This window comes from Pan paniscus, chromosome 17, assembly GCF_029289425.2.
Source record: "Pan paniscus chromosome 17, NHGRI_mPanPan1-v2.0_pri, whole genome shotgun sequence".
Classification (NCBI taxonomy): domain Eukaryota; kingdom Metazoa; phylum Chordata; class Mammalia; order Primates; family Hominidae; genus Pan; species Pan paniscus.
In genome coordinates, this window is record NC_073266.2 from 49,208,809 (window position 1) to 49,330,704 (window position 121,896).

General features: G+C 38.1%; 1 protein-coding gene across 4 annotated transcripts; it reads right to left on the reverse strand.

Moving 5' to 3' along the window:
- Positions 1-13,470: 13,470 nt before the first annotated feature.
- On the reverse strand, positions 13,471-120,491 carry TRAPPC8 (trafficking protein particle complex subunit 8). 4 transcript variants are annotated; one of them, XM_034943947.3, is made up of 30 exons: positions 119,813-120,491; positions 114,678-114,872; positions 100,975-101,064; positions 99,674-99,848; positions 96,763-96,916; positions 93,061-93,154; positions 92,137-92,396; positions 91,684-91,799; positions 90,841-90,991; positions 84,332-84,432; positions 81,176-81,281; positions 75,092-75,112; positions 74,124-74,255; positions 57,876-58,100; positions 56,833-56,941; positions 54,362-54,556; positions 53,808-53,938; positions 50,837-50,911; positions 50,284-50,410; positions 48,063-48,217; positions 41,027-41,469; positions 39,158-39,305; positions 37,352-37,448; positions 36,101-36,169; positions 35,952-36,010; positions 33,063-33,236; positions 30,211-30,312; positions 22,815-22,960; positions 15,614-15,703; positions 13,471-14,519 (listed from the first exon to the last, which is right to left on the reverse strand). In XM_034943947.3, the coding sequence occupies exons 1-30, from the start codon at positions 119,967-119,969 to the stop codon at positions 14,285-14,287; spliced, it is 4,332 nt and encodes a 1,443-aa protein (XP_034799838.1). In that variant the 5' UTR covers positions 119,970-120,491; the 3' UTR covers positions 13,471-14,284. The 4 variants fall into 4 exon arrangements, with proteins under 4 accessions (XP_034799838.1, XP_034799839.1, XP_003830388.3 ...); XM_034943948.3 differs by having other exon boundaries at positions 92,137-92,393; positions 119,813-120,490; XM_003830340.7 differs by lacking the exon at positions 75,092-75,112 and having other exon boundaries at positions 92,137-92,393; positions 119,813-120,490.
- Between the last annotated feature and the right edge of the window lie 1,405 nt (positions 120,492-121,896).

The window sequence follows — 121,896 nt, forward strand, 5'->3', positions numbered from 1 at the left end:
GGTCAACAATAACAATACTAAACTCAGCCAAATTAACTGCTGTATTAAAAATTGGGTTTCAATAATAAAATGTGGCACATCAAACCAGACTGCCCCTATAAAAATATCAGGTTGATCTATTCATCAAACAAATATTTTTGAACATATAGTCTATGCCCAGGCACTGCACAAAATCCATAGGTATAACATGATGAACAACATGGCATCCTGCTAGGATCTTAAACACTCAGAGGGGACAACACACCTTACTGGCAATGGCAACATAGTTTTATTAGTTAGGGTATGTTCAGCAAAAAAAATCAATAGGTTTAATAGAATTAAACTTTACTTCTTTTGCGCAAAAGTCCAGATAGACAATCCCAGGCAACTATGTAGACTCCACAATCATCGGGACGATGGGCTTCTACTAAATTGTTGCTCTATCATTGACACATGGCTTTCACCTTGTGGAAGATTCCCAGTAATGGGAGATCTCTCAAGAACCCACAAAACATTCCCTGGTGCCCAGAGACCATCAATGCCAGGTTATCACAGTACCGGTGAGGTAAGGCGTTCCTACACCCTTGCTACTCCTACTTAGGTACTTTTACCAAATTCTGGAAGATTCAGAGTCAGCCAAGTATATTAACACAGGAAGGAGAAGCACACAGTAGAAAAATGGAGAAGTTGACCATCTTCCTCCCAAACTGAAAGCTTCCCAGGAGAGAAGCCAATGTTAACTTTATGAAATTCAGAATGCTGGTTATTAAAGTTCTTGGAAATTTTAATTATTGAAGTTGAGGCTCTTCTTGAGATTTAAAGTGATCAGAGGGCATTGGTCAAAAGAGTTATGGTACCCAATATTTCATTCATCAGTTCATTTCTTCTATTCAATTCAACAAGAATTTCTAGTATGTGTCCTGCATTGTTCTAAGTATTAAGGAATGATATGAAAGAAACAAATCTCACAGTTGATGTGCACAAGCCCCAAGTTTACAATCAAAATAAAGCCTAGAATCTTGAACAGAATTGGTAACTTAAAATAGTGCGGTGGTTGCTATAGAGTGTCGACCTTAAAGAGATTCAAGAAATATGGTTAAATGTAGCGTTTAGTCAAGCACAAATTTTAAGGATAGGCATCCAGGAACACAGATTCCAAAGAATGGAAGCCAGTGCTCCAAAGTGGAGAAGTTTTGGGGGTCATTTATATAAATAAGGTTTGGGAAGCTTAACAATGTTTCAACATTTTCCACACAAGGCTAGCACACAGTTACAGTAATCTGATTAATTGAGGTGGTGTTCTTTTTGGGAAAGGTATATTTAACATTCCACATTGAGGATATAACAATCATGGAGTCTTCCGCACCATCTGATCTGAGTTAGATGCAAGATAATAAAGGAGGAAAGGCTAGCCATCATCAGGAGGGGGAGGTCTTATGTCTGGCGCCATTTAGTCTTTCCTAATTGATTTGCAGAACAAGAACAACGAGAAAGAATGAATCTATAACCTGAGAAGCAGAAATTGCAGCCACATGCATGTGCTCAGACCACACAGTCACATTTCCTTTAAGGCTCAACATAATTTTTAGGCTTCTAAAAATTATAATTAAGTTTGAATTATTTAGGTTTCATACAGCCATTTGAAATCACATCTATTAGAGGGACTTACAGAGGGACTTACAAAGTTCAAATGGAATTTAAGTAAATCATGTTTTAAAATGATACATTTTTTGAGAACTTATTACTGTCAGTCACTGAGCTAAGAAATTTATGGAATTAGGTCAGCCGATCGTCAAAACGACCCATTGAAATAGGAATTATTGTTGCTACACTATACAGATGAAAAAACTCAGATGGCTGGTTAAGTTACTGCCCCAAAGTCTTATATTTGGTAAGGAGTAAAGCCATGGATTGAAAGCTGGGTACTGTGATTTAGGAACCTTTCAATACTAGCTGTTCCAAGGCAATCTTGTTTGCAGAGATGACAGCCTGTATTAGTCTGTTTTCACATTGCTGTAAAGAAATCCCCGAGACTGGGTAAATTATAAAGGAAAGAGGTTTAATTGACTCACAGTTCTGCACGACTGGTGAGGCCTCAGGAAACTTACAGTCGTGGTGGAAGGTGAAGGGGAAGCAAGGCACCTTCTTCACAAGGCAACAGGAGGGAGAATGAACGCAGGAAGAACTACCGAACACTTATAAAACCATCAGATCTTACGGGAACTCACTCACTATCACAAGAACAGCATGGGGGAAACTGCCCCTGTGATTCAATTACCTCCACCTGGTCTCTCCCTTGACACATGAGGATTATGGGGATTACAATTCAAGATAAGATTTTAGGTGGGGACACAGCCAAACTATATTACAGCCTGTTATTCGCAAGTAAACTCACACATCCAAAAACGTATTATTGTTTAGAAAATATTACAACCTACCTTTAAATTCTTAAAATATTCAAATACTTTCTATAAACTTGATACATCAATCTTGATATTGATTTTGAAATTTAAAGGTACCAGAATATGCCCCACAAAAAATATACCACTTTGACAAGAATTATTTTGAGTTATAGGCAACTGAGAACCAGTGGATGCAGGAAAAGCTTTTTACTTCCCCCTATCTAAAAGGAAAGTATAAAATTTTCCTTTTATAAAGGATATTTATATTTATAAAGGAAATTTCCATTGTAAAGATGTCTCCATACCAAGAAGAGAGGCTCCTGGAGACAACTCTTACCACCTGATATGGTTTGGCTGTGTCCCCACACAAATCTCATCTTGAATTGTAGTTCCCATAATCCCTGTGTGTCATGGAAGGGACGAGGTGGGAGGCAATCTAATCATGGGGGTGGTTCCTCTCATGCTGTTCTCGTGAGAGTGAGTGAGTTCACGGGAGACCTGATGGTTGTATAAGGGGCTTTGCCCCCGTTTGCTCAGCACTTCTCCTGCTGCCGCCATGTGAAGAACGACGTGTTTGCTTCCCCTACCACCATGATTGTGAGTTTCCTGAGGCCTCCCCAGCCACGCTGAACTGTGAATCAATTAGACCTTTTTCCTTTATTAATTACCCAGTCTCAGGTATGTCTTTATTAGCAGCGTGAGAACGAACTAATACACCACCTGAGAGGCTCTTCTCAGCATGACAAAACAACTTTTAGTTACCATGCATTTCCTTCACTCTCCTTCCCAGAACTTGCCCCTAACTCCAGCCCAAATCCCCCTTTCTTTTGTTTAGCCTAAAATGGTATATAAGTTTCAGTCATCTGGCCACCTCCTCGGGCCACATTTTTTCTTTGTGAACTCCTCCAAACTGTGCTATGTGTTACCTCATATAATGCTAATTTCAACATTTTAAAGGCAAAGGGTATGGACAACATTGATGCAAACTTGCACTCCTAGTGCCCTCTAGTGGATATAGTTGGTTTCAGTTATCACTTGCTAGGTTTTAATGAAACTTTCCATAAAAAGGAATGCTCTGTCACTATACTCTGTCCTCTCTCCTTTCTCTTCCTCTATCTTTTGGTCTTGTCCATGTTCCCAAGATACACTGACAATGTTACTCAGTGTTAATGCTAATAAAACTCTATTTACAAAACAGGTGTTTATTTAGAAAAATAGCCGTACCCATTTATTTGTGTCTGGTGGTTTTTGTGCTGAAACAAAAGAGCTGAGTAGTTGCAACAAAGACTCTATGACCTGCAAGGCCTAAAATATGTATTATCTGTCATTTTACAAAAAAAGTTCACTAACCTCTAATCATGGGACATATCACTAGTTCTGAAAGATGCTTTGGCTAGGAAAGGCTATTCCCTAGTTGAATATGTTTGGGAAATCCTCCATTAACATATTAAGCAGTAAAGAAACCTCTTTAATTTTAATTCTATATTTATTTACTTAGTTTACTCTGGGAATTCTTTTTTTCACCTAAGACCTATTAATATCGTATTCAATGAAACGTATTTTGGGAAATATTACTTTATAATATTGTGTTTTCTTGGAGTCAACAATTCTGTTTTTCACAATAGAAGAATTGCTTTCTAAAGAATAGCACTATGCTTAGCTTTCATTTATTAAATAACAATATTTTAAAAATTCATTTTCAGCCAGGCGCGGTGGCTCACGCCTGTAATCCCAGCACTTTGGGAGGCTGAGGCAGGTGGATCACCTGAGGCCAGGAGTTCGAGACCAGCCTGGCCAACATGGTGAAACCGTCTCTACTAAAAACACAAAAATTAACCTGGCGTGATGGCGCACGCTTGTAATCCCAGCAACTTGGGAGGCTGAGGCAGGAGAATCACTTGAACCCTGGAGGCAGAAGTTGCAGTGAGCCCAGATTGTACCACTGCACTCCAGCCTAGGCAACGAGAGTGAAACTCTGCTTGAAAAAAAAAAAAAAGGAAAAAAAATTTCATTTAATCTTGTTACTCTGGAATTTTTTTTTCTATTACACTGCTGTTTCTTTGTTATCTTCTGCCTTTTTTTTTTTTTTTTTTTTTTTTTTTGAGACAGTCTTGCCCTGTTGCCCAGGCTGGAGTGCAGTGGCGTGATCTCAGCTCACTGCAGCCTCTGTCTCCTGGGTTCCAGTGATTCTGCTGCCTCAGCCTCCTGGGTAGCTGGGATTACAGGCGCATGCCACCACACCCAGCTAATTTTTGTATTTTTAGTAGAGACGGGGTTTCACCATGTTGGCCAGGCTGGTCTCAAACTCCTGAACTTAGGTGATCCGCCTGCCTTGGCCTCCCAAAGCACTGGGATTACAGGCATAGGCCACCATGCCTGGCCTGTTGTCTTCTTTATTCATTCATTTAGTTTTTGAGCATGGTCAATTTTTAAATGCTTAATTATGCACCTCGAATATTCAGAAGAAAATGCACTTTTAAAATGTTTTTCCGTGATTATAATGCAGGATTCCACAAAATATGGAAATTAAAAAAGAGTAGGAGTAGAAACTAGCCCTCCTTTTAATAGAAATTTCATACCGTGCCAAAAGCAGCTAGTTCACCTTTTAACAAATAATTAGGCCTAACTGTTGAGGGTTGAGTAAAGCAAAGTGAGTTTACAAAGGAGACTGAGGTAGGGCACGATGGCTCATGCCTGTAATCCCATGTAGGCCCATGCCTGGCCCAAATGGTGAAACCCCATCTCCACCAAAAATGCAAAAATTAGCTGACGTGGTGGCACATGCCTGTGAGAGAGGAGATAAAAAGAAACTAGTTAGGCAGATGGTTAGGGCAAAGAGTCCTTGGCAGAACTTCCCTTCTAACAAAAAGCAGCCCAAGAAATCACTTCTCTTCTAACAAAGAGCAGCCTGGAAGATCGGGCTGCAAACAAAGATAAGGAAGCAGCTCCGGCAAAGAAGGGGAGCTTCCTGGGTAATCAGTAAGCTTCACTTACATACGGTGGGTCCCAGTAAGCACATTCCTTTCCTGTTTTGGACATACTCAGATAAGGAAGCTGTAAGTTTGCATGGAGTATGCCTGCAGCTGCACCGATAGGAAGGGTTACCTGGTGCCAGGCACGTCAACCACGGGGGCTTCACCTTCCCCTTTTTTTAAGCACATGCACAGTAGGAAAGAGATAAGCAACGTGGAGTAGCTCAGGCCAAGGACCCGCCTACATAATAAAAGGTTGGGGTGGAGCTACCAGACATTCATGCCTTATGCAAATGAGATGCCCAGCCCTCATCAGTTTCTTATAATTCAACTGTAGAAGGGGCAACACTTTTCGGGACTCCTCTCTGCAGCAGAGAGCTGTTCTCTTTCTTTCGCATATTAAACTTCTGCTCTAACCTCACCCTTGGTTTGTCCATGTCCTTGATTTCCTCAGCCACGAGACCAAGAACTTTGGGTGCCACCCCAGGCAATGAGGCCATATCACCTGTAGTCCCAGCTACTCTGGAAGCTGAGATGGGAGGATTGCTTGAGCCCGGGAGGTTGAGGTTGCAGTGAGCCAAGATCATGCCACTGCACTCCAGCCTCAGCAACAGAGCAAAACCCTATCTTAAAAAAAAAAAGGAGACTGAAACGAGTATCAGGAATGTTAGAGGAAAACCAGAAGTGTGTCCATCACACTTTTATTTCCATGCTTCCATAGAATCTTCAGTTAATAATCATGGAAAATCATCTTCAAAGTGCCTTTTCTGTGTCTGTTGTGACAGCCAAGATGAGAGTGTCCCTTTTTTCAATTGGAATATGGAGAAAAACAGAGAAGACAGGGCTGAACAATTTTACCGGCAACTCATTTTTATAAGAAAAAAATAATCTTGCAATAAAGCAGGGTGGAGGTAAAATATTCAGCATCAATTTCTGTATCTGCTAATCTTGGTTGGCTGAAAAGTAGCAAAGGCTAAAATTAGTTGTATATATAAGTTTTGATCATAAGATAAATTACTGGAACACAGTATTACTACAGTACCATCTTGCAAATAGTTGGTCAAGAAACTCCTTTTAAAAATGAGTTTAACCAGGCATGGTGGTGCATGCCTGTAGTCCTAGCTACTTGGGAGGCTAAAGTGGGAGGATCACTTGAGCCCAGGAGTTGAAGACCAGCCTTGCAACATAACAAGACCCTGTCTTAATATATTTTTTAAAATAAGTTTAGAAACCAGACTAGGTATGTATAGAAAATAATACAAGAAAAAAAGGAAGAAAGAAGAAGAAAAATTGTCTGAATGATGTTATGGAGCAGACAAAATATGTAACCAAAGATATACCCATAAAAATTTTTAAACTAACATTTAAGGAAGCATTTCGCTTTACATAACAAGAGTACAAGGCAGAGATATAAGATTACAGAGACAAGATGATAATAATGACATGAAAAAAGTGAAAAATAAAAATATAACCAGGGTACCTAACCCTGGGTGGTTAGTCTTTGAAAAACACAGGTCAGGCCATATTCTAAAGTGGCTACCAAAAGACTTTCAAATATCAGCTGTCTCAATAGCACTAGTGAGTTTATTAATCAACATTGTTGACAAAAACAAAAGCAAACTCTGTAAAATATTTAAAGCTGTTTATTTCCAGCTAATATGCGTGACTGTGGCCCTAGGGATAGTCTCAGGAGGTCCTGAGAAAGGGTGCCGGAGGCAGTAGGGTTACAGTTTGGTTTTATACATTTTGGGGAGACAAAAGTTACAGGCAAAGACATAAATCAATACATGGAATACATAAATTATATATACATTGGTTCGGCCCAGAAAGGCAGAACATCTTGAAGTGGGGGCCTCACGGGTTATAGGTGGATTCAAAGATTTTCTGATTGGCATTTGGTTGAAGGAGTTAAGCTTTGTCTAAAGATTTGAAGTCAGTAGGAAGAAATAGTTAAGATAAGGACGGTTGTGGAAGCCAAGGTTCTTTTATGTAGATGAAGCCTCCAGGCCGCCGACTTCAGACAGAACAGATGATAAATGTCTCTTTTCAGACCTTAAAATGTGTCAGGCTCTTAGTTAATCTCTCCTATATCTGAGAAAGGCCTGGCTGTAATAATGAAGATTTTCTATGGATGCAAACTTCCCCTACAGAAGACACCTTTGCAGGGCCATTTAAAAATATGTCAAAGAAATATATTTTGAGGTAAAATGTTTTTATTTCCCTCATGGTCTGCTGTCATGGGATGCTATACCAGTCAGATTGCAATTTGGTATCGTATTGCCAGAGGCTGTTTTGTCAGTCTTGTGATCTCTAATTTAATGTTAATGCTGGTCAGCTATGTCTGAACTCCAAAAGAGAGGAGGTATAACAAGGTGTGTTTGACTTCCCTTCCTGTCATGGCCTGGAATTTAGTTTTTCAGGAGTTTCTGGGATCCCCTTGGCCAAGCCTAAAAGTCTGTTCAGTCGGTTGGGGGCTTAGAATTTTATTTTTGATTTACAACTTTAAGGAGATATGAGTGGTGTTCAAACTAGGTGTTTTGACTAGAGATATTGTACAAACTCCTACATGCTTGGATGAAGTGGCTTAAGAATCTAGTTAGGGGCCGGGTGCAGTGGCTCATGCCTGTAATTCCAGCACTTAGGGAGGCTGAGGCAGGTGGATCAATTGAGGCCAGGAGTTTGAGACCAACATGGCCAACATGGTGAAATCCTGTCTCTATTAAAAATGCAAAAATTAGCCAGGCGTGGTGGTATGCACCTGTAGCCCCAGCTACTTGGGAGGCTGAGGTGGGAGGATCTCATGAGCCCAGGAGGCGAAGGTTGCATTGAGGCAAGATCACAGCACTGCACTCCACTCTGGGCGACACAGTGAGACCCTGTCTTAAAAAAAAAAAAAAAAAAAAAATCTAGTTAGGCCAGTAGCCCATACCTGTCAGAGGAACTTGAACCAGAGAGACTCCATTTTGAGTGAGGGTTAGGAAAATGAGGCTGAGACTGGCTAGGCCGCATTCTCAGAAAAAACAGGCATTCCTAGCCTCTAGACATTTACAGTTAAGGGAACAAATTAATAACGTTTACTAAAACAGACCCAGACTTGGGAATGTCCCGATATCCTGATGTCTGGAGAACAAAGACATTCCTAATTTTGCTTTAAAGATGATAGTAACGATTCTTGCAAAATATAGTAATTAAGAAAATTAATTCTTTAACACAAACCCTTGTGGCAGAACACATCTCCCCGTATATACAAGCATTGTACCTAGGATGGATGTGTTCCTCCTCTTACTTTCGGGAACCTCCTACTCTATGTATGGAGTAGCTGTCCTTTCACTTTACTTTCTTAACAAACTCCCTTTTGCTTTGCACTGTGGACTTGCCCGGAATTCTTTCTTGGGAGAGATCCAAGAATCCTCTCTTGGAGTCTGGATCGGAACCCTTTTCCTGTAACATACCCATTGGAGTGGCATGCTCCACCCAAGGCTAAAATTCAGTCCTGGTTCTGGTCACTAAGCTATCAGAGGGTTCTGTCCCTTGATTCCTTGTTGTCCATCATATCCGAATTGAGTGACCCCTTCTGCCAAAAGGTAGGGAATTGGAATTTCCCCAAGCATCTAAGTAATCATATGATTGCCTTGTTAATATGAAGTATTTGTATATGTGGCCAAACTCATTGTAACATACTAGTGGGTAGACAGCCTGAGAGGAGAGCTGTAGTGGATGTGAATACACATCCCAGTGTTAGTGATACAGCACTGATGAGTGGAGGAACACCAGGGCTCTTGTCTCACGCGAATTAGATGAAATGACACAGACACACGTGGAGTGGTTTTTAAGGAGTGAAGACTTTAATAAGCAAGAAAGAAGGGAGAAAACAGAGGGAAGAAGCTCCCCCGTATAGAGACAGAGGGAGGGGGACTCCAAAGCCGAGAGAGGAGACCCCAAGTGCGGTGGATACCAGCCAGTTATATGAGGAGGCTGAAGGAGGCAGTGTCTGATTTGCATAGGGCTCAAGGGATTGGTTTGACCAGGCATGTCATTCATGTAGCCCACAAAAACTGGCCCTCCCACCCTAGCCTTTTAATATGCAAATGAAGGGCACCATGATGTTCTACACACATGGGGATATGTGGGGGTGGCCACATTGCCAGGCACATGGGAGCAAGGGCAAGAGAACAACGGTGGGAATCACCATGTTTGGGGGGATCCAGTTTCTAATGGACTGCATTTGCATATCAAAGGTTGGCAGCCCAGCTGTAAGACCTGGGGCTTTCCTACTAGACGAGAAAGGTTTCTGGAGCTACTTAAAAAGAAACAACTTAGCTGCTTTAAAAGAAACAACTTTCGTGGCTGGGGGAGGGATAGCATTAGGAGAAATACCTAATGTAAATGATGAGTTGATGGGTGCAGTTAACCAACATGATACATGTATGCCTATGTAACAAACCTGCACGTTGTGCACATGTACCTTAGAACTTAAAGTATAATAATAAAAAAAGAAACAACTTTCCAAGGACCCCTTTTCCTATCTGCCTGAAATAATTTATTAATAACTCCTACCACATGAGGCTCAGAATATGATACCCCGAAATATGGCCCTTTGACATGCTGAACTAAAGCAGCAGCCTCAAGGTCTTTCTACCTCCCACCTCCACACTCACTCTACCCCAACCCTATTTCTCCTAAAGCACAGGATAAGGTTTTTCTCTGATAGTCCTTTATCTACCTTAAGACTGGACTCACCAGAGGGACTGCCCCCTCTTCCCTCTCTGAAATCTCATTTTCTATCTCAGAAAAGACTGAGGAATGAAACCACACCTGGAAAGACTTTTACACAAGATAATGTTTGTCACACGCGTCCGTGTGAAGAGATCACCAAACAGGCTTTGTGTGAGCAACAAGGTTGTTTATTTCACCTGGGTGCAGGCGGGCTGAGTCCGAAAAAGGAGTCAGCGAAGGGAGATGGTGGGGGGGCAGTTTTATGGGATTTGGAAAATTACAGTCAAAGGTGTTGAGTCAAAGGGGTTGCTCTCTGGCAGGCAGGAGCAGGGGTCACAAGGTGCTCAGTGGGGGAGCTTCTGAGCCAGAAGGAATTTCACAAGGTAACGTCATCAGTTAAGGCAGGAACCAGCCATTTTCACTTCTTTTGTGATTCTTCAGTTGCTTCAGGCCATCTGGATGCATATGTGCAGGTCACAGGGGATATGATGGCTTAGCTTGGTCTCAGAGGCCTGACAATGTTTGCCTCTTGGGCTCATTGAAATTCCAGAGAATCATTTACAAGTTACTGCCTCCAGGTCCATTCACTCCCACTGATAATCATTTACTACTCCTCAAAATTGCCACACCTCCATCTCCCTTTCTTCTATGAAGTAGTACGCATCTGGATCTCACTGGGTTACTGGGAAATTGTTCTCATGTGACTCCCCTGTGCTTAAGCAGGTTAAATAAGTTTCACATGCCTTCTTCTATGATCAGCTTGCTGTCAGTTTATTTTCAGTGAACCTTTTGAAGGCAGAGGGGAAGCTTTCCCTTGGCCCCTACATCTTGGTGCCCAGAACAGACCCAGTTTATCCCGTTGTCCCCATAATTGTAATTGTTAATAGTGCCCTCTTTCACTCTCAAAATGTCTCTTTTGGGATGAAAACTTATGTGGTCATCCTCTCTATAACTCTCATCTACCTATACCTAGTAGAGACTACATGTATCGGCCCAAAATAACCTAGTAATTGTGAATGGCAAAATAGGCCAACCAACACCAAAAGCTTGTAAGAGTTCATAGTTCTGATCAAAAGCCAAGAAATAATAAAATTGATAGGCAGGCTGGGATTGTCAACCCCAGCCTTATCAAGTGTTTAACCTAACTGAACAAATGCGCTACCAGAAACTCAATTTTCATTTCAATATCCTTGAAGTAGAAAAGTAGTCTTTGAACAAATCACTGTATCTTAGAGGCATGTGTTTAAAATACTGGCCTAGCTACCGAGAACTTTTAAAGATTGACATTTCCATGATGTGCCTGACAATTTAATCAACCTTATAAAGTGCTTCTCAGGCTTCCTGGGACAATGTTTCCCAAAGTGTACTATGCAGATCCGTTCTTCAGAACCGGGGCTTGTTAAAATCCCAAGATTTAAAAACCACAAATGAAAACAAAAGGAAATTAACAACAAAAACAAAGTTTCATCCCCAAACCAGACCAACAAAATTGGGTTGAGAAGGTAGAACCTCTGGTATTACATTTTTATTAACTCCCTAATGATTATGCTCCTCCTACATTTTGAGAACCATTGCCCCACTGGGTTCTAAAAGCTGGAAGATTCCATAAGATACCTTAGTTCTTGACCAGCTGCAACGTAGATGTCGGAACATTTCTCATGGTCTACGCCCAGAGGTATGCTGATGAATGTTTATCAAATTATTCTCCAGGGGAAAAAATCTTTTAAACTGCTAAAGTTTGTGTAGCACACACTTTACAAGTAACAATAAAATAGGCGATACTCTTTATTGTAAATTCCAAAAAGCCAATTGATTCTCAGAGAAGTTTTTTTTTTTTTTTGAGGCGGAGTCTCGCTCTTTCGCCCAGGCTGGAGTGCAGTGGCGCTATCTCGGCTCACTGCAAGCTCCGCCTCCCAGGTTCACGCCATTCTCCTGCCTCAGCCTCCCGAGTAGCTAGGACTACAGGTGCCCGCCACCGCGTCTGGCTAATTTTTTGCATTTTTAGTAGAGACGGGGTTTCACCGTGTTACCCAGGATGGTCTCGATCTCCTGACCTCGTGATCCACCCGCCTTGGCCTCCCAAAGTGCTGGGATTACAGGTGTGAGCCACCGCGCCCGGCCACTCAAGAGCAGTTTCTTTGATTTTTGCTGAGCTCTTGTATAGAAAACCAACCTATGTTGCAATTGATAAGCGAGAATAATTTTAGTATGAATGCTGGTTGATATTTCTGTTTACATTAACGAGGAAGAGGAAGTGAGAAAACACATGTTGGATCTTCACTAGTTCATCAGTGATACGGGCAACTTCTTTGTTGAACTGGGTAAAACTTTTCAGATACTGCAGGAATATTTTCCTAAACTATTTGTGCTACTCGTTACAGCTACAAATATGCAACACTTTTAATATGCATCACTAACATTTTCTCCATCACTTTCTTAGGTCTAGCGTAGACAACAAAAATAAATAAATCAAGCCCTGGTGTGTAGCATTTGCTGGTTTTCCTGAGGTAAACATTCTACTATCATTGATTTCAAGCTACCAGCAAGTCACTGAATGTAGGGTTGGCAAGAGATGAGCAGAAACACACCATTGTGTAGTATTTCCAGGATACAGATACAATAGACATAAATAATCCTGAGTAATATTCAGGAAGTAATTTTGAGTGCTTTATTACCTTTATTTTTAATATATTCAGTTGTAGGTTTATATAGTTTAATTTTTTTATTAGTGTCTGTTTAACAATCGGTTCAATTTAATATTCAGCTGAGTGGTTTAAATATGAGATACCACTGTGATTATGCCTCCTCATTCTTGTCTTTCCTCCTCAGACTTTTTTATAAGCCCATGGCCCTAAACTCTCAAGAAGGAAATGAGTGTCCTTAGAATGTGACCTTCCTCTCCAACTTGTCCCACACCTGCTAAGACACAGAGTGGAAGGAGCTGAAAAGCCAGAGACCCACTTAAGATCCAGAAGCATAAGCAGCAGTTGCAGAGAGGCACACAGACTAGCCACCCATCTCTCAAGAAGAGTTGTTCCAAGTACAGGTTTGGAATCTTCAGTCTGAAAACGGGGTCTTTTGATCTCTCCCCACTTTGGTGCAGTCTGCTCCGATTAGTGCCGAGATTGAGACTGGAACAAACCATGGTAGCTGTCAATGGCACAAGGACCCCATCTGCTCCAGACTTGACTGACCCTGGCTCTTGTACTCCCTGCCACCCACTCCTACACCCTGTCTTCCCTCCTTCTCCAATGACAAGAGATATTCATTGAAACACCCTTGCTCCCATTTCTCTATCTGCAGCAGGGCTGAATTGAAATTTCTTATGTCCAAATGCCCATTCTCTGAATAAAAAGATATTTTGAAACCAGACTTTCTAATCAACAGATACTAATACGCTATACAGTGAATAGCATGTCTTTATTCTATTTACAGTATATTTGTTATAAATATAATACATTTTTGAAAAGCTTATTTTTAATTAACTTGAGATTTATATTTTAAACAGATCAACTCAATTGTTAACGTTATATAATAAAGAATATGGTAATTTTAATGACAAAAATCGTATTGTGAAATAGCACACTCTATACTGAGATGAATGAGGGGGAAAAAGTCAAAACTCCTTTCAAAACTATATTCAAAGCATCAGAAAAAATTTTTTTTCTTTTTACAAAGTTATGTATAAGTCATAGGGACCACCAAATACTGAAATATGAAGACTCTATGACCAAAGTTCAAAACTGATTTTAAGGAACTGTGTGAAGCAAGACAGGAAAATTTGTATTTAACACTCTATAGAACTTCACAGTAAAGCTGGAATTTAGAGACTAATGGCTTAACAGGAGTACTGCCAACAAGGCCTTTCCTTTCTCAGAATCATCTCCTAATATTCGTATACCATTGACAAGTTGTAACAGCAGACTTAGACTTTGTGTTTTCTTAAGATGGGGCTTAATAAGGTGCACAGATATGCTGATATCCTGTATTATGAGCATGTAAATTATTCTCAGGGTTTAAAGAAATACAGAAAAAGAATGTTAAGTATTCTCAGTCCAACGTGCTTTGCATCATCAACAAAATGACAAGTCAAAGTATTTTGCAGGGATCAGATATCAATCAACCTCCATAACAAGTTAGGTATATCAAATACTGCTGTAAAACCCATCCAGCAAAAACTGATTATTGTGGATTTCAGTACAAATTTCCAAGTTGTCACACATTATTGATGATGATCAGGGCAGGCATGGAATTCTGCTGACTTGTTTCAAACACTGTAACTTGGTCCGATAACTTGGCAAATACCCTAGGAGTTCCAAGGTTATAAACACCTGTATGAACAAAGCACGCTTTCAGCTGCAGACTGTGAATCTCCTGGCTTTTAAGTTGAAGTTTATACTGTGTTTGTCCAAGCCACGTGAATGATCCATGGATTTCCAGTGCTTCTGGACTAAGGGAGGAGGAAAATGTAAGTTGCAGGATTTTTTTCTTTTTAATTTTTTTCCCAAAGTCACATTAACATATCCCTTTCAGCTGGGCGCGGTGGCTCACGCCTGTAATCCCAGCACTTTGGGAGGCTGAGGCAGGTGGATCACCTGAGATCAGGAGTTCAAGACCAGCCTACCAACATAATGAAGCCCCGTCTCTACTAAAAATACAAAATTAGCCAGGTATGGTGGTGCACGCCTGTAATCCCAGCTACTCAGGAGGCTGAGGCAGGAGAGTCGCTTGAACCTGGGAGGCGGAGGTTGCAGTGAGCTGAGATTGCACCACTGCACTCCAGTCCATGAGAGAGCAAGACTCCATCTCAAGAAGAAAACAAACATCCCTTTCATCTAACAATTCTATTTCTAAAAATTATTTTATGAAGCCAACTGTTTATTAATAATAGCAACATCATTACTATAACAGCTAACATTTATTATTTAATAGTTACTATTTTCTAGGCACAATGCTAAGAGTGGATTATTTCATTTAATGCCCATAAGAGTTAGTATATGTTGGAACTTGATTTCAAACCTAAACTTTTAACTCCTTAGTTAGCCATATATAAGTGTCTGTACATGAATGCTTTTAATATTGAAACTGTTTATAATATTGAAAAATGGAAAACCCAGTACCCAATAAAGTATTAATAAATTTATGATACACAAAATCACATATATAGGTGTGTGTTTGGATTTCAGAGAACTGTCCCAGATCCTGTTTGGGGTGTTATACAAAAATATTAAGTATACGCTTTATAGTATTTTTCCAAAAATTCAAAAATTTCTGAATTCCCAAAAGCATTTGGCTCTAGGAGTATCTGATGTGGGACTGCGGATCTGGATTTTTTTTGTTGTTAAGTACTATTTTATAATCAAGAAAAAAAAATCTTTAATATTTAAAGCCTCTGTAACACATCTGTAAGCCTTCTATATTACCAAGCAAAAAACCAGGACAAGCTTGAGTAACTTTCTTATCCATGTTAGGTAATTATTTGCATAATTTCAAAATATTAAATTGCTCCCAAATCAAATAACCTTGCACTAAACAAATCTTTACCTTGTTGTTTTATGCCGAAGATCAACTATGACATCTACATCAGCCTTAGAACAATTGGAAAGTAAAAGAGTGACTGGTACTAAACAAAGGCTATGGAAGAAAAATAAACAAAAAAGTTATATATTTTTTTCTTCTTAAAAGCAATTTTCCTGAAAATAACACTTAAGACTATGTAACAGAGCATAAGCTCCTTAAAAACAATCAGATTCAAGAAGGAAAAAGCTCAAGTTCCAAAATCACTCAAGACAAATTATATTGTAAATAAAAAATATATTAATACAATGACAATATTAAATATCAGAATATATACATTCACAGAACTATTTTATTTTCATTTATTAATCTTCTAAAAACAACTAAAATGTTTCTAGATATTTCACAAAATGAAAAACAAAATCTCAACTTAAATCAATGAAGAAAAAGTAAACCATGAAAATGCCAACGACTAATACTGTTGTCTTTGTGCTTATTAAAAATTACTTAATTTTGAGAACTTGGCCTAGACTGACATTTGTTTTTCTATCAAATTTGCACAACATCATGTTTTGAAGAATATAAGAATGATTTCTATATAGTTATGAGGAAATCTCTTTCGAGTGGATACATTTTGCTCAGGTAGCCTAGTTTCTGATACCATAATTAATAAATTACTAAAGCATAGGAAAAAAGACAGGCAGTGATAGAAGAGGACATGTGAATAGAGTGGTACAGATTTCAAATCAAGAATGCAAGAAATGAATATAACATGTACAAATGAAGCAGGGTTATATACTATTATCTACCTTTTACTCTATAAACACAAAGATAGTAAAGAAGAAAAAATAGTAACCGTATAAGTTCATACACATTAACTTCTAAATTCTGCTCAGATAATATATTTTATACTTTCAGAAACTTTACATCTTCTTACTGAGAAATACTTTTTAAACAATACCGCAAACGTCACAGGTTTCCCTAAACAAAAACTAAGATGATTTAAAATACGTACCAGGTTGTACTGGTGCTATGCCCTAACTTCCCCCACAAACTTCTCATGTGGCAAGAAGGGCAACAAAGACTACTGGGAAGGTGTCCAGTCAGTCTGAAGCATCTCATTAAATTAAGTTCCAATTGCATAATTTGTAGCCCAAAGTAAAAATTCAGGAACTTATGCTATTCTGTTCCCATTTGATCCTCAAATGTCAAATTCTTTGTACCTTATATAAATGCTTCTAGTAGAAGAAGAAATGTGAACATGTGGATATCTCCTGGTCCAAAGTGAAACTCATCATCTTCATTCCAGTGAAGAGCACCCCCATCTACCCCAGCAAACTGTAAGTATCATACTGATTCCTCCTAACAGTCACTAACCTCCACTCCCAATGTTCTTCACAAATTCCTGCCAATTCTCTCACCCACATATCTCTGGAACCTGGTTACTTCACTGTATCTCATTTTCCTTACAAGTTCAAGTCTCATGTCTCATTTTACTGCAAGAGCCTCTTAATTAGCACCACAATGCAATCTATTCTTTAACCATGTTTCTCACACTTGAGTATGCACCAGAAATACCTGGCAAGCTTGTTTTAAAAAACCTGCTGGGCCTACTCTCAGAGATTCTGATTCCATAGGTCTGGACTGTGGCCCAAACATTGCATTCCTAGGCTGGGCACGGTGGCTTGCGCTTGTAATCCCAGCATTTTGGGAGACTGAGGCAGGCGGATCACAAGGGCAGGAGATCAAGATCATCCTGGCTAACATGGTGAAACCCTGTCTTTACTAAAAATACAAAAAGTAGCCGGGCGTGGTGGCAGGTGCCTATAGTCCCAGTTACTCTGGAGGCTGAGGCAGAAGAATGGCATGAACCCAGGAGGTGGAGCTTGCAGTGAGCCGAGATCACACCACTGCACTCGAGCCTGGGTGACAGAGCAAGACTCCGTCTCAAAAAAAAAAAAAAAAAGAAATTACATTTCTAAGTTCCCAGATGATACTAATACTAATGCTCCTGGTCTGGGATCACATTTTGGTTGTTGTTGTTGTTGTTTTTTATTCTTTGAGATGGAGTTTTGCTCTTTTTGCCCAGGCTGGAGTGCAGTGGCACGATCTTGGCTCACTGCACCCTCAGCTTCCCAGGTTCAAGCTATTCTGCCTCAGCCTCCCAAGTAGCTGGGATTACAAGCGCTCGCCACCACACCTGGCTAATTTTTTTTTATTTTTTAGTAGAGATGGGGTTTCACCATGTTGACTAGGCTGGTCTTGAACTCCGGACCTCAGGTGATCCGCCCGCCTTGGCCTCCCAAAGTGCTGGGATTACAGGTGTGTGCCACCAGGTCCAGTCTTGGGACCACATTTTGAAAACTGCTTTACACATTAGTTTTTCTAAAATGCTAATCTAATGAACCACAAACAGGGCTGAGAAATCAAAGTTCTGACAACTATTCTCCCACCACTGCATCCAGTGAAAAAGCTGGGCTCTAGAGTCAGACTGCTACCTGTACCTCAGTTTTCTCAACTGTAAACTGCAAAGAATAATAATTGATTCTACCTCTTGGGTTTGTTGTGATTAGGTAAAACATGTTAAGTGCTGAGAATGGTGACTAGCACATGTTCAAAAGCTCCATAAACATTATTTAATATAACAATTTATGCTCATGGCAGCTAAACATAGTATGATTTTATCTGTTATCTCCTGTCACCTATTCTTTCTTCTATTCTCATACCTCTACTGCTCTGTGTCCCACTACCATGACCAAACCTCCTACTGTCACATTTCCTCACATTTCTACTTGTTTTCTGAAACCCCCATTAAGAATGCTTCCTTATATCCTCCATCTCTTCTCTTTGTGTTTCTACATCTATCTTTAACTGTATTGTCCTCTCAACAATAGATGCTGTATTTCTTCCAACATCTTCCATACCTCGGGGTGGCTGATGTAGTTCTTAATGATTTCTTTCTACTACCTCTCCTGTAAAGATGCCTCCGCTCTTTCATCATAAACTACCTTAAGGTTTGTATTCTTTTTTCTGTTCCCATTCTAACAAACACAGTGACAGTAACTCAGTACAGCGAGAATTCTTTGGGGAAAGGGGAAGAAATGGATATTCTGAAATATTTGAGGTAAAGATGAAGCATGTGTAGTCTGAACATCTGCTTTACCTCCCATTTGTGAATTCATCTGCTGTATCGGTCAAGCAGAGGCATACACCTAGTAAGACACTATTCTCTCGCTACCCTCCTCTGTACTATCTATTGGCATAGTTTTAAAAGTGTCAGGGAAGTTTGTTTTCTTCCTTCAACTCCAAGTCTTGTCATCATTTTGGACAACTTCACTGTCTAGGTATATGACTTATTCAACACCTTCCCAAATCCTGGACCTATCATCTCCATAATCTTCAGTACTATTCAAAACTCAGCCACACAACTTCCATGACGAAACCATGAAATTTTTTCCCATCACATTAGACAACTATCCCTAACATAATACTCGGTCACCCCACTCTGACCACCATCTCCCAACTCTCTAGCTTTCTCAATTATACTCTCTCATCTGTTTTTGAGTTTTACACGGACACCCAGTCACTTGATCCTTCATTTCAATGGTTCTCAACCTTGGTTACTGTGGTAACTCTGAGTACTGCTTAGCAGTTATTCACTCTCACTGTGGGACTGTGAATCATCCTTGTTGATTATGGAAGTGAGGCTATTCGGTCAATGAAATATTAACATCTTTTGATGCAAGCAAAAGTCTTAAATGTGCTTTTGCAATGTGGCTCACTTGTTATACTCCGGAGACATGCCACCAGAACATACTCCAGGTAGCAGCTGCTCCTTTGGACTGGGCCCAAAATATATGTGGCACAGACGGGAACCCAAGTTTCTTCAGGTGCCAAATCCAAACAGCACACAGACCAAAGCACAGCTTCGGCCAAATTATCAACTGGCAGACCCATGAGTATGGAAATAAATGCTTTGTTATAAGCTACTGATTTCTGAAATGGTTTGTTATGAAGCATTATTGTGGCAACAATGACTAATAGAGATGGACATGGGTATGATCTGCAGACATTTTAAAACTAGAGATGCCGGTACCCAGAGAATCTGATTGAATCAGCCCAAGCACTGGAAATTTCAGAAATTCCCAAATGATTCTAACACGCAGCCAAGGAGAAAACTGCCACATTTTATCCTTGAACCTGCCTTGTTTTCACATACTTCCATGCAGAGTTTTGATTTTGGAATGCTTCATTTAACCCACTCTTCTACTTTAGTTTGATCAAAACTTTCCTGTTTCACATAGATTCCATAGAGTTTTTTAACCCCTAAGTAGAATGATGTAGAGAACTCCTAAACATCCTAGCCTCTCAATGCAGCCAAGGTTTAACCACTAAGGTTAAAAAGAAGCACCAAGGTTATTCAGAAAGTACATGAAGCAGGACAGGTTTAATAAACAGAGCTGAAGTAGAAGATTGGGTTAAAATGAATCACAGAATCAAAATTGTTCATAGAAGTGTGTGAGGTTCAATAAGGATAAAACACAAACATTTTTATTTTCACTTATGGTTGCATATTAGGATCACCTGGAGAACTTAAGAAAATCCAGATGCCAACCCCTACTCTGGGCCAATCAAACTGGAACCTCTGGGGGTAGGACTGAATGAAGCATCTTTCAGTCTTTCTTTCTTTCTTTTTTTTTTTTTTTTTGAGACAGAGTCTCGCTCTGTCGCCCAGGCTGGAGTGCAGTGGCACGATCTCGGCTCACTGCAAGCTCCGCCTCCTGGGTTCATGCCATTCTCCTGCCTCAGCCTCCCAAGTAGCTGGGACTACAGGTGCCCGCCACCACACCCGGCTAATTTTTTTGTATTTTTAGTAGAGATGGGGTTTCACCGTGTTAGCCAGGATGGTCTTGATCTCCTGACCTCGTGATCCGCCCGCCTCGGCCTCCCAAAGTGCTGGGATTACAGGCGTGAGCCACCGCGCCCGGCCCATCCTTCAGTATTTCTTACATTTCCCCAGGTGAACCCTGCATACATCTGTATCAGAGAAAGGAACAAAGAATGAGTACTGGGCAACATTAAGACCATGACAAAGACTTAAGACCACAAGTATTTAAAAAATAACTTAGGATAAAATTTTTTAAAGATCCAACAAGAGTTAAGTGCTGGTGAAGGTATCAAGCAGAAGGAATTCGCATATGCTGCTATTGGAATATGCAAATTAGTAAAACCACTTTGGAGACGTTACTATGTAAAAAAAAGGCAAGCACATATGTACAAGGAAAGGTGTAGAATATTCACAGCAGAATTCAAAATAGTTCAAATCAGAAACTATTCTATGGCTGAGCGTGGTGGCTCATGCCTGTGATCCCAGCACTTTGGGAGGCCGAGGCAATCTGCCTGAGCCCAGGAATTCGAGACCAGCCTGGCCAACATGGTGAAACCTCATCTCTACTAAAAATACCAAATTTGGCTGAGCTGGTGGTGCACAGTGCATGCCTGTAATCCCAGCTACTCAAAGGCTGAGGCACAAGAATCACTTGAACCTGGGAGGCAGAGTTTGCAGTGAGCCAAGATCGTATCACTGCACTCCAGCCTGGATGACAGTGTGTGACTCTGTCTCAGAAAAATTTAAAAAAAGAAAAAGAAGAAGAAGAAAAAAAAATATTTTAAAAGTCCATTAACACTTAAGTAGGTAAACTAATTCTGGTATATCGAAACATACTCACATGCAATGAAAATCAATCCTACAGGTTCCTGCAATGGTTGACTCTTACTAACACATTATTAAATGAAAGAAGCTAGACATACAAATATACTCTATAATTCTACTTATATAAAGATTATAGAGACAATCATTTAGGTGTTAGCTTTGTTAAAAAAAAATCACTTAAAAAAAAAAAAGAGACAGGGTCTTGCTGTTTGGCCCAGGCTAGAGTGCAATGGTGCAAACATAGCTGACTGTAGCCTCAAACTAATGGGCTCAAGCGATCCTCCTGCCTCAGCCTCCCAAGTAGCTGGAACTATAGGTGTGTACCACCATGCCCAGCTCTAAGTTACTTTTTAAAATATTTTTTCTCTTAAAGTCACTGTCAAGGTCTTAATTTTGCCCAGTACTCCTTCTATGCATCCTCAGCTAGCATCTTCTCAGTAGCTATCCTAAAATTTCACTTTTTTCAAATTCTCTACCCTTTACTCTTATCTCCTAGATTAATTAGCTAACCTTGCTCTTATAACTACCCCCTAAAATGGAGGCACTACATAACGTGTAAGAAGGTCCCTTCTTTAGCGCAAAGCAAATCCTGTCATTCTTCAGTGCATGTATCTTATCTTTCCATCTACTAAGGATTTTGTTAGTTTCCCTGTATCTCATCATTTTCTTCAAGACCACAAACATGCCTATATCTTACCTAGTAAGAACAGATACTCCCTGATCCCTTTTCATAGCCCAGTTTCTTGAAAGGATGGTCAACGCGGTATCTTTACTTTCTTACCTCCTATTTGCTTCTCAACCTATGATGTCATGCTATTCTACCCTCTATACAGTGGCATTCTTCTCAAAAATCATGATCTCCTTATTGTCAGATCCAATGACCTTTTGGCCCATTTACTATTTGACCTTTCTGTAGCATCTTAAACTATTAACCACTTCTCTTGAACTATTCTCACTCAACCTTTAAGATAGTTTCTTTTTATTGGTCTTTTCTTCCTAACTTTTTAATTAGTTCTTTTTCTTCAGTTTTCTTCATAGGCTTCTTTTTCCTTAGCTTCTTTCTCAGATGTTACTGTTCCACAGGTCACCATCCTCTTTCTGTTCTATTCCATCCTATCCCCATCCCCATCCAGGGTGTTTGCACCAAAATTCATACCTTCAATTATTACTTAGATTGTTTCTAATAGGCTTCTCTCCATCTTTTATTTGCAAAACTGGCAAACTTTTGAAGTGTTGCCTGATTCAGGACTTCTTATTTTTAGAATTTTAGAGGTTTATATATTCCAGCTATTTACCAAAATTACAAATATATCACATTTGCCATGAAGTTTACTTAATAAATCTTTAACTGATATTGTCTAAACTTGAACTGTTTAGTTCAAGTATTCTATAGACTCAAAAACATTCTAAATTTCCTCTTCAATATTTGGGTTAATGTCACTGCCAAAATAAAAGAAACAAATACATGTGCCAGTGTGTTGTAGAAAATTTTGGTAACAAAAATAAAGCTCAAACCTTTTTTGATGAAATGGATGATTAAATGATTCTGGGTAGTGAAGACTCGTTTTAATGAGACTAGAAAGCTGCTCTACTGATGGCCTTGAGGAAACTGTAATGTTTTCTGGCCTGAAAAATTTCAATAGTTCCATTTCTGGTGGCTCCTGAAAAAAGAAAGAAAAAACATATGACAATAAAAACACTACCTTGTTAAAAAAAAAAAAAAGCATAGTGTATATATACAAAAGTTAAAATCAGCAGAGATAACGTAATGCATGAACAGTACTTTTCTGCTGTTAAGCTAATAGCTGCTATCATTTGCAGTATAATCTAAGATAAAAAAATCAGTAACTGGAATCATTTATTCATTCCTCACTTATGTGTTGGAGTTAGACTTGAATCTCAGTAGCTTTACATATTAGCTCTGTTATCTTGGATAAGTTACTTAATACTTTAATAATTAATTTCTTCATATGTAAAAAGAAGTTCATGACAATAATAACTTCAAAGGTTGTTGTGATTCTCATCTGATAATACTGCACAGGACTTAGGACTGCAGACATTCGATTGCATAGCACCTATTTTAATAGCTGAAAATCTAAAACTGTTTAATACTTCATTCTGAAAATATCCTGCTGCATTGTATAGATTATAGTGCTTCAACTACACTAGCTAAAGGTTAAAATGCATGTAAAAAGTATTAACATAGCTGTTTGTCAGGCACATTATGACTATTTCAATAAATAATCATTATCATCTAATGAAAATAGAGGTCAGGCAGGGTGGCTCACGTCTGTAATCCCAGCACTTTGGGAGGCTGAGGAGGGCAGATCACTTGAGGCCAAGAGTTGGAGGTTAGCCTGGCCAACATGGTGAAACGCCATCTACTAAAACTATACAAATTAGCCAGGCGTGGTGGTACACACCTGTAATCCTAGCTACTCAGGAGGCTGAGGCAGGAGAATCACTTGAACCCAGGAGGCGGAGGTTGTAGTGAGCCGAGATTGCACCACTGCACTCCAACCTGGGCAACAGAATGTGGCTCTGCCTCAAAATAAATAGAGAGAGGGAGGGAGGGAGGGAGGCAGGGAGTGGGGGAGGGTGAGAGAGAGAGAAAGATGAAAGTAGAGAAACATCCCATTTCTACTATTATTTTCTTTCTTGGTTATTTTTTTTTTCTCTATTTTCCCTCACCACCCAGGAGAATATTTGATTTATAATTTTCTGACAGCCGAGTTTGATTTTTATCTATACCAGCAATTGGCAAACCATAGCCCATGGGCTAAATCCAGCCTGCATCCTGTTTTTGTAAAGTTTTATTGAAACGCAGCCACATCCATTTGTTAACATACTGTCTATGGCTGCTTTTTGACTTCAATGACAGAAATGAGTATTATGACATAGTCAATCTGGTGAGCAAAACCTAAAATACTTCCTGGCCTTTTTCAGTGTAAGTTTGCTGACCCCTTATCTACACAGTTGCAAAAGCAAGAGCTAAATTTGCTGGAAATAAAATAAAAGCTGGCACTGGTTCCAGATTCATCCCATTAACAACTAACAAATTAACCATATTATATTCAAGTAACACCCTGGGGCTACTGGTAAAAAAAAAAAAAAAAAAAAAAAAATTTTAAAAAACACAAACAAAAAAAGATTATAGCCTAGTCAGTGGTAATAGACAAGCATATAATCATATGGCCAGAAATTTCATTTCCAGAAATCTATCCCACAAAATATGTAAAAAGCAAAATATTTGAAACTGGTATGATATACAAATGTATGAAAATTGACCAAAAATATCATATAGTCAAATAAAGTTTAACAGCATGTTAAAAATACATATATTCCAATGCTTATATTTGCATAAGCATGGAACATTTCTGGAATAGAAAAGGAACTTGATTATGGGTAACTTCAAAAAGTGGCCCTGAGGAGAGAAAAGAAAACCAGAATTTGCTTTCTCATTTGTATATTTGTTTTTTTTTGTTTTAAATTTTTTATCTTTCCAATTGACAGCTTGTGGATATTTTGCTTTTTTGCAATAAAAATTACTACTTTTATAATAAAAATTTTAAAAAATCAGATAAACCAGAGTATATGAAAGAGAACAGAAATGTGATTAAGGGGAAACCAGAGAAAGAAACTATCTGATACAATGTAATAGCCTTTACATGTGGGATGTAGGTGGAAGTATTTGCATGTTTAAAAAGAGGAAAATTAATTCAGAAACGTTAAAAAAAACTGAAGATCTTTTTTAAGTGGCAGAGATTATATACAAATACAGTTCTATTTTGAACTACTGTGCTATACTGCTTTGGCAATTAAATTTTCCTTCTGCTAATCATATGACTTAAAATTATAATTTTATATGCCTGCTGTTGCCTAAACAGAGGATTCAGATTATGAGGACTTCTACCTATACCTCACAGGGTTGTAATTTTAAGTACTGATGTGAACCAACACTTGACAAATACCAAATACCTTATGAATGGTATCTATTATTGTTATTTACCTATGTGGATTACTTTATCCCCCAGTATCAGATAACTTTCTCTAGCTGAATGTTTTTAAAATTTATTTAAAAAAATAAACTATCTCAGACTTGTTTTCTTTAAGAGACAGGGTCTTGCTATGTTACCCAAGCTGGTCTTGAACTCCTGGCCTCAAGCAATCCTCCCACCTCAGTCTTCTATGCAGCTGGGACTAAAGGCATGTACCACCACACTCAGCTTCTTTCAGACTTTAAGGAAATTTAGATTGGTCAATTAGAGATTCAAATACAAGACTAGTATACCCTTGGTACACAAGCATCTTGGTGTATGTATGGGCTACTTGCCAGCTTTTCACAGGATTCAAAATATAACACTTATATTGGTGATTTTACCTTTGTCCAAGGTCTGTCATTTGGCCTTATAGACTGGTATTTAATCTCACTATTTTCTCAGAGTTAAGCAATGGTGAGATGTTAATCACTACAACACAGTTAATGTGGATGAATGCCAATGTATAGTGATAAATATAATTTGCTTCCAACTGACCAATGTGCACAGGGTTTCTGTTGGTAGTTTACTTAGGAAGCAAAGTTTCAGAACACTGATTGTGAGACATGAAATCAGACAAGGGATATTAGTGAGGTAACATAAATGTTGACTGGCATCAGGCTGATCACCTGCACAATGAAGATGTAACTACAGAGACACCAAATACTAATGTGGGTAAGCAGAACCTACTTATCCCATGACAATGGTTGGATGAATATTGGCAATGTCTTTTTTTATTCTATAATTTTATAACTGACTGACTCCCCTACTGATGGACAGTTTCTTTCTTTACTTATACAGGATGAGCAGCCCAAATCCAAAGATGCAAAATCTGAAACGCTCTGAAATCAGAAATGCTGCAAAATCCAAAAAATTTTGAGTGTTGACATGACACTCACAGGAAATGCTCTTCAGACCATTTTGGATTTCAGATTTTCAGACTAGGGATGCTCACCTAGCAGGTATATGATGCAAATATTCCAAAATCCAAAACACTTTGGGTACCAGCATTTCAGAGAAGGGATACTCAATCTCTTATTTTCTCTCAGGCTGAATTCAGTTTGTGTATGACTAGGAATGCTCTTTCAAATCTTGCATATTTCTGCTCTGATCCATTACATAGTTTTTTTTATGTGAATGAATCACTTTATGAAAAGAAAAAGATCTAAAGGTGAATATATTTTCAAGGCAAAAAAAATTCATGTACAAAATAGTAAGATAAAAAGAAAGACTTTCCTTTTATAAATTCTTAAGGAAAAATGTTTCTAAAACACTTTAAACTTAAGGGTTGTATATTAATCTGCAATACAATCAATTTAGCAGGCTCTTATATTTAAAAATAACGAGAAATTATAATTCCTTTCTTTTTATAACAACCATTCAATGAAACCTGTAGTTTATTAAACAATATCACCTCTTCTGTCTTTTTTCTTTTTCGGTTAAAATTTTACCATTCATTAAGTGAGCTGAATGAATGTTTACGTGAACTTCATATGTAGTAAATGCATAACATAAGCACACATATAAGTTCTGGAAATAGAATATTTGCTAAAGGAAATAGATTTTGTTGTTACATTGGTAAAATAATTTTGTGCACAGCATTCCCTGTATTTATTCTTTATAAGGCAGAACAAAAATTAAAAGACATGCTGATTATAGAACTGCAATGTTGAAAGTTGCAATCTTAAAGCTTACTGTGTACTATCTATTTGTGTGCAAACTATTAGTATGACTGAGCCACTCATATCTGGTTAAAATATTTTTGGTTTCTTAATGCAGTGGAATGAATTTGGTAACTCAGCATTCTTTATTCATTTACTTAATAATTACCAAGTACTTATTATGTGGTAGCACTATCCCAAGAGGTTGTAGTAAAATAGTAAATAAAGCAAACAAATTCAACCTCAATAAATAAGTCTACCTAGGGGATAGACGGAACAATGTGAAAACTGATAAATTACAAATCCTCAATCAACAGATTTCTATTTTCTCTCAGACAATTTTAAAACTGAAAATTATTATGAAATATTATAGCTGTACTTATTTCACAGAGTCTCATTTGTAAAATGAGTGTAATTCTACCTGCCTTGCTTACAGAGTATGAGGACCAAAGGAGAATAAAAGCCACTTTGTAATCTGCAAGAAACACAAATTCAATATGCTCTCAATCAGTTTGGGTACATTTCCTTACTTTCTGGCACCATAATATCTTCTGGTTCATCTTGCATTTTCTCTGCCCCAGCCCTAAAATCAACCATTTTTCCAAGGAACCCTGGCTCCTTTTATTGGAGAATAGTCAGTAAGTTTTCAGGTGAAATTTTTGTTGCAAATAAAAAAACTACAAGTATACCAAACAATATGGATAAATTTCACAAACACAGAAGTTGAATAAAAGAAGCCGAGGTATATATTGTATGACTATTTACATAAATTCAAAAGCAGTAGTTTTGCTTTTGACTTGTAAGTCAGAAAGAAGTGACTATAAGTTTGGTCTGGAAGAGAAAGATTTCTGATTGGAAAGGAACAAACGTAGAACTTCTGGGGTGCTGGTTAGGTTCTAGTTCTTGATCTGGGTCCTGGTTTGGAGTGTTCCTCGGTTTGTGAAAATCAAATAAGCTATTTACTTTTCTGTACTTATGTTACACTTCAGTAAAAAGTTCAAAAATGTATTATTAATATATTCAAGTCACCAAAAAAATACAAGCTATTTATTTGAGACTTCTAAATTATACTGAATACATTTCTATATACCACCTGTCAGGAGGAAAGCACGTGAACAATGGCCTTAGAAGAATACCTGCAACCTTGCAGTGAGCCGAGATTGTGCCACTGCACTCAAGCCTGGTAACAGAGTGAGACTCTGTCTCAAAAAAAAAAAAAAAAAAAAGAAAAGAAAGAAAGAAACCACACATTTATACCACCTCAAATTATCTCCGCACAAATTACTTACTATTATGAAAGGAAAAACAGTAACTTGACTGTGAAGAAACATGGCACCACCTTAAATGATCCAACACTGATGAGGCAAATTAACATCATGCACTTTCTTATGCAACACATCACTTAGTATAAACTTAATCTAACCATGAGGAGACATGAGAAAAACCCAAAGAGGTATTATTCTAGAAAATAGGCCGGGCACAGTGGCTCACACCTGTAATCCCAGCACTTTGGGAGGCCGAGGCGGGCAGATCACGAGGTCAGGAGATCGAGACCATCCTGCCTAACACGGTGAAACCCCGTCTCTACTAAAAATACAAAAAAAATTAGCCGGGCGAGGTGGTGGGTGGCCACTGCACTCCAGCCTGGGCGACAGCGAGACTCCGTCTCAAAAAAAAAAAAAATAAATAAATAAATAAAATAAAATAACTGGCCCAAGCTCTTCAAAAATGTCAATGTCATGATCAACAAATAAAGGCTAAGAAACTGTTTCAGATTAAAAGAGACTAAAGAGATATAACAACTGAATGCAAAGCATGATCCTCAACTGGATCCTGGATAGAAAAGAGCAAATAGTTACATGGATGGAATTAAAACCTTTGATAGCATTTGAATATGGATTGTAAAGAAGAGTACTGCATCAATGTTAAACTTCCTGAATGTGATAATGTTGTAGTTTTTTTTTTTTTAATGTAAGAGATTTGTCTTTCTTCTTAGGAATACTCAATGAAGTATTATATTTAGGGGCAGAGTGACAGGATGCCTGCAATTTACTTGGGAGTAATTAAGAACGATTAAGGGAAAAAAACTAATACATATGTAAATAACAACAAAGCAAATAATGCAAAATGTCAACCACTAATAACCTGAATGAAAGTTATAAGGGAGTCTTTTACACTATTCTTGAAAGTTTTCTGTAAGTTTGAAAATTATTTCATAATAAAAAGTTGTCAAAACTAATGGGAGGGGTTGCCTTCAGGTCCACGGTGAAATAAAAAAAATAATAATAATGGAGGTGGGGCCCTGAAAATTAAGATCTGTTATTTAAAAACAAAATACAGGGCCATTGTTTGAATTACTAGACTAAATGTGCTTATATTCTATTCATATTTACTATGAAAGTTTTTCAGTAAGATTAAGTATTATTTTAGGAAAAATAAGAAAGCATACTCAATGCTATCAGCAGCTGCTACACAACTCCAGAGGCCACCTTTTACATATTACAATATACCCTCGGAGCTCTGCAATGATATCCTGTTATAACAAATAAGAAAATATAGAGATATAGTTTCTCTACTCTTAAATCAATTCTTTTCATACCTATGAATTCTGGATTCAATATGGAATGTATGTGAGGAAACCCCAAAAACCATAACTGCATCTTAATACTCTGATAAAGGTGCTAATGAATTTTAAAATCAATTTATGTTCACTTTTAACTTTAATCATTCTTCTGTCACCAACACCCAACCCAAATACCAATATAAAAACCTGAACATGGCAGTGCGTGGTAGCTCACGCCTATAATCTCAGCACTTTGGGAGGCCAAGGCAGGAGGATCGCTTGAGCCCAGGAGTTCAAGACCAGCCTGGGCAACATGGTGAAACTCCATCTCTACAAAAAAACACAAAAATTAGCCAGGTGTGGTGGCACACACCTGTAGTCTCAGCTACTCAAGAGGCTGAGGCCAGAGGATCACCTGAGCCCGGGGAGGTCAAGGCTGCAGTGAGCCATGATTGTGCCATTGCAAACCAGCCTGGGTGGCAGAGTGAGATCCAGTCTCAAAACAACAACAACAACAACAACAACAAAAACCAAAAAACAAAACCTGAACAAACCAGACCCCTTCAAAAACACAAAAGCCAACCGACCAAACAACAACAAAAAAACCCCACAAGTTCACCAGAAAGCTCCAAAGCAAACTATGTTATCACCTGTTTCTGAGGATATGAAAAGGCTTCTTTTCCTATAGTGCGAAGAATAACATGATGTTGACCTTCCAAAATAAGCTGTTTACTGTCTTCCACAACGTATGCCTAAAAAATGCAAAGTACAAAAACGTTACCGTGCTTGACAGTAACCTCTAAAGTAACCAACCCAATACTTGATAGAAAGTGGAAATATTATGGCCAATATCTATCAATTATTGACACTCCTGGCAATGTCACCATTTCTACTTTTAGTTATTCATTCAATCAATAAAGTATCTATCCAAAAAACAAATCTTTTCACCTCAATATAACACAGTTGGCCTGGATATTTGAGAGAGATACATCATGAAATCCTTTCCAACATTCTTTAGAATTCTTAAGAAACTACTTTAAAAGAACTGTGCTATAACACAAGCTGTTTTCTTTATTGAACTACCAATATACAGCTAAAAGGCTTATTCTTACAGCCTAGCTTCTGAAATGTCCTAGGGTTTATCACACAGCTGAGCAAAATCAGTGAGTACAATCATAAATCCTGTAAGTGGAAATGTTATGTTCATAAATATAAATATATATGCTTTAAAAAAGGCTTTTTTCTTCCAATATAGTGAGCTGACTTTATCTATATTAAAATACTTGTTCCAGTTTATAACTCTTCTCTCTCTTGAATTGCTTCTGTGTTGGGGAAAATATAATCTATAAATGGCTCTGATCTACTGTCATTATCACATTATGTGCAAACACAAAGGCTTAATTTTTTTGACAAGCCCGATATTTTTACTGTTAGGTTCAAAAAACATAAAATTACTCAGTCAAAATGCTATCAAAGTTTCTTCTTGTTTACTTTCAATTTCTATACTTATAATGGACTAGTGACAGTTTGCCATCCACAGAACAAACTTTGAGTAGTGCTGCAGTAAGGCATAGGATGGCTCAGGACCTGCTCAGCGTCTATATTTGCAAAACCCAGAAAGGCAGGAGAAGTTAAACACCTGATAGGGTAATGTTTAATCAAGAAGGAATAAGAGCTGACAGATAAGGGTCTGAGACTTGTCAGATGTCTTTTCTGATGATGTTATGGCATTGAGCGACAGTCACCCATAGCCATGGCTAATTCTATAATGCATCCTCCTGCTTGCGCAAAACCTTAGATTTTTAAAACTAACCTTTATTTTGGATTAAAGTTGTTTAGGAGTTGTATTATGTCCCTTTTTCAACTATTTTTTTTCACAAAAATGTTCAAGCTCTTGGTTTTCTCCTGAATCATATTTCATTCAAGAGTCCTATGCTTCCTGTGCATCTTACTCTACAACTTTAATGACTTTTCAAGTTTTCTTTAATCTAATGAATCATTTTTACATTATCCAGAACTCTAACTAAAACAAACAAAAATCTACCAGTCACTTTCTCCACTGAGTAAATTATAAACTTACCAGGGTACTAGCCACTACCAAACTTAATAACCCATTATTTAATGTATTCAAACTTCCATTTCCCAGCCAAGGAGCATCACAATCTTAGATAACTTTCTTCTTTATGTGATTAGTGATACCAGCAGTGGGCTTTAGGTTCAGGGCCATTTCTTAAAAGATAACACTTTTCCCCTCATCAAAGAATACCATGCACTTAACAATGAGTACAGAATACATTACACAAAACCTTGTCTCAGAAATATTATAGATTGCTACACGGCATAAACCTATTGAATGAAGACACAAATGCCAAAGATCGTTATACACTTATATAATATGATTCTAAAGTTCGGAAGAATTTGATTTCGCCAATAACGTATAACTGATCTTTTTAACATAAAATGCCTTCTATAATCAACAAAAGTATCAATTTACTTAGTAGATTTCATTTGAAACATGCAAAGTCAGCTTGGTTTCAAAAAAATGTTTATTTAAAAACATGGTTAAAAAAAAAACACTTCATAAAAACTTCTGAGTCAATTTAAAATACACGTATTGATCACCTAGTATGAACATGTCTCTTGCATCAAACGACACAAAATCAAAACCTTGTCACAAAGTTCGGGTGATTATTCTTGGACAAGATCCTTAATTTTACTGCAGAATAATTTTTAAAAATAGGTAGTACATGCATATGATACAAAAGGGTGTAATGTAAGAATTAAGACTCCTTTGCAGTATAGTTCAGTTAACTTTAGGGAATACTAATGTCTAAATAATCTCATTCTGGTCTGCCATGTGTGAACTTTATTTGGATCTGATTTTTTTTTTAACAGGGTAAAATAGTATATTTAAATAATCTGGAAAAAACTGAACACAGACCATCAATTAGATAATTAAGAATTATTAATTTGGTTGGGAAAGATAATACTGTGCAGTTATATTAAACAAAAAAGTCTTCATCTGTTAAAAGTACATATAAAAGCATTTACAGATGAAATATGTCATTTTAAAAATACTACAGCAAAAAACTTAACAATAAAAGAGAAGAGAAGGTAAATGGATTATATGAAATATGAATAACAAAAAATTAATGGTTTTTGGAGCCAAGGTAGTGGATTTCCATAGGTTCATGGTGCTATTTTTCCCTCTGTAGAATGTTTGGAAATGCCCCGAACAGTTTAATACCACCTGCTTTCAGAGCTTATCATGTCTACAATATTCTCAGTAACACACAGAAATAACAGTAACACAGAAGAATGTTATCTAATTTGAATGAATTCTTTTTTTAGGCCAAAAAAAAATATGTAACTGTTAAAGTTTCAATATTGAAACTAGAAAAGATAAGCATAAAAAATATAAATAGTAATATACGTTTGTGCTTCAGCTTAAGACTCGAGTATCTATAAGTGAGGCTTGCTGAAATAATTTAGTAGCACATACCTTCCATAATATGACAATATTCAAATCTACCTCACTGCATTTTTGAATCAATCTCACAGCATCCTCTGTTGACTGTTTTTCTGTATGCACAGGCAAGTGAGCTTGTGGTTTTTTCAATTCAGAAGATAAACTTCGATAAAAGAAGTCTGCACATGGGCTTGCTGAACTTATTATCTGTTAAAAGAAAATCACTTGTGTTCATAAATGCTTTTAATTATGTTGTCAAAATTTATTTTGTATAACTCAGTTTTAATTAAATATATCCTGCCAAAATTTGTATTTCTATAACTTATACATACCCAAAATACTTATTCAATAATTCTTGTCAATGTAGTTGAAAACAGGGAGGCCACTTGAACATTCAAAAGATTTGGTACAAATTACCCTAAATCTTTTTTTTTTTTTTGATACAGGGTCTTACTCTGTCATCCAGGCTGGAGTGCAGTGGTGCAATCTCAGCTCACTGCAACCTCTACCTCCTGGGCCCAAGCAATGTTCCCATCTCAGCCTTCCGAGTAGCTAGGTTACAGGTGCGTGCCACCACTCCCGCCTAATTTTTGTAGAGACGGGGTTTTGCCAGTTTTGCCATGTTACCCAGGGTGGTCTTGAACTACTGAGCTCAAGCATTCCCCTGCCTCGGCCTCCCAAAATGCTGGGATTGCAGCAGGTGTGAGACACTGCACCCAGCTGCAAGTTACCCTGAATCTTAAAGCCGTCACCCCAAAATAATTAAACTACGCTCCCATAACATTAGCTTTGACCTTCCAAGTATCTAGGGAGAATGAATGGGTATCACCAAGAAAATAAAAATAAAATGTTGAAAACCTGTATTTTAAAATGACAGAAATATTTCTCATTTAAATCCAAGGCAATATCCAATGAAGCAGAATGCAAATAGAATTATTAGCATTAACTTGGCTTTCATGCTTAAACAATGAAAGTATGAGGTAAGAATTTTAAACGGACTCAATTACAGGATTTCCCTTAACTAATGAATATTATGCCACATAATAACATCTTTATATATATGGTTTCCTGTATTACAGGCTATGTATATACCATGTAGATGTTAAACTTCAAGTTAATTATTAAATAAGTATTAAATATGAATAAATATATACATTTTCTCCTTATGAGCGAACTTCTTGTAAAACACTGTCCCCATAGTTTTCTCATTAATCTGTAGTGCTTGGCAAGTTCTATTTATTCAACCAGGTTCATCAAAATGAAAAATGTGTTTCTTTCTGCCTTCACCAGTGCTCTTACACTAAATTATTTAACAACAAACACAATAAAAATTACAATACAAGAGTCCTGCTGATGTTTCTGGGATTTTAAAAGTTTTTAAAGAAATTAAAAAAAAAATAACTAAAGTCCTGAAAACTAAATTCAACTATTCAGGAAGCACAGTATCTCTGAAAGTAATGCATATTTTGAAATTACTGAGCTTTTGAAACTTGGAGATATTTCTAAATAGCTGTTTCCTCAAATGGTAAAAAGATAATGATGAGTCAGATGAAAGCAAATGATAAAAGAAGTACAAAAATATAAGGATGTTTAGAATTATCAAGGAGACGAGCAGAAAGAAGAAATCATCCCACTAATAGCACACAATTATATGAATTTTTACACCCCAGATTCAGCATTTTTCAAAGCAGGTCACTACTTCAGATTATCTTCAGGGATAGCTTAAAATGCGTACTCCCAAAGTCCACCCAAGATATAATCAACCAGAGCTTTAGAGGTAGGGGAGGTAAAGCCTGTATTTTTACAAAATCTAGGTCCAATTATGGTCTGCAGGCTAACAATGTCAACCTCACCTAGGAGCTTGTAACAATTTAGAACCTCAGGTTCTACCCAAGTCCTGTGGAATCAGAATTTGCATATTAACAAGATTTCTGATAATTTACATGGACACATTTTGAAACTCTGAATACCACTATTCTAGGAGGCTCTTTTTTTTTTTTTTTTCTTTTAGAGACAGGGTCTTGCCTTGGTCTCTGACACCCAGTCTGGTCTTGAACTCCTGGCCTCAAGCAATCCTCCTGCCTCAGCCTCCCAAAGTGCTGAAATTACAGGCATGAGCCATCACATCTGGCCCTCTACGTAACTCTTATACATAATTAGGACGGAATATCACTGCCCTAGAGAGTAATAGCTTTAAAATCACAGTGGAGTCTTATGTATCTACCTTATTATCTGGGTCTCAGAATATGATATGATATGATAAGGTATGCCAAAATTCAGAGGGTTATCATCTATATATTCCATTGTGACCACTTTCCCTAATAGAAAAGCTCCCTCATATAATCTTGCTTTTTAAAAAAAAAATCCCAAGAACTATACTTACTTCATATGATAGTCTCAAAAGAAAGTTAATTTTAAATAACTACTTAAAATGGTATAGTCCATAAGCATTTTTGGTTTGTTTTGGGGACTGAAGGCAGGTTGCAAAACTCAATAAAGTTCAGATGTTTATTATCCTCCAAAGAGTCTGAGGAGGCTGGGTGCAGTGACTCACACCTGTAATTCTAGCACTTTGGGAGGTCGAGGCAGGCAGATCACTTGACCTCAGGAGCTGGAGACAAGCCTGGGCAACACAGTGAGACCCTGGTCTCTATAAAAAATAAAAAAACTAGCCAGGTGTGATGGCTGATGCCTGTAGTCCCAGCTACTCAGGAGACTGAGGTGGGAGGATCACTTGATCCTGGGAAGTTGAGGCTGCAGTGAGCTGTGATCATGCCACTGTACTCCTGGGCGACAGAGCAAGACCTTGTCTCCCCCCCCAAAAAAAGCGTTTGGGAATTACTGCGATAAGCCTTGCCAAAAATACCCAGATATGCTATAACTATGACTTAACATCAAACACTACTATGCTTACTTGCATACCTGTTCATTTCCAAAGATGATATCTGCAAAGGTATATTTTTCAGAGGACTGTGTGGCCGCTAAAAAACAGGGGAAAACAAACTAATCATATCATTGGCATAAAATATAAAATGACCATTTAGTAAAGTGTACAAGTAAAGTGAATTTACCTTCTTTTTTCTCACATCTTATTGCCTTAAAGCAAAACTTTCCCTTCTCCCTACTGGCAAGTTTGGCATCTAGGAAGAAAAAGGGAAATTTCAAAGATGTTTCTCAGTTCATCACATGATAAAAACCAATTCATTATTTAGACTTCCTTGGTCAAAATAGAAAATAATTCGTAATTATAAATAATGTTTAATGAAGAACATCTTTGTTTTTATCTCAATGAAGTGACCTCTTAAAAAGGATAAATTTCAATTTTCTCAAAATACATATCCATGTGTGCACATGTATATATATATATGTATTCATATATGCGACATTTCAGATAAACAGTAAGTTTGAAAGATCAGAACACAGGGACTGGAAAGCCCATAATCCTGCCACTCTACCACTTCTTCATTTCCTTTCAGTATGTTTCATAAGCATGATTTATACCAACATTACTATACGAACACACTCTGCTATATGTTTTCCCATAATTGCAGGCACTTTAAAAATGGTACTTTAAGTAATTTCTGGTACACACTCTTTTGTTTGAATGTTATATAAACATGACAATTCACAGAAAAGCCAGTCAGTACGTAGGTATGGCTATTCACAGATAAACTCACCAGTGGTAAAGGAAACAAAGAGAAAATTCCGTATTCTAGTCTATATATTTTTGTACCAGTTAAGTTTTGTTTTGTTTTGTTTTTTGTGACAGAGTCTTACTCTGTTGCCCAGGCTGGAGTGCAGTGGCATGATCTTAGCTCACTGCACCCTCTGCCTCCCGGGTTCAGGCAATTCTCCTGCCTCAGCCTCCCAAGTAGCTGGGATTACAGGCGCCTGCCACCACGCCCAGCTAATTTTTGTAGTTTTAGTAGAGACAGGGTTTTACCATGTTGGCCAGGCTGGTTTCAAACTGCTGACCTCAAGTGATCTGCCCACCTCAGCCTCCCAAAGTGCAGGAATTACAGGCGTGAGCCACCACACCCAGTCCTGGTTGAATTTTTGACAGTAATCATGTACCCAAGCACTGATTTTACAATAAAAAACAAAAAGAAAATACAAGTATAAACGATGTGGGAGGGAATTTAAAAAATGGGAAAGACTGGATCAAGATAGGTAATTTGACTTACAGTTAGGTAAACTAATGAAATCACAATTTAATGCTTAAAAAAGTTAATCCTAATAATCTTAAGACATTCTGGTACTATTCTGGAAAACCAAGTAATGAAGTTTCAAAATTTATTATGTAGCAGGAAAAACAAACAAACCTTTGTTTTCAGAAAGATTTACAGATTTCTGTAACTTCCAGTGTTTGCTACTACTTGATACTTGCACTATGTGGAATTCCTTAACGCCTGCTTCACTCTGTCAAAAAAAAAGATAGGAGTCATTCAGGATTTAGAAGCACTAAATCAGAATGTTCCGATGAGAATAAAATTCAGACACTGCTACCAAAGTCAATGTCAATTAACATAAGATGCAATTACAATATACATTTCCAAAAACTTATTTAAATCCCTTTCTAAACACTTTCAGAGACATCAACATTTTGTCCAAGAAGTATTTTTGACTATAATGCATACTCAGTGGTAAATTTTAAAATACTGAAAGCCACTGAGTTATTAAAGCCTATCACAATGAGCTATTGGTAGTATTTAAAAGATAAAAAATTGTCAATTTTTAATCAAAATTATGGCATTTTCTTTTTATTTCTCTACTCTGAGATATCTCATTCTTATTAGGCAAAAAAACAAGCAACAAAAACTCACATAACAGAATCCTAATATATGGTCAGTACACATGAAATTATTTAAGTAGCATGTATTTTTTTAATTCTCCTGAATAAAAGCTAATCTGAAATTATTAAAATATTCTCACTCTTACTATAAAAATATTGATTTTTGGGGGGAGATCACCAAAGTACAGCACATTAGCCCTAAATATCCTAGAAAGCAGACACCTTACAAATTTAGGAAGTTAAAAGTAAAGAACATTACAGAATTAAGTAACATTTCAAATAAGTACCTGAATTGAATCAATCTAATGCTAAGAGTCCTATTTCAAACATGAGAGATCACACTCTCGTCTTTGAGAATATTCATTTTTGGCCGAGCACGGTGGCTCACGCCTGTAATCCCAGCACTTGGGGAGGCCGAGGTGGGCGGATTACGAAGTCAGGAGATCCAGACCATCCTGGCTAACATGGTGAAACCCTGTCTCTACTAAAAATACAAAAAAATTAGCCGGGCGTGGTGGGCGCCTGTGGTCCCAGCTACTAGGGAGGCTGAGGCAGGAGAATGGCATGAACCCGGGAGGTGGAGCTTGCAGTGAGCAGAGATCGCGCCACTGCACTCCAGTCTGGGCGACAGAGCAAGACTCCAACTCAAAAAAAAAAAAAAAAAGAATATTCATTTTTACAGCCTGGCCAACATGGTGAAACCCTGTCTCTACTAAAAATACAAAAAAATGAGCCAGGCATGGTGGCATGTGCCTGTAATCCCAGCTACTTGGGAGGCTGAGGCATGAGAGTCACTTGAACCCAGGAGGTGGAGGTTACAGTGAGCAACCTGGGTGACAGAATGAGAACCTGTCTACAAAGAAAAAAGAAAAAAAAATGTTCATTTTTATATTAGAGTGCATAAACAGGAATGGCAATATTTCAGAAATTTACTATATAAAGGAAATGGCACTGTTAGAAATGTGCAAGTGAAGATTACCAAGTTAATATTGAATGTGATATATTAACAGAACCTCACAATTTAATAACACCAATGGATCTCAATGGTGAGACCTAGAAAGCATTTTATGAAATCTTTTAGAATGAATTAATGGAACTATATAGCATATCAGTGTGTACCATATTAATATCAGAAGATCTTTTTATTTGAAGACAGACTAAGGGATAAAATCACAAATCTAATGAAGAATTAAGATGATTTCATACTATTCTACATGAACATTCCTAAAATCCCTAGCTTATGCTGTCTTGTAAAGGAAAACAAAAACCACTACTAAACACAAGGGAAACACTTCAAATATAATTAAAAACAAAATTCAGTTTTAAACCAACTTACAGTATTGGTATTTTCCACATCCACAAAGACTAGCATATTGCCTCCTCTGCCTTCTTCATTTTCAAGAGAATTACTTCTGCAGACAGTGGCCCGTACATTTAAAGACCGACTGGTACAAATAATTGCAGTGTGTCTTAATATTCTGTGCCTGAAGTTAAAAAAAAAAAAAAAAGCACATTTAATCTCAGAGTCTCTATGTTATAATTATCTAATTCCAAATAAAGATTTTAAAAACTGATCACTCTCAGGACCATTTATACTCTAAAAATCCATAGAATACATTAAGTAAAATTACATAGTTAGCCTAACTTCAGTTCAATTCTTTCTATCCAATTTGGAAGGAAACTACTAGTCTCCCTGTCTAAGTTTTTGCCCTGCTTATCAAATTCATCTGTATAACACATAAAAATAATCTTCATATGGTAATGTTCTGATTGTGCTTCTTTCTCTCTTTTTTTTTTTTGAGACAGAGTCTTGCTTTGTCACCCAGGTGGGAGTGCAGTGGGGTGATCTCAGCTCACCACTGCAACCTCTGCCTCCCAGATCAAGCGATTCTCCTGCCTCAGTCTCTGAGTAGCTGGGATTACAAGCATGTACCACTACACCCTATAATTTTTGTATTTTTAGTAGAGATGGGGTTTTGCCATATTCATCATCTTCATCATAAGGTGTCTGCTTTCTAGGATATTTAGGGTTAATGTGCTGTACTTTGGTGATCTCCCCCCAAAAATCAATCATCTTCACCATCTTCATCAGCCATATTGGTCAGGCTGGTCTTGAACTCCTGACCTTAAGTGATCTGCCCACCTCAGCCTCCCAAAGTGCTGGGATTATAGGTGTGAGCCACTGCGCCCAGCCTTGCTTCTAATAGTGGTTCTGAAGCTACTGAATGACTACCAAATAAAGTTCAAACTTTAACCTGGTATTCAAAACTCCTCACCATATATAAGCTTTACATTTCAAAGGTTTCTTCCTCTTTACTTCTTTTACAAAAATTTTACACTGTGGCTGAACTAACTACATTCAGTTTATGTTCTCTAATCTGTAAATCTTTACAAATAAAATATATACAGCCGCTCCCTAGAATAATACCCACTACTCTCTTGCATATCCCTCCCTTGATATTCAAATGCTAAAATCTTTTTCTTTTTTTTTTTTTTGAGACAGAGCCTTGCTCTGTCACCCAAGCTGGAGGACAACGGTATAATCACGGCTCTCTGTAGCCTTGACTTCCTGGGCTCAAGCAAATCTCCTGCCTCAGCCTCCCAAGTTATTCCTAGTTAATTTTGTAAAAATGACAATGGAGGTATCAAAAGAAAATATTCTGTTGAACAAAATATAGGTCATAGATCCTGGATGAGCCAGTTAGCTTTGATTTCTTCAGTGATCATCTATTGTAACACCATTATAATCTTCTCTTCTGTAAATATGTACTGTTTTTCATACATTCTTGTGGGGCAAGGGGGAACACTAGGGAAAAGGTAAAACAAAACAATTTTCTTAAAAAAGGATGACTGAGACGACCAGGCAGGTTGTCTTCATACATAAATGACGCCCTATTTTAATACATGGTACCTGTTAATTTCATTATTATGTGATAGCTCTGTCTACAGTACTTAATCGTATCAAACAATTGAGAAGTTTACAGACAGAAGCAACTAAAAAAATGTGTGCCGTTAAATTTTATTTTTTCATTTTTGGGTACCTAGAACTTACAGTTCTATTTGAGACAATTTCAGATATAAATATCCTGCATAATCTGGAACGGAGTAATTTCTTAACATGCTAGTAAATATCAAAATGTTTATCTGAATATGTGCATATACATTGAACATAGATGTTAAATTTTATAAGTTTTATAATACTAACCGTATTTTTGGCTGCTTTTTGACACTTTCATAGTAAAACAAAAAGTTAATTTCATGGACACCTTCTTCATCAGGCCCACGTAACCACATTGGCAGCTGCACTGAGGCTCCGGGTAGAAGAACAGTGTCAGGAAGGGGAACAGGAATCACCTCTGGTTGACTTCCTGTGCCAATGCCAAAGTCTACAGAAGAAGCTGATGATATGAGTGCTGTACACACAGAGGTAGCATCTGTCACAACAGTCTTGTAAGCACTACAATTCTCAGAAGCTGAGGGACTTAGTGGTGTTAGAACAGCAGTATTACCACCGAAAGTAAAGAACTCTGGACGTTTAGAAACAACCTTCAATCCAGTAAGTGGACATTTGCTGACATTGACAAATTCTACATATGCTTTTCGGATTTCTCCACAGAGGAGCCCTGTAGGAAAATGTATAAAGAACACCTGCATTGGAGGGAAAAAATATTATTATTTGTCTGTTAAAAATTTTGAACCTCTAATGAATAACACTTTAAGACACTTTTTTTTTTTTTTAACCAAAGGTTTACAAGTGTTTCATTAATTCTTTGGTATCTCCCTGAATATGTGGCAGTTAATGACTCCATTTTAGAAAATATGATGAGACAGAAGAATGTTACTCTGCCACTCAGTAGTGATTCTAGACTTATGAATTAAAGGTATACTATCAGTACACAAGAGGGCTAACATGTCAAAACTTTCACAACTTGGTAGATTATGGACCAGAAAAGTTGAAAGTAATTTAACACAGCTATATGAAGTAAATATCAGTTTTATAAACCTTATAACTGTCAACTAAAGAAGCAGCTCAACTACTTATGTCTATATCATCAAGATGAAAAGATATGCCAGATTTACTATGGGTTTTAAAGTGAAAGAATGGGCAGATCTATGATTTCATATCCATAATTTTAAAATCCAAAAAACTCCAACCTCAGGCTTTTAGTAACTCATGTGGGGGCAAAACCTGACCTAATAGAGGCTTTTTATATTCTTTCCCATTTAGTGATATTAATACAGTTCATGCAAGAAATATTAATGTGTTTGATTACTAGGTGCTGCCACAAAGCAATGGGGTTTACATAACTTCACACGCACACTTCTAAAAAAATTTTTTTAATTGATTTCCAACACACATGTGGCCTCAATATTTCAGATGAAGGATTGTGGACTTGTGCTTAAAGAGACAGAAATTCGGGCTAATGAAATCATACAGTAAGTTATCTGCATTTAAAAGATCTTTAAGTATACTGGCTGGGCACAGTGGCTGATGCCTGTAATCCCAACACTTTGGGAGGCCAGAGTTGGTGGATCCCAGAGTTGGTGGATCCCTTGAGCTCAGGAGTTCAAAACCAGCCTGGGCAACATGGTGAAACCTGTTTCTATCAAAACTACAAAAAATGAGCCGCACGCCTGTGGTTCCAGCTACTGGGGAGGCTGCAGTGGGAGGACTGCTTGAGCCCAGGAAGCAGAGGTTGCAGTGAGCCAAGATTGTGCCACTGCACTCCAGCCTGGGTGACAGAGTGAGACCCCATCTCAAAAAACAAACAAACAAACAAACAAACAGATATTTAAATGTCACAACTAACATCTAAGCAAGCAGGAAGATAAAGGTAACAATATGAGTGAAATGTTCTAATAAAGTTATAGCTGGCAGTCACTTCATGAAATTCCAGTGAAAATATGTTTTTGAATCTAAATGTGAGTGGGACTTCATTATGGCCATATTCTTAAAAAGAAAAAAATCAGATGAAATTTGGGGACATTAGAAGCTTTAAAAATAAATGAGAAAACAAGGGATTAATGTAGAAATCCCGCACATAGATTTAATAGGATAAAAAAATAAGCTAGACATAGCATTATACTGAAGACACTGACTCTCTGTACTGATCAGTCAGTGTCAAGCTTATAGTCGAGCTAAAACTTGTGGAGGAATTATTAATTTTGTTATTATATCTAACAGCTGCATTAATAAAAAGTGAAATAGAGTATTCAGTGTGTAAAAACACACTAAAATACATAGAGACACCTAGATACCATCAAGAAGGTTACAGCATTGGTAAAATGGTAACAGTGATAGAACACATAAAAGACCAGTGGTACCAACTATGTATAGGATCACATGTACCTTCAGAACACAGGTTTACTAAATATACTATTTTGACTCTTTAAGAAGAACAAGGCCAGGCACCGTGGCTCACGCCTGTAATCCCAGCACTTTGGGAGGTGGGCAGATCACGAGGTCAGGAGTTTGAGACCAGCCTGACCAACATGGTGAAGCCCCGTCTCCACTAAAAATACAAAAATTAGCCAGGCATGGTGGTGTGCACCTGTAATCCCAGCTACTCAGGAGGCTAAGGCAAGAGAATTGCTTGAACCTGGGAGGCAGAGGTTGCAGTGAGCCGAGATTGCGCCACTGCACTCCAGCCTGGGTGACAGAGCAAGACTCCGTCTCAAAAAAACAAAAAGAACAAGTATATTTAGCCTTTACTTCAAATGCTCAGTTGCTGAAAGTCCTTTTAAATAGTTGATAATTGTGATAGCTTCAAATATAAATGGAAAACAAGACCAAGAACTCACTATCTCACTTCTAATTTATCCTGAAGATATACATGTGTGAGTACAAAATGACATGCTTAGGATTATTCATTGTGGCTTTGCCTGTAACAGAAAATGACTAGACACAAATCAAATGGTCTAGTTGAATGATACATATATATAATAGTGCTTGTGTGTAAGAAATTAAAGGAGTTTGCTCTTTTCTCTGCTTCTCTACATGTTAAAATTATTCCTAACAAAAACAATTGTATTAAAAAAAAGATTTAGGGGGAAAGATTTCTAATCCACATAGCTCATTGTTTGAGTTCAGTATGCTATACACATAGTAGTATGCAAATGACTCTTATTTTTATCTTCTCTCAATGAGCTACAGTAACTTTCATTCTCACCCTTGTTTGATAAATATATATTGTTACAGATTATTTCATCATACAGTATAGATGGGTAACTACTTCTACTATTCCCTTAAACATCTCAAATTCCATAAAATATTTCTGAAATATTAGGCACAGGAATATTCTATGAATTTTTTCACCAGTTTTCATGTCTTCCACTGTCTGTCCAAATATAATAAATGGTCTATTAGCTGACTTCCATCATAATCATACCACCTTGTTGAACTAACCAACTTCCCTATTCTCTTACTAGAAAATACTGAGTGATGTTTATGGAACTGAACATCAGTGGCTTTAGGCTTTCTGTAATGCCCATCATATTCTCCTTTCAAGAGTCACTATCTATTCCCAAACTTGTTCACATAAATTAAGTATTGTGTAAACTGCTTTCATCCGTAGCTGAAAGTATAGCTTTTATCTGTAGATAAAAATCCAGACATACATAGTGTTTAGATTACTTGACAAACTGTCTAGATTCTCACTCTGAAGAAACCAAAACTGGAAACATAAAGTGCAACTTATGGATGTAGTTTAATGCATGAAACAAGATGAAACTCCTATCAGGAAACCCATACCAGCACTCATAGGAAAGGTCTCTGCTCTAAATCCACCCCCCCAGAAATGGTGAATAAATGTACATCAGTATGTTTTAAATTAAGGTAAAATGTTTAGGGTATGGATCTACTGATTTTTTTGTTTTTCACTTTACAAGCTTTGTTTCATCAACCAAACACCATTTTTGTTATGTAGAATAAGAGGCCCTCTGCTCTAAAATACCCTCTTCAAGAACTGCCTCTATAACAAAATTTTTCTAAAATTGTGATATGCAAGAAGCAAAGTTAAATACAGACCTAGCAATATCAAAAACCAGATGAATGTAAATATAAAGACTGTTAAGTTCAACAGAGTTAAAAATCCAAGAAGATATCTGGTTTAAGCTTCCTTCCTTTCTAAGTGAAAAAACTTTCACTTAGAAAATGAAGGCCAGATAATTAGGGATGAGGCTTAAACAATGTAAAAGTAAACCTCTATTCATAGGAATATGTTATTTGAGAAGCATTGCATTTAAAAACCATCTGTACATTTAACAATCTTAATAACTGAAGAATATTTAAATGATATGGCTTATTGAAAATCATAGGTGCTGGGCACGGTTGCTCATGCCTATAACCGCAGCACTTTGGGAAGCAGAGGTGGGTGGACTGCTTGAACTTAGGAGTTTGAGACCAGCCTGGGCAACGTAGTGAAACCCGTCCCTACAAAAAAGCACAAAAAAATTAGCCAGGTGTGGTGGCATCCACCTGTAGTCCCAGCTATTCAGGAAGAACACTTGAGTCCAGGAAGCCAAGGCTGCAGTGATCAGAGATCATACCATGCACTTCAGCCTGGGTGACAGAGCGATCCCGTCTCCAGAAAAAAAAAAAGGGGGGGGGGGGGAGGAGAGAAAAAAATCAAAGCTAGCAGCTAGCACAATCATTAAAAACAGTATATTTTGGTGTCTTACACTGATTTATTTTGACCACATAGATCAGAATCTTCCCATCTGAAAGTAAGCTCTAACAAATTTTTAGAAACGTAATTCCAAACAAAATGTTCATTACTTCAAGACTTTTAAACAATAATGGTGAATAACCCTAAGATAACATTTGACTCCTGACTCATTTCAATTCATCATCAGCTTTTTAACTCCTAGGCTTTACCAATGCAATTCTAATCAAAATTATTATTGTGGGAACTTGCAAAGCCTGGACGAAAATGGCACAAGTATTAAGAAAAATGAAAAAAATTAAAGATTATAAAAGGGACTTGGCTTGCCAGATTTAAAAAAAAAATGATGAAGCAACAGTACAGTACTGACACAGAAAGAAATAAGGAAATATTATCAAACAGAGTAGACTGCATCTAAAAGAGAACCTGGTATGGATACTTTCAGAATATTAATATAATAGAAAGATGGCATAATGAGTTGCCCACATTCTATTAATGGTACTGGAACTAAAAAACAAAGTTTGAGCCTTATCTCTTGACAACCAGAAACTGGCATTTGGGTCAGTCCATAAGTTTTTTTTTATTGCCCTACAAAATTCTTTACATGCATCACAATTAAGCAAGGGTTAAATGCGGACAGAATACGGGTAGTTCAGCAATGCCCACCTCTCAGCACACACCACCCATCACCATTTTCATGAGTATGTTACCTATATCACCACTACATGTATAGGATTACTACCATAAAAATCATCCAGTAAGAAGAAAGGAAATAACATCCAATTAAAAGAGTTCCCAGCACTTTGGGAGGCCGAGGTGGGCGGATCAGGAGGTCAGGAGATTGAGACCATCCTGGCTAACACAGTGAAACCCCGTCTCTACTAAAAATACAAAAAATTAGCCGGTGCATGCTGGCACCTGTAGTCCCAGCTACTCAGGAGAATGAGGCAGGAGAATTGCTTGAACCTGGGAGACGGAGGTTGCAGTGAGCCGAGATCCTGCCACTGCACTTCAGCCTGGGTGACAGAGCAAGACTAGGTCTCAAAAAAAAACAAAAAAAACAAAAGAGTATAAGCAGGCAATCATACGGACACATGGAGGGGAAAAAAATCATACAAACAAAAAACACTGATCAACCCTATCCGTTATCAGAGAAATGTAAATAAAAACATCATTTTTCAATCTGATTTGCAAACATTAAAAAACAAAAACTGATATTATCCAGAATGGCACAGATGTAAGGCAACAGGCACTCTCACTCTGAAGAAAAGTGCAATTTACTATAGTTTTGCTGAAGGTTATTTTGTAGTGTATTGCGAAATTTAAAATTTATGTATCTCTCCACCCAGTAATTCCATTTTTAAAGTTTAGTCAAATCTAGAACATGGACAAAATATATACATGATATTTACTGCAGAATTGTCTGTATTGGTGAAAAACTAGAAGTAAACCCATTAAGAGCATGAAAATATATTACAGTATATCCAAATAAAAGAATACCATATGTAACGGTTAAAAAGAAGACTGAGTTATGCTGTTAAGGACAAAAAGCAAGTACAGGATAAAACGTGTAGTATGATTGCATCTATAATTATTAAAACTATATATAAGTGCACAATGCAAGGTCTGAAAAGATAAACAGCAATTTGGTATCACTGGCACTTTTGGAGGTAGGTTGCTATCCTTGTAAACCCCCTACTAGAATAACTTGAGGATGTGGGAGGAAGGGCCTTTTTCACCCTTACATTACATGACCCTACCACCTTTGCCCTGCTCCTCAGGTATAAGCCTGATCCAAAGTGGACCACATCTTTCTTCTAGAAACCTGAAATTTGAAGTGGCTCAAAGACTGAAAATTGCTGGACTAGGGTTATATCAAAAGCAATGCTTTCTAGAGGCTTAAAAACATTTGCTCTTAAATTCCCTGGAGCTTCTGCCACTTCTTGTTCTATAATACTTTATTATGTTATTATAATATGTTCTATAAAATATAAAAAATATATATTTATATATTATATATTATATATATGTTCTATAAAATATTATAATACTTTAGTATTACAGAACAAGATCCTTCAACTAAATAATACATTTCTCTTTCTCTGGCTATACTACCTAGCAACAGTTTCTATCTTTTCCAAATTTTAATTTGTATGGTATAAAAGTAGGATAGGATGGGATAAGAAGGTGAAGATAGGAAGAAGGTGAAATACTGCTTTTTATTCAGATGCTTCTACATTGCTTAAGTTTTTTTAAAAGCATTCATTCACAAATTATTTTTTATAACTTATGAAAAAGAGTCACTCATTTTTAAAATCCAGAGTGGATTTTTTAGAAGTACTTTTCCCAATTTCCATTAATATTTTGAGGGTTATATTTTATAGCCTGGCTATGACTTCATGGCAATTTGCATGATTGCCTTACATTGTGAATTAAATATATTTAACACTAGCTTAATAATAATTTAAAAGTACAGTTCAATGTAATATCAAAAACCTCAGAGCCTAAAATTAATTTACTCAGAATATTTGCTCATATAGATAAATTAAGTCCATGAAATTTTAAAAAGTGAAATACCTCCAACAGTGGCATTTCTTCTGTGATTATGGGATCTAAACGTCGATCAGGGCCATATTTAACAGATGTTTTCTCTTCTTTTGTGTTGTTAAGTCGAGGACCTTGAATTTCTAAATCCTGCTTCCCTCGGACTGACATACTCAAGGAATATTTTCCTGAAATAAAAAACAATCAATGCCCTAAAATAATTTGGTATGTTATCTGACATCAATTTAACTTGAATATGTGAATATTGTAAGTTTCAGATTATTTCTAGAAAAATTCTAGACAATTTTGATTAACATGATTAATCAAAGAATTTAGTATATTTTCATTCCATGTTTAACACCAACTAAGGTATGCTACTTAATTTCTCACTTGGTTTTAGATATACTTTGCAAAAAAAGACTACACATTACTCAATAGGAAGCCCTCTGAAATCTGTATTTAACCATGTGCCTATTAACTAACAAAACCTGAGAGAATAACTATCTTAGGTCCAACAATTTAATTTAGGCCATGAGAACGGGTATCTATTCACAAAGAAAAGAAGTGGAAAACAATGAAAAGGTCAACTTTTTACTTTTACTCATATTCAAATATATACACTAATTTGAATTATTTCTGGAATATAAATAACTGAATCTTCTCAAGAGACTGCACAAAGAAAATTAAATACAGTAGAGTTTTCTCAAAATTAAACTTGTTTAATATTCATGTGAAATTTTTCCCAAAAGCTTCCATGTAGTGCATATATGTGTGAAAAAAGCTAGAGTATACAACTATCTTTCTTGCAGGACTACTTAAAGCCTTTAATGTGCTGAAGGTCACTGTAATAATCTCAAGCCAGATATAAAATGTATTGATTCCCACACTTCATGTGACCCAAATCCTTATTAGCATTTTACATAATAATGAGCTACACTAAATCATGAAAACTCTGCTTAGAAGATAGGATTTTAACAGTTAATTCAGTCTCTTCCCATTAATATTATACAATAACATATAAAGTATTTTTTAATGCATATATTTGGTGCCTTAAATAAAATAACTACCTATATTTTACTGACAACCATAAATTTGTGTACTAGATTAAGATCCTAGTTACATACAAGTGGGAAAAGAAAGGAGATTCAAAAAGCTGTTAATATCCAGTTATCTTGCTTTAAAAATGCAATAAATTAGCATTTTTAAATTATAAATAATTTAAATTATAAATTATATAAATTATAAATAAACTTTGTCTGGTTCTTGTCAACCAAAAAATACAAATACAGTACTAAAATGCAGAATACCTTACTCAATTTTAGTGCAAATTTTTTTCTTTAGTAAAATGTTTTTAGTTTCTATGGATTCATTTCACTTATTTTTCTTAAATGGTGTACTGAATTATCCTAGATACCCAGGCAAGTATATTTAATTGAAAGTTAAAAGAACCAACAAATTTTCCAAGTGTTCCCACTTTCTCAATGTTAATAATCAGCTTTTGTAAATGCTAAATTCATGTTTGTCAAGGACTATTCAACTTAATTTGTTGTAAAATAAGACATATCTATTAAAATGAGCCAGAAGTAGGAAGTTTCATGGTAAACTCCCTCTCCTAGCATCTTTTCAACTTAAAGTCAAATAACTACACACAGTAATTACATGGTAATGTTAAATCTTGAAGGGTTCCCTGAGTTTAAAAAACAAAGAAAACTATGTTAAATGCACATATCGTGTAGTTTTACTCTTCAAAAATGTGTAGAACATACTGTATAGTGCACCAAGAATATCAGATTAACACTAAAGCCCTACTCTTTCAAGACAGAAGATAGAACTTAAGGTATTTAATATCCAGTGATGTGAAAACATAGGTCTTTAATTTGTTCCATGTTTTATAAAAAGGAAATATTCAAAAAAAAAGAACATATTAAGATGGTTTTTATATTGGCAGCAGACAATCAATGGTTAGAATTTATTTGGTTAGAATTTACTAAATTTGGATCAGTAACAGAAAAAAATACAGTCTAAAAATTAACAAAAGAAAATATATCAGAAGGGAATCAAGTTGTTTACTTTTGACGCTAGAGATGATGTTAGAAGTTAAAATAATCTAAATTTGTCATTCTTACATCTGGCTAAATGTCTTTACTTAACGATACATTAAACCTATTTAGAAAACACCTCATTTTTGTCCATTTTATTCTATGGAATGATTTAAGAAAGTTTTCTAATTGTTTACCAATGCTATAGCCTTTACCTGTGTGACATCCGGGAAGAGCACCAATGCCATCTACTGTCATAGAGCCCTGAATAGTGCCAAGATTATAAACAACTCCCAGAATATGCAGCTCCCCTATGTGATGGGGAAAGAGCTTTAGTCTTGCCTGTGGAGATATTTAAGTCAGTCTTATTATGTTTTCATAATATCTTAAATAGCACAATACCTAATTCTATAATGTTGCAAAAACATAAACTCATGACCTAAACTTTTAAAATGCCAATTAATTTATGAAAAGCATCTTCTTCAAAAGAAAATGTCTAAATTTAACAATTATAGGCCTAAACCTTCAATAATAACTTTTCATAAAAAGCATATCAAGAAGAAAGCAACAGGCTTCTCAGGAAACTAACAAATCAAAGACCACTGCAAACCACCAATTTCCTCCTGAGCAATTCCTATGTCCTAATCTTCCAAATTTTAGTTCTTAAGAAAACTAGAATATAAAATAAACTGAATAAAGATTATTTAAAATTTTGTTTTCACCTTACTTTCAGAAAGGCATAAAGCAGAGAAATGATAAAATAATTACCACTTTTGATTCTTCGCCATTAATTAAGAACTCTGAAATAACTTCAGCTCCAATCATTTCAGGTTCACTTGTAACCTAAAAAATAAATTTCATAAATTATACATTCCAATGAACAAAGTATCAGATTATTAACACTCCTATATATCAATACTTCAAAACAATAACACTAATTAAAGTCTGCATTTACTTGGTTTTTACCACATGCTGAGCTCTACACAAAGTGTTTTTATTTCCACAACTAGAGTAGACCCAGGCTGTAGTAGGCACTCAATATATATTTTTTTCATTTTGTTCAGTCCAATTCAACTGAGAAGGATAAGCAATCGATTCAAAGATGCCACTATCCACATGCCTGTAATCCAAGCTACTCAGGAGGCTGAGGCAGGAGAACCGCTTGAACCCGGGAGGTGGAGGTTGCAGTGAGTCAAGATGGCGCCACTGCACTCCAGCCTGGGTGACAGAGCGAGACTCTGTTTCAAAACAGGGGAGCATATCAAAGATGCCGCCACCAAGATAATAAAACCCTGAGAGAAAATACCTAGCTGCTCATAGTCAACAATGGCCAAATGGTCATTTAATTTAATCTTACAATAATAGCAAATTTCTTCTTTTGCTCTGACCAGCCTCTTTTTCAAAATTGGTCAATTACATAGAAAAGATAATGGTGGGCTAAGCATGATAAAGAAAGACAGGTAGACAATAACAGCAGTGGGAGAGAAGGGAAAAAGGCCTGTTTCCCCCAAAGCAATGACATTTCTCTGGTCATGTAGCAAAGCAGAGCTAATTGGCTCATACTGGAGATAAACCTGATCCTCATAAACGCTATTATACTTTCACCATGACATTATTTAGCACAAGAAACAAAAAACTCCCTACATTCCAGTTCAGCATCTTAGTCCATCACCATCTTAGTCCATTTTCTTCATTTCTTAGTCATGAAAAAATCCAAAGAGTTTGAAATTTATAGAAAAATATTATTTTAAGAAACACTTCATCATACAAATGAAAATATTCACTTAACTTTAAACCTCCTTTAAAATCTCCCATATTGAACAGACTAATATACTTAAAAAACTAATAAATCTTTTTAAAAAACGTTTCCAAATTTAACCGCTCATACTGAGTATTCCAGGCACCCAAAAGATTAGAAAAATTGCAGAAGTTGCTAAAATTCAAGTCAGAATACAGCCTGGGAAATCTCATTCAAATTATTAACAATGAATATAAATAATACAAAATATCTTCGACAAATTTAACCAGCAAGACTTATTTATTTATTTATTTATTTTTATTGTTTGTTTACTTGTTTTGTGGTTTTTTTTGAGACAAGATCTTGCTCTGTCTCCCAGGCTGGAGTACAATGGCATGACCTTGGCTCACTGCAGCCTCAGGTTCCAGGACTCAAGCAATCCTCCCACCTCAGCCTCCCAGGTAGCTGGGACTACAGATGTGTACCACCACATCTGGCTAATTTTTAAATTTTTGTAGAGATGGGGGTCTCACTATGTTGCCTAGGCTAGAGCAAGACTTAAAATAAGGCAATCTTGAAAAAATCAAAACATTTGAGCACCAAAATGCTGGGTTAATTCCCAGTTCCAAAATCCTTTTTTTTTTTTTTTGCCACATTATTAAAGCATTTAGCAAGGTAGTATAAAAAAAGCAAGTTATATAATAGATACTGGTGAATAAACTAATAAATGAGTAAGTAAATATATCTATTTGTCCAAGTTATTTCATTTACAGTCAGGTGGGTATTAATAAAGAAACTATTTGGCCACATCATTTCTGCTTCAAAATTAAGTATCTTAGATACATAAAGGACTTATTAGACACGGAAATGAAAAGAAAAAAATATAAATGAGGTTTTGAATAGGCAATTCACAAAAGAGGAAAAACAAAGAGTTTCAACTTCACCAGCAATCAATGAAATGGAAAATAAAACAGTTAAGATGGCATTTTAAAAATATCAAATCAACAAAGTTTTTAAGTAATACTGCTTACTGTCATAAAGATTAGACACCCAAACCCATATGCTGCTTAGTAAGAAGCTCATTGGTATGAACTTTTATGAAACCAGCAGGGCACTACAATACTTTTCCCTAAAATCTTCACTTCATGCCCTGGAATCTTCCCCACAAAAATAATCTAAAGGTAAAAAGCCACACACAAAAAAGTGCACCACAGTATTATCGTGATAGTCAACAAATGGAAACTTGCCAAAAAACTATCAAAGATAGTAAAATAGCTTATGAATCACCCATATGATGGAATATTATGCAAAAATAAAATATTAAGACACTTTGATATCAGAATACGCCTATAAAACAACACAGAATGTAAAAAGCAACATACACAGTATGAAGGAATCCCAAATATGTGGGAAAAACATACAAATGAAAATAACTGGAAGGCCGGGCGCGGTGGCTCATGCCTGTAATCCCAGCACTTCGGGAGGCTGAGGCGGGAGGATCACGAGGTCAGGTCAGGAGTTCGAGATCAGCTTGGACAACATGGTGAAACCCCATCCCTACTAAAAATACAAAAATTAGCTGGGCGTGGTGGGGTAAGCCTGTAATCCCAGCTACTCAGGAGGCTGAGGCAGGAGAATCACTTGAACCTGGGGGGCAGAGGTTGCAGTGAGCCGAGATGGCGCCACTGCACTCCAGCCTGGGCAACAGCGTGAGACTCTGTCTCAAAAAAAAAAATAAAAACAAAATGACTGGAAAGATACACAGCAAAATGTTAAAGTGGTTATTTCTAAATATTATGGAGACAGATGGTTTCACTTCTATTCCTTATGTTTTTCTGTATTTTCAATTTTCAAAAATAAGTACATATCATAATTTTTATAACTAAGGAAAAATAAACCAAAAAGAAGTATAGCTAACTGAACAGAGTACACTGAAATGTTACTACAGCATTTGTTAGGCTGTAACTGAAACATAATTACAAATACCTTTTAATAACTTACTAGTTGTTTAACTTCTTCATTATCCTTTCCACTGAAATCTTTAGGATGAAACTTCCAAAGCAATGACAAATCAGTCAAGAAAAGTAGAACTTTCAAAGGGTTTCTAAAAGCCACTTCCACTGTAATTGGTTCTATTAAAAAAAAGGCCTAAATTAATAACTTTAATAAACATCACACCTCATTCTCAGCTTCGATCTTCTAAATGCATCTTGCTTTCATAGCTCTGCATTTCTGCCTAGACTGTCCTTTATTACCTTATAAATGTCCACGTATTCAGGATTCAGTTGTAATACTACATTACCTCCTTGAAAAGATTTCCCCAATTTCTCTGTACTAAAGGATGCCATTCCCTCTTGTATATTCCAACATCACATTGCAAATAGCTGTAGAAGAGTCCCCCTTGTCTGGTTTTATAAATGCAGCTCAGTAAATTATGAGTTCCTAATTTATTTTTGCATCCCCAGCACCAATTATGTGTGCCAAACAATAAATTATCTTCATCATGCTGTAAGTAAAACAAATAAAAAACAGAAATAAAAATTCAAGTATATCACCTTCTACAACTGCAAGTGGAAATCTTGAATTATCTGAGTAACTGTTCAAACAGTATTGTGTGGGATGAAAATTGGATGGAATTACTCCTTTGTTAACCACAGAAACAACTTGTTCCTCAAGTTCTCGCCACTGCTGAGAGGATTCAGAATCATATTCTTGATCAAGACTTACATGAGTAGCTGCTTGTTTTTCACCTAAAAAAAATTTGTTAACAACACGTTTATGAAGACTTGCCCTCAAATAAAACATATTTTAAATAGACATAAGGTACAGAAATAAAAAAATATATATATACATTCACTCTTGCCTATTTCTAATTCTGAGTGAAAAATATCCTCTCATTAATCCTAGCTTATCTGGATTTTGCTTATAATACTGATGTTCTTTTCCTCCTGACTCTGAAAGAATGTATTTTCCCTAGTGTCCACAAGCAATTTTTATATAAAACATTTCAAATATACAGAAAAGGCATGGAGACTAATATAACAAATATTTGTATACTAAAATTTAACAAATGTCAACTTTCACCTATGATCCCAAATATTTTTAATAAAAAAAAAAAATCACAGATAGAGTCGATGTCCTCTCTGCACCACCCCCAATCTTATTACTCTCCTTCGCCCCCACTGGCATCACTTCTTCCCAGAGGTATTCCAAAGTTAAAGTGTATCATTTTCATCCATGATTTTACCACATAAGTATATCTAAAAAATGCACAAAATTAGTTTTTATGTTTGAAACTTATACTGTAATTGACTCTTCACTCAGCATCAAGTTGTGGGAAATGTAGAATTAGCATGAATTCTCATGTACTGCAGCATGAATCCATTATGTGAATATACAAAACCATATCAATTAATCCTCTATTAGGAATTCTATTTCTTTCACTCTTTTGCTATTACAAACAATGCTACTATGAATATGACAATTAAAAAAATACTAAATCGTATCTCAAGGAGAAACTGATTAAATTCAAATATAAGAATGTTTAGAATGACAAAGTTTAACAGCCATCGAGAGCTTTAAAATATATGCATTTATATAAAATATATTTGTATAGATTTAGGGGGTACAAGTGATGTTTTGTTATACAGACATACTTTCTTGGTGGCAAAGTCTGGGCTTTTCGTGTAGCCATCACCCAAATAGTATACATTGTACCCATAAGTAATTTCTCATCCTTCATTCCCTACCCTCCCAAGTCTCAATGTCTATGTGTACACATTATTTAGCTCCAACCCCAGTTATCGATGGGAGCATGTAGTATTTGACTTTCTGTTTCTGAGTTATTTAATGTAAGATAATGAAGAGCTTAATATATTTATACTTTTGTTCCATTATTGCCATTCTAGGGCTCAATCCTAAATAAATCATCCTGCATTTAAAAAAAAGTCTTACAAGAACAGCAGAACATTGGTAACTGTTCTTTACTTCTATGTACATTTGAAAATTTCCATAAGACATTTAAAAAACAAATTTTATCTACAAAGATGTCCATCACAATACGATTTTTTTTTTTTGAGACAGTCTTGCTGGAGTGCAGTGGCGAGATCTCGGCTACTGCAACCTCCGCCTCCTGGGTTCAAGCGATTCTCCTGATTCAGCCTCCCGAGTAGCTGGGACTACAGGCGCGTGCCACCACGCCCAGCTAGTTTTTTGTATTTTTAGTAGAGACAGGGTTTCACCATGTTGGCCAGGATGGTCTCAATCTCTTGACCTCATGATCTGCCCGTCTCGGCCTCCCAAAGTGCTGGGATTACAGGTGTGAGCCACCACACCCGGCCACAATATAATTTTATATAAGCAAAAGATGGAAACAGTCTATATATATCAAGTGGATGTTAAAGTACTTTATAAGCACTGAATAGAATATTTTACTAACATTAAAAGTTTATGAAGATTATATAATAACAAAAGCATTCTTTAAGTGAGAAAAGCTGTTGTAATTACAACTGTTTTGTTTTCATTTCATTGTTTTTAGTTTTTAAAGCTGGAAAGAGAAACACCAAAATAGTAGTTATCTTCAGGTGGCAGGACAAAAGAAGTAATAGAGAGCTATTCATTTTCCTTTTTTTTGAGACAAAGTTTCACTCTGTCGCCCAGGCTGGAGTGCAGTGTCGTGATCTCAGCTCACTGCAACCTCCGCCTCCCGGGTTCACGCCATTCTCCTACCTCAGCCTCTTGAGCTGCTGGGACTACAAGCATGTGCCACCACGCCCAGCTAATTTTTTGTATTTTTAGTAGAGACGGGGTTTCACCATGTTAGCCAGGATGGTCTCGATCTCCTGACCTCGTGATCTGCCGGCCTCAGCCTCCCAAAGTGCTGGGATTACAGGCATGAGCCAACCGTACCCGGCTGAGCTATTAATTTTCAAATATTCAACTATACATCGTTTTTTAAATGGAGAAAGGAAAAGAAGTTTTTTTTAAATTGTCATTAGGTAATTAGGCTAAATAAAACTTTACTAACCATCCGCTGGTCGTCTGTCATGGCCAAAAAAAACCCGTGTTGCTGAACTGTTAATATACGGTAAAGGAAGCTGTGGCAAAGGACCATCTGGTGACAGCTGACTTACATTCTGAGAGAAATATAAAAGGGGAAAAAAGTAGTTTTTGTGAAAATGGTATTTTTATTTGTTTCCTCGTTTCTTAATACACAAGGCATTAAAAATGTTAAGCAAGAATATTAAGATATGTAATTACTAGTTTTATTTCTCATATCAGTCATAAAATTTTACAACTCAGAAGCACTTCAGATATTTATTCTGCCTCAAAAGAATCTTACTGAGGTTACTCGGCTAATTACCTGGATGTTAAATATGCAAAACTTATTTTAGTAAGCATTTTACTTCTTATGACTCATTATAGCATCCTATCTGCCAAAATTCTAACCCATATAATTTCAAATTAATAAAGTCTAGACCCTAAAGGTAGTTATTTTCTGCACGATATAATATGCACTATTCATAGGCCTTGGGAAAAAATTTACAACTTCCCATTTTTTCCATAAAACAATGCTTTATATGTTTATCTGCTTGCCTCAGAGAAACAGTCCTTCTTCCTGTTAATTTTTCTCCATTGCACCATAATAGCCTGTCTACTTTCCACAGATCCATACCCCCTCATCTTTCACAAGGAAAAGAACATAGAATGTCCATCTCCAAAGGATGGTAAAGAGAACCCACTTAAAACCAACTGTAAAATCAGTTGTGAGTCTATAAAAGCATGATGAATAAACAATCCAGAAAACCTGTGGAATCTTTTTTTTTTTAAAGATTCTAAGAACAGCCACAAATCAAGTGTTCATTGTAATATTAAAATTCTCTTTTCAAGAACTGTGGAAGGGGCGATGTAACCAAGATCCATAGCCAAAAAGCTAGCCTGCCACAGCTTTTTTATGACTGATAACTACATATATTCTAATAAAACTATCCTAAGATATGGTAATAAATAAATACTTTCACACTAAAATACAGTTTTAATATCTACTCCTGAATGAAAATAAGCAGTCACCTTGTAAACATAAAGATATTCTCTGAGGAAAGCCCCCTGTTGAGCAGCAGATTGTTTACTTTCATTAATTAGAATATGCCTAAAAGCAGACACAGCATTATCCAGCTGTCTAAGAGTATAGGACTGGCGCCCAATAGTGAAATTAATGTGATCCTCTGCAAGAGACCAGCCTTTTCCTTTGTAAACTTGCATGGCTTGACAATAACAGCGTAAAGCATGCTTTTTCTGTAAGAAAATAAACAAAATAATGTATTATACTCCAAATTTGTTTGAACTAGAAAAAACAAATACAAACACACACATAGAAACAATTAAGTAACTGGTTCTTCCTCTAAGGGGGACTGGGATAATGAAGAAAATAAAACTAACATTTATGATAATCCCTTCACAATTATATATGGAATGATATAGATAAAGTTACCTGAGCCATTGTGTGTGTGCGTTAGAGAGGAGTAGGGTACCTAAAGGAGGAAAAGGGAGGCCAGACTGCTTTGACATTTACCCACTACTTCTCTGAGCCACAACTTCAAAACGTCAACTTCAGAGGAAAGAGCTTACTTCTCAACTTGACTTTATCTACCTTAAATTCTTTCTGGAAAAAGGCAAGGGATATGTAAACAAACTTCAACATCTAAAATGGTCAGATTTCACTAATATTATGATGAAAAAAATGTTCTCATACTTTAACTAGAAGCATGCTATGTCTACAAAGAGTTTCTCCATATTAAGTAAAACAATAAACACATTTATCAAAGTTTTTTCTTGCCTACGATCAGAGACTTACATTGAATGTATGTGGCCACATATGCCAGATTACACATATGCCACAGTTTTCCACAGTACAAATAATATATAATAATATATATAATAGTATATATAATAATATATAAATAAACTTTTTTTTTCTATATTAAAAATTCACATACTGGACCAACCATGCTGATCCCAGCCTGTCTGCCTGCCTGCCTGCCTGCCTGCCTGCCAGAACTCACTGGCCAGTGTTGTGACCACTGAAAGGTTATGCCTCACACGGTTCAAATAAAGCAGTGGGCTAGGACAGCAGCACAGTAAACACTGCCTGGGCAAGACATGACGGGGTTCTCTGCCAGCATCAGGTGCTACCACAGCCTCCTTTTCAAGGTGCTGTTGGCAAGTGTCAGGGCATACTTCCTGGTATTCAGTGCATTTACTGCAGGACTTAAGAAGAGCAAGAGATTAATAATATACCAGAATGATATACAAGATATGTGATCAAAATGCAAAATTGCAAGGAATGCCAAAATCTTACGAGTATTGCAATAAGAATGCAATATTTGTGGCAATAAACATCATCAATGTAAAAAATCAAAAGAGGTACACAGAAAGACAGATCCTGCATGTTCTCACTCATATGTGGGAGCTAAAACAGTGGATTTCATGAAAATAGAGAGTGGACTGGTGGTTACCAAAGGCCAGGGAGAGTGGGTGATGGAGAATGAAGTTGATTAATGGGTACAAATACATGGTTTGATAGAAGAAATAAGACCTAGCGTTAGACAGATCAGCAGGGTGACTGTAGTTTACAACCATCTACTCTACATTTCAAAATAGAGAATTTGAATGCTTCTAAGGTGATGGATATCCCAAGTTCACTGATTTGATCTTTATAAATTATATGAATGTATGAAATTATCACGTATTATACCCCAAACTATGTATGTTTATTATGTATCAATTTTTTTAAAAGGAGAGTATTTTCTTCAAGATCGCTTACAGCCGGGAGGGGTGGCTCACGCCTGTAATCCCAGCACTTTGGAAGGCTGAGGCGGGCAGATCATGAGGTCAGGAGATCGAGACCATCCTGGCTATCATGGTGAAACACTGTCTCTACTAAAAATACAAAAAATTAGCCGGGCATGGTGGCGGGCGCCTGAAGTCCCAGCTACTCAGGAGGCTGAGGCAAGAGAATGGCATAAACCTAGGAGGTGGAGCTTACAGTAAGCCAAGATTGTGCCACTGCACTCCAGCCTGGGCTACAGTGTGAGACTCCATCTCAAAAAAAAAAAAAAAAAGATCACTTACTAGGAACCTCAGATGCCAGTTCTCCTCAGAAAGATCAAAGTAACTAATTATCCAAACAGAAAACTGAGAAAAGACAGCCAGGATATGATGAAGAACCCATGGAAAGAAACTAGAGTGCAGGAAAGAAAAACAACAAGAGTTTGGCAGGGATCGAGTGCTGAGGAACACAAAACCCCATGGAAAGGTTAAGTGGGAGTACTTCTCTGCTGCCCTCACCCCTCTGACCATCTGTTGACCATCCAACTGATGGGGAGTCCCTCTGCCCTCATGATCCAGGACAACACTAACAGTGGCAGTTTGAGAATGTCCCAGGGACAAGGATGTGGGTGGCCAACTCACACAGGCATGCCCGCCCTCCTTTCAGGCCTGAACTGAGACAGGAGATACCACTGCCCTGCCCAGGAAATCTCTGCTCTTGAGTCACCACCGCACCACCAGATCCCTAACATATTCACAACTGCTGTGACATTAGCAAGTTTAGGAGACCAGTGGGTCCCCAGAGAAGGTGTGAGACCCATGGAGATGTAACCCTTAATTTAGGCTGCCCCTAGGGGAAGGGGGGACAGCAGCCTGCCAAAGCCCCACCTTGAGACAAAGGTAATGCAAGCAAGCAACAATCGCTGAAGTGGGCAGCCCCAGCGGCTGGAAATGAACATGAAGAGGGGATCATTTCCCGCCCACCCCATCCACTGTTGTGAACACAGGAGAGGTTCTCCCTGCTGGGAGCTGGCAGATGTGTTCTTGGGGAAAGCACTTTTCATGCTTTTTATGGTGGCTCCATCGCAGCTAAAAGTGAGCCTGGCCGGGCGCGGTGGCTCACACCTGTAATCCCAGCACTTTGGGAGGCCGAGGCAGGCAGATCACAAGGTCAGGAGATCGAGACCATCCTGGCTAACACGGTGAAACCCCGTCTCTACTAAAAATACAAAACATTACCCGGGTGAGGTGGCGGGCGCCTGTAGTCCCACCTACTTGGGAGGCTGAGGCAAGAGAATGGCATGAACCCCGGGGGGCGGAGCCTGCAGTGAGCCAAGATCGCGCCACTGCACTCCAGCCTGGGCGACAGCGAGACTCCGTCTCAAAAAAAAAAAAAAAAAAGTGAGCCCATGGCCAGGCACGGTGGCTCACGCCTATAATCCCAGGCACTTTGGGAGGCCGAGGCGGGTGGATCACCTGAGGTTGAGAGTTTGAAACCAGCCTGACCAACATGGTGAAACCCCGTCTCTACTAAAAATACAAAATTAGCCAGGCGTGGTGGCGCATGCCTGTAATCCCAGCTACTCGGGAGGCTGAGGCAGGAGAATCGCTTGAATCCAGGAGGCAGAGGTTGCAGTGAGCCGAGATCGCACCATTGCACTCCAGCCTGGGTAACAAGTGCAAAACTCTGTCTCAAAAAAAAGTGACCCCATGCCAACTGGGCTTGCAGGAAGGGCAAGGCCCAATTCCCCCTCCCCACAGAGAAGCATCCGGGCAACAGAAGGTGGACAAGCTGCAAAGCTGTTTACTCTGTACTAGAGGGAGAAGTTCCGCCCTGAGCCCATTTTGGTGGCAGCTGCCCGTTTTGGTGGAAGTGTACTCTGGCCAGAGCCTAATGGACAAAGTCTACATGAACTGATGGTTGTGAGCCCTCTGACAGGGGCGTGATAAGGAAGCTTCTGTCTGCTCAGGATGAGCAACTGGTGCACCCCATCCCAAAAAGGATCAAATAATCTATAAAGTAAATATTATCAGACTAACAACAGACTTCTCAGAAGAAACCTTACCAACAAGAAGAGATTTGGGGCCTGTTTTTACCCTTTTTAATGACAAATAAAAACAAAAACAAAAAAACTGCTAGCCAAGAATTTTACAGCCTGCCAAACTAAGCTTCATAATTGAAGGAAAAAATAGTATTTCCCAGACAAGAAAATGCTAAAGAAATTTGTCACCACCCGACCAGCTCTACAAGAAATGCTCAAAGGAGTTCTAAACACGGAAACAAAAGGATGATACCTGCTACCATAAAGATACACGTAAGTACAAAGTTCAAAGATCCTATAAGGCAGTTATACAATTGGGACTACAAAGCAACTAACAACATTATGACAAGTACAAAACCTCACTTATCAATATTAACTTTGAACAAAAATAGCTTAATTGTTCCACTCAAAAGACAAGATCCAAGCATATGCTATCTACAAGAGACCTATCTTCTGTGTAACGAGATCCACAGGCTCAAAGTCAAGGGGTGGAGAAAGATCAATCACACAAATGGAAAACAAAAAAGAGCAGGGGTTGTTATTCTTGTTATCAAATAAAATGGACTTTAAACCAACAACATAAAAAAAAAGACAAAGAAGGGAATTATATAATGATAAAGAGTTCAATTCAACAAGAAGATTTAACTAGCCGAAACATATACACACTCAATACCAGAGCATCCAAATTTATAAAACAAATACTACTAGACTGAACAAAAGACAAGCAGCCATACAGTAATACTGGGGGACTTCAACACCCCACTGACAACACTAGACAGATCATCGAGGAAGAAAACTAACAAAGAAACTCTAGAATTAAATTGGACTTTTGACCAAATGGACCTAATAGACGTCTACAGAAGATTCCAACTGACAACTACAGGATATACATTTTTCTTATCTGTGCATGGAACATTCTCTGAAGTTGACCATATACTGGGTCACAAAGCAAGTCTCAAAAAATTTTAAAAAGTCAAAATCATATCAAGGATCTTCTCAGACCACAGTGGAATAAAATTAGAAATCAATACCAGGAGGAACGCTCAAAACCATACGAGTACATGGAAACTAAGTAACTTGGTATTGAATGACTTTAGGGTAAACAATGAAATTAAGGCAGAAATTTAAAAAAATTTTGAAACAAATGAACATAGAGACACAACGTATCAACACCTCTTGGATACAGCAAAAGCAATGTTAAGAGGAAAGTTTACAGCACTAAATGCTTATATCAAAAAGACAGATCTCAAATTAATAATGTCACACCTAGAGGAAACAGAAACAAGAACAAACCAAGCCCAAGCTGGCAAAAGAAAAGAACTAAAGATCAGAGCAGATCTTTATTCTTTAAATGAAATTGAGACCAAAGAAATCATACAAAGAATCAACAAAATAAAGTTATTTGAAAACACAAACAAAACTGATGAGACTACTAGGCAAGATTAAGCAAGAAAAAGAAGAGATGATTTTAATAAGCACAATCAGATATGACAAAGGTGACATCACAACTGATACCACAGAAATACAAAAGGTCCTCAGAGAATACTATGAACCCCTATGCACACAAACTAGAAAACCTAGAGGAAATGGGTTAATTCCCAGAATCATACAATCTCCCAGGACTGAACAAGGAAGAAACTCAAATCTTGAATAGGTCATTAAGTAGTTACAAAATTCCATCAGTAATTAAAAAAAAAAAAAAATCAACAACCAAATGAAGCCCAAGATAGCTGGATTCAAAGCCAAACTCTACCATATACACAAAGAAGAGCTGGTACCAATTTTACTGAAACTATTGAAAAAAATATATATATATATATTTTTTTTTAAGGAAGAAAGATTCCTCCTTAACTAATATCATCCTGATATCAAAATCTGGCAAGGACATACACACAAAAAGAAAACAAGTCAATACCCATGATGAACACAGATGCAAAAACCATCAATAAAATACTAGCAAACCAAATCCAGCTGGACATCAAAAAGTCAAATTAATCACAATCCAGTGGGTTTTATTCCAGAAATACAAGGATGGTTCAATATTTGCAAATCAATAAATGTTACTCACCACATAAAGAGAATTAAAAACCATATGATCATCTCAATAGATACAGAAAAAGCATTCAATAAAGTCCAAAATCCCTTAATGATAAAAGCTCTTAACAAACTAAGCACTGTAAGAAACATACCTAAAAATAATAAGACCCATATATGACAAACTCACAGCCAAAATCATATTGAATGGGGAAAAGTTGAAAGCATTCCCCCTAAGAAGTGGAACAAGACAAGGATGTACACTCTGCACTCACACCACTTCTATTCAACATAGTACTAGAAGTCCTAGCCACAGCAATCAGGCAAGAGAAAGAAGAAAAAGTATCCAAATAGGAAAAGAGGAAGTGAAATGATCTTTGTTCAATGATGACAAGATCCTATACCTAGAAAACCTAAAGATTCCTCCTAAAGACAGTAGTCATTAGGATAAATGACTTCAGCAGTTTCATGATACAAATTTAATGAACAAAAATCAGTTGTGTTTCTATACAGTAATAAAACTCAAGATGAGAACCAAGTAAGAACTCAATCCCATTTACAACTGCCACACACACACAAAATAAAATACCTGGAATACATTTAACCAAGGAGGTAAAAGAGAACTACAAAACACTGATAAAAGAAAGTACAGACACAAACAAAAGAACAAAAAAAACCCACGCTCACAGATAAGGAAAAATCAATATAGTTAAAATAACTATATTGCCCAAAGCAATCTACAGATTCAACAAACTATCTATCAAATAAATAATGTCATTTTCCACAGAATTAGAAAAAACTATTCTAAAATTCATATGGAACCAAAAAAGAGCCTGAGTAGCCAACAAAGTCCTAAGCAAAAACAAAGCCCGAGGCATCACATTCCCCAACTTCAAACTACACTACAAGGCTATAGTAACCAAAACAGCATGGTACTGGTACAAAAAATAGACATATGAACAATGGAATAGAATACAGAACTCAGAAATAAAGCAGCATACCTGCAACCAACAGATCTTTAACAAAGTCTACAAAACTAAGCAATGGGGAAAAGGACTCCCTATTCAATAAATGGTGCTGGGATAACTGGGCTAACCATATACAGAAGAATGAAACTAGACCCCTACCTATCACCATATGCAAAAAATTAACTGGAGATGGATTAAAGACTTAAAGATAAGACCTCAAAGTATAAAAAAATCGTAGAAGAAAACCCAGGAAATACCCTTCTGGACATCACCCTTGGCAAAAAATTTATGAGCAAGTCCTCAAAAGCAATGGCAACAAAAACAAAAATTGACAACTGGTACCTAATTAAACCAAAAAGCTTCTGCACAGCAAAAGAAACTATTAGCAGAATAAATAACGTCCAAAATCTGAGAAAATACTTGCAAACTACACATCCGACAAAGGACTAATATCCAGAATCTAAAAGTAACTTCAATCAAGAAAAAAAATCAAATAATCCCATTAAAAAATGGGCAAAGGACGTAAGGTACTTCTCAAAAGATACACAGGCGGCCATGAAAAATATGAAAAAATACTGAACATCACTAATCATTAGAGAAATGTAAATCGAAACAATGAGATACCATCTCATACCAGTTTAGAATGGCTATTTTAAAAGGCTATGGAGAAAACAGAACAGTTATACACTGTTGGTGGGAATGTAAGTTAGTTCAGCCAGTGTGGAAAGGAATTTGGAGGTTTCTCCAACAGATAAAAGAGAACTACCATTCAACCCAGTAATCCCATTACTAGGTATGTACCCAAAGAAAAGTAAATTGTTCTACCAAAAAGACACCTGTATTCTTATGTTCATCACAGCACTATTCACAGTAGTAAAAACATGGAATCAACCTATGGTGCTCATCAATGGTGGACTGTATAAAGAAAATGTGGTACATACACACCATGGAATATGACACGGCCATAAAAAAGAATGGTATCATATCCTCTGCAGCAACATGGATGGAGCTAGAGGCCATTATCATAAGTGAAATAAATCAGAAATAGAGAATCAAATAGGCATGCTCTCACTTATAAGTGGGAGCTAAACAATGGGCATGCATGGACATAAAGAGGAAATAATAGACACTGGGCACACCAAAAGGGGAGAAAGAGGAAGGGAAGGAAGTGAGGGCTGAAAAACAACCTACTGGATAATATATTCATTATTTGGGTGATGGGTTAGTTCTCTGAAGCCAAATCACAGCATTACACAATATACTCATGCAGCAAACACAGACATGGACCTCCTGAATTTGTAATTATTTTTATTTTTATTTTTTTTGAGACAGAGTCTCGCTCTGTCGCCCAGGTTGGAGTAAAGTGGCACGATCTCGGCCTACTGCAACCTCTGCCTCCTGGGTTCAAGCAATTCTCCTGCCTCAGCCTCCCAAGTAGCTGGGATTACAGACACATGCTATCATGCTGGCTAATTTTTGTATTTTTAATAGAGATGGGATTCCACTATGTTGGCCAGGCTGGTCTCAAACTCCTGAACTCGTGGTCCACCCACCTCAGCCACCCAAAGTGCTGGGATTACACGCATGAGCCACCATGCCTGGCCTCTGTAATTACTGTTTTAAAAGAGGTACAGCCAGGCGCAGTGGCTCACACCTGTAATCCCAGTACTTTGGGAGGCTGAGGTGGGTGGATCAAGAGTTCCGGAGTTCGAGACCAGCCTGGCCAACATGGTGAAACCCCATCTCTATTAAAAATACAAAAATTAGCAAGGCGTGGTAGCGTGCGCCTGTAATCTCAGCTAATTGGGAGGCTGAGGCAGGAGAATCGCTTGAACCCAGGAGGCAGAGGTTGCAGTGAGCCGAGATCGTGCCACTGCACTCCAGCCTGGGTGACAGAGAAAGACTTTGTCTCAGAAAAAAAAAAAAAAAAAAGAGAGAGGTACAGACCACCTCTCAGTGCCAGCAGCAGTATGTCTGACAGAAAAGATGACCAAAAAAGAAGGGATGGGAAATTGATGCTGACCAAACACACTATAAAAGTACACCCTGTAGAAAACCAAAAAAGCAGCAAAAACACCAAAGCAGTTATCCAATGTCAGCCACCACAAAAAGAAGATAGACAGTAGAGTGGGTAGCACCCACTGTAACAGCTAGAAGACTTCCCACATCTCTACATCAAAATAAATTTCCAAAGAAAAAGGTCCAAGTTCCAGTCAATCACAATTCATGGGGATAGCTTTCCTCCAGATCTGGTTCTGAACTCACCAGGTACTAACCATTTGGCCATCACTGCCCAACTAATGAAAGAAGTGAACACTGAAGAAGATGCTACATCAAAAGGATCAAATGTTTTCAAAAAAGAAAAGAGGACTGCAAAGTTGAAGGCTGATTTTTAATAACAGGTATCTCAAATAGAGACAAATTAACGAGAAAGAAGAAACCCAAAAGTGGTAACAGTTCTAAAAATCTAAAAGTTTTTAGAGCTGCAGTTTAAAAACCAAGAGGAAGTCCTGAAACAAGCAAGCATCTGCTTTGTTCAAAGGCAAGAAGTATATGAACTCAGTAATAATAATGACTGTGAAAAACCAGTTGGGAGGTCGAGCGTGGTGACTTACACCTGTAATCCTAGCACTTTGGGAGGCTGAGGCAGGTGGATCGCCTGAGGTCAGGAGTTCAAGACCAGCCTGTCCAACATGGTGAAACCCCATCTCTATTAAAAATACAAAAATTAGCTGGGCTTGGTGGCAGACACCTGTAATCCCAGCTACTCGAGAGGCTGAGGCAGGAGAATCGCTTGAACCTGGGAGGCAGAGGTTGCAATGAGCCGAGATGGAGCCACTTCACTGTAGCCTGGGCAAAAGAGCGAAACTGCCAAAAAAACAAAAACAAAACCAGATGGGAGTTTCCAGAGCATTAGCATATGGAGTCATGGATAGAGTTAGAGGCTTTGTTATTATCTTGTAACTAGAAGCTATTTTATGAAATTTAATTTTGATGTGGTCATCCCTCTTTATACCACTGCACTGGCCTGAATGGAAATACCAGCGTGTGCTAAAACTGCATGTGAGCATATAGTGAATGTGTGTGTGAGTATTTATGTGTGTGTATATATTTATGATGTATGCACATTTTTACACAACTGGTTTGTTCTGTAATGATACAGTTTGGTATTCTTTTCTTCTGGCTATTGCTGCACCCTATCACAAGCATAAGCAGCTATTTGAAATTACTTATCACTGCCACTCTCTGAACTCAGACAACTTCCATCCTAAAAAATGGGATTTGGTACCAAGAAAAGGCTTTTTTTTCACTAAACTTTTGTTTCAAAATATACTAGTTTCCACTGTCCTCCACACGTGCCTTACAGTATTGTCAGAATTGTCTTTGAGGGGGGTTTTTTAAAGAAATATTTTCTTGGCTGGGTGTTGTAGCTCATGGCTGCAATCCCAGCACTTTGGGGGGCCAAGGTGGGATGATCTCTTGAAGCCAGGAGTTTGGGACCAGCCTGGGCAACACAGTGAGACTCCATTTCTTAAAAAAATTGTTTTTTTTTTTTTTTGAGATGGAGCCTCACTGTGTAGCCCAGGCTGGAGTGCAGTGGCGCGATCTCGGCTCACTGCAAGCTCCGCCTCCCAGGTTCACGCCATTCTCCTGCCTCAGCCTCCCGAGTAGCTGGGACTATAGGCACCCGCCACCACGCCCGACTAATTTTTTTTTTGGATTTTTAGTAGAGACGGGGTTTCACCGTGTTAGCCACGATGGTCTCGATCTCCTGACCTCGTGATCCGCCTGCCTCGGCCTCCCAAAGTGCTGGGATTATAGGCTTGAGCCACCGTACCCAGCCAAAATTAAGTTTTTTTAAAAAAGAAATACTTTATTGATTAAGCGATAAATAAAAATAGTCTGCCACTGGACGGCATGAAATGAGAACACAGGATGTCTTCTGTATATTCCTACAAACATACCGAATTTGAATCTCATCATGAAAATAGCAGAAACATGTAACTTGGGACAATCTACAAAAATAATTGGACTGTAACCTTCACGAGTGTTTAAGTCATGAAGTCAAACGATCCTTTGACTAAAAAAGGACAAAACATCCTATACCCTTTGATAAAGGACATGCATGAGATGACTGTCAAAATCTGAATGGCGTCTGAGGATTACACAGTAGCTCTGTATCAATGCCAATTTTTTTTACTTTGATGGTTATGCTATGGTTATGTAAGGGAAAGTTCTTGTTTCTAGAAAATAAGAAATATGGGCCGGGCACGGTGGCTCACTCCTGTAATCCCAGCACTTTGGGAAGCCGAGGTGGGCAGATCATCTGAGGTCAGGAGTTCGAGACCAACCTGACCAACATGGAGAAACCCTGTCTCTACTAAAAATACAAAAAAAAATTAGCCAGGCGTGGTGCATGCCCGTAATCCCAGCTACTCGGGAGGCTGAGGCGGAAGAATTGCTTGAACCTGGGAGGCGGAGGTTGCAGTGAGCCGAGATCGCGCCATTGCACTCCAGCCTGGGCAACAAGAGCAAAACTCCATCTCAAAAAAACGAAAAATAAGAAAATAAGAAATATGTCCTAAGGTATTTGAGGATAATACGGCAAGAGATAAACCACTTAACACTCAAATGGCAAAAAGAAAAATTTCTGAACGGTGCTTGCAACTTTTCTATAAACTTGAAATTGTTTCCAAATTATTATTATTATTATTTTGAGATGGAGTTTTGCTCTTGTTGCCCAGGCTGGAGTGCAATGGTGCAATCTTGGGTCACTGCAACCTCCACCTCCCGGGTTCAAGTAATTCTCCTGCCTCAGTCTCCCGAGTAGCTGGGATTACAGGCATGCGCCACCATGCCTGGCTAATTTTTTTTGTATTTTTAGTAGAGATGGGGTTTCTCCATGTTGGTCAGACTGGTCTCGAACTCCTGACCTCAGGTGATCAGCCCACCTTGGCCTCTCAAAGTGCTGGGATTACAGGTGTGAGCCAATACGCCCAGCCTGTTTCCAAATTAATTTTTAAGTGATGTTTCTTGAGGAAAAAAAAAAAAAAAAAAGCAACCCTATCTTTAGCATTTAGTAAAGGAACACAGTATTAAAAACTGATAGATATAGAAAAAGAGTTGAATGTGTCTTGTGTGTTCAAGTGGATTTTCGAATGTGTTCAAGTGGATTTTTAAAGATTTTTTTGGAAAAGAAATTTAAATGAGGTAAAAAGGTTTGAGTCAGCTTTTTATAGTAAGAACAGAAAGGTTGTCTAATCACATACACTCTTCCCCAGCGTTTTTTGTTTTTTTACTGACTACTTTCATGCCACTTCTTTTTAAAATGCACTTTACTTTCTGATATTCTTAATGAAAAATAATTGAACTATAAACAACTTCCGGGGGTGCCGAGCGCAATGGCTCATGCCTGTAATCTCAGTACTTTGGGAGGCTGAGGCGAGCGGATCACGAGGTCAGGAGTTTGAGACCAGCTTGGCCAACATGGTGAAACCATGTCTCTACTAAAAATACAAAAAGTAGCCAGGAGTGGTGGCACGTACCCGTAGTCCCAGCTACTCAGGAGGCCGAGGCAGGAGAATCACTTGAACCCGGGAGGTGGAGGTTGCAGTGAGCTGAGATTGCACCACTGCACTCCAGCCTGGGTGACACACACACACACACACACACACACACACACACACACACTTCTGGGGCAAGATAAGCAATTCAGCATGAATTCTCAAATAGAGGACTAAGAGAAACGGCATTACTCTATAACTTCTTCTCTCATTCTCACTCATCCCTACCAATACAACCCTGTTTTAAATTCAAATGTCATGAAAAGTTGGTGCTTGTCATCAAAAAGCTTATCCACCACAATCAAGCTGGCGTCATCCCTAGGATGCAAGGCTGGTTCAACATACGCAAATCAATAAAGGTAGTGTATCACATAAACAGAACTAAAGAGAAAAACCACATGATTATCTCAATAGATGCAGAAAACATTTTTGATAAAATTCAACATCTCTTCATGTTAAAAACTCTCAATAAACTGGGTATCAAAGGAACATACCTCAAAATAGTAAGAGCTGGCCGGGCATGGTGACTCACGCCTGTAATCCCAGCACTTGGGAGGCCAAGGCGGACGGATCACCTGAGGTCAGGAGTTCAAGACCAGCCTGGCCAACGTGGTGAAACCCCATCTCTACTAAAAATACAAAAAATTACCCGGCTGTGATGGCAGGTGCCTGTAACCCCAGCTACTTGGAAGGCTGAGGCAGGACAATTGCTTGAACCCAGGAGGCAGAGGTTGCAGTGAGCCGAGATCACGCCATTGCACTCCAGCCTGGGCAACAGGAGCGAAACTCCATCTCAAAAAAAAAAAAAAAAAAATAGTAAGAGCCATTTACGACAAACCCACAGCCAATATCATACTGCATGGACAAAAGGTGGAAGTATTCCCCCTGAAAACCAGCACAAGACAAGGATGCCCTCTCTCATCACTGCTATACCAGCACAAGACAAGGATGCCCTCTCTCACCACTGCTATTCAACATAGTATTAGACGTTCTCGCCAGGGCAATCAAGCAAGAGAAAGAAATAAAGGGTATTCAAATACGAAGAGAGGAAGTCAAATTGTCTTTGTCTGCAAATGACATGATCCTATGTCCAGAAAACCCCACTGTCTCAGCCCAAAACCTTCTTAAGCTGATAAGCAACTTCAGCAAAATCTCAGGATACAAAATCAATGTGCAAAAATCACAAGCATTCCTACACACCAACAACAGACAAGCAGAGAGCCAACCAAAAAGTAGGCAAAGAACATGAACAGACGCTTCTCAAAAGACGACATTTATGTAGCCAAAAAACATATGAAAAAAAAGAAAGCTCAACATCACTGATCATTAGAGAAACGCAAATCAAAACCACAATGAGATACCATTTCATGGCAGTCAGAATGGTGATTATTAAAAAGTCAAAGCTGGGCATGGTGGCTCACGCCTGTAATCCCAGCACTCTGGGAGGCTGAGGAAGGTGGACCACCTGAGGTTGGGAATTCAAGACTAGCCTGACCAACATGGAGAAACCTCATCTCTACTAAAAATACAGTATTAGCCGGGCATGGTGATGCATGCCTGTAATCCCAGCTACTCGGGAGGCTGAGGCAGGAGAATTCTGTTTTATGGCACACATATGTTCACTGCAGCACTATTCACAATAGCAGAGACATGGAATCAACCCAAATGCCCATCAATGATAGAATGAATAAAGAAAATGTGGTACATACATACACACAATGGAATACTATGCAGCCATAAAAAGGAAAGAGATCATGTCCTTTGCAGGGACATGGAGGAAGCTGGAAGCCATTATCCTCAGCAAACTAACACAGGAAGAGAAAATTGAACACCGCGTGTTCTCACTTGTAAGTGGGAGCTAAACAATGAGAACACATGGACACAGTCCAACACACACTGGGGCCTGTTGAGGGGTAGGGTGGGGAGAGGGAAAGCATCAGGAAAAAGAGTTAATGAATGCTGGGCTTAATACCTAGGTGATGTGTTGATGGGTGCAGCAAACCACCATGGCACACGTTTACCTATGTAACAAACCTGCACATCCTGCACACGTACACTGGACCTTAAAAATTTTTTTTAAATAATAAAAAATTGGTGCTTCTCAGAAACAACTAGGCCTCAAGTCAGAATTATATGTGTTCTATGAACCCTAACTTCCAAGGAAGAGACTTCTTGATGAACTTCAATTAGATATATATTGTATTGGCTTATCTAGTAGATCTTAATTTATAGTCATATTCTCAGATTTCCACAAACTGTAGTGTTTTGTGAAAGAGCTGTCTTGGGTTCAGAGTGTACAGAGTGGTCATGAAATAGCAAACCCAGCTACCCTGAATCATTAACTTCACAGGGTTATATACTACAGTAAGAGGTGATTACGAAGCCAGATAGCAAATGTATCTCAACCTACCACAAAGGTAGCATTTTTAACTTGTTAGGTATTTCCTAGAAGCAATATGCTCTATAATCTGGGAAGGCAGATACAAGCAGCTGTTTCTAGTTCCAATGACATTACCATTCTCACAAATGAAACCATTCACAAAAGTGGACAAAGATGTAGAAAAATGACGACTTATTTTCAATAGGAGACAATAGACCATTCCTAATGGGACATATATTTTCTTTCAAGCAAAGGAAACCTCCTGCTTAATATATTTTGTCATTTTTTGAACAGAAACCTTTTAACCAGAGATACACAGTGGCGTAACATGTTTCAGATGCACTTGCATTTACTATTGAAGAAAAGCCATGAAAAGTAGTAATAGTTGTTTCTTTAAGTTTTTCCCATGTTAGAGCCTGAGAAATTCTAATTCATGGAGTGTATCAATTATTATAAAGACGTTTAATTTTATATTAAGATTTGAAAGGTTTTTTAATGAACATTAAGCAAGTCCACATATTTTCTAACTTTCCACAGGTTCCAAAAATAGAGGAAGGAACCCAATTTTGAAATGTTGGTTTTTAAAAATTACAATATTTTTACATGAAATTGAGAGTAATTTCTGAACATCTTTACTTCTTTGTACCTTTGAAATAATGTACATTGTGTAAAACACTGGGATGCTTTGGTTAGCACAGACTTAGAAAAATTAAGGATGTTCATAGTTACATTTCATACTTAGTAAATTCATATTAACTAAATTTTTAAAAGATCCTCATATGCCCCTAATAGATCAAAAGCTCCTTAAGACGTAAGACCATGTTGACTTTATGGGTGAATGTTCAGCTCCTAGTATAGTCTCTGAAATATAGAGATGGTTGTTTAATCCAAGTTTCCATTTATATTTATAGTAAATCATCATCTCCCTACTGCTACTCTCAGCCTCCAAGAAAGCTAGCTCTCTCCGACTAATGGTTCTAGGACAACTGGGGCCGGATAAATCTCTCTAAATCAGTAAAGATCCCAGCAACTCAGCTGCTTCAAGAGACAACAAACAGAAGATGTCTATACATTAAGTATTTAGTCAATAGCATTATAAAGCACTCTGAAACAGAAAGAGCAGGATTTTTTTAAAAAGTACTTTGAAAGAGAACAGAAGATCACAGCTGAAATAGGGAGAATGCATTCCTGCTTGAATGCATACAATCTATCTGGCCTTTCGCAAATGTGATTTAGTTTAACCTAACCAAAATTTGGATAAAATTACAAATTTTATAAATAAAAAAACCCCGAGGCTCAGAGAAGTAGCTTGACCAAAGTTGTGAGTAGAAGATCAAAATTTATAGCCAGATTTGTCTAAATCCAAATCTCACGCCCTTACCAATATATTACCTCAGAACAAAATTTAGTTTTTAAGATCCTTTTTAAATAATAAAAATGGACAAATGACACACATTTATAAAATAAATAACAACTTTTCATTGTAAAGCAAATGCACTCACCTGCCCTGCTTTACTAAATCGATGGCCTGCCAATATCATATGAAATGCATATTTTCTAACCATGGGACTTTTCATGTTTATAAAGCAATGTGCTGCCTGTTCCAAAAGAAGTGCACTTCGAAGATCAGAATCCTAGTGAATGTTTAAAAGAGAAAAAGGTTAGTTTCACCAAGTTAAAAGTAAATAGATAACTAGTGAAAAAAACATTTAATTTCTTAATATATAGCATATCCAATGTTTAACTTAAGAGTATATGAGGGCAAAGATCAAGGGGCAAACCAATCTTGATTTTTCCAATAAACACAAAATTCTTTTAAGCTTTGAAAACATCTTCTACCATGAAATACTTAGCTTTTCATAAAAGCCACATGTCTGGTTATGATATGTGCCATGTACCAAATCTGTGAATAATTGCAATCCTTTCTCAAATGGCAAAAAAGTATGTAAACTACAAATTTAATACAGGTATACCAATAAAAAATAAACCAGAAAACATTTACACCAATCGAATTTCCTCTGAAAATTGACTTGTTGGCATATTTTCATCCACCCAAGAAAACATGTACATAGATTATGAAATATTCTAATCTACTACTTCATTCTCTGTAAAATTTTACTGTATTTAAAGGAATCCTCAACTTTTGCTATAATTCTAGAGGGCCAAATCGACTGCATTTCATTAAAAAGTTCAGAATGCTTCTGCTTCAAAGATTTTCTTTTCACCTGTTATTATTACATTAATAAAGAATACAACTCAAGTTAAGTTTCCACTTCAACTGAATCTTACAGTACAGCATCTACAAAACCACATACTACATTACGTCACTGCCCTTAAGACAAATCTTTTGACTGAAAGAGTCATCACTTTACAGATAACTGAGAAAGTACTGAAGGTTGTTGATTAAATATCAACAACATTTTCACCAAAACTTTCTCCAGGTTTTTAGCTGTTCTCAAGCTGAACTTACCATGCCCTTCCATGTGTTCTGCTGCCATTATTTTCCCCAGGGAAAGTTGAAAACAGAAAACATTGACTTTAAATGCGATAATCTCAACAAATTATAGTTACATCAAAAGTGTTCACAGACCATTGATTAGCATAAACTGTCTCTGCGTCAATCATAGAATTATACTAGAGCTGAAACAGACTCGAGGAAATCATCTAGAAAGCATTCAGTAAATGGCAGCTATTATCTATTTCATCCTCCTCCTGACAAAAACTAAATGATTAGATGATTGCTCTAGTAATTAAGATCCAAAAGCTAGTAAGTAAAAAAGTCAGAAATATGTAATTAATGAGTGGTTCTTAAAAGCGGGTTTGTGTCAGAAATACTTAGGGGAGCTTGGGAGCCTGTTTTATTTTTTAGAAAAATGTTTTCTTTTTAGAAATTATTAATACAAACTAATTTTTTTAAAAAGAATACATGTTTGAAGAAAAAAGTGAACATCTTTCCTAGCCCATGCTTCATGTCATTTGCCAGAGTAACTATTCTTTACAGCTTAATAGTGTTGTGTCATGTCACCCCTCCTATATATGTATGTGCATGTGTTTACATGCCTAATACATATGGATTTTTAAAAATGCACATATATTTTGATACATAAGTGGTATTTATATGGAGTACCTTGCTTTTTTCACTTATGTAATGGACATCTTTCTAAGACATCTACATCTGTCTCATTTATTTTAAAGCTACACTGTATTCCATTATATAAATGTAGCCTAAATTACCAATTGATTGTTTCATATTTTGTTACTACATAAAATGATTTGATAACTATCTTTATAGAAACATTTGAATAATTATTCAAATATTTTTAATAGAGAAATTTCTGGAAGTAGAACTGTGGAGTTAATGAAAGCTGTGCATATACTACTTCAGATTCTAATCAATATAGCCAAACTGCTACAAAAAAAGTAGCACCAATACATACTCTCATCAACAAAGAATAAGAGTATATGTGTTCCACTCTACTCAGCCAAAAATCTTTAAAATTTTTAGCTAATAAAATAAAAATGACACCCGGGAGCTCACACCTGTAATTCCAGAACTTTGGGAGGAGAAGGTGGGGGATCGTTTTGAGCCAAAGCGTTCAAGACCAGCCTGGGCAACAAAAAGAGACCCCTGTCTCTACAAAAATTAGCTGGGCATGATGATGAGTGTCTGTGGTCCTAGCTACTTGGGAGGCTGAGGCAGGAGAATCACCTGAGCCTGGGAGGCTGCGGCTGCAGTGAGCCATGAATGCACCACTGCACTCCAGCCTTGGTGAACGAATGACGCCTTGTCTCAAAAAAGGGGAAAAAAAAAAAACACAACATCTTGTTCCTTAACATACATTTCATAGTAGGACTGTTAATCTTTTCATATGTTTAGGGGATTTTGTAATTTTCCTATGAATTGCCTGTTTATGCTCTTTTGTGAATGGTTTGTTGCGATTTTCTGCTTTGTAAGAGCCCTTGTATGCTCTTAATATTGGTCCTTTGTGATATATTTTGCAAATAGTATTTTCCAGTTTTGACATGAAAGAGTTTATTCTTTTGCAGGGAAGCACACTCTCTTTGCCTTTATAGTGTCAAGATATTACATCAAACTAAGAAAGGATGTTATCATTCCAGGACTTTAAAAAGTGCTCTCCTAGTATTTGCTTCTAGGTGTGTGTGTGTGTGTGTGTGTGCGCGCGCGTGTGCCTGTGTGTGTGTTACTCTGGTTTCATTTTTTATTATAGCTTAATCAAGCCATAATATATTAAAACACAATGAATAAGCTAAGATTCCAACCCAAACAGCTGGTTAGATATCACAATACCATTTTGTGAGTAAGTCAGCTTTCTCTACTGATTTTAAATGATACCTTAATCATATGCAGTATTTAAATTCTCATTCCAGCCCATTAATATGTCTATTCTTATCACTGTATAGAGTTTTACTTTCTGTAGCCTTATATTTTAATAGCCATATATTTTAATATCTAAAATAGGTAATTCTCCCTAATTATTGTTTCTATTTCAGAATTTCACTTAGGCCTCAACAGAGTTGTTTTTTAAGTGCTGTAATTTCTTAAGTCTATTCTTAGCACACTGCACATATGCATGCATACATACACACACACGAAAAAATAAAATAAAATAATATACACACACACACTTTTTTACTGCCTATGAAGCTTCACTAAACTGCAAAACCTGGATGGGCAGCAATCCTGGACATTCTCATAAGCTAAGAATATCCCCTGAGAATATTTAATGGTTTGCAAATGATTCTAACGCACAATCCAGTTAAAAACCAAAATGAGAAACCCTTAGCATTCCCAAATTTAACACTCAAGAACTGACCAACTGAAGGCAGATGTGGAAGTCCATGGCCTTCCATGGTATTAATTTGGCTGAAACAAAATTTTGACTCTTGCATGTGGAGAATCAGTTTCTAGACTGACTGAGAATCAGTTTCTAGAGCTGAATACCATGTTTTCATATCTTAGTCCAGCTTTATTCTTCATTGGACCCTGACTCTTACTGTGACACCCAAAGTGGTAAAAACATTGTTTTGAGAGGAGGAAAATTGCCCTGAAAAGAATGACAACTGGTATCAGTGTTGATGGAAGAGAAATAAAAGGCTTTTTACAAAGTGATGGTTTTATCCAGAAAGCAAAGGCTTTAAATGAACTGAAAGATAAAATTTTAATACAGTGGTGTATTTCATACTATCGAATAACAAGTTTTGTTTATGTTCTATAAGAAACTAAGAAAAAAAAATCTGTTGATAGCACTTCAACAAGAACTCTGGCCTATGAAAATTCTCCACAACCAAGAGATAATTTTAACAAAAGATAAAAAGATAACAATAACTTAAAATATGAGAGTATGTACAGGAAAAAAAAAATCACCTGAGGTAGAGGCCTCAATTAACACTTCAATAAAAACACAGTTGATAAAGCCACCAGTTGCAGCTAATTAACTGAATCAAACATCAAACAAAAGATGGCTCTAAGCTTTTAAGATTTCATCTCTGCATACTTGTGAAGTTAACAGGAAAGGTGCTATCAGCTGATAAATTTCCCATAAGACCAGTTACTCCTAAGCTGAAGAAACTTACAAAAAACTGGTATTAGCATCCCTAGAAACTGATTTTTCATATTTAAAATAGTAACAGAAAAAATGGGTTATAAGACCAGAATAAGTGTTCCACACAGAAACAGACACAAGTAGGTATGTCTTAAGCACCAAATTCATATACATCCTATGCGGTGATAAAGGTAGCATGTTTCACCATTAAACTGGGTTTGCTCTGCCATTCTGAGAACCCCAGGGCATAAAACAAAAAATATGATTCACTTGACCAAAAATTTGCAGTACACAAAGTCAAAGCACAGCTCCTCCTTTTGCCTAGGCCTCATTAACTATCTTTTGCTATGACGGTATTAGCAAAAATCTAGGGAACACAGCTCAGGAATGTCAAGAGTATGTAACTCAATTCTCCAGCTTCAAAACCAGTGTACATCTCTTGATATTATACAGCCTTTCTAGTTAACAAAATACATACAGTAAATGTAAATTGTTGGTAAAGATTTAACATAATTTATAAACATGCCTAATAATCATTAGTTTCAAGTTATCTCAAAGAAATTTATGAAAGGTATAGCAGAAAAGGCCATTAAGAATCACAATTTCTGGGTACGTGCACCACCACCTGCCCCCTCTCCCCACCACATGGCAGCAAATAACAATGATACATTTTCTAGACTTTCATGATAAAACAAATCATCCAGATTTGAGAAAGAAAAGTGGAAACAAAGAGTTGGAAGGAAGAGAAAAATGACAAAAAATAACACGGTTATAATGCAGACAGGAGAACTTGCTCTGAAGAAATTTTATTCACACATGTGGATAGAATGGCATATTGAAATCATTTAAGCAAGGAAGAAAAAAAGGAATTTTATTGAAGCTCCTGAACCATAAATTCTTTTTACATTCACTGATAATCCTTAGGTTGAAGAACACAGCAACACATTCAAATCCAAGTTAAGATTATTTATTATAATAGAGAATATCAAAATACTCAAAAGCCTATATTCAGCTCTACAAATAGTTTGTCTGTTATCTGTTCATATTTATTAGTCAGTGTCCATGCAATAACAATTATTAAACATTTTAAATATCACTTCTGAACCTAACTAGTTAGACCTTACAGAAACTTTTGTAGAAGAATTAATGGTTCAGTTACAACAAACACTTGTAGAGCATCTAATCCATGTGCCAAGGCCAGTGTTAGGCAACAAGAATAAAAACAGAAGGCAACACGGTTCCCTGCCCTCAAGAAGCTAACAGCTTAAGAAGCTTAAACATAATTTCCAATATAATATAATATGACAAGTCAGGTTTTACAGCATTGTATGAGAGAGCAGAACAGAGACACTTAGGACAAACAGGTGTATTAGGAAAGACTATCTGAAGTACACAACTGATATCATGACTAGTAAATTAGGCAAAGCAAAAGGAAAAAGGCCGCAGTCCCAAAGAGAAAATATTAAGAATGAGAACTAGAACAGTAGAAGTTTAAGAAAAACCAACAACAAAAGAAAGAGAGAGAAGTAAACTATTTGGAGATACAAAAAGAAAATATATTTTTAAAGGTTAAAATTTTTTTAATTAAATAAATAATGTTTAAGAGCTTGAAAACAAAAATTACTCCCATCCCCACCCCCACCTCCATTCTGCACTGGATTACAGACAGGATATGAGAATACAGGAATATCTCAAGCCATTTCTGCCTTGAGCAAATAGAGGGCTAGTTAGTGATAACATAATTTAAGATCATGATATATTAGGTAAAAAATTTTATGGGTTTATTTATATGTTAATTTAAGATGCCTTGGAAACACGCAAGTAGATAATCTTTGTTGTTGTTGTTGAGACAAATGAGTCTCGCTCTGTCGCCCAGGCTGGAGTGCAGTGGTGCGATCTCAGCTCACTGCAACCTCCACCTTGTGTTCAAGCAATTCTCCTGCCTCAGCCTCCTGAGTAGCTGAGATTACACGTGTGTACCACCATGCCTGGCTAATTTTTGTATTTTTAGTAGAGACAGGATTACACTATGTTGGCCAGGCTGGTCTCAAACTCCTGACCTCAGGTGATCTGCCCACCTCGGCCTCCCAGAGTGCTAGGATTACAGGCATGAGCCAACATGCCTGGCCACAAGTAGATAAATCTTAAAGACAGTTGGCCATACAAATCTAAAGCTCAAGGAAAGGTCAGGGTTGAAGACAGATTTGAAAGTGAAAAGCATGGCTGTGAACAAGATCATCCCCAAAACGTAAAGAGTTAAAAAGTGCATTGGTCCAAGGATCAAAATCCTAGGATAATTTAACATTTAAGGAGTAAACAAAGGAGGTGTTTGATTTTGTTCCTTCGTTCTTCAGTATTCATCTAAAAAATGTGTTATTAACAGTACTTATAAAGGAATTACTACCATTCTTTACAAGCCTGCAGTCAATGTAACTCAATAATATTTGTTGTAAAATCTTCAACAACTATAAATGAATTACTTTTTTCTCTTTTAAAATATTCACAATATAGGTTTTTTAAATGTTTAAGATGATTTTCTTAAAAAGTTCATGCTAGTTGAAAGTAAAACTAAAAATTCCTCAGTGATTAATCTTTTAAAATTAGCTTTATCTCCCTAGCAAGCAGACTCAGATAACAAAATATGAATAATAAAAAATAAAATATCATTTTATATTAGGAACAATGCACATGCATATTGTTTTCAATATTCTTATTCAAAGGACAAAACGTAATAAGTCACAGAGTATGCTCAATACATGTCTGTAGTTAATAATGAAATGTAGGCTTAAAATATGTAAATAAATTTAATTTATAAAAAATTACATTTAAAATTAACTCAACAAAAAACTAAAATAGCCATGTTGTAAATTCCCAAAGACAGATTTCCCTGGCTAATTTTATGTTTTGTAAAGCCTTTCAAGAAAAAAGATACATCTTTTTAAAAAAAAAGAACAATGCTAATTAAAGCAAATACTACACAGTTTCAGTACCTCACTGGTCAACCGTATTAGGAGAGCTGCAGCCTCTGAATATTTGCTTTGGCTTTTTAAAAGTTCAGCACTAAGCAACACACATCTTTCAGCCAACACCATATTCCTATAGAAAAAAGGACAAGAAGATAAAATCAGCACAATAATACCTTAGCACATCAAAGTAAATGTGTTCAGCAAAAGATTCCAATTACAGTTTTAGAGGATAGTTGCAGGGAGATGGTTCCAGGACCCTCCAGGATACTAAAATCCAAGGTCTGTCAAGTTCCTTATATAAAATTGCATAGCATTTGCCTATTAACCCATACACATCCTCTTATATAATTTAAATAATCTCTATATTACTTATAATACCTACTACAATGTAAATACTATGTACATCATTGTTATACTTTATTTTTTATTTGTATTTTAAATTTTTGTATTGTTATTATTGTTGGTTTTTTCCCAAATACTTTTAATCTGCAATTAGTTGAATCTGCAGATGCAGAACCTGCAGATACATAGGGCTGACTGTAAAAAGAAGAAAAGAAGTCTATGTCCTTGTTTTGCACCTACCAAAAAGGTTTTCTAAAAAAATCTTCAAAGACTTCTTATAACTCATCAAAACTTTTCATTATCATGTAATTTGGCAGTAAGAATACAATGCAAAGTCATATCTCCTGCATGCAAAAAAGATAGAACTGGTTCCAGAACCTATTTAACAAAGTCTGCTTTGAACAGAAAAATATAAACATGTCACACATTATTTCTTTCTCCTTCCCTATGCAAATTCTGACTGTGTTTCATTTTGCTGGCTACTTTGAGAAATATTTAGGTATTTTCCCCCTGGTAGTACCATTAGGATATTTCTGCTGGAGATGGCTTACAGCCAGTGTTGTCTGATTGATTCCTGATCCAATTTTAGTTTTTTTTGTAAAAACACAATCAGTTGATTTTGTGGACTACTACATCAGTAATCTAGAATTAGATTATCCATTTTAGAAAAGAATAAAAACAAATGAAAACATTCTTACTATGAAATTACAAGATGGAATCCTATTGCTGGCAAACAGCAGCAAAAGTTTTTCTTTTTACTTTCTAATCCTTATAGAATCAAAAATATCACTTGGCTTTAAAATTATTAATATAACTAAAGCTTGCTAACTTGAACTTACTTTGGAAACCCATTCTAAACGATGAATAGTATTTATTTTTGAAACACAATTTACTCCTTTCAAAAATTCAAAAATTACTATACTGACTTGTCATAAACTTTCTACAAATCACACCTTTTCTTGGAGGTTAGATATTTATGAATACCTAAGACTGTTTTGATGAACACAAAAGACTAACTCCTATATACTAGCAACTACTTATATAATAGGTTCAGTTCTTAAAGATTTGTCTTCAGTAAATTTTATAAACTCCCTTAAATCTTAACACTTATTTTACTTATTTATGTTTGATTCCTAAACCATTTATCCCATATGGTCAATTACTTCAGTTTCCTCATCTGTAAAATGAGGATAACAATAGCATGCACGATTTCAGAGGTTTGTTATTAAGACTAAATGAGCATATAGATTTCTTCGGCACGGTGGCGAATGCTGAACACTCAAAAAATGTTTATTATTATCTTATTAATGATGTTGTTCTGTTCTAACCATGTTACCATTACGATGACTACTTTTACTTCAACATTATAGGGGTCTTATAGGGGTCAAAATTGCCTCTATATCTGCCTTCCAGTGCATCTATTCTGAAACAACAGATAAGTCGGATTAATCTTTCCGAAAACTAACTTTTATTATGTCAACTCTCTACTCAAATATTCGGTAATTTTCCATTTACTACTACGTAAGTCTTCACTGAAGCTTAATAAAAATAATACATGGGCCTGGCGCGGTGGCTCACACCTGTAATCCCAGGATTTTGGGAGGCCAAGGTGGGTGGATCATGAGGTCAAAAGTTTGAGACCAGCCTGGCCAAAACAGTGAAACACCTTCTCTACTAAAAATACAAAAAATTAGCTGGGCATGGTGGCGGATGCCTGTAATCCCACCTACTTGGGAGGCCGAGACAGGAGAGTCACTTGAACCTAGGAGGTGGAGGTAGCAATGAGCTGAGATCACACCATTGCATTCCAGCTGGGTGACAATGCGAGACTGTCTCAAAAAAAAAAAAAAAAAAAAAAAAACATGGGCTGGGCATGGTGGCTCATGCCTGTAATACCAGCACTTTGGGAGGCCGAGGTGGGTGGATCTCTTGAGGTCAAGCATTCGAGACCAGCCCGGCAAACATGGTGAAACCGTCTCTACTAAAAATACAAAATAGCCAGGCACGGTGGCGCGCACCTGTAATCCCAGCTACTCCAAAGGCTGAGACAGGAGAATCACTCAAACCCAGGAAGAAGAGGTTACAGTGAGCCAAGATTGCGCCACTGCACTCCTGCCTGGATGACAGAGCAAGACTCCTCCTCAAAAAAAACCAGAAACAAAAATAAAAATAATACATGACAGTAAAGGTTCCTCACACAGATTTATCTCAAACCTCCTTTCCAAATTTATCATCCAGTACTTTCCCTATACAGAAACCTTCCAACCTAGCCAGGGCTTTCATCTCTTTAGCCAATAATGCACATCTAAAACATTATGCCTGCCAATCACAATTCCTGATACGTCTTCATGGTTATCAAGTCCTAACCACCTTTCTTTCAAGGTCTATCCATCAAATATCCCATGAAATCTCCCCTGACCACTGGGGACCAGCTCATAGTCTCCTTATAGGTGGTGAGTTCTCACTTTTATAGGGTTCCAACAGAAAGCACTATGAATACAATATTGTTTAACTATTTGTGTTTTGCCTATTTAACAAAGAAAATGCAAAATGACTAATTCCTAACTTGATAGCAGTTTAAAGTTAGAAATGCCCCCACAATACAAATTACCTTCAATGTAACATATAATCTCAACATTACATAACACATTCCTAACCACCAATCCAAACAAAATAGAAAAGAAAAAGGTATAATAAAACACTAACTTTTTAAAAATCACCTCAACTTGTCTCCGACTATATTAACTTGATTTGGGAGTTTAGGAATGGGAAAAAAAAAAAAAAAAGAACAAACTGACCTTTAACTGGATACAATATAAATCTTATATAGTCACCTACTTGCAGATATCTCTGTATGTCTGAATTGCTGTATCCATGTAATGAGCAGGATATGGCCTAGGTGCTCCTGGTTGAAGAAAAGCAGACACTGCTGCCATTTCCTAAAATAAAAGACATAGTTTACATATTTCAAAAGAAGAAACAGTCTTACAGTTTAGATGGGAAACTAAAAGTTGGAATGAAATTTGCTTTTTTTTTTTTAACTGGATACACATGTATAAACTTCATAGCCTAATGCAGACTTGAAAAACACATTTGTAGCCCAGTCACTCTTCAGAGAAGATGGGTGATCTGACTCTGGAAGGACTGAAGTCAGAGAGGTCAAAAGAGCACCTAGAATTCAAGTAAGTAATGAGTAAGAGTCTTATAGAAACCTCCAAGTAGCACTGTCTTACTTGGCTCTTGTGAGCAAAGACTGCAGTACCTTCAATTAAGGCCTTTAAAACATATCCTTAAAGACTAGTGGATCCTTGGCCAACTGGTCTCAGAGAAAACATGAGAGTAACAGGCATTTCTTTATTGTATTTATATTATTCTCTTTCTACTTTCCAATTTCTGAACACCCTCTAATGACCACTGTTTTGGGATGTGTTTTTCCTGAAAGAACATGGGGAATACAGAGATCAAAAGGGAGATGCTTCCATTACAGGTAAAGTTAGATCAGATAAGATTTAGCAATTAAACTCCAGGAAAATGAAGAATGAATTCTGGTGTCCAGACAATTACAAAAGGCTCAGGCAAATATAAGGGCACCACTGGCTACATGGGGAGCAAAGACTGCCTCCTAAGATTTGTTTAGACCCCAGGGAGGTCTTCACTTTTGCCTAAACTCAGATTTGCCATGGAAATTCCAGAGCAGACATTTGGATTTGTCTTCCTTTGGGCGTCTACGTGAATGTTGTGTGGCAGTGTGAGTGGGTGCACGTATATACAATGTGCTTATGGGTGAATGTTTGGTCAGGCCTAGTGGTTAGGTGTGTTGTCCATCACTTTTATTTTGTCCAGATTTTTTAATCTTCTGTTTTCTAGAGCTACTCATGTTTCCCCTTCCTCTTTGTCACTGTAGTATTTGACAGTTATCTTTTCCCATCAAAAATATGCTGAACTGGCCGGGTGTGGTGACGCATGCCTGTAATCCCAGCACTTTGGGAGGCTGAGGCAGACGGATCACTTGACATCAGGAGTTGGAGACCAGCCTTGTGAACATGGTGAAACACTGTCTCTAATAATAATACAAAAATTCCTGAACACCCTCAACAGCCGGAAGTGGTGGCAGGTGCCTGTAATCCTAGCTACTCAGGAGGCTGAAGCAGGAGAATCGCTAGAACCCGGGAAGCGGGGGTTGCATTGAGCCAAGATAGTGCCACTGCACTCTGGCCTGGGTGACAGAGTGAGATTTGGTCTCAAAAAACAAACAAACAGTAACAACAACAAAATATGCTGACCCTACACTGGTCCGAGCAACCTCTTGGTCACAGCAAAAGGTTATTTCTGTTAAGCAGCATCTTACCCCCAGTGTTCTCCCAGATATTCTGCCTAACAGCTTTAAGTGGGAGGTTGAATAGTCAGTTTATCTAAGCCATCTATTTTTCCAAACTAGCTTGAAAGGTATTTCCATTTATGTTTACTCCATGGGCCTCTGATATGCTGAGATGTAACAGTTTTGGTTGTGGTATCATCTGTTATAGAGACAAAGGGAAAAAAGGTTGGCCAGGCCCAACATAACCAGCATGTTAGGTTGCCACTGGAGATGGGGGAGTCAGTCTCCACTTTGCACAGCTGGGGCTTTTCTCCTCTAACCCATTTGCCGGGTTTTCTGTTTGAAAATAGCCCCTACTGGCCAGGCGCGGTGGCTCACGCCTGTAATCCAGCAACTTTGGGAGGCCGAGGCAGGCGGATCACGATGTCAGGATATCGAGACCATCCTGGCTAACACAGTGAAACCCCATCTCTACTAAAAATACAAAAAATTAGCTGGGCGAGGTGGCGGGCGCCTGTAGTCCCAGCTACTCGGGAGGCTGAGGCAGGAGAATGGCGTGAACCCCGGGGAGCGGAGCCTGCAGTGAGCCGAGATCGTGCCACTGCACTCCAGCCTGGGTGACAGCGAGACTCATCTCAAAAAAAAAAAAAAAAAGAAAATAGCCCCTACTCCTCTCCAGTGTCCTGCTTTTTGATTGCGCGCGCGCGTGTGTGTGTTTTCCCTGTGACACTGGAAGTGGCAACAATTTTCCACCCAGAGAGAAGCTTTGGCCCACAATGCTCCAAGAAGGAATTTCCAAGTATTTGCTGGTGGAAAAAGAGCAGAGGCTACGACAAGAATGATTTAGTGTTGTACTTTCAGAAGAATTATCTACGACAGTAATATAAGTAATACATTTATATAAGCTTTCAATCTTAAAATTCTCTAGTTAATATCTGAAGTCTCCCATTCAATATATAAATGAGATTTTCACAAAAACCTAGTAAACACTTTGGGTTATGGTGTATATATACTACCAGATTAGCCTAGCTTAAGATTTCTACTATCACCCTCCTCCCTGTTCTTCCCTAACCTTCAATAAGTAGAGAACAGACCAATGATGGATCACAAAGAGAAGAAATAAAGTACATCTCTTTCCAATTTATTGGCAACAATATAAAATCAGAGCTCACAACGGCTTGCCTTATCAATATATTCTGCCAATTACAAACTCTAGTTTATATCCACTATCTTATAGACAGTGCAAAGACCATTTTTCTTAAGCCTATTATTACTGTCAATTTCCTAGATCATATTTCATTTTAAAACCTCATTCTGGATGGGCACAGTGGCTCACACCTGTAATCCCAGCACTTTGGGAGGCTGAGGCAGGAGGAGTGCTTGAGCCCAGGAATTCAAGACCAGCCTGGGCAACATACTGAGATCTGTATCAAAAAAAAAAAAAAAAAAAAACTCTTTCTACTGGCAATAACTAGGACTTTAGTTAATAATTCAAATAATATACAATGGTGGTTAAAGGATTTAGAAATGAAGATTAAGCACAGTGCCACATGCCTGTAACCCCAGCACTCTGGGAGGCCAAGGCAGGGAGAATGCTTGAGCTCAGGAGTTCAAGACAATCCTGGACAACATGGCAAAATGCCATCTCTACAAAAAATATAAAAATTAGCCACACGTGGTGGCGCATGCCTGTAGTCCCAGCTACTGTGGGGGGCTGAGGTAGGAGGATCAGTTGAGCCCAGGAGGTGGAGGCTGCATAAACTGTCATCGCACTACTGCACTCCAGCCTGGGCAACAGAGCAAGACCTTGCCTCCAAAAAAAAAAAAAAAGAAAAAAGAACCTAAGTTTTAATGGAAATGGCTCACACCTGTAATCCCAACACTTTGAGAGACCGAGGTGGGAGGATCACCTGAAGTCTGGAGTTCGAGACCAGCCTGACCAACATGGAGAAACCCTGTCTCTATTAAAAATACAAAATTAGCCAGGTGTGGTGGTACATGCCTGTAATGTCAGCTACTCGGGAGGCTGAGAGGGGAGAATAGCAGGATGGGAAAGCCATAATTCACTTTTAAGACAAACAAATGTACTTCTTTGCAACATTTTTTAAAATAGAAGAAAAAACAAATAATGATTTGAGAACTGAAATATGATTAAAGCCTTTAACCTGATAGTTCCATGAATGACAATATGAACGATATCTATTTTAGAATGCCTCTGTATCCTCAGCACTCAGCAGTATCTGCTCTAAAATTCATTGAAGAAGCTAAATAAAATACATAATATCCATGTGACAAAATATCGTACAGCTCTAAAACATGTTTTCTTGGCCAGGCCCAGTGGATCACGCCTGTAATTCTAGCACTTTGGGAGGCTGAGGCAGGCAGATCCCTTGAGGTCAGGAGCTCGAGATCAGCCTGGCCAACTTGGTGAAACCCCATCTCTACTAAAAATTCAAAAATCAGCTGGCAGTGGTGGCACATGCTTGTAATCCCAGCTACTTGGGAGGCTGAGGCAGGAGGATCACTTGAACCCAGGAGGTGGAGGATGCAGTGAGCTGAGATCAAGCCACTGCACTCCAGCCTGGGCAACAGAGTGAGATTCCATCTCAAAAAAAAAAAAAGTCTGCAAGCATTCCTTACTGGTTTTGCTGTGATATTTATTTTGCCTTTGTAGTTACTATGACTAAATATCTTCTATAATTTTCATCTAAAAAGGCATACGATCTAGTCTATTCTACTACAACACATTTTTATCTTATCAATTAGTTAACATGTGAATGGTAAGGGAAGTGATATCAGTTCAAATTAAATTTTTATTTATTCATACATAATTTTTCTTAGGCAAGGGAATCAAAAATAGCAGTATTATAAACTTATATCCTTCAGTAGGAAAGGAAAAAGCCTTGAGCTCAGCTGCTGCACAGAAAGGCGCTCTTTCAGCTGCTAAAAACTGAATGCCTACACTTTGGTGCATATGGACTGTGTCTCCAGAGAAGTACACCACCAGCCTTGCACAGCTCTGGGCTCAGGGCAGGCTGTACTTTCTTCTATGATCAGCTCCACCGGTTGGGAACTCTTCTTGCTCATCCCCATCTCTATAAAAAAATTATTTTTTATATTCCCTGAGGTATCCTCAGCCATGCTAAGCTGCCTATCTAGATTATTTAGGTAATCTTCCAAGGTACCATTTAATGTTTTTGTTTGTGCTCTGGTTACAAAGATGAATAGGTTTCAAGAAGACTATCCCAGTCTAACTTTTCTCAGAAGCCCATTATTTTTAGGGTAGCTTTTAAAGGCTAAGTGATTTTCAGGTGCACATATATCATCTAAGAGTAAATATGCCTTTATTTTCCAGTGCTATATTATTTTCTCTCAAATAGCTACTAATACTTCCAGTTGAATGGCTTAAATGTAGTTTTTATCAAACATTCTACTTGCAGGTACATTAAATAAAAATTTCTCATTACAAATGCATACCTAGGTTATAAGGTATTAATAATAACATGAAGTATTTGTGATTTCATATTAGCTTAAATTGGATGACTATAATGAGCAATCAGAGAATATTTAGCCAAGGAAAATTCACTTATATTTTCAAACACTTCTCATGAACATAGCATATTTTCCATTTCTATGAAAGGTTTTTAAAAACTTGGTTGGCCGGGCACAGTACATTGCCTGAGGTCAGGAATTCGAGACCAGCCTGGGCAACACAGCGAAACCCCGTCTATACTAAAAATACGAAAAAAAAAAAAAATTAGATGGGTATGGTCGGGCATGCCTGTAATCCCAGCTACTCAGGAGACTTAAGCACAAGAATCTTGAACCCGGGAGGTGGAGGTTGCCGTGAGCTGAAACTCTGTCTCCAGGGAAAAAAAAAAAAAAAAAAAGTGGGCTGACTTTTTTCATTAAAAAATTAGAGAACCAGAAAGCAATAGTAATATAATTTTGCTATTCTGGCTTCCATTTTTAAGTTACATATTTTATATATGCATAGTATTAAAATAAATGCAAAACAAATGCCAGTTATTAAACAAGTATCTGTCAGCCTGTGAATATTTTCTAGCTAAAAAAAAGTATCTACACAATTACCAATGAATTATTCTTACAAACTTTTTTCTTCACTTTTGTTTATAAGCTTACATGTCTTTTAAAAGATTAAATAAAAAGTAACAGTGCTAATTTTACTCTTTTCTGAACACATAAAGCAGATTACACATATATTTGTGGTAACTTTTCAAAAACATTAAAAGGTTTTAGGCAACAAGTATAGCAAATTCTTTGGAAATACCTGGCTTTGTAATCAATTACAAAACTAACACAACGGATATTACTGACAGCTTATTATATATAAGGCATTATGCTAAGTGCATGCCTTATACTTTATCTGATCCTATACCATTAGGATTCACATATTTTACAGGTCAGAAAACTGTAGCTTAGAGATATTCAATAACTTGCCTAAGATGAGAGAGTGTCTCACACCAAAGTACATGTTGTTCTTGATGTATGAAGTCATACATCAAGCAACTTAAAAATGTTTGTCAAGGTTTAAAAAAACTTCTAAAAAAATTTTTGTATTTTAAATATATTAGAAAATGAAATACAATTCTGAAAGCTGATGCAAAAGTTGGAAAGTACCAATAAAGAAAGAAACCCTAATACATGACCATTTTTTAATTACCTAGTTTTTTGGGTTTTGTTTTTAAGAAATAAGTTTTTTCAATTTATTTTTAAAGATGCAATCTTACTATGTTGCTCAGGCTGGTCTCAAACGCTTGGGCTCAAGCAATTCTACTGCCTCAGCCTCCCAAGCAGCTGGAACTACAGGCATGTGCCACCATACCCAGCTAATCAACTAGTCTGAGGGAAATCCATCAACTCAGCATTAAGGAATTAACAATCTATAAAGTACTATATGCTCTTTGAGTACAACTTTATCCCTAAGGATTCTGTTTGCCACCAAGAGAAATTTCTAAATAATTTATGGTAGCAGAATTAAGGAATTATAATACCACAGAATACCAACCAAGGCACCAGCTGCATAAAGCATTGCTTGATCATTAAGAAAATCTTTCTTTGCAGTATGATAGCAGCTGTAAGCCAAATCATAATGCTGCACCAAAAAACATAAGTCAGCCATTTTCCTGATTTGAAGTTCTGGTGCTTCCGGCGGATACCTGTAAATACAAAAGAAAATAATTTATAATTTATTACCCCCCAAACCATTAAAATTATAAAATACATTAACAAGCTGCCATGTTCTTCTAGAACATGAAGAAAACTAATGTTGTTTTAAAGAAATTCTACCTCCAACAAGAGTGTCAGTTCTCAAAAATACCTGGAAACAGAAAGTTCCTTGTTTTATTATTTATAGCCCTGAGAATGTCTCAATGGCAGGCAAACATTTTCTCCATGGTCAAATAATGAAGTAAATGGTTAATTCCAAGTGACTCACATTTATATACAACCAGGAGAAAGATTAAAATCCAAAATGGATTAATTATATTTTTTCCTTAAAATGGTTTTTTGTGTAAAGCAAAATTTATTAAATGTGTCCCTTGTCTTAGAATCATCAGGCCATTACATTTTAGATATAGAATGGTTACTAATGAATACCTAGTCTAACTTCATTGTTTTACAAATAAGGAAACAGACCAAAAGTGACTTTCCCATTTGTTTTTAGATGTCCAATTACTTAGTTTTTTAAAAATTAATATGATTTACTTGAGTCACTCTTCTTATCCACCTGAATTTTCACCAATAAGAAACTAAGAAATTAAAGAGATAGTTATCTTCTGCAGGATATACAATCAAACACTAGTCAGAGAGTTAAACAGAGGAAAAACAAAAATGATAACACTTTACTCACAGCAAGCCAGATGTATTTTTCAGGTCATTAATGCTCTTTTCTGGAACTTTACTGCCACTAAACCATTTTTTAGTTGCAGAAAATAGAGATCGACTCAAACCTTTTCTTGATATTAGCTTTAAAAAAGAGATTAAATATGTTGACAAACATAAAGAATTTAGTATTTTTCCTTTACATAAAAAAATTTTAACTAAAAAGCTTTAATAGCAAATGTTCATTTTAATAAAACTGATTTAAAGAAAACTGTCCAATATGCTGGCAAAATCCTAGTGAAAATGAATAAGCCTCTTCTGGAGTTGAACAGAATTTCATCATTGATAGTAATTTTGGGAAGTCTTAATATTGGCCTATCTTAAAACGAAAATAAAACAAAACTTCAAATACGTTTAATAATTCTTAAATTTACTATTTACTTAAATTTTTAAAATACTAATCCAAAAAATCAAACCTTACCTGATCATTTAATTGCCTAATTGTTTTCTCTATATGTGGCAAAAGGCCCCGAAATGTGAACTCTTGTATAAACTGTCGAATTCTATCATGATCAGTAAGTGTTAAACATGCACCATGAATTATTCCGGTATTTCCTTTCTTTGTTTCATGTAACGATGAAGCAGATCTTAGATGATCTGGGCCATCAATACTGTTAGAAGGGTCACTGGATTGCTCCAACTGAAGTGGGTGAGCTCTAAAGTTATTTGGTAAGCCATCTACTGAAAAAGAGATGATTTCTTTTACTCTCAGAATGCAACAGAAAACAGTGCTAATACTACCATACTGCTAAAGAAAAAAAAAAAGGCAGAATGTTAAAATCCTTTATCTTTCAGTATAGGTAAATGTCTAAGATAAAACAGCAGTAACATCCCCCAGCCCCAAAATTAATGAGCTTGAGTTAATATTTGTTTTGGTACCTGTATTAGTAATTTGAAAATTGGTATAAACCAGGAAATGGAGAAAAATACTTTATTTTAAATAATATAAAGAATGACTTTTAAATAGTACAACTAAGCCATAAGAAAAAATATAACAAAAAAAATTTGTTATCATTACAAAAATCATAATTTAAAGTCAGAAATAAAGCTCTCAAAATCATGTAAATGTTTAAATAATTAATGCTGTGCATCACATCTTCCCTTGCTTTCTACAAAATATTTTAAAAGAAATCTATACACTACTCATATAAAACAAATTTTTAAGTGTCAAAAACAACCAAACTCAAGTAGCTCAGTAAAATCTTCAGAAGAAAAACTAACCTGCCCAATATCTTTCTGTATTATGAAAAATTTCCCCCATCTTTTATCTATAAAGGTTAGCATGATCTGACAACAGTGCATATTTTCAATCAAAAGAGAAACTTAAGAGAAAATATATCAAGACCTTTGACTTCGTTATCTAATCCATCCAATGAAAGCAAGTTATTATCAGAATTCTTATTTGAAGTTATAGTACAAGGGCCATCTTCATATGATTCCTATCAAAATAAAATTTAAAAAGCATTAGCAGTTATACTCAATCATACTTAATATACTATCAAATCCATCAACAACTATGGTTACTCTGCTAACTGTTGGCCTCATTTATTTGCTACAGTGAGCATTTTCTCGTCCTCCAAATTCATAACTTCTTCCATGGATCTTATTCTATCACTCCAACTCACACCTACTATATTCTTAAATCCCCTTTCACACTCAAGCTACTATCCTAATTCTTCTTAATTCAAATTATCTCTCAGGATATCTACTTATATATGATATGTATATACACGAGTGTTCATATAAGCACATACATATGCTTATGCATCTTAAGTAAGGAATAATGGCAAGAGAGATGGACTACTAGAGTCAGACAGGGAAAGAAGAGAGGCACAGATATGAAATTCTTTGGGTCACAGTGTAAGCAGGTTGGAGTGAATTCTGAATATACTGAAGTGTTTTAGAAAAATATCTAACGCAACGTTTATTTGTGCAAAGGAACTGGTTTCTCAGTTAACAAAAAAACACTTAAACTAAAAATACCCAGACTACTCTACAAGACCAGTAAAGATGATGTATTATTCTGAGTGTCACACTTTGAGGGAATTTACATAAACTAGAACTCAAGAAGAAAGTGACCAGGACAAGAAAGTCTGAAGCCACTCCTTGAGAAAGAGTTGCAGAAACTAGGCATATTTAGACTGGAAAAATATAAAAGAGGACATGAGAATTATCCTTCTATATTTTGAAAGTTGTCTTAATGGAAAACTAACATAGTCACTCCCAAAGGATCAAGCGTACAAGCAAAGGTCAAGAATTTTTTATTGATCCTTAAGCAAAATGAGAGAATTTTTGGGTGATCAGACATGCAATAGGTCACTTAATAAGAATACAGTGAGTACTGTCAATAGACACAGTCATTCGTAAGTTTAAAGAAATTAAAGCATTAGATCAAGCACTGGATGTAAAACCTCTAAACTATTCTCCAACTTTGAGCTTCTAGGATGCTAAGGCATAGATTTCTGATATTTCTGCCTTCTGCTAAAAGTTCTCATACTGCACAATCTTCTTTATGTTCCCCTTCACAACCTTAGGTGACTGAACTCTAAAGTGTATTTTTTTCAGTACTGTTCTTATTCTTAGAATGGCCCCTAAAAGACCATTTTTTAAAATAAAGTTCCTTCACATCCAACTGGTACTTCTTTGCTTTTCCCCAGCATTATCTTAAAGAACGTCAGTAATCACCTCAATACTAAAGTCAGTAAAATACCATGATAGCACTACATCTAGATTTAAAGATTCCATTTATGAGACAGAAAAATAAAGCAAATAAACAGATTAAACAATACTTATATCAGAAGATCAAAAATTACATAAGCTTTGTAATTGATTTTTTAAATGTCACACAAAGACTGCATAATATAGTTTAATTGAACAATATAAATATATTTTCCATTTACTTAAGAATTTCTAGGCCAGGCGCTGTGGCTTACGCCTGTAATATCAACACTCTGGGAGGCTGAGGCGTGTGGATCACTTGATGTCAGGAGTTCAAGACCAGCCTAGCCAACAGGGTGAAACCCTGTCTCGACTAAAAATGAATCGCTTGAACCCAGGAGGTGGAGGTTGCACTGAGCCGAGATCTCGCCACTTCACTCCAGCCTGGGCAACAGAGTGAGACTCTGTCTCAAAAAAAAAAAAAAATTTCTGGCCGTGTGTGGTGGCTCATGCCTGTAGCCCCAGCACTTTGGGAGGCTGAGGCAGGGGGATAACTTGAGGTCAGGAGTTCGAGACCAGTCTGGACAACATGGTGAAACCCCATCTCTACTAAAAATACAAAAATTAGCCAGGCGTGGTGGTGGGCGCCTGTAATCCCAGCTACTCGGGAAGCTGAGGCATGAGAATAATTTGAATCCAGGAGGCAGATGTTGCAGTGAGCCGAGATCATGCCACTGCACTCCGGCCTGGGCGATAGAGTAAGACTCCATCTCAAAAAAAAAAAAAAAAAAAAAAAAAAAAAGAATTTCTTCTAGGCTGGCATGATGGCTCACACCTGTAATCCCAGCACTTTGGGAGACCAAGGCCTGGGCGACGGAGCGAGACCCTGTCTCAAAAAAAAAAAAAAAAAATTTCTTCTAAACAAAAAACAGTGACTCTTGATTATCTGAACTAAGCATAGGAACTTGGCATTTGACTACTACCAAGCGGCATACTATTGTACCTTAGAAGTCTGACAAAACATCAAACGCCCATCAACTTAAGCCAATAGGACAATCAATCTTATTCTAGAACTCGAGGTTAAGAAAGGAGTAATTAAAAAACAGTAACTCCTGAGAGTACATAAAGAAGGGAAATCAACGGAAAGTTGGAGGGAAATGCCCACCCACCTAAAAAGTATGAGTTCCTGAAGGTGGCTATAAAAGCATGTTAAAAAGGTACGAAAGAGGCTGGGCATGATGGCTCATGCCTATAATCCTAGCGCTTTTGGAGTCTGAGGCGGACAGATCACCTGAGGTCAAGAGTTCGAGACCAGCCTGACCAATATGGTGAAACCCTCTCTCTACTAAAAATACAAAAATTAGCTGGGCGTGGTGGTGTGCGCCTGTAGTCCCACCTACTTGGGAGGCTGAGAGAGGAGAACTGCTTGAACATGGGAAGTGGAGGGTTGCAGCGAGCCAAGATCGCGCCATTGCACCCCAGCCTGGGCAACAGAGCGAGACTCTGTCTCCAAAAAAAAAAATTAGCCGGGCGTGGTGGTAGGTGGTGGACGCCTGTAATCCCAGTTACTCAGGAGGCTGAGACAGGAGAATTGCTTGAACCCAGGAGGTGGAGGCTGCAGTGAGCTGAGATTGTGCCACTGCACTCCAGCCTTGGCGACAGAGCAAGACTCTGTTTCAAAAAAAAAGAAAAGAAAAAGAAAAATGTAGGGAGCAACTCCAGAGCATGTAGATAATAAAGAATTGACTGTAGGCATTCATAATGAATTAAACAGACAAGTCAGAAATTCCATTCTGCACGTCTAGCCTATCTAATTCAATTCTTAACGTGTAATTCACTTTTAATCTTTTAAGAAAGAGATCAGTCCAGGCGCGGTGGCTCACACCTGTAACCCTAACACTTTGGGAAGTTAAGGTGGGCAGATCACTTGAGGTCAGGAGTTCAAGACTAGCCTGGCCAATATGGTGAAACCTCACCTCTACTAAAAATACAAAAATTTGCCTGGCATGGTGGCATGTGCCTGTAATCCCATGTACTTGGGAGGCTGAGGCAGGGGAATCACTTAAACCTGAGAGGCGGAGGTTGCAGTGAGCTGAGATCACACCACTGCACTCCAGCCTGGGCGACAGAGCAAGACTCTGTCTCAAAAAAAAAAAAAAAGAAAATGATTAATTCACACTGATAGTACACACCTGAAAAGAGTGCACATAAGGGATTACTGTAGTTAGTTAAAAACAGCTTTTAAACCACTGACCTAAGAGCTCACCTCTGACAGATCAAAACTGACCAGATTCCACACAATTAATATGAATAATTATACTAGTTAAACCAAAACGTAAAAACTGAAGTATAGTTTTTGTGGTTTGCTTCATTTATTTTTTACATATACCTGGTTTTGAATACTATTTTTCTGGAGATACTGACTCCAAGGATCTGGTATCTGTTCATCTGATGCTCGATTAGATGTTCGAGAATTAATTTTAAGTAAATAGCAACCCTGAGTTCCATATTTCTGTTTCATTTCTTCATAAATTGATTCAGCTCTAAAACAGAAAATGGAAAAAAATCTGAAGTAAAAGAGGAGCAGGCCTTAGGCAATAATAGAGACTAAAGTAGTACAAAAATAACATTAAAATAATCCCCCAAAAAGGCATATTTAGACTGGAAAAATATAAAAGAGGACATAAGAATTATCCTTCTAGAAAATTAGGACAGAATAACCTAAAAGCGAAAACAAAAATCATGATGGCAATTGAAATTTAGCTAGCTTAGATACCACCTTAAAGCAGTTACCAAAGTGTGTTCCGTGGAATAAAATTCTGCAAGATACTCCTCTACGTTATTCAAAGAGAGAGCTCTGGTGGTCAAACTAGATTGGGGGGGAACTACAGGAAACAAAACAAGTGTTTTGACTCAGCGTGGTGGCCATAATCCCAGCACTTTGGAAGGCCAAGGTGGGAAGATCACTTCAAGTCAGGAGTTAGAGACCATCCTAGGCAACATAGGGAAACCCTATCTCTATCAAAATTAAAATTAACCAAAAATGGTGGCACACACCTGTGGTCCCAGCTGCCCAGGAGGCTGAGGTGGGAAGACTGCTCGAGCCCAGGCACTGCACTCTAGCCTAGGCAACAGAGTGAGACCCCCATCTCACAAAAAAAAAAAAGGAGGAAAAACAAGAAAAAAAAAAAAACAACCTGGAAAACTAACCACATTCAAATGTAAATACTAATACTATGTAAGCAACAAGCCTAGCAAACAACAACATAATATTACGCACTAAAAAATTATGGCTGGATAAGTAAAATAGTTATAGAAAATTTGTATAAATGCAGATGCATGTGTGTGTACACACACTGAAGGACAATAAAGCAAACTCCTGCTCACGTTACTAATGATACTGCAAAACCTAAGAACCATTCATCTGATACTTGAATTACTACCTTAAATATCCTAGTTACAACCATTCAATACGGAAGACACACTCCAAACTGAACTGACAGAAACTAATTCTAATAGTCATTTCAAATTTTTTCTATTAATATAGTAGTACACCTTATCCAACGGGCTACAGACATTTCAAAATATCCTAAAGATTAGTAATCTTCAGAGTAATTAACTGGATCTGCAGAGGAAAATTTAATAAAAAGATGGTGGTCCATGCTCAGGACAAGGCGGGTAATGATTATTAAACTACATTTCCTCAGTGGCACTAAGGCATCAGAATAGTTTCAAACAAAACATTAATCTGCTCCACACCTTGCACCAAAAGCCAAAATAAGCTCCAAAGCCATGCAAGTAAAATTACTGTGTTTATCCTATTTTTCAAGAATTTATTTTTAAAGACAATCTATTCACATATCCCGAATACAAAAGGACTACTGCAAACAACAAATCATGAATATTAAAGGGAACATTAAAAAATGTTTGAATATTTCTAAGGCTACGAAAAATATCAAGGCTATAAATATGAAGTCACAAGAGAGTGGACAGTGGAAAAAGTGCCTGTAAGCAAGCCAGGCCATGAAAAGTGAGAGGAAAACTGGGAAGCAGAAAAGAACAAAGAAAGAGAAATAATTTTATATAAAACCAGAAATAACAGCTATGATCTACAGTTGTGAAATGACAAGTGTTTTTGTACAGACTGTATAACAATTATACATTAAAAAGAAAGTTTGGGTAAGCATATGAAATCTAACATAAGGCCAGGCGAGGTGGCTCACGCCTGTAATCCTACCACTTTGGGAGGCCAAGGCGGGCAGATCACCTGAGTTCCAGAGCAGCCTGGCCTACGTGGTGAAACCCTATCTCTACTAAAAATACAAAAATTAGCCGGGCGTGGTGTCATGTGCCTGTAATCCCAGCTACCCGGGAGGCTGAGGCAAGAGAATCGCTGGAACTCAGGAAGCACAGAGGCTGCAGTGAGCCAAGATCGTGCCACTGCACTACAGCCTGGGTGACAAAGTGAAACCCCATCAAAAAAAAGGGGGGGGGGCCCAGGCGCAGTGGCTCCCGCCTGTCATCCCAGCACCTTGGGAGGCCGAGGCGGGCAGATTACTGAGGTCAAGAGTTCAAGACCAGCCTGGACAATATGGTGAAACCCTATCTCTACTAAAAATACAAAAATTAAGCCGGGCGTGGTGGCTCACACCTGTAATCCCAGCACTTTGAGAGGCCCAGGCAGGCGGATCACGAGGTCAGGAGATCGAGACCATGGTGAAACCCCGTCTCTACTAAAAAAAATACAAAAAATTAGCCAGGTGCGGTGGCGGGCGCCTGTAGTCCCAGCTACTTAGGAGGCTGATGCAGGAGAATGGCGTGAACCCAGGAAGCGGAGCTTGCAGTAAGCTGAGATCATGCCACTGCACTCCAGCCTGGGCGACAGAGTGAGACTCCGTCTCAGAAAAAAAAAAAAAAAAAAAATTAGCTGGGCATGGTGGCGGGCACCTGTAATTCCAGCTACTCAGGAGGCTGAGGCAGGAGAACTGCTTGAACCCAGGAGGCGGAGGTTGCAGTGAGCCAAGATCTGAGCCAAGATCGTGCCACTGCACTCCAGCCTGGGTGACAGGGCAAGACCTCGTCTCAAAAAAAAAAAAAAAAAAAGAAATCTAACATAAAATAACTTGACTGTTGAATATAACGCCAGGATAAAACATAAAGTTAAATGCTTTATTAATAAAATTCACATTAAACTTTTACATTCTTGTATCAAAAATAAATCCAAAACGTAAACAAGCTATCTCCAAATTAATGTTAAATCATTTAACTGGAAAAAATTTAAAATTAAAATAAAAACTTACCTCTGTTCATCTCCTGCACTTACATCATGTAAAAGTACATAGTATTTAAGTGTATTTGGTATAAACCACTTGGGGTAGGAATAATCACTGTTGTGCTGAATTCGATGCTGTTCTTGTGACAACTTTGAAAACTGTTCCACAGGTTCAGCTTCACTAGATGACGCTACCAACATACCTTGTAAACCATATTATTAAGGTAATTATCGCTTATTACTCAATGATAAATATTGTCCTACTGAGATAAACTGGAGGTTTTTTTTTGTTTGTTTGTTTTTTTCTGAGACAAAGTCTCACTCTGTAGCCCAGGCTGGAGAGCAGTGGTGTGATCTCGACTCAACGCAACCTCCGCCTCCCAGGTTCAAGTGATTCTCCTGCCTCAGCCTCCAGAGTAGCTGGGATTATAGGCGCAAGCCACTGCACCCAGCTAATTTTTTATATTTTTTGTAAAGACGGGGTTTCACCATGTTGGCCAGGCTGGTCTTGAACTCCTGACCTCAGGTAACCCGCCCGCCTCAGCCTCCCAAAGTGCTAGGATTATAGGCATGAGCCACTGTGCCCAGCGGTATTTTCACAGCAAAAAAAAAAAAAAAAATCCAATTTCATTGGTTTTAATTGCAAGCACAAAATAATTTCTCCAACACTCCAAATAATTCAATACTCCAGATAATTCTAACAGATTTTTTTTGTTGACAGTTTTTTGGGCCATTAATATATATATATAACAAGGAAACTCATAAAAATAAAAATGGACAACTGTACAACTTCAACAGAAATGAATTCTGCTGCATCTTGCTTCTCTCCATTCTCACTGCAGTTACAAATTTCATCCTACCTCTTAACTTTCGTCAGTAACCGCATTAAGAAAACTAAGCCACAATCATTAAAAAAACCCATTAAAAAATTACTAAAAATATCCAAAATTATTTTTCATGAGTCTTAGGATAAGCAGTCAATTCTGAGGCAATCAGCAAAAGCAGTTAACATTGTTTACATTTTCTTTCTAAAATGGCTAAAAAAGTTATTAAGCATGAAATATTCAAGCTAGGGGGCTAAAGAAAAATAAGCAAGCCCTCTGTAGTCTTATTTTATAATCAAAAACTAAATTGATTAAAAAATTGTTATAGCAGTCCTGTATCTAGGAGGCCATTTAACAAAATAACAAGACTCCGTGTATTGTCAATCTATAAAAAATAATTTATCTATTCTCTGTATCTTCAACAATTTTGCCTTCATTAACTATTTCTGAGATTAATAACTTCCATAATATTTGATTTCAGGAGAACATAAATGTCAAAGGATACATGCTAAATAGTGGTTCAGAAATTCATGATCCGATGCTGGCATCGACTGAAGAAAGGTTTCTCTGTAAGACTCAAACCATGGAGTAGTGGCTAAAATTAACAATATACAAAACAGTTAAAATTATTCAATAGAATCAGTTTACAACAGACAAAATTTCAAGTCCATATTCCTAAAAGGTATAAAAAAAATTTCTAACAGTAAACAAGCATTTTTCACCTGTGCTTTCAGATGTACATGTGTGTATATATAAAATGTGTATAGGGCCTGGCACGGTGGCTCAGGCCTGTAATCCCAGCACTTTGGGAGGCCAAGGTGGGTGGATCACGTGAGGTCAGGAGTTCGAGACCAGCCTGGTCAACATGGCGAAACCTCGTGTCTCTACTAAAAATACAAAAATTAGCCGGGCATGGTGGCACGTGACTGTAATCCCAGCTACTCAGGAGGCTGAGGCAGTAGAATTGCTTGAACCCGGGAGGTGGGGGTTGAAGTGAGCTGAAATCACACCACTACACTCCAGCCTGGGTGACAGAATGAGACTCCGTCTCAAAATAATAATAATAAACTGAATATATATGTACACACACCTTTTAAGCCATTCACAAGAATATATTCACACAAGAATATATTCATATATTCATGAGTATATATATTTGCAAAAATAAAATTGAATTATTCCCAAACCTAGTGTTCCCACAACCTACTTACCTATTAATGCTCTAAATATTACCTACATGAGTAAAAAGATTATTTCTTTAGAACTCAAGTTCTGTGACCCTGCCACTAGTCACACTGCCATAAGTAGATCTTTTTCAAAAATAACACTTAGCATAGAGGTTCTCAACTGAGCATGATTTTGACCCCCAGGAAACATCTGGCAACGTCTCAAGATATTTTTCGTTATCAGTTCTGGGGTAGGTGGCTTATGCTACTGGCATCAAAGAGGTCAGGAATAATGCAAAACATCTCACAAGACAAGACAGCCCCCACAATAAAGAATTATCTAGTTCAAAATGTAAATGGTGGTATGGTTGATAAATCTTACTTTGTAATTTGATTACTTGAATATGACAGTAACAAAGCCTCTTAAATGAAATTTCGAAGTACATTTACCTTACAATCAAATACAAAGAAGTGTATTTTCATTGTTTGTATAAATGTATATAATGTGATTCTTAAAAGTCAACTCTCTGTTGTTCCACATCAAGTATTTTGTATCACAATTATTCTTTTTATTTGAACTTACGTAAAACTTAGTGGTTTCACTAGGTTTTAAGCAGATTATCTATATCACAGTTTTACTAAAAGGACTCCATTCTAATGCTGATTTATGCTGATATATCAAATCTTATATTCCTTTTGCTTTCATCTTAACCACTGAAAACAGCAAATATATTCTTTCTGCTTATATTATAATACTATATTAAACAACTGTTAGGGCTGACGACAAAGCCATTCATCTTAACCAAATAGCATTCTAACCTGGTGCCAAATATACAGATATTTTAACTCCAGCAAATGCCTCATGAGAATGACCCATATATTACATATAGTCTGATTAGGAGAGCAACTACTATCACGATTTCATGTTCATCGTTATAAAAGAGGAAATGGGCAGAGCATGGTGTTTCACACCTATAATCCTAACACTTTGGAGGCTGGGTGCGGTGGCTCACGCCTGTAGTCCCAGCACTTTGGGAGGTCAAGGCAGGCGGATCACTTAAGGTCAGGAGTTCGAGACCAGCCTAGCCAACATGGTGAAACCCCATCTCTACTAAAAATACAAAAATTAGCCAGGCATGGTGGCGCCCTCATGCAATCCCAGCTATTCGGGGGGCTGAGGCAGGAGAATCACTTGAACCCAGGAGGTGGAGGTTGCTGTGAGCTGAGATGGCGTCACTGTACTCCAGCCTGGGCAATAGAGTGAGACTCAGTCTCAAAATAAATAAATAAATAAATAAAATAATAATAATAATCCTAACACTTTGGGAGGCTGAGGTGAGTGGACTGCTTGAGCCCAGGAGTTTGAGACCAGCCTGGGATACATGGCGAAACCCCATCTCTACTAAAAGAAATACAAAAAATTAGCCAGGTATTGTGATGCATGCCTGTAGTCCCAGCTATTCGAGAGGCTGAGGTGGGAGGATCACCTGAGCCCAGGAATTCAAGGCTGCAGTTAGATGAGAACGTGCCACTGCACTCCAGCCTGGGCGACAGGAGTGAGACCCTGTCTCAAAAAATATAAAATAAAATAAAAATAAAAGAGGAAAACATTCCCAGAAAACATTACAATCTACATTTAAAAAAAAGGCAAAAATTGGAGAATGAAACACACAAATAGGAAACTAATCTTGTCACCCACCACGAACACCTACCCTTCTCCCCAACTCAGTCAAAGTAAGTCTACCTGGAAATTTAATGCATATGTAGCACCAATGATAAGAAAATAAGAAATACATAATGAAAATTATCGTTAAATAGAAAGGGATCTCCACATATACAAGGAAATTACTATCTCCACCTTTTAAAATTATTTTTTCTATTTACTTTGTTGCTTCAATGTTTCCTGAATTAAACAAATGACAGATAAATTATAGTCATATGAAATTGGGTTTGTTTCATGGTGGAGGTGGAAAGTTCTGAACAAAGCAGATCTTCCAAAATAGCTCTTCTTAGCAACACTATCTGTAATGACACTGAAAGACTAGAAAACACACACGCTCATCAGGAGAAAACTGATGAACAACAGTTCATGATGGACAACAGATGTCTCATGAGAATGACCCATATATCCTACATAGTCTAATTAGAAGAGTTACTACTGTAACAATTTCATGTTCATGCAATACCAGCTGCTTCATGTTCATTCTTATAAAAGAGGAACTAGGACTGAAGCAGTGGCTCATGCCTGTAATCCTAGCACTTTGGGAGGCTGAGGCAGGCAGATCGATTGAGCTCAGGAATTTGAGACTAGCTAGGCAACATGGTGAAACCCCATCTCTACTAAAAAAAAATACAAAAAAATGGCCAGGCACAGTGGCTCACACCTGTAATCCCAACACTTTGGGAGGCCGAGGCAGGCGGATCACGTGACATCAGGAGTTCGAAATCAGCCTCGACCAACATGGTAGAACCCTGTCTCTACTAAAAATGCAAAAATTAGCTGGGCATCGTGGCATCCACCTGTAATCCCAGCTACTAGGGAGACTGAGGCAGGACAATCGCTTGAACCCAGGAGACAGAGGTTGCAGTGAGCCGAGATCACGCCACTGCACTCCAGCCTGGGCAACATGTTAGAGCGACACTCCGTTTCAAAAAAAAAAAAAAAAAAAAATTAGCTGGGCATGGTGGTGCACGTCTTTAGTCCCAGCATTCTCTTGAGGTGTAGTTAAATAAATTATGGCCTAACCATTAAAAAGATACATTAGCAGCTGTAAAAGAAAGGGGAAAAATCTCTACATATTACAATGAAGTGCTCTTCCAGATATATTAAGTGAAAAAAGCGACAGCAGAAAAGTATGCATTTTTGTGCAAGAAAAGGAAAATATGAAGAGCCATACCTATATTTGCTTATAGTTTCAAAGAGAAGTAATAGAATAAATCTACTACATTTAATTATCTATACAAGAGAGAAGAGAAAGAAGGGAGATAAGAAAGGAGAGGGATCGACCAAGTGCTGTGAATAAAGAGATCTTTAGGTCAGGCACAGTGGCTCACGCCTGTAATCCCAACACTTTGGGAGGCCGAGGCAGGCGGATTACCTGAGGTGGGGAGTTCCAGACCAGCCTGACCAACATGGAGAAACCCTGTCTCTACTAAAAATACAAAATTATCTGGGTGGGCGGGGTGACGCATGCCTGTAATCCCAGCTACTCGGAGGCTGAGGCAAGAGAATCACTTGAACTCGAGAGGTGGAGGTTGCAGTGAGCCGAGATCGCATCACTGTACTACTCCAGCCTGGATGACAGAGCAAGACTCCGTCTCAAAAAAAAAAAAAAAAAAAAAAAGTTATCTTTGAGATTTGATTTGGTCAGAAAAGCCTCTAATCCACATTGTCAGCCTCAGAGCTTTCTGCAATGTATAATGTAGCTTTCTCATCTCACCTTCTGGAAAATGGAATGTGATTACATATTTCATTTATTACGCTTCGATTTTCTTGTATCTGGGTTCTACTCTTAGGATGAGGTTATCCAATTATATATATATTTAGAGGAAGAAATGAAGGGGAAATTCAATATGTTTATGTCACTTTCTTATTGCCTGAAAATTGAATAAAATCAAATTTATCAGTTGTTCCCCCTAATTATGCAAAAGATCTTTTGAAAACTATATTACATGAGTGCTTCTGCCTCTTTAAGACAAAAGAATAATGTAACCCAAAACTGTCATTTTTTCTTAAAGTTCATCATAAAAGTACTAAAAGAGTAACTGTAATTAGATTTTTATCCTGTTTTAAGTAAAGTAAGGTCTATGTGTTTGAGGGGAAAAAAAAGAAGGGACATGAATAGAGGACAAGCCTTCTCTGTATCTTGCTTTATATAGTTTTGAGTTTGAAACTATGTGAATGTATACATAATTAAAAATAAATTAAAAAGCAAAATACATACACATACAGACATACACAGACATACTCTTAAATTGCAATAACTTTCTAAATACTAGTAGTAACTGGTAGCTTGTGGCTGGGCGTGGTGGCTCATGCCTGTAATCCCAGCACTTTGGGAGGCTGAGGTGGAGGGATCACTTGAGCCCAGGAGTTGGAGACCAGCCTGGGAAACATAGCAAACCCTGTCTCTACAAAAAGTACAAAAATTAGTCGGGAGTGGGACATGAGGCTGTAGCGCTGGCTACTCGAGAGGCTGAGGTGGGAAGATCGCTTGAACCCAGGAGGTCAAAGCTGCAGTGAGCCAAGATGGTGCCACTGCCCTCCAGCCTGGGCAGCGACAGAGCAAGACCCTGTCTCAAAACGAACAAACAAAAAACAAAAAATTTTCTTGGACTTATCTTGGGATAAAAATCACTATTTTCCTCATATCCCTTTCCATCTCTACATGTTCTTTCTTTGGAATTGAAATAGCAACCATGTTTTCCTACTAAAGTTTTCTGGCCACGTTCAGTGGCTCACGCCTGTAATCCCAGCACTTTGGGAAGCCGAGGCAGGCTGATCACTTGAGCCCAGGAGTTCGAGACCAGCCTGGGCAACATGAGAAAACCTCATCTCTACAAAAAATGCAAAATTAACCGGGCATGGTAGCCCACACCTGTAGTCCCCGCTACTCGGGAGGCTGAGGTAGGAGGATCGCTTGAGACCAGGAGGCAGAGGTTGCAGTAAGCCAAGACAGAGCCACTGAACTCCAGCGTGGGTGACATAATGAGACCCTGCCTCAAAACAAAACAAAACAAAAACATGCAGAATGTACTGTTTTGGTAAGGAAGGGTAATATGGTCTTCCTTCCTTTTAAAATAAGATGCATCCCAAAATATACCATTCAAAGACTATGCTTGGATTTAACAGATAATGCTGTTAAGAGTAAACAGGATAATGGATGATAAAATAGATAACAAAAGTTGAAAAAAATAGATACATTAGACCTTCCTCATTTTAGAAAAATTAGACATGTCAATTGGGACAAATACAAAACAGTACCTAAGTGGGAAAAAAAGACAATAGAAACGAAGTAGGTGAGAAAAATCTAGAAAACTGAAACCATCACAAGAAATCCCTGTATATAACAAAGACTTTCAACTCCATCAATGTGTCTTTCCAATTACTGTACCAAGGAATAGCAGCTTTAAATGACCGATCTGAAGAAAACACGGCACTGTTAAGCTTATGAGGTAAATATCTAACATCTATTTCTTTAACAGAATGAATGAAAAGTATGCTGACTCACATTAATGGTGAAAATTAGAAGCATACATCTGAATATATAAGAATTAATACCTTATTAAAATGGATAAAATCACTTTTCTATGATCTCCAAAGAGTATTATTCTGTTATAATGAAATTTTACTAAAATTAACGTAGTACTTCATCATATCTCCTTCTCAGTCTTCATGGCCAACATAAAAATAAAACTGAAAGGAGGTGCCTTTCAGTAAAAGGGAAAGAAGCTAAAAAAAAAAAAACTGTTTTCTTCTGGTGTGTAGTTTAATCCTATTTAAGCCCAGGAGTTCGAGACCACTCTGGGCAACTTAGTGAGACCCTATCTCTAGTTCTAAAAATAATAAGGCCGGGTGTGGTGGCTCATGCCTGTAATCCCAGCACTTTGGGAGGCCAAGGCAGGAGGATCACCTGAGGTCAGGAGTTCAAGACAAGCCTGGCCAACATGGCAAAACTCTGCCTCTACTAAAAAAATACAAAAATTAGCCAGGCGTGGTGGTTCATGCCTATAATCCCAGCACTTTAGGAGGCTGAGATGGGTGGATCACCTGATGTCAGCAGTTTGAGACCAGCCTGGCCAACGTGGTGAAACCTCATCTCTACTAAAAATACAAAAAATCAGCCAGGCGTGGTGGCGGGTGCCTGTAATCCCAGCTACTTGGGAGGCTGAGGCAGGAGAATTGCTTGAACTTGGGAGGCAGAGGTTGCAGTGAGCCGAGGTCGCGCCATTGCACTCCAGCCTGGGCAACAAGAGCAAGAATCCGTCTCAAAAAAAAAATACAGAAATTAGTTGGGTGTCGTGGTGGGCGCCTGTAATCCCAGCTACTTGGGAGGCTGAGGTAGGGAGAACTGCTTGAACTAGGAGGCAGAGGTTGCAGTGAGCCAAGATCGCGCCAGTGCACTCCAGCCTGGGCGAAAGAGCAAGACTCTATCCCTCCCCACCGAAAAAAAAAAAAAAAGGCCAGGAGTGGTGGCTCACACCTGTAATCCCAGCACTTTGGGAGGCCAAGGCAGGTGGATCACTTGAGTCCAGGAGTTCAAGACCAGCCTGGCCAACATCATGAAACTCTGTCTCTACTAAATATACAACTAATAATACTAATTCTTTTAAATCTGCCTGAAGCAGGAGAATCGCTTGAACCCGGGACGTGGAGGTTGCAGTGAGCCAAGATTGCACCACTGCACTCCAGCCTGGGCAACAAGAGCGAAACTCCGTCTCAAAAAAAAAAAAAAAAAAAAAAAATCCGCCTGAAGAGTTAAGCTATAGTAATTGCCTCCACCTGCTTTTAAATGCAAATAGCAATCAATCCTCCCATATGAGGAGATGTTGGCAGGGATCTGAGAATGCAAGTAATATAATTAGATAAAACAATTTCCCACAACCAAATCATAACTATGTTGTTCCTATAAATGATATGCCAAACCACATTAATAGAAAAAAAAGGCCCAGGACACAGCCAGAGAGCAGATTTCAGAATCCTTCTCTGGATAAACTAAATGGCCTCAAAGAAAAAAACTATAAGTAATAAAAATCGGGCAACCCTTAAACCTATTCTTAGCCTTACCACCCAATAAAGAAGTCTACTAGCTGATAAGCTTTCTTATACTCAGTCAGGGTTTTAATGCCTCAATTTGAAATAGAAAATAATGCCTGGTCTAACCAAACATTTGAGGTAAGTGTCCAACATGAAAAAAATCAAAACAAATAAAAATAATACGAATGAAAAAAAGGGCACAGGATAGAAGAAAACTTAAAAAAACAAACAGCCAACAACAATTTATTACTCTCTTCAGAGTTAAGACACTATAACATAAAATCTTAATAGCATGTCACAATAAAGGAAAATCTAGAGAAGAAAATAGCTCCAAAAAAACCCCAAAAAGACACCAAACATTAAAACTTCAATAGAAGGATCAGAAGATAAAGTCAAGGATATTCATACCCAGAAAAATAAAAAGACAGAGATAGACAATTTTAGAAAAAAAGAACATTAGAGGATCAACTCAGGAAGTTCTACATCCAACTAACAGTAGTTTCAGAAAGAACAGAGAGAACAATAAGGGAGAAATTAACAAAGAAAGAATACAAGACAGTTTCTCAGGGCTAAAAAGTGTATAACCAGACTGTCAAAAGAAGCTACTCAGTAAAATAAGTGAAAAAGGAGTTATAAACCCCAACGTGAAATTTCAAAATAGCAGGGATGAAGACCTTCAAAAACTTCTAACAGCTGGAGGGCTGGGGGTAATACATATAATGGCCTCTAGCTTTTTTAAGAGCAATGCTTGAAGCTAAAAGAAAGTGGATCAATTCTGAGGAAATGATTTATAACTAACAATGTACACAGTCAAACCATCAATCAAGTATATAAAATAAGAACATTTTCCAACATTCATTCCTCAAAAATTTTATTTTCCATGCACCCTTTCTCAGGAAGCTACTAGAGATGTCCTTCACCATACTAAGGAAATACACACAAAATATATATAAATGAAATACTACAGAGAAGTGAAGGGAAGGAAATCCTCAGGATGACAGCTGTGGAGTGGGCCTCGGACAGCAACCAGTCCGACATAAAATTGAACACCATTTCCCGGCTTTTATTTCATTATATTCTCTGTGTTTTACAGCTTTTTTCTAATCAATCCTTTCCCCCGATTAAAGTATTTTTTAAAATAACACCACAATTGTATTGTGTATCTATTTATGCATGGAGACCCTTTGGAGAGCCACAGACCACTGTAATAGCTAAGATTTTTTTGTCCCCCAAGGACCAATTTTTACCACATAGGAATATCATCCTTAATGAGAATATATGCAGTAACAATAGAGATTTCTTGAAGGAGCTATTGATAAATGGGTTATTTGACAAATTAATCTCTCGAGTAGAAAATACAGTTGAAGAAGTCTGAGAAACTAGCAATAGACACAAAGAACTGAGCAAGATGTTTTGTTTTGGTTTTTTTTTTTTTGAGACAGAGTTTCGCTCTTGTTGTCCAAGCTGGAGTGCAATGGTGGGATCTCGGCTTACTGCAACCTCCGCCTCCCAGGTTCAAGCAGCTGGGATTACAGGAGTGTGCCACCACGCCCAGCTGATTTTCTGTATTTTTAGTAGAAACAGGGTTTCACCATTTTAGTCAGGCTGGTCTTGAACTCCTGACCTCAGGTGATTCAGCCTCCCAAAGTGCTGGGATTACAGGCGTGAGCCACCACAAGATGTTTTTAAAAAGACAATTACTAACTCCTGAAAACACAAAATACTGTATCAGAAAGCCCAATAATTGGCTAAGCAGTGAAGAAGTGAATGACATTTAGTCATATTATAAGCAGTGAATATTAACCAAAAACTATGAGATGGAGTGGAAAGGATGGAGAGTAATTAAGCCAAATCCTTATCAATGATAATGAGAAGTCAATAAATAAAATTTATTTAAATTTAAAACTTATTACGCCATAGACAGCCATATAAAAATATTACTTAGAAGCACATAATCAATACCCGAGGAAAAGACTACAGAAATTGGTGGGGCAAGGTACAGATCACTGTTGTTTTTTCCTTTAAGTCTTTTTATCATTTTGTCTATGTACACATATCATTTTGATAAATTTATTTTTCTTTTGAGGCAGGGTCTTGCTCTGTCACCTAGGTTGGAGTGCAGTTGCGCAATCACAGCTTTTTGCACCCTTGACGTCGCAGGCTCAAGCAGTCTTCTCACCTCAGCCTCCTGATTAGCTGGGACTACAGGTATACACCACCACACCCAACTAATTTTTTTTTTTTTGAGACTCACTCTGTTGCCCAGGCTGGAGTGCAGTGGTGTGATCTCGGCTGACTGCAACCTCTGCCTCCCAGGTTCAAGCGATTCTCCTGCCACAGCCTTCCAAGTAGCTGGGACTACAGGTGCCCGCTGCTGGCTAATTTTTGAATTTTTAGTAGAGACAGGGTTTCACTGTGTTGGCCAGGCTGGTCTGGAACTCCTGACCTCAAGTGATCCACCCGTCTCAGCCTCCCAAAGTGCTGGGATTACAGGCGTGAGCCACCATGCCCAGCCACCAGCTAATTTTTTTTTTTTAATTTTCTTCAGATGGGGTCTCAATATGTTACCCAGGCTGGTCTTGAATTCCTGGCCTCAAGTGATCCTCCCACCTTAGCTTCCCAAAGCGCTGGGATTAGAGGCCTGAGCGACTATGCCTGGCCTTAATAAATTAAAAGTAACAGGTATATGGGCTTTGGAGGTTAGCAAAATATTTGCAGTATGAAAAAGATACTTTTGGTCAGCATTTGAACTCATTCCTGTCATCTCAGCACTTTGAGAGGTGGCTGCTTGAGGCCGGGGGTTTGAGACCAGCCTAGGCAACACAGCAAATGAGTGGACCTGGTCACTCATGCTTGTAATCCCAGCACTCTGGGAGGCCAAAGCAGGCAGATCACTTGAGGTCAGGAGTTTTAGACAAACGTGGCCAACATGGTGAAACCCCGTCTCTTATTAAAAATACAAAAATTAGCCGGGTGTGGTGGTGCACACCTGCAGTCCCAGAAACTCAGGAGGCTGAGGCAGAAGAATCGTGTGAACCCAGGAGGAAGAGGTTGCAGTGAGCCAAGATCGTGCCACTACACTCCAGCCTGGGCAAAAGAGTGAGACTCTGACTCAAAAAAATTAAATTAAATTAAATTTAAATTAAATAAAATAAAAAATACATAGGCCAGGCACAGTGGCTCACAACTGCAATCCCAGCACTTTGGGAGGCCAAGGTAGGAGGATCGCTTGAGGCCAGAAGTTCAAGACCAGCCTGCTAATAAACACAGCGAGACCTTATCTCTACACACACACACACACACACACACACACACAAATTTTAATTAACCAAGCATAGTACACACCTATAGTCCCACCTACTCAGGAGGCTGAGATGGGATGACCCCTTGAGCTCAAGAGTTCAAGGTTACAGTGAGCTATGATCATACCACTGCACACCAGCCTTAGATAGGGTGATAGAATAAGACCCTGTCTCTTAAAAATAAGAAAAAAAATAAAAGAAATAAATATAAGACAAAAAGATATTTTTGTTTTTTAAATATGATAGGTAATCCCTCTCTGTGCCCCTTTAGCACTTTTGGCATACCAGATATGCCACAGCTCTATTACAATGTATTGTGATATTAACGTATTATAAATTAGACCTTACTATGATTACTGATTAACACGTTTGTCTCCCTACCAGATTATAAACTTTAAAGCATGTGTTGTTCATCTCTGTATCTCAATACAAAGCACACAGCAGAAATCAATAAATATTTGTTGCATGGCTAACAAACTTGTTAAGATCCTGCAAAACAGAATCACATATAAAGGTCTACGAGAGGCCTTAAGAAAGAATCCAGCCAGGCCAGGAGTGGTGGCTCACGCCTGTAATCCCAGCACTTTGGGAGGCTGAGGCAGGTGGATCAGTTGAGGTCAGGAGTTCGAAACCAGCCTGGCCAACATGATGAAACTCCATCACCTCTAAAAATACAAAAAATTAGCTGGGCGTGGTGGTGGGCACCTGTAATCCCAGATACTCGGGAGGCTGAGGCAGGAGAATCTCTCGAACCCGGGAGGTGGAGGTTTCAGTGAGCCGAGATCATGCCACCACACTCCAGCCTGGGTGACAAGAGTGAGACTCCGTCTCAAAAAAAGTGAGAAAAAAAAAAAAAAGAAAAGAATCCAGCCAAACTCCTGTTTTCAGAGGTGGAAACAGAGTCTCAGAAACACTAAGTGACTTGGCTGGGCATGGTGGCTCATGCCTGTAATCTCAACACTTTGAGAGGCCAGGGTGAGAGGATCACTTGAACATAGTGAGACCCTGTCTCTACAAAAAAATTTAAAAATTAGCCAAGCATGGTGGTGTGCAGCTATAGTCCTAATTACTTGGGAGGCTGAGGTGAGAAGATCGCATAAGTCCAGGAGTTCAAGGCTGCAATGAGCAATGATTACACCACTACACTCCAGCCTGTGTGACAGAGAGAGACCTTGTCTCTTTTAAAAAAACATATTAGCCTGGCATAGTTGGTAGGCTGAGGTGAGAGGATCACCTGAGCCCAGGGAGGTTGAGGCTACAGTGAACTGTGATAGCACCACTGCACTCCAGCCTGGTTGACAGAGTGAGACCCTGTCACAAAAAATACTATAAATAAAAATAAAAAGAAACACTAAGTGACTTATTCAGGTTATCTAATTAACTAATGACTATGGTAGTATAAAAACTTGGACACTCTGGCATTTGATTCATTGCCCTTCACACTACAACACTGATGAGAGAAAAATAACAGTTCAAATTCTATTCCTTTCTCCAAGAAATACCCAAATTTTTGCTTCATATTGAAAAGATGCTAGGAACTGTTAAGAAATTCAGATTTTTTTGACTGGTAAAGATAACCATAATATTCTCAACTTAAAATTATCAAGTTGACTCATCTTGCTGGAATTAAAACTAAAGGCAAAGAAAAAAGAAAAAAATACAGAACACTTAAACGAAATAATTCTACAAATATTTTTAACTATACAAGAGCAAACAACTAACTTGGTGACCTAACATATGCCTGTTTCAAATTCTCTGCATATGTTTAGGAAAAACTTTTTTTTTTTTTTTTAAACAGAGTCTCGCTCTGTTGCTCAGGCTGGAGTGCCATGGTGCCATCTTGGCTCACTGCAACCTCTGCCTCCCGGGTTCAAGCGATTCTTCTGCCTTGGCCTCCCAAGTAGCTGGGATTACAGGCACCTGCCACCACACCCAGCTAATTTTTGTATTTTTAGTAGAGACGGGGTTTCACTATGTTGGTCAGGCTGGTCTTGAACTCCTGACCTCAAGTGATCCGCCTGCCTCGGCCTCCCAAAGTGCTGGGATTACAGGGGTAAGCCACCACGCCTGGCTGCTTAGGAAAATCTTTAAATATGAAATTAGGAAGTATTAAAGTATTAGATTATAAACTATCCTGGCCTAAAAAGATTACTTTATTAGACTGCTGAAATATGTTAATGTGATGATGTACTTTGAATATTTTCCCTCTAAAATATCTACCCCATGTCAATTAAGACTTTTTAATATTGGAAAACAGTTAGACCAAATACTTCTAATTCACTTTACATATTAATATATAATTTCAGGCTGGGAACACTGGCTCACACCTGTAATCCCAGCACTTGGGAAGCTAAGCAGGAGGATCACTTGAGGTCAGGAGTTTAACACCAGCCTGGGGAACATAATGAGACTCCCTATCTCTATAAAAATTTAATTTAAAAAATAAAACACAGGAGGATCACTTGAGGTCAGGAGTTTAAGACCAGCCTGGGGAACATAATGAGACCCCCTATCTCTATAAAAATTTAATTTAAAAAATAAAATACATATGTACATATATGATTTTACCTACCAATCTTGTTATGAAAACATTTACCATTCAAGTTAAAGACGTACTCACAACAGATTACATATTTACGCATTTTATAAACATTTCCTCCACTTAACACCAAGCAAGATAAAAATACAATAAACTTAATGCTTATTTAATTATAATATTACTTATGTCACAAAAGAATTTTTTTAATTTACTGTTAGTTCTTTCATTCAACAAATATTTATTATGCATATGTTCTAGATACTACTTTAGGTCCTAAAATAATAAATAGGCAAAGTTCCTAGGACTGTTTTCAACATTGTATTCTCAGGCCCTAGCACTTAGTAAGCTCTTAAATACATGTTGATCATCTCCCAAGTCATAGAATCGCTTTTTCTAACAAAACGAAATTTCACTCAAAAAATAACAATAAACCTTGTTACATACCACTGATGTTAAGGTCATAATCTCCTGCTGTAATCACATTAGCTACTAATCCTTCTGCAGGCTGACTGCCAGAAACAACATCATTCAAAAGCTTCCGGATGGCTCCAGGCTGAGGTGGCTGGGTGACAATGTTGCTTACTGCTATCTTCAAATTTTTAATTACGTGAAGTTGATTATTAGGATCTCTCATGTGAACTTTAAAGAAAAAAAGAAAAAAACTTGAAATTAATTCTATACAATGCATAATAACCCAAAATTGGGCTGATGGTTTACAAACAAAAAGGATGTACAAACCAGAAGCCAGCAATTCTAAGTGGAACGTTCTTCCAGAAATATAAATGGTTGACAACATTCCCTCATATACCAAAAGGGCTAGACAGTTTATTAACCGCAGGATTCCTTCCCCTCTCACTACTGCTCAGCTTACTGTAGGTCCTCTCCTTTCCTATGTTTGAAGTTGCCAGAAACCAACTACTATCCATACCACTTCCCTAATTCTCACCTCACACTAAAGCTGGTCCAAGGCAGCGTAAGGTCTGTGGTATTAACACTAGAAACAGTAAAAGGAAAAAGAAAGGGGAGTTAAAATGTTGCACTTGAGCTTCCCTCTTCTTTCCCTAGTTGGCCTGCATTCTTAGCCTCTTTTTCACTCTCATAAAAATCAATGCCCACACCAGTGCACGATGCTGTGGTGGAGGCTGTGCATGTGCAGGGCCAAGAGGTATGTAGAAACTCTCTGTACTTTCTGCTCAAATTTGCCATTAATCTAAAACTGGTCTTAAAAATAGAGTCTACTTAAAAAAAAAACTCTGGCCAGGTGCGGTGGCTCACGCCTATAATCACAGCACTTTGGGAGGCCGAGACAGACAGCTTGAAGTCAGGAGTTGGAGACAAGCCTGGCCAACATGGCAAAACCTTGTCTCTAGTAAAAATACAAAAAATTAGCTGGGTATGGTGGCGGGCGCCTGTAATCCCAGCTACTCAGGAGGCTGAGGCAGGAGAATTGCTTGAATCCGGGAGGCGGAGGTTGCAGTCAGCCGAGATTGCACTGCTGCACTCTAGCTTGGGTGACAGAGTGAGACTTGGTCTCAAAAAAAAAAAAAAAAACAAAAACAAAAAAACAATGTCCAGATCCCTTTTACCACCCTAATACTTTCTGCCTCCACCGTCCTATAGTCCTTGTTTCAGCCTATACAATTTATAACCAGTAAGTAGTTCAGAGCTTCAGGACAGGGAATAGGTTCTGAGGCAATTATAGCAAGAAGACAGTGTCCACAGTCCACAGAACAAAATGTGAGCATATTTTTTCACATAATCAGACAAAATGTTCCACAGTAGCATTAAAAGCAGTCCATTACAGGGCTGGGCACAGTGGCTCACGCCTGTAATCCCAGCACTTTGGTAGGTCGAGGTGGGTGGATCACCTGAGGTCAGGAGTTCGAGACCAGCCTGGCCAACATAGTGAAACCTCGTCTCTACTAAAAATACAAAAAGTAGCCAGGCATGGTGGCGGGCGCCTGTAATCCCAGCTACTGGGGACGCTGAGGCAGGAGAATCACTTGAATGCGGAGGCTGCAGTGAGCCAAGGCGGAGGGTTGCAGTGAGCCAAGATTGCGCCACTGCATTCCAGCCTGGGCGACAGAGTGAGACTCCGTCTCAAAAACAAAAAACAAAAAAAACGCCGGGCGCAGTGGCTCACACCTGTAATCCCAGCACTTTGGGAGGCCAAGGCGGGCAGATCACGAGGTCAGGAGACCGAGACCATCCTGGCTAACACGGTGAAACCCTGTCTCTACTAAAAACATAAAAAATTAGCCGGGCGTGGTGGTGAGCACCTATAGTCCCAGCTACTTGGGAGGCTGAAGCAGGAGAATGGTGTGAACCCGGCAGGCGGAGCTTACAGTGAGCTGAGATCGCGCCACTGCACTCCAGCCTGGGCAACAGAGCGAGACTCCGTCTCAAAAAAAAAAAAAAAAAAAGGAGTCCATTATAATGATTGAGGACCCAGCTTTTGGAGTTGGACCTTAATTTAAATCCCAACCCATTACTTATCAACTGGGTTACTCTGAACAACTTAACCCTTCTGTGCTTCAAATTCTTCATCTGCACATGTGATTACTATCTATTTCACGGGATCATTTTAGGGATTTAGGTGAACTATTGTTAGACAGTAATTGCAAAGCACTGAGCACCATGCTCAACAATACATAATGAAGGCGGTATAGCAGCAGCAGCAGATACAACATCACCTACTTCAACTGCACCATGGGTTATTATCACATACAAATAAGAGGCAACTTTGGGAAAGTGGTCTGGGTACCTACAAATAAAGAATGACACATTCTTCTCAATGGAAAATGCCTTATACCAAAATCAAGGCCTGCCTATATTTTAAATAAAGTTATATGCATACAAACTTTTCTACATTTCCTATGTGTTCTATTGATTTCTAATATTTTTTACTAAAAAAATAAGACTCAAAAACATTTTTAAAATACTGTATGTGGTACAAATGTGTATTTATATTGTAAATATAAATATAGATACACAAAAAGTATACATGCAGCCGGGCATGGTGTCTCACTTTTGTAATCCCAGCACTTTTGGGAGGCTGAAGCGGGCGAACACTTGAGGTCCGGAGTTCGAGACCAGCCTGGCCAACAAGGTGAAACCCCCATCTCTACTAAAATACAAAAATTAGCCAGACGTGGTGGCAAGCGCCTGTATTCCCAGCTATTTGGAAGGCTGAGGCTAGAGAATCACTTGAAACCAGGAGGCAGAAGTTGCAGTGAGCCAAGATTGCGCCACTGCACTCCAGCCTGGGCGACAGAGACTCCCTTTCAAAAAAAAAAAAAAAAAATGGTACATGCAAATTCTATGATAGTGGTTGCCTATAAAAGGAAGGAAAGAAAAGAGACTAAGATAAGGTAGAAAGAAAACTTCAACCTGGGAAGTCTGTCCTATAATGTTTGATTTTTTTTTTTTAAAGAAAAGATAAAAAGCAAATATGATGGAGGGTTAATATTTGTTAGTTCTGGGTAGTGGGGAGGTGGATGTTTCTTGTATTATCTGCATTCTTCTATAACTGTTATGTTTTCTAACTTAAATAAACATACCAGCCTCTCTCCCTAAACTTCCCAGTCAGTCTAATTATGCAGCAGAGAAACCAAAAAAAAAAAAAACAAACAAACAAAAAAACTATGGTGCATTTCTGATATCCTTAGGAACATATTGGACAAGTATTTTCCTTAAAGTTGCTTCATAGCTGGGCGCAGTGGCTCACACCTGTAATCCCAGCACTTTGGTAGGTCGAGGCGGGCGGATCACCAGAGGTCAGGAGTTCAAGACCAGCCTGGCCAACGTGGTGAAACCCCGTCTCTACTAAAAATACAAAATTAGCCGGGCATGGTGGCGCGTGCCTGTAATCCCAGCTACTCTGGAGGCTGAGGCAGGAGAATCGCTTGAACCCGGGAGGCAGAGGTTGCACTGAGCCGAGACCACACCATTGTACTCCAGCCTGGGCAACGAGAGCTGAGATCACACTACTGCACTCCAGCCTGCTGGGCAACAGAGAGAGGCTCCGTCTCATAAATAAATAAATAAATAAATAAATAAATAAATAAATAAATAAAATGTATTTTGAAAATGACATCTTTTATGCTTTTACCCAGCATATAAAACTGTACAAAGAAAACAGGCTAGGCCAGGCGCGATGGCTCATGCCTGTAATCCCAACACTTTGAGAGGCCTTGGCAGGCGGATCACCTGAGGTTGGGAGTTCAAAACCAGCCTGACCAACATAGAGAAACCCCGTCTCTACTAAAAATACAAAATTAGCCAGGCGTGGTGGCGCATGCCTGTAATCCCAGCTACCAGGGAGGCTGAGGCAGAATTGCTTGAACCTTGGAAGCGGAGGTTGCAGTGAGCCGAGATTGCGCCACTGCACTCCAGTCTGGGCAACAAGAGCGAAACTCCATCTCAAAATAAATAAATAAATAAAAAATAAAAAACGTAGGGCATTTTGTTGCTCTTAAGTCCAACACTGAAGGAACTGAGACTGATGGCTACGATACAGGCTAAAGAAAATCCAAAAGTTTCCAAACTTTGTTTTTTTGGACAGCTCCCTCTCTCCGCTAAAAACAAAAGCTAATTTATAATGGAACTATTCTCCCAAAAAACATGGTAGCGCAAAAATGGTACAGCACTGATTTTTTTTGTGGATAAGTCATATTAAGCTAACAAACATCACAGTCGTTTGCCTGACACAGGTTTATTATGAAACCCTTCAGTTCTTACCGACCTTAACAAAAAAACTTTATTTGGACTTTGTTGTTTGCAAGATATTGGCTAAAACATGCTTGAAGCTTTACCACATTATTTTCTCCTAATAAAAAAATCCAAAACTGGAGAAAACGGGTAGCTTCTTAACAAGACATTCATTAACAACAGAAGACATTTCCATCCCTATAACTATAGATAACTCCAAATATCCAGGTTAAATTAACCACAACTTGGGCTTGCTTCCTCTTCCTTAGGGCAAAAAGCTGCTTCAAGTTTTATTCTTCTTATAATACTTTTAATTTTCTTGAGAGGTTAAGCAAAATACCGTATAGCTAAGAATATATTAGTAAAACAGCTACACGGTAGTTCAGACAGAGATGACCCTCAACGCTACAAGAATGTAATAACATCCACAACTACTTTGAAAGTCCAGTTTAACATCCAAGGGAGGATGACAGGTCTTCCTTACTCAGACCCTGTCGGTCTAAGAGGCAGCATTTTCCTACCTTAGCTGCTTTGCAAGTGCCTAATTCCTTCGCTATGGCCGTGAAGAACAGTCTCAATGCCGTTCTCGAAGACTCACGTTTATCTTTGCACCAATTACTTAACGACCTAGGTTGTCCGAGGAAGAAAGGAAGTGCCCAGAGAAACTGGAGCTTAGGACTGCGCTGTCTTGACAACCTCACGGTCCCTCCTCCAGCCGCCCCCGGAGCACCGCGGGGCCACAGCCCCAGACGCCACGGTACCGGCTCCAGGACGTAAACACTGCCCTTCTCTTCCCTGCCCGCCCGCAACTTCCTTCTCCCGACCACGGCTTTGCGGGAGCCCACTGGAAAAGGGAGGATACCACATACCCTCGGAAGTGAGGCGGGAGAAGGGCTTAAGCAGCTCCGCGAAGCTGAGGTGATTGAGACGAGTGAGCCGCTCGGCTTCGTCGCTGCACAGCGCAGCGACACAGGGGACGAAGGAGTCCGGGATTAGCTCCTGCACTGATTGTACACACTGGGCCATCGCCGCGGCACAGGCGGCGGCGGCGCCCGCCCTCCGGCCCACCCTGCGAGGTTATCCTGCGGCTGCAGCAACTACCGCCGCCGCCCGCCGGCCTGGCCCGGCCGGGCGGGGCCCCGAACGCACTGGAGCCTAGAAACAAGTAGAAGGAACAGACGCCGCCGCTTCGGTTTCTGGGGCACAATCCACTGACCCCCCCTTCCCGTCACCGCCGCTTCTCAGCGCTCGTCCCCGCGTGCTCGCATTCCACCCCGATAGGTGGAGACGCCGACAGTCACCACTTAGTCCTTCGGACGGCAAAACCTTGGTCACTGCCCGGCCGGAACCGCCATGTTGAGGCCGAACCCTGACCAACCGGCAGTACTACTCCCAGCTGCCCCCGCGCGCGTCCCTCACGTGACTGTGTTAAAGGAGACGGTAGGGGCAAGGGAAGAGAGCTGAGGAGAGGGAAGTGAAAAGCGACGGAGGCCGGTTGGGAGGCTGGAGCCGGAAGTGTTGTGACGGAAGCTCCCTGGGCGGGGCGGGGCTACAAGTGCGGTGGGCGGGGGCGGGGGCGGGGGCGGGGGAAGGTGAGCAACTGTAGGCCAGGTTCTCAAGCTCGCCCTTAGCAGAGCAGAGCTGAGAGCGACCTACTAGCGGCAGGTGGATCCTCGAGACGAGTGCTGTCGTGGTGATGGAGGCGCACGCTCGCTTCCCACGCAGTTTGGCCTTTTTGACGTCCCTAAGGCTCTCTCCCTGGCTGTTGTGGGCAACCGATTTGGTTGGTCGCGCTGCTTCCTACGCTCGCCGGCGGAGCAGCTAGTGGCACCTGCTCGGGGAGAGGGAGTGGATCTCTCGGAAGTGCTTGGGGTTTCGCTGAAGCGGACCTGAACAGACCATGTGTCCTTTAAATACAGCCATGCTTTTAGAAACGGACTGTCACTTTATGTGGACTCAACCATTGAACAGAATGTGTGCTGTTGTGAGTGCTGCAATTCCCTCGAGTGTAATTGCGCTACTGCAGTTTTGTTGGTCGCAGGGAAAGGGTGTGCCTGCAAATGTCCGCGTGGTTCGTCCTCAGCCTCTTCCTTTTTACACTGTGCTAGGATGTTTACTTGCTGGTGGTGGAGGTAGGGGAAGCCAGTGTTTGTGTACTGTGTACTGTCCTGAACCGGCTTTCATTCCTAACTTTTCAAAGATTGCTTTAAAGGGCGGGGGGGGGGGGGGGCGCGGGTCAAAGATTGTTTTAAAGGGGGGTGACGGGGTGAGGTCAATGGTGTGTGCCTTGTAAGTAGAAATGAATGAAAAGAATTTTACTAATGTGTCACTCAATTGTTGGAGCTCCTTCTGTTTTGCATGCCAAAAATATAAGGCAAGGAAAAATGTATCATTCTATGATGATTTTATGGTGCTTTAATTAAAGGAGTCTTCCCCAACGTCAATGTCTCAAATTTTTCGACTTCTTGACACTCTCAGGTTTTCACTATGGTAATAATTTATGACAAGTAAGATGTGTGCTTCTCATGTAAGTTGATAAATGGGAGGTAGGAAGGCACAGTAGGACATATTGATGACATGCCTTGGCTACAGATTAATTTATAAGAGAGTCCATCACTTTAGGAGATTTATTTGCCAAAGTTAAGGACGAGCCCAGGAAACAGGTCTATGCCGTTCTTCGAAGATGATTTTGAGTGCTCCAAATTTAAAGGGGAAAGGGCGGGATATTGAGAAGCACACTGTTTTCATGTAAGGGGGCGGTAGGAGAAAATAGTAATTCTTGCCTTTGTCTGGCTCAGTGAATCTGCATTTTTTACATAAGATGACATAAAATGGGCAGAGGAAGAATGTGGGTGTCTGCATTTTTCATAAGATAACAGACAAAATGGGGTAGGGGAACAATCAGATAGGCATTTGTGTCTGGCGGGCTGGGGTGGCCACCCGTAAAGATAAG

Excerpts from the sequence above, each read along its gene's own strand:
- TRAPPC8 (XM_034943947.3), bottom strand. The coding sequence starts at position 119,969 with ATGGCCCAGTGTGTACAATCAGTGCAGGAGCTAATCCCGGACTCCTTC. Across the intron at positions 56,942-57,875 it reads AATATCTTTATGTTTACAAG|AATGTAAGTCAGCTGTCACC; the intron begins GTGACTGCTTAT and ends TATTTCTCTCAG. Across the intron at positions 39,306-41,026 it reads AAAAAGCAGCCAAAAATACG|GCACAGAATATTAAGACACA; the intron begins GTTAGTATTATA and ends TTTTAACTTCAG.